Source organism: Mesoplodon densirostris, chromosome 10 (genome assembly GCF_025265405.1).
Source record: "Mesoplodon densirostris isolate mMesDen1 chromosome 10, mMesDen1 primary haplotype, whole genome shotgun sequence".
NCBI lineage: Eukaryota > Metazoa > Chordata > Mammalia > Artiodactyla > Ziphiidae > Mesoplodon > Mesoplodon densirostris.
In genome coordinates this window covers 73,398,541-73,529,171 of record NC_082670.1, presented here as the reverse complement: position 1 = coordinate 73,529,171, position 130,631 = coordinate 73,398,541, and the positions used below count along the sequence as shown (strand labels likewise).

The 130,631-nt window shown below is 51.3% G+C and overlaps 5 protein-coding genes and 1 pseudogene across 10 annotated transcripts; 2 read left to right on the top strand and 4 right to left on the bottom strand.

The window, feature by feature from the left end:
* Nucleotides 1-13,771: 13,771 nt before the first annotated feature.
* Nucleotides 13,772-20,424, bottom strand: GLYCTK (glycerate kinase). 2 transcript variants are annotated; one of them, XM_060109898.1, is made up of 5 exons: nt 20,383-20,424; nt 17,450-17,865; nt 17,067-17,218; nt 16,291-16,466; nt 13,772-16,028 (listed from the first exon to the last, which is right to left on the bottom strand). In XM_060109898.1, the coding sequence occupies exons 2-5, from the start codon at nt 17,824-17,826 to the stop codon at nt 15,162-15,164; spliced, it is 1,572 nt and encodes a 523-aa protein (XP_059965881.1). In that variant the 5' UTR covers nt 17,827-17,865; nt 20,383-20,424; the 3' UTR covers nt 13,772-15,161. The 2 variants fall into 2 exon arrangements, with proteins under 2 accessions (XP_059965881.1, XP_059965880.1); XM_060109897.1 differs by having other exon boundaries at nt 20,238-20,411.
* An 18,485-nt stretch (nt 20,425-38,909) lies between these two features.
* WDR82 (WD repeat domain 82) lies at nt 38,910-59,077 on the top strand. Its single transcript, XM_060110351.1, has 9 exons — nt 38,910-39,380; nt 43,665-43,762; nt 46,528-46,594; nt 52,692-52,791; nt 53,200-53,316; nt 53,559-53,714; nt 54,533-54,602; nt 55,154-55,296; nt 56,292-59,077. Exons 1-9 carry the CDS (start codon nt 39,220-39,222, stop codon nt 56,319-56,321), a joined length of 942 nt encoding a protein of 313 aa, XP_059966334.1. The 5' UTR covers nt 38,910-39,219; the 3' UTR covers nt 56,322-59,077.
* Nucleotides 50,356-51,071, bottom strand: LOC132497256 (deoxyuridine 5'-triphosphate nucleotidohydrolase, mitochondrial-like; annotated as a pseudogene).
* A 1,976-nt stretch (nt 59,078-61,053) lies between the features above and the next one.
* Nucleotides 61,054-65,953, bottom strand: PPM1M (protein phosphatase, Mg2+/Mn2+ dependent 1M). Of its 3 annotated transcripts, none has more exons than XM_060109667.1 (10): nt 65,702-65,953; nt 64,759-64,882; nt 64,352-64,606; nt 63,785-63,897; nt 63,330-63,414; nt 63,122-63,240; nt 62,894-62,957; nt 62,559-62,666; nt 62,298-62,446; nt 61,054-61,952 (listed from the first exon to the last, which is right to left on the bottom strand). In XM_060109667.1, the coding sequence occupies exons 1-10, from the start codon at nt 65,923-65,925 to the stop codon at nt 61,808-61,810; spliced, it is 1,386 nt and encodes a 461-aa protein (XP_059965650.1). In that variant the 5' UTR covers nt 65,926-65,953; the 3' UTR covers nt 61,054-61,807. The 3 variants fall into 3 exon arrangements, with proteins under 3 accessions (XP_059965650.1, XP_059965651.1, XP_059965652.1); XM_060109668.1 differs by lacking the exon at nt 65,702-65,953 and adding an exon at nt 65,103-65,194; XM_060109669.1 differs by lacking the exon at nt 64,352-64,606.
* Nucleotides 65,954-74,922: 8,969 nt separating this feature from the next.
* Nucleotides 74,923-92,028, top strand: LOC132497284 (twinfilin-2). Of its 2 annotated transcripts, none has more exons than XM_060110344.1 (9): nt 74,923-75,114; nt 78,807-78,884; nt 81,125-81,303; nt 81,719-81,814; nt 82,048-82,152; nt 82,301-82,426; nt 83,120-83,270; nt 83,387-83,508; nt 88,875-92,028. In XM_060110344.1, the coding sequence occupies exons 1-9, from the start codon at nt 75,090-75,092 to the stop codon at nt 91,962-91,964; spliced, it is 3,972 nt and encodes a 1,323-aa protein (XP_059966327.1). In that variant the 5' UTR covers nt 74,923-75,089; the 3' UTR covers nt 91,965-92,028. The 2 variants fall into 2 exon arrangements, with proteins under 2 accessions (XP_059966327.1, XP_059966328.1); XM_060110345.1 differs by lacking the exon at nt 88,875-92,028 and adding an exon at nt 83,950-84,557.
* Nucleotides 92,029-97,554: 5,526 nt separating this feature from the next.
* On the bottom strand, nt 97,555-112,325 carry ALAS1 (5'-aminolevulinate synthase 1). 2 transcript variants are annotated; one of them, XM_060110707.1, is made up of 11 exons: nt 112,181-112,325; nt 110,994-111,212; nt 107,060-107,287; nt 106,149-106,298; nt 105,527-105,749; nt 104,294-104,478; nt 103,266-103,445; nt 102,769-102,933; nt 99,961-100,229; nt 99,081-99,243; nt 97,555-97,869 (listed from the first exon to the last, which is right to left on the bottom strand). In XM_060110707.1, exons 2-11 carry the CDS (start codon nt 111,190-111,192, stop codon nt 97,709-97,711), a joined length of 1,923 nt encoding a protein of 640 aa, XP_059966690.1. In that variant the 5' UTR covers nt 111,193-111,212; nt 112,181-112,325; the 3' UTR covers nt 97,555-97,708. The 2 variants fall into 2 exon arrangements, with proteins under 2 accessions (XP_059966690.1, XP_059966689.1); XM_060110706.1 differs by lacking the exon at nt 112,181-112,325 and adding an exon at nt 111,584-111,684.
* Nucleotides 112,326-130,631: the final 18,306 nt, after the last annotated feature.

Here is a 130,631-nt window from a genome sequence, read left to right as displayed (position 1 = left end):
GGATCCAGGACCTCAAGCCATTAGGCCCCCACACCAAACGACAAATCAAGCCCCACAGTTGTCCCTTCTCCTGACACCCCCATGGGGAGGAGCCTAGCCACCAGGATTGGACAGGGCTGGGAGCAGGCTGTGGCTGCCCTGTTCCCACCAGCTGTGTGACCGTGAGCAAGCTCCTTCTCCTCCTGGAGCCCCAATCTGTAAAATCAAGGGGTGTTGAGAGTAATGGAGAGCCCTCCCATCCAAAGCTGGGGCGAGAATGAAGCAAGGCGCACTCTGCACAAAGCAGGCTCCATGCCGACCCCACAAACATCACACATCCTCCACTCCCAGCACCACCTCGGCCTGCCCAGAGGACTTGGCATCCCCATGTGTCCACCCTGCCACCCTGCTCCGGGCCTTTGCACCTGTGGTCCCTCCCCTGTGGCGCTCTCCCCACCTCACACAGGAATCTGGAAGTCCCAGGTCACCAAGAGTTGGAGAGCATGACCACTGCTTAAATCTACAGGAATCCCCTAGAGACAAGGTCTGATGTTCAACAGGGAACCCCCGAGCAGAAGCAGAGCGTGCTCCTGGGATGTGGACCTGGCTCCGGGGATGGGATGGCACAGAAGAAGGGGAGCAGGATGGCTTTAGAGACTAGGCTGTAGCAACTTTTGTCCTTTCTTCCTGGGCTGGCTCCTCTGGTCTTTGAGAGGAGCCAGGAGTTCCTGCATGCCCCTGCCCCAGGCTTACCACCCCAGTCTCATGGGAGGAGTCTGGGCACCCCAACAATGATCAGCACAACCTTGAGGGTTTGGTGTGAGCTTCTGTAGGGTCTGCCACCTTCCATGGGACTCAGGGCTCTCTCTGCAGGCCCCTTAGGCTCAGGACAGACACCCACCACCAGGGCAGCCCCACAGACATGACAGGGTCTGGGGATGTGCCCTAGAGACACCTCCAGGCAGACACCTCAGTCAGGGTGGGTCTGCATCCCCCCTTCTCAGCCACCACTGGTCCCCCTGAATGAGACTTGAGGAGCAGAGGGCCACAGGGGAGGGTCTTGGGCTCTCCTGCAGTGCAGTGAACACTGAGCAGAGAACCGATTCCAAACAACAGGGCCCCGGCCCCACGTCTCAACACGGCCCGGCCATCTCAAGAAAATGTCACTTCCTCTTCCCGTGAACATCTTCCTCTGGGATTAGCTCTGCATCTGTGCTGGATGTGCTGGGGCGGTAGCAGGGTCTGCTACCTGAGGCCATCAGGTGGGTGTTGGGGCCTGGGCTGAGGCGGCACCACTAGTGGCCCACGCCAGCAGGAGGACAGTGTCCACCTCTGTAGTTATTCATTATTGCTATGGGTTAGGAAGCTGTTACTGAGGAACTAGAATGTGTCATGAGGTTTGTACATCACGTCATTTAATCCTCGCACCAGCCCTGGAAGATGGTGGTTATTATTGTTTCCCCTTTTACAGATGAGGACACCGAAGCTCAGAAATGTTAAGCTTGGGAAAGGTGATCAGCAGACCCACCTGAGGGGTGGGGGAGGGTAGGAGGGCATAGCTGAGGCCACTGTTAGGTAGAACACAGTGCAAGGCAGATCTGGGCTCAGGGTAAAACATTCTGTGCAATGGCCTGAACCAAGGGACTGGGCTATCCAGGTGGCAGGGAGCACCTGTCATGAGAGGCATGCAAAGAGAAGCTGGATGGAGTATCTCTTATTCAGGCATCAGGATGGAAACAGAGTCCCTGTCCAAAGCATGTGAGACCCTAAGGTGTCCATCCCAGCCTCACCCCAGTCCTGGAGGGTGCAGAGAAGGCAGCACCTCCCAGGTAGGGGTTGAAGGATGGAGGGGGACACAATGCCCAGACCATCCCCCTGTTGTCTCATCTCCAGGAGTGGCTTTCACTTTCCAAAGTATGTTTTAGTGAGAAGTTTCAGAGGAACAGGGACAAGGCACAGGTGGAAACACAAGACTGGGAGTGAGTACCCCAAATTTTGCATCCCAGGCACTTGACTTGCCTCATCCTAGTGCCAGCCCTGTGGGGACATTCAGAGCTCAGTCCCATTCCCACGTCCCCTCCCTAGGGAACTGACAGTTCTTCCTTCCCCACCCCTCACACCAAGCCCCATCAGTTCTACTCCTAAACTTCCCTCAAATCCCCTCTTCTCCAGATCCACAGCCATGGCCCTGGGCACCACCTCCCTGGCCTCCCAGCCAGCAGTTACCAGTTCCTCCTACCCAGCAGCCCTTCTTAGACCCCTCCATGGTCCCTCCCTCTCCCTACTTGGCACCTTGTGCTGCCTTCTGGCCAGAGAGAGGTCTTTTTAGTTCCTGGTAAAAATCAGGTGCCTGCCCACTTCTCACCTGGATCATATTCATTGCAGCTCAGGCATCTTTCCTCCCAGGTCTGGGTTAAGCACCCCTGTGCTCCTACAGTCATGACAAAACTGTGCAGCCATGGCCTCGGGAATTCCCTGGCAGTCCAGTGGTTAGGACTCTGCACTTTCACTGCCAAGGGCCCGGGATCAATCCCACAAGCCATGCAGTGCAACCAAAAGAAAAAAGAAAAAAAAGAAAAAACATATATACATATATATGTGTGTGTCTGCCTCCTCAGAGAGACCAAAGGCGCCATGGGGCAGGGTCCGACCTGTCTCGCCCAGCCTTGCATCCCCAGCCCTGCTGCCTGGCACAGAGGAGATGCTCAGTGACCGAGAGACAAATGGATGAATGAATGAGAGTGTGGCCAAGGCTGGGAGGGCTGTCCTATACAGGTAGGTCCCCGGGGTCAGCTGGGTGTAGAAGCCAGAGCAGGAAGTGGGCTCAGGGAGATGTCCAGGGCAGGAAACTGACTGAGCCAGCAGGTCCTCTGCAGAGGCCCCAGATTTGTGTGGCCCCCCCTCCTACCCTGAACTGCAAAGAGGGGGCATCTCTAACAGATACACATCTGCCAGAAAGGGACAGGAATTGGTGCCTTATGCCGAAGGGAGAGGGTGATTTAGGTGGATTCCTAGAGGTCTCACCCACTGCCTCTGAGCCACATCTTTGCTTTCAGCAAAGCCATTTTACAGTCTTCTTGGGGACCACCACGGGTGTGAGGGAATCCAAAGGTCCAACCGCGGTGCACCCACCCTGCTCAGCTGGAAGGGGGATGCCTATTGGTGGCTTTGTACAGACCCCAACCCCAACCCCAGCCCCTGTGCAGAGAACGAGCAAGTTTGAGAGGGCAGAAGGGTTCCCTGGGCTTGGCTGACCTTGAAACTCCAGCTACTGCTCTCTGCGGGTGGTCTCAGGCCAGCCTCCTGCTGCTTCATACTCCGCTCAGCTCAGTGGCAGCCTCCTGGGCTTCCTGGCGGGCTTCCAGACCTCAGAGGAAGCCACCGCCTTTGCCACCACCACTACCGCTGCCACCACTGCGGCTGTGAAAATGCAATTACAGCAAACAGCCGCTGCTTCACTTGAGCCTCACCACCCACACCTGGAACTAATTAACTTAATTAGGCCTTAATGAGCTACACTGGTCAGAAGGCCTATTTTTACTTAATTATCCCCTAATGTGCTTGGCATGGAGGAGGCCGGGACCAGGAGGATGGCTTTGGTGGTGGCAGCTACCTCTTCTCCCTGCAGAAGGGACACCCAGGAGTCACGCCTGCAGGCCAGGAGTGAACGTCAAAGCTGAAAGTCGGAGAGTGGGGGTGAGCTAGGGGACACAGGCCAGACCCGTGGGAACAGCGCCCCTCTCCCAGCCCCATCATTCTGGCCACGCTGCCTCAGCTGGGGCTGAAGCCACACCTGGGCCCCCCTAGCCCTAGCACATCGCCCTGTTAGGATCTTCTGCATCGCACGTGCACCACACTATTCTCATTGTCCTGACTCCCACTAGAGTATAGGTTCCACGAGGGTAAGGATTTCATCTTGGTCGCTACTGAATCTCCAGCCTAGAACAACATGTACCTGGCACATAGTAAGGACTTTTTGTTGAATGGATGTTGAGGGAATGCCTTAACCCTCCCACAAACAGCCAGAGTCCCCAGCCCCTTCCTCGAGCTCCCCAGAGCCCACCCAAACACCTCACACCTGAAGATGACATCCCCACATCCTACTCTGGCCTCCCAGCCTCTGCTCACACTGGTCCTACCATCTGAAGTACATCCTCTGTGAACTGAAATTCTTGCCTGTCCCAGACCCTGCAGGTGCCATGTCTCCGGACCAGTGAGGGAGAGGGTTGGGACCTCTGCTTGTTTGAACTTGGCTCTTCCTGGCACTTATCTCTGCCTACCCTTTGGAGGACACTCCTTGGGGCTGGGTCTGTCTGAACCCTGAGACCATGAGCCCCTGGAGGTAGTGACCCTCATTTTGCCTGCCCATCGCTCCCCATTTAACCCCAGTAACCAGGCCCAAGGTGGCTGGCCCATAGTCAGCGATTAGCAAACAAGTTGGCCTCACCTTGATCATATGTCTCCAGACCCAGAGAGGGGCTTGGATGAAAGCCAAGTCCAGCCAGTTGCGGGTATTGCCTATAAGAGGGGGCACCACTGAGTGGGAAGGTCTGGGATGGCCCCCAGAGCCCATGCCTCCCAGACAGGATTCCCCAGTTCAGAAAGGCAGGGGGCCCAGCCTGGGGCAGTTGGAATTGCCACTCAGAGCTGTCTCCCCAGGGGGCCTGACCCCGCATGCAGGGCACAGGTGGGAAAGAAAGAGGAGGGACAACTATGATGACATAATTTGGAGGGAGGGAAGAAAGATGTCACATTCCTTGGGTCCCACCTCCCTGGGGACTCTGGACAGTGTCAGGATGTCTGAAATCATAGACTCTCCCTTCACACAGGGATACTGAAGCCTGAGAGAGAGAATCCGCCCAGGTGACCCAGCCAGGCAGAAAGTAGAGTTGCTGGGACCTGATTCTGGCTCTAACAGCACCTCTTGGAGGCCCTGGAGCCTCGGCTTGCCCATCTTTACAATGGTGGCACTGATTCCCATCTTTCCTCACTTCCTTCCCCCCACCCCCACCCAGGAAAGCTGTGAGACTCACTGAGGGGAAGGCTGTGGACGGTCTCAGGCAGGTCAGGGCCCCGCCTCCTGGCCTTGTGGAAGGAGGCATGGGGTGGGGAGTGCAGAGGAGGCTGAGGGAGCAGGACTCTGGGGGCCCCCCAGTGATTCCCTGCCCCCTCCTAGGGGAAAGAGCCATGGGGCAGGAGACCTCCCTGAAGCTGAGGGGGAGCTGCCTGGGCTCGAGGAGTGTCTGGCCACGTTGGGCTGCCTCTTCAGTCAGCAGCACTGCCACCATCAGATCTAACACCTTCCTTGCCCCAAGCCTCAGTTTACCATAAGTCCAATGAGGATAGCAGTAATCAATCCAGTTGTTTCAGTCTGTGGCCTCGAAGAGCCACCCTGAGGGGCCAGTAGGCTAGTGCCTGGTGTGAGCAGCAAAACCCTGAAGAGAGAAGAGATAGCCTGCTAATGGTAGCATTTCAGGCAGAGAACCTGGGGGCAGAGGGGCCTAGACTGCCCGGGCCCCTGATCTCAGCCAGACCAGCCTAGCCAGGGCCCTGGCTGTGGGGACGGCAGTGCCCATCTCTGATGGGAGAGGCTTGATCAGGGATGCCATCAGCCCTGGAAACTGCCTTTCTGCTCCTGCCGACTCTTCTGTCCTCGCCTGTCAGCTGCTGACAGTCACCCCGCCCCACGCACACACCGGCCACTGCCTCCAAAGCAGAGGCAGCTGCTGCGGCCTCCATGCTGGAACCAAAACTGAATGAGCATTTTCACAATGTTGCCTCCCGCTGACGGCTCATAATTGTATGTTGAAGCCATGTGATGGAGCCCAACTTACACTAATTATGTCATTACCCTAATTAAGTAAATACTGTATGTGCTAATTGGCTGAAATCTCTTCGGGGGGGATGGGCAGGGGGAGAGGAAGCCCGTGTCCCCTAGGCTTTCACATGGATGGGCTGGGGCTAATAAATTCGGGGTGGAGCAGGGGCATTCCTCCCTCAGTTTCGCAGGTCCTGCCATCACCCAGGTGGGATTCAGGGAGGACCCTCGGCCGCTGCCCTGGACAGGCTTGCCCATGCTCCAGGGGAGAAAGCAGAAGGTGCTGGAAAGGTGGTCAGAGATCCAGGCTGGAGGCCTGCCTTTGCCCTGACAGGCCAGTGGTCTTAAACAACCTTCTACCTCTCTCCAGTGGGTCCTCTTGCCCACCCCCCACCTCAGCCAGCCCAGAGCCTGTGGAATCTCAGACGTACGGGGCACAGTGGCATCAGAGGGACTCAATGTCCAGGAAGGACTAACCAAGCCACTGTCATCCACCTATATAGGACAATAGTTACATGCCTGGCCTGGGACAGCAGGAGGGAGAAAGGCTGATGACCGAGCAAACCCCTAGGCCCTGGGGACAGCACCAGTGTGAGCCAGCAAAGGAATAAACAGAGCTGGCATGTGAGGTGGAAGACAGCCTGAGGAAGTCAGGAAGGCTTCCTGGAGGAGGAGGACCTCAACTGTGAGAGAGGAAATCAGGGCCTCAGAGATCAGATCATCTTTCAAGGTGTGATTTTTTTTTTTTTTTTTAATGCCAAACTTTTTTCTTTTTCTTTTTTTTTTTGTTTTTTTTTGCGGTACGCGGGCCTCTCACTGTTGTGGCCTCTCCCGTTGTGGAGCACAAGCTCCGGATGCGCAGGCTCAGTGGCCATGGCTCACTGGCCCAGCCGCTCCGTGGCACGCGGGATCCTCCCGGACCGGGGCACGAACCCGTGTCCCCTGCATTGACAGGCGGACCCTCAACCACTGCGCCACCAGGGAAGCCCCAATGCCAAACTTTTTAACCATAACCTTCAGGTTGGGGTTAGGAGAGAGAAGAGAGCAGCCATCTGGAGGACAGCCCCAGATGGGACTCCAACCCATTTGGGGGTACTGAGGGACACAGAAGGAATGCCAGCCCTGTGTCAGGGACAGTTGTGTCCAGAATGACCAGAGCCCTCATCCTGCCCTCTCTAAGCCTATCACCATGGACCAGCTGTCAAGCGAGGGCCCCCATCTCTGCCCTGTGTCTCATGAAGCTGTGCGGAGGGTCCCAAAGGCAAGAGTTTGAGGCCTCAGCACTGCAGCTGGGGCCTCCAAGACCTGAGTCTTCTCAAACCCAACAGAGCCAGGCAGTGCCCAGTCTGGCAAGTGTGCCCAGGTGCCTCAGTGTGGGCATCCCTGTTCTCCCAGCTCCACCCCACCCGACTGCTGCCACCTCCATAGACATATGCTGCAGCTCCACACCCGGCAAACACCACATGCTCACTCTGGTGGGCAATGGCTCCCTGCCTCCCAGGCTGGAGGAAAGAAAAAACAAGAGGAACGTGGGGCCTAGCCCTGGACAGGCCCAACTCCCAAGGCAGCCTTGGCCAAGCCCCTCCAGCTCCGAGGCCTCATGCTCCCAATAGATGATATGCACTCATTCATTGCCTGTCCCGGGCCTCCATTCATTCCACACAACATGGTCTGGGCTTCCCTACACTGGCTCCAGGAGACAGAAACAGATAAGAAACCATCCTTTTATCCATGACATCTACAACTTACTCTCAAATGGCTCAGGAAAAAAATTACATAAACTATGCACACATACAGAGCAAATACATATAGAGAGAAAGCAAGTGAGGAAAAATATTAACAGTAGTCGACATGGCTAGAGGTTATATGGGTGTCTTACACTATTCTTATTGACAATTCTTCCGTAAATTTGCATTTATTTAGAAGTAAATGGAAGGAAGGAAGGGAGGAAGGGAGAAAGGAAGGAAGGGAGGAAGGGAGGTCCTTTCCTTTTATGGGATTCCAGGCTACGAGAAGAGGTTGCTGGAACAGTGGCAGCCGGAACAGTGGCAGCCGGGTTGATGTGACCCTCCTTGGTGGGACTGGGACAGCTTCCCTGAGGAGGTGGAGGGAGTTGGGCTAGGCAGAGTCTAAGGGCATCTAGCTCTTACCCTTCCAAGCAGGGTGGGATGGAGGCTGACTCCTCCTCTCCCTGTCACAGCTTTAGGCAAGCCCACAGCTCCCTCCCCTCTTCCTGCTCTCCAAAGCACGTTGGTGTGCTGGACTTTCTATAAGGAGTCTCCAGTGGGATGAGAAGGGGAACTTCCCTTGGTCATAAGCTTAGGACAGCCTCCTGTGCCTCTGAGCATGGGAGGAGACTGGACCAGCCCGGGGTGCTGTGCCTGGGACTAGAGAGGGATAGGATGGCTCTGATCAAGGCCACCCTACCTCCCCTGCCCCTCACAACACTAACACAGACTTGTGCCCCAGTGGCCCAAGCCCAAGCGGAATTCCCTGGTGCCCTTGCCTGTCACAGCAGCACTTAGCAGCAGGAGGGAGCAGCAGGAAGTGGTTCATTATTCCATCCTTCATTAGGTCTGCATTAGGCAGCCCAAGAATCGTGGGATGTGCAGGAGGCCTCTGCTTTAGATGGGCCTGTTAAGGGGCTGCAGCTCTGGACCCGCCCCCTGCAGCCTCCTTCCCAACTCACCCCCTCCCTATCCCCTGCTTCCCCACTCCCTTCATTCTTCCCCATTGTGCCTACCATCCTCCCCACCTCCCTTGGGGTCCCAAATGCTCTTCCCTAAAAGGGGACTTCCCCGACCCAGTTCTCAGTCCAGGCTTTGGACCCCATCCACCATCCCCTCCCCCAAAGACACAGTGACAGTGGCATCCCGATGTGTGGTCAGTCTCAGCAGAATGAAGGGGACCCCTGCCCGCTTTCACAGCCCATCCCCTCTCCCCTTGACCTCAGGCTGACACTTCAGAGCCTGGACCGCCCCAGAGTGGACCTGCCCTCCATTCAAGAGACTTTGTCCAGGACGCTCCAGACTGCGGCACCCAGAGGTCAGCAGGGGCCCATTCCTCCATTCGGACACCTTTGTTCTTCTCCCGCCTTTGTCCCTGGCCCGTCCTCCTAGCCAGCCCACAGCCCAGAGCCTTACCCCTCGCCTGGCGGCTTGCCTCTCCCTCCCATTCCCCTTCGTGGCCTTTTGCCCACTCAAGTAGCAGAGCCTGGCATGGGATGGGGTGGGGCCTCTCTGCCCACCCTGCCCAGCCCCCAGCCCGCCCGCCCCCTGCAGCCCTCCTCTCCACCGCTCCCTCTCCTGCCCACGCCCCCCTCACTTGCCCCACGTCCCGCCCCTCTAACAACCTCCCCTCTCTAGGTCTGGCCCCCTCACCTCCTCCGCCCCCTCCCCATTTCCTCTTCCCTTTTTCCTTGGCCCTTCGGTCCCTGGAAGTCAGGCCTCCTCCCCTCCCCTCTTCTCTCTCATCCTCTCCCTTCTCTCTTCCCCCTCCAGTCTCCACTCCTTCGCCTGCTCACTCACCCTCTCCCTCTCCTGCTGCCCCCCTCTCTCTCCCCCACCTCTTTGTTTCAGCTGAGAACCGGCTCCTCGGGACAGTTCCCACACCGCAGTGCCTCTGGTGAGGAGACAGCGCCGCCGAGGTGAGCTGAGCGATCGGGCACCGGCAGGCGCAGGCAGCCGGAGCTCTGGGGGCAGGTGGGTGGGGAGACAGGGCAGTCCAGCCCGCTGCTTCTCTGCCCGGACCAGTGGGAGCAGCAGTCGGAGTGCCAGCTTCAGATTCCCCGGTGGTTAGCCGGAGCCAAGGACAGAGGGGCAGCCAGTTGGCCACGGGGGGCAAAGCTAGTCAGGAGCTGGCAGGCTCTGTCCCAGCCCTGGTGCCTGGCTTCTGTGGGTGGCCCTGGGTGGAGGGAGACCCTCAGGGGGTACCCGACTTGGGGGGCGGGGGGCTGGGCTGCCCAGAACAGCCATCCCTGACGGTCTGAATGTATGCCCAGTCTTAGAGTCCAGAGCTCAGGACCCTGCCTCTGGCTGGGCTGCGGCTGCGAGGTTGCCGGGTGGCAGCAGCGGAGCTGTCCGTGGGGCTGTGACCCCTACAAGTGTCCATTCCTGGGGGGCTGTGGTTGCTGGTCAGGTATGTGCTGGACCACTCCCATTGCCCAGGTTGGGGGTGTGGGCGAAGGAGAGCTCTGCCCCATGCTACAGGCTGGCTGCTTTCACCCCAAGCTACTGACCGCCAGACCCAGAGAGCCACATGGAGGAGGGGCACTTCTCCCTGCCCTATTGGTCTCTGACCAGCTCCCCCAAGATGGGGTCCCCAGGACAGCTTTACCCAGAGTTGCAATCAGTAGGGATTCAGGTCCAAGCTCACGTGTTCCTGCGGTCAGCTTCCTGGGGTGAACTGAGCAGGACAGGGAGGAATGCCTTGATGGGGGTGGTGGGCAGCTGGGAGAGAACAGGTGGAAACGGAGCCCTGGTTCTTGAGTAAGGCTTAAGTGTGAGTACTGGACATGACCCAGGGCTACACAGTGATCCAGAGACCCTGACGCTGGGTAGGTGGGTGGGAGTGGATGGAAGGGGCAGGAGCCAGTGCCATGGGCCCCACCCCCTTCTCAGCTGGAGCTGGGGATAGAGAGACAGTGCTGGATGGGGACAGAGGGTGCCTCTCATACTTCCCCAAAGAGGCGAGCAGGGAGGTTCTGCAGGATGCCAGAGGAGGGGCAGGAAAGGCCAGGAGTATGAGGGAAAGGGTGGGGGGATTCCCACTGGGGTGCATCTTGGGGGCCAGACCCTGGCTATCTGGCTAGGGCAGGGCCAGATCCTACAGCTCCTTGAACCCCCAGGAGCCAGCAGTGGACAAGATCGTGGTGGGTAGTGATCCCATGAGGCAGAGCTGTGAGGGGCATTTTTCCCGCTAGGACTGGGTAGATGGGGCACTGGTTTCTGGGGGCCAACTCTCCCTGGACAGAGCCTCCTTATCTGAGCTGGCAACAGCCCCTCCCAGACAGAGCAACCTGTAGAGAGAGGGGGCATCAGAGCTGGGGGCCCCGAGCCCACCCCACACAGCCTCTCCAGAACAGGGCAGCCTGAGCCAGGGAAGCAGGACAGCAAAGCTTCACGACCGGCCTTCTGGTTGCCTAGGGAGGGGTTCACCATCAGACATCCCTGTCTCAGGGAGAAAGGCCAACCCTCCCAGCCTGGGCAGAGCTCACCCCAGCTCTGTGGCCCTGTCTCTCAAGGGACAGCCCACCTAGGCCACTGGCTTCCCCACCACTCAGGACATGTCAGTGTTCCCCCCGCCCCTACTCAACCGCCATCTTCCCCTAGCACACCAGATTCCTCTCACCCAGCTAGGGACTCCTGGCCTGGGGTCAAGCCAGTTCTCCCCCACGCAGCCTGGGCCTCATCAGGTCCCTCACACGTGATCCAGACTCAGAGGGATCAGGCTGCCCCACCTGTTTTTCTAAACTCTGAGGGGCTCTCTCTCTCGCAGGATGGGTCAGCTTACTCTAGCTCCAGCTGATCCCCCCCACTGGCTCTGTGATCTCGCATGGCACTGTGCACCCCAGCAGCCATTAAAGACTCAAATACCACACCCTGCCAGTGCCAGTCCAGTGCCAGAGGGCAGCAGTCACTCGCTCGGCCTCAGTCAGTGAGCACCAAGACCTCGCCGGCTCAACCCCGACCCTGCCTGGAAGAAGGGGCCTCCCTGAGCCAAGAACTCCCTGAGCTTCTCCTTGGAAGAGGCCAATACCTCTCCCTTCTCTCCCTCTGTCCCTGACCCCCTTCCACAGAGCTTTCCTACCTACATCCATCTGCTGCCGACACCTCCCCAGAGAGGTAAGCAGGATAAGGATGTTGTCCCCATTAAATAGAGGGGAAAACCAAGGCCTGGAGAAAGGAGGCTGGCATGGCCAAGATAAGGACCTAGGACCCGACTCCCACTCCAGTGCTCCTTCCAGGTCTTTTAACTGCCACCTTGGTGAGACCCTACATGCAATGGGGTGCCTATGCTCACCAAAGGCCACTCGCTGCCCAGGCTCTCTGCCCCACAAATCCTCATGCCCTGATGGCATTCCCAGCAACAGAGGGGCTAGGTTACTCCCAGGGGTGTTTGAGCCAGGGCTTCCAACCTTGGTTCCAAAGTGGGCATCCAAAGGGTTGCCTAGCCTGGCTGAAGGCTGCCGGAATGAGGCTGCAGAGGAGCGGGCAGGGAGGAGGTGGGAGGGGGTTGCCGGGCCTGGTGATGCACCTCTCTCCTACATGCCGCACCTCTTCCACCCACCACCCACCCCCATGGTAAGGATAGCCTCAGCATCAAAGTCCTAAGACAGCCTCCTGGCATCACTCCTTGCCAAAACTCCTTGTGGGGCCTGCCACCACTGTCAGTGTGAAGTGCAACCCCTTTAGCCAGGCACACGAGGCCTTTTGCCAATTGGCCTCTGCCAGCCTTTATGGCCTCCTTGCTAAACTTGCATCACCGTCTCCCCAACATTCTAACCACACCAAACTGTGTGTGTCCTCCACCCCACTCAGAGCATGGCTCTGAGGCCCACTCAGTGACTGTGGGTTGAACTGGACACACACGCCTACACGTCTCTAAGAACACACACAGATGTGCATACAGATGCAGGCACACACCTTTGTGTGGAAACCCACCGCATGTGGCTTTTTGCCAAATCACACACAATGGAGCTGTGAAATCTAAGCCAAGAGGGACTGACAAATCTGTTCTAAGAACCCCTAAAGAGACCAGCTATGGTCACGACACCATCCCCAAGCCCTTGGCAGGGCAGCAGGGAAGCAGGAGTGGATCTCTGGCTCTGGCTGAGCCCTTGACAGGCCCCAGGGTCTCTAAGCCCCAGAGGGTAGGCAGAGGATAGTCAAGCAGGTCCCAACCAGGCTCTCATTCTGGTTCTGTGGCAGACTTGCTGTGCAGCCCCAGACAAGCCACCTTCCCTCTCTGTTTCACCAGCTATAAAACAAATGGATTTGGATTGGCAGACACCTAAAGCCTGGCCAGGCCCATTGCCCAGCTGCTCTCAGTTCATGCCAAGTGCAGAGAATGGAATGGCCTGTGAAGACAGCAGCCAGGGAAAGCTGCTGCGGATGGAGATGAGGTGGGAACGAGGGCAGCAGGAACCCAAGTGGGGACAGACCCAAGAGCCACAGGATGGGAGCAGTTATTATGACACATAATTGACATTTATGGAGCAAATAATAAGTCCTACAGAACACTCACCATGTAGGCTTTATCTCATATTTTCATCTAGATTGCAGCCAAATATATCCTTTCTCATCTTGGGGTTACCAAATGGGCAAATCTAATGGGTTAGGCCCAATCCAGCCTCTGGCCTCCAGCCCCCACAAACACAGGCCCAGGTCAGGGGCCAAGGTGGCAGGGGGAAACTCCAGCAAGACCCCACTCTCTCACCCCTCAGCAGGTGTGTAAGCAGCTATGCACACAGGAAGCAGCACAGCACAGCCCGCGCTGAGGATCTCCGTGTACACACACAGATGTGTTCCCCCTCCTGTGATGCCAGCACCAACACCTGCATGCTCACATGCCACCACACACACGCATGCACATGCTGGGGACATGGCAGACAGGCCCTCTGCCACAGCCCCAACCCCCTTATCCTGCTGTTGCTGGGAACTTGACACCCAGTGCTAATCCTCATGCCCCCGAGGGCAAGGACTGAAGCAGGGACAGGGCATATCTAGAGGGTGCCAGAGGAGCACCGGGGCACAGGCACAGCCATGTGGGGACAGTAGCCCCTAAGACTATGACACCCCCACCCCTGCTGGAAGAAACATCCCACCAGGACAGAAAGAAATGGAGCCCCTGCATCACAAAGGGGTGTGAATTCCCCTCTCCCCTAAATCTCCCTGGACCCCAGAACCCAGCTCACCTGCTCACCTCCCTCCCCATCCCCAGCCCACCAGGAACCATCTGCAAGCTGCACCATCTAGAGCCCAAGTAGAGAAGGAAGGCTCTTCTCAGGAGCAGGGCACGCCTGCCCTGGCCCAGAGCCCCTCACACCCTCAGAGAGGAGGGCACGGCTGGGATGGAGGAGGGGGCCAGCAGGAACAGCCCCAGGCCTCGCTGTTCTCTATGGCTTTTTATTCCTATGTGATTCTACTGCTCACTCATATAGGGATTGGAGCCGTGGTGCACGGCGGGGGCAGCCAGCGGAGGGCTCGAACACTGAACAAGGGGGCCCAAGGAGAGCCAGGACAGCGGCCCCACCCTCTCCCAGTGCAGTCTGCTAGCCTGGCTAAGGAAGCCCTTCCTCTGTTGCTCCCCTCCCCACTGGCCTCTTCCCAGCCAGCCGTAACAGGAGAAGGGGAGAGGGGCTGCTGGACCCCACCACTGCTCTGACCCGACCCACCATCCCAGCACTGGAGACCCCCACTGCAGGCTGGCACCAGGAACTGGACTGTGTTCCCAGAGGAACAGCTAAAGGCTCTGGGGGCAGGGAGTGGTTCAGCCTGGGAAAATGGGTCTGGCACAAGGAAACAACACCCAGTGTCCTGTGTGGCTGGGGGTAACCCCTGGATAAAGAGGGGTTTATCAACCAAAGAAAGTACAGTCTGGCTAAGGGCTGTCCAAAGACAGAAAGAAGTCCTTGGTGGCAGGCAGTAAGCATGTGCCCAGAGAGGCACACATCACAGGGTGGAGAGACCTCAGCAGGGATGCCACAGGGGAGTGACAGTTGGATGGGTGGCCAGTCCCTCCCAGACCTCACAGACTAAAGTTCTTACGCCTGTCCTCCCTGGGGTCTCTGCTCACCCACATCGAGCATGTTGGGAGCCACACTCAACCCTCCCAAGCTCCTGTTTAAGTGAAGCAAGTGCCCTGCAGAGATGGGTATGGAGAACTCCTGCAGGGCCCTGGCACAGGGGCTGCTGCCCAACACCATTCCCCTTCCCGGCAGCTCCCCGCTAACCTTTGCTGTGAGGAAAGAAGCACTGAGAACCCATAGTGTGGTCCTTTTTATTTTCAGTCCTTCCTGTTTCACCCCACAAAAGAAACAGGCTCAGGAGCTGAGCAGAGGGGCTGCCTGGGGGAAAACACTGGGAGCAGCAAATTGGCCTAGGAGCTCGTCCTGGTCCTCAGGGGTACCTGCTGCCAGGGCTGAAAAAGTAGGGGTGGAAGAGAACCCCCATCTGCCTGTCTGGTTGGGGAGTTGGACACAAAGCAGAGGCCCTGGTTGGGAGGTGTGAGGGCCAACCATGTAGCTAGGGCCAAGGAGAGGAGAGGCCCTAAAGCCTGGGGAGGCCCTGGGGACCAAACCTGGTCTGCTCCAGGATGCTGCCCTGCAGGCCTCCTCTAGGTTCCCAAAACATGACCTACAATATCACCGTGGCTGCAGGAACAGGAGGTGGGCATCCATGACATTGGTGCCAGTCAGCCCCGTGTGCAGCAGGTGTGCCCCACCCTGGAAGCGACAGAAGAAGGTATGTGAGTCATTGTGGGCTAGGAAGGTGGCCACGTCCAGACCCTGGGCGGCGGCCTGGCTGGTAAGCTCAGGCCTGACCCAGGCCCCGGCTGCCTCTGTGGGCCCATCCTGCCCATCAGTGCCACCGCTCAAAAACAGCACATCAATAGGCCCCAACGGCCACCGTCCCAGCTCTGCTCCAACACGTAGGGCCAGTTCCTGGTTCCGGCCACCCTTGCCTGAGCCCTGCAACTGCACTGTGGGCTCACCACCAGCCAGCAAGCAGACTGGGCCCCGAGTGCCCACCATGGCCTCCAGAGCCTCCTTCAGCTGCAGGTCTGGGAGCTGGAGCTCAGCCGCCAGTTCATAGAGTTGTTCATCCTCCTCCACAGAGGCTCCAGCCCCAGGCATGGTAAGGCGGGTTCCAGCCACTCGGGCCAGCAGTGCATAGAACTGGGCTACACTTTTCACATCTCCCTGCATGGCTGTGCTCAGCACCACAGCCCTGTATCCCAGCGCCTCGGCCTGCTTCTGAGCCTCAGCCAGTGCCAGTGCATTGGAGCCAATGATCACATTGAGGACGTGACCACAGGTGTGTGGCCCATGGGGGTCAGAGTCAGCCCGAGCCAGCACAGTCTTCACAGAACGTGGCAGGGCAGCACGAAGGCCATAGCGATTGAGGATGTGCAGGCAATCTTGCACACTGTGGATGCTGGCCACAGTGGGGCCGCTGGCAATCACCTCCACAGGGTCCCCCACCACGTCTGACAGAATCAGGCTCACCACCTGGGGAGGGGTCGCAGAGGCAAGGCTCAGTCCCACCTGGTCCTTGTCCCAGGGCCCATAAGGACAAACTGCCTCCACCTATCCACACGTCCTCACACTACCCAGTGCACTTCCTCACCCACTTCTAACCCCTCTCAAGTGGGTGTGCAAAACACCTAGCCCTGTGTACTCCTGTACCAGGCCTCTGCCCTTCATCTCCCTCGCACACGTGGGTCTGGCTCCACCAGCCCAGGGCTGCCTGGGGAAGAAGAGACCCACGCACCTGGGCAGGGTAGGCGGCCTGAGCCAGCCCCCCTCCCTTGAGCTGGGACAGGGCCTTCCGGATGGTGTTCAGCTCCTGGATGGTGGCTCCACGGGCCGCGAGCAGCTTGGTGAGTGTCTGCTTCTCCTCCAGTGTGACAGGTGGGATGGGGGCGGGCAGCAGGGCCGAGCCCCCACCTGCAGAGACAATGAAGACGCTGGGCAGAGGGGATGGATGACAAAGGGACTTCCCTACCCAGGGAGCAGGCAGTCAGTGATCATGTTAGGCTAGAAAAGGGGAGGCTAGAAAGAGGGGTTAGGGTGCCCCCGTGTGGACATATAGTGAATGTGTGCACAGTCACCACACCCAGGTTGAACCCTGCTTTGGGGTAGCCCAGGTCCCAGCAGACACTGGAAGAACTATTCCTTAACGGCTTGGAAAAGGAAGCAGACCTAAAGGAGACAGCGGAGAACGAGGGTGGAGACTCTGAGGGAGCTGGAAACCAGGGTTCTAGCCCCAGGTGACAATGGTACAGACAGCAGCAACAGAGACATTTTCCTGGCAAGGCCTGAGTGAGGTGCTCCCTGGGTGCCCTCTCATGGTTATCCAACAAGGTCAGTCAAGGAGAGGACCCCACAGCTCACAGGAGGCCACCAAGGAGTCAGCCATCCGGGCTCTTTACTGCTCCCTTGTCCTGTGACCTTGAGAGCTCAGACCAACAGCTTCTTGCAGGCCTGATATTTGGAAACCCCCACCCCCCATCCACACACTGTCCTGAGCCAATCTGGCACCCACACCTGAGATGAGCACGAGCAGCAGGTCATCAGCTGTGAGGCCTTCAGCCAGGTGCCGGATGGCCAGAGCAGCCCGCAGGGCATCTCGGTCCGGCAGGTTGTTCTCCGCGCCCTCGAATACCTGGACACGGCTGTGTGGCTTCAACAGCATCTCCCTCAGGGGAGAGAGAACGGAAAGCAAGATATAGGGTGGGCTCCTCTTCCCACCTGATTTCCCAGATGTACAGGTGAAGGGGACATTAAAAAGGACACCCACTGACACCCACCCTGGAGCCAGGCCAGTCCTAGAAGAAAATGGAAGCTGGTGAAGGAAGGAAGCCCCGATCCAGCCTGAGTCTGGGCCCAGGTTCCGCTCCACATAGGAGCAGCCCCCCAAGGCTCCTTACTGCTTGCCAGCACTCTCCATGGCAGCACGGATCCCCTTGGGAACGCTGATCACGCCCTGCACAAGATGCTGGCCCAATAGCTCCTCAGCTGCAGCTGCCATGCCCAGGACAGCCTTGCCAAAGCCCACCAGGTAGAGGTTTTGCTGCAGCTGAAAGCTCCGGTCCCGCACCTTCAGCTGCCCGCTGTCAGGGTCCAAAGACAGTGCCCGCTGCAGCATGGGGCCCGGCAGCACAGCACCCACAGCGCTCTCAAACAGCTGCCGTGCCTGCTCTGCCAGGGCCATGCTACTGGCCAGCCGGGCCAATGGGCCCCCCCAAAAGAGTGGGCTCAAGGGGGCTCGGGCCAAGTGACGCAGGACCTGCAGGGCTGCAGCCATGCCCCACTGCTCTCAGCACCACCTGGCATCCATGGCTGCCTAGCGGGAAGAAAGCACTAGTTAGACCGTTGCAAGGCCAGACAGGAGGCTCCCCACAGCCACGGCTCTGAGGGCTCAGGGCCAGTGGACCCCACAGCTGCTGCTGCAAGAATGGGCCATCTGCCAGTCCAAGGAGATTTCCTAAGGCCCACAGCTGCCTGATCTCACTCCAGTCTTCTGAGCCCAGGCCTGCCACCCAACCATGTCCTCCTCTTCCACAGGCCACACGCCAGCCCTCTGGACACTCTGCCCAGAGTCCAGAGGTCCTGTTAGCTGAGCCCTCCTCCTAGATCACCCCCTTCAGCTGAGAGCTAATCATTCACAGAAGAAGAAATTACTATCAGTGGGCTCCCACCCCACCCCTTTTCCACCCCCTGCACTTCTGAGCCTTGCCCGGGGCAACGCCCCTTTCTGGCACTCCTTCCTTGCCTCTTTACCACTTCTGTTGCTACAAAGCTGCTGGCTGTCCCACCAACTGACCTTGAGCCCAGTGACCTCCAGCCTGCTCTTTTTTTAAATTTATTTATTTTTGGCTGTGTTGGGTCTTTGTTGCTGCACATGGTCTTTGTTGCGGCGAGCGGGGGCTACTCTTTGTTGCCATGCGCGGGCTTCTCATTGCAATGGCTTCCCTTGTTGCAGAGCACGGGCTCTAGGCACATGGGCTTCAGTAGTTGTGGCTCGCGGGCTCTAGAGCGCACAGCCTGCTCTATTTCATTAGCTCATGGGTCTGGGCTGAGGAGCCTGGAAAGGCTAGGACTGTGTAAGGAGGCTGTAGGTTTGCTGGGACACCGACAGGCAGGTCCAAGCACATCCTCGGGGCACACAGCCCAAAGAATCCCAGCACTCAGGGTCAGTCCAGCAACAGGTTCAGGTTCAAATCAGAAGTGGCAGGGGCTTCCCTGGTGGCGCAGTGGTTGAGAGTCCGCCTGCCAATTCAGGGGACACGGGTTCGTGCCCCGGTCCAGGAAGATCCCACATGCCACGGAGCGGCTGGGCCCGTGAGCCATGGCTGCTGAGCTTGCGCATCCGGAGCCTGTGCTCCGCAACAGGAGAGGCCACAACAGAGATAGGTCTGCGTACCGCAAAAAAAAAAAAAGTGGCAGCAAAGCCTGGCTCATAGTAGAACCCTGAAGAAGTCCTTAGACGCCACATGACCCCACATGACATTGGGCCCAATCTGCAAGACAGAAAAGGACGCCCTTCCACCTACATGGTCAGACCCACCCATGCCAAGAACATGCCTTTGGCTCTGACATAACAAGTCTTAGGTCACACCACCCACAGGGGTCAGAGCAGCATGGCTGGAGTAGGCAAAGGGCAGGCTTCCCCAGCTGAGGCCAAATAGTCATTTTCCCTACTGGGCACAGTAAAGGCTAAAAAAGTTTTAAGGTGAAGGTCAAGAGGCTGTAGCGGAGTTTAGGGACAGTAAAGCCCCAAAGGGCTCATCTGTAAAAAGGCAGTACTTTAATAAATGCCCACCATAAATGCTGCTAGCTGACTGCAGCAGCAAGTGCGGACAGAGCAGGGGAAGGAGGCTGGGAATCAGGCTCCAGCTCTACCACAGGGACAGCTCCATCTCTCTCACTGGGTCTCATGAGCAAAATGAGAGGTGAGATGAGACTAAGGCTCTCCCCTTGACATCCCTGGGCTCTCCGAAGCTGTCCACTGTTAACACTGAAAATCTGGACTCCAAACACCACTTTATCCCACACTCAAAAAACCTGGCAACTTCTAGCCTCTGGCCACTTAGCCTACATGGAGCTCAGCTTTCCTACAAGAGAAGACAAACCGCGTCTGACTTCAGCTGTGAAAGGGAACACAGGGGCCGCTGCCATGGGGACTCAAAACGGGCCCAGCTGTTGCCGGGGGCCCATTAGGATTGGCGCTAAAAGCGGCATAGGGAGCGATAGCTGATTTTGACAGTCTGGGCGAAATTTGTTACCTGTTTCCCTGATGGATACAGGCCTAGAGGATACCAGCTTTGCCACTGGATATCAGAGCCCAGGGCAGGGGGCGCCCAAGAGTAAGGTAGCCAGAGAAAATACCGGACGTCCAGTTAAATTTGAATTTCAGATAAATTAGGAATTTTTTAAAATGTAAATACGTTCCGTACAATATTTGGGACATACCTATACTAAAAAATTATTTGTTGTCTATCTAAAAATTCAAGTTTAACTGGACGCCCTGAATTTTTTTTTTTTTGCCAAATCCAGCAAACCTACTCGTGACACCGCCTCTCCTAAACTCCCCGGCCCTCCAGCAAGAAACCCGGAAATATCGAGCGGACTCTCCCTCACTCCTCCCAGCCACAAAGCGAGGCTGGAGCCCTTTCCGGCCTTCGCCTGCTCGCCCAGCCCCGGAAATAGCGTCACCCTCAAGCCGGAACCTCTGGCTTTCGTGAGGTAAATGGCGGCCGCGTAACGTCCGGTGTAATATCCGAGAAATAGGGCCCGCTGACGCCTGGGCCCACTGTTGCCAGGCCCAGTGGTTCTGTGGGCCCTCGCTGCGCGGACTTACCGCAACAGCATTCAGGGTCGCGTCTTCCAGCCCCGGGAACCGGAAGTGCTTTTGGGGGCGGGGCGGAATCCGGAAGTATGGGGTGGGTGGGGCGCCTGTGGCGGGAGGCCGGGGGGAGCGGGGGTCGGTGGCAGCGGGAGCCAGGACGGCGACTCGGGCATTGACTCTGCCCTGACCGCCAAGAGGCCTGGTTAGAGTCACCTTCAGGACTCGGTGTCTTCATCTCTACAATGGGATAATAATCGCCGATTTCTATAATCCGTCTCCTCTTTTATTCTGTAGGATTCAACCAGTCGCAGATACATTCCGACCTCCTGTTAGGTGCCAGGCACTGGACTAAGCAAACAGGCTGAGAATCACTACTTACCCACAACACACCCTTCCTGGGGCCAGATGAAGTCATCCCCGTCCCTCACCGCTATAATTCTGCAGTTCATTCGTGTTCCCCGCCTTCTCTCTTGAGCGACCAAATCACGGCTCTGACTCAGCAAGAGAGTTCTAGTCCGTGATTCTCGAACACACAAGGTGCGTGTAAACACAAAGGACCCTAGGCCTCCCACACTGTCCCTGCTCTCACGCTGGGCCCGGCTTGATACCTTCCCGCAGTCAAAAGACAACTCCTGGTCTTCCCTGGTGGCGTAGTGGTTGGGAGTCCGCCTGCCGATTCAGGGGACATGGGTTCGTGCCCCGGTCCAGGAAGATCCCACATGCCGTGGAGCGGCTGGGCCCATGAGCCATGGCCGCTGAGCCTGCACGTCGGGAGCCTATGCTCCGCAGCGGGAGAGGCCACAACAGTTAGAGGCCCGCGTACCGAAAAAAAAAAAAAAAAAAAAAAAAAAGACAAGTCCTGACCAGACACAAAAACACAGAAGAGTATATTGTTTTACTTATGTCTTCTTGGGACAAATAACACAACACATCTCCTAAAAGTCTTAAAACATATTTCTCCCCACCTGCTCTTTTTAGTAGCTGCCACATCTCCCCTTTCCTCTCCAAACCATGCTCTGCTCTTGTCAAGAACTCCTCCTCCCCACTTCCTAGCTATCTCCCCGGATTTTTCTTTCCTGTTGTAATAGAGGACCTTTCATTCCCTATCAATCAACTTCTCCCAAGTGCTTCCCCACCCCATCATCAAAACAAAGGCAACTTCAGAAGGATTTGCCCTCTTTAGGCGTGGGGAGATTGTAAATACTTAAAATTGCAGTTTTTCCTTGCTTATAGTAAGCTGTCTTCGTCCATCCATGCATTTATTAATTTCTCCAACATTCAACAAACATTTCCTGAGTGCCTTCTAGGTGGGCCAAATGCTCTAGCTGCTGGGATGAGTAAGCAGTGGTACTTTTAGCTGGGAAACTTACTCTGCTTTTGTAATTACATTCCCACGCTTGGGGGGATGGGGAGTGTAAATTTGAGCACCTCTCATTATTTAGTCCCAGGGACTCATAAACAGACACCATTTACTGTGCCAGTGCTGTTCTGTCAGATTGTTAACAGGAGAATAATTATATCCATTTTTTTAATCCCACCCCACAGCTACTCACAATATGCATTTAACAACAAGATTTAGATGCCCACTGGACTGTGAGCCCCTGGAAGGTGGTAATTTGGTCCAATTAATATTTGTATTTCCACTGCCTTGCATAGGACCAGGCACAAATACAAGCTGGAATTTTTTTTTTTTTTTTTTTTTTTTAATGAATTAACGGTGGGAATTCCCTGGCAGCCTATTGGTTAGGACTGGGTGCTTTCACTGCCGGGGCCCAGGTTTGATCCCTGGTTGGGGAACTGGGATCCTGCAAGCCGAGTGGCTTGCCCAAAAAAAATAAAAGAATTTTTTTTTCAAGAAAACAGTGAAATGCTCAGCTACAAAGTGCTGCAGACCCTAGGTGGAAAGGATTGCACAAAAGGGAAAGAGGTGCTGGTGTGTGGTAGTAGAAGACTTCATGAGGCAGTGGGATTTGGGTCTAAGAAAACAATGAGGCACATCAGAATGCTTAAACATACTTTGATAGTAGGCATGAATATGTCTACAGTCTTTGTACACTTGGCAATAAGTATCAATGTCAAATGTGACAGACATTTTGGGTCCAAGGAAATAATTGGTTATGTGGACAAAGATGGTATAAGGGAGGAAAAAACTTTTTCCTCTAATCTCTTAGGTTTATTGACTGAGGCCCTACAAATTAAACTGACACATGACAGATTAACAACAGAAAAAGGTTTATTTCATATGGATAGGAGAGGCCTCACAGAAATGACATGAAAACCCCAAAGAAGCCATTAGGCCTGAGAGCTTATGTACTATTTTTAACAAAGAGTGATATTTTTTGGAGATGTGATGAGACAAAAGGGGTTTGAGCTTCTCAGGGCAGTAAATTGTGTGAAGGTAAATATATGAGGAAAACCAATGGAAGATAAGGATTGCTGAAGTAATATTTGTAAATATTCACCTCAGCGTTAGCTCCCCACCTCCTAGTATGGAGAGGGTGCCTTCCTCATGAAACTGAGCCCCCCAACAGTGGGTTCCCTTTACCAAGTTTATGATTAATCTCTCTATCCAAAACTTTATTCCCTTTCTTGTCCCTTCTGACCTCTATCCCTCTTTTGTCCCCTTTGACCACAATCTGTTGCTAACTGATCACTAATCAACCAGAGTCAGATGACTAAAACTGCTGTTGTAGGTAACATAGTTGATGTACAAAAATTGCTGTTGTAAATATCATCATTAACATACAAACTCAGGTTGTTTCTCCAGGGCAGGATGAGCTAATAGGCCCCTGAGCCATGAACCACCTGGCCAGAGAATTGTAACCCAGAGATATCATGTCTCCCCAAAATATGATTATGAAATGTCATAGAAATGTCCCAAGACGATAATTAATCCCAGACGATAATTAATCCCAGCTTCTTTGTTCTTTCCCTTTAAAAACACCCCCAACTCAAAGACCAAGATGGACTGAATCTGAGACTTGTCTCCCACTCCTTTGCTTGGCGCCCTGCAATAACCCCTTACTTTGCTGCAAACACCCTCTGTCAGAGTTTAGCTTTCTGTGCCATGGACACAGGAGCCATTGCTCCATAACACTCACAGGAAATTTGTCCTGCTTTTAGGTAAAAAGGAGGAGGGCACAGAGCCCTTCCTGCATCTGCTGTTTCTCATATTCTTTCAACTCAAAAGAATTCTTATGCCAAAGCGGCATATTTGGGGGTGGCATACTCTGATCCCCTTCAATGGACATGAAGAGATATTCAGCCCAGAGATTTTATGAGTATAAAGCAATCTGAACATCCATTGATAAGAGAATTTATACAAATAAGTTATAGTACTTCTAAACAGACATTAAAAATAATATAAATTCTAATATTATTAAGGCTATGTACATGCTACTTTTTGTAGCATGACTATTTTATGACTAAAAAGACTGTTGAAAAGGCCATTTAAGTATAATTTAAGCCTTCCTCATTATTCAGGCAAGCCAAAGGAAAGAAGGCTATGGATTGGGGTACATTACTCATCCCTATTAGGGGAAGGTTTACTGAATTGATTCATTCAGGGTAAGCTTTAATTTAAAGGTTCCCTTTTAGAAAAAAGGAGGAGGTCATTTCTGGGTGATGTTGGGTAGTCAATGGCCAGGAAAACGTGGTGTGAATGAAAAATATTGCCTGTCATATTAGTAAACAAAGGATGTTGCAGCCATCAAGCCATCACATTACAGGCACCCCAGCCATGAGCCCTGAGGGAACTCAGGATAGAAAAATAATGCCCACCATCAAATCATCAGACACTGCAGCCCCCCCACCCCATGGTGCACCCTGAGGAAATTCAGGATGAGAAGACACAGGATACTGGCCCCAGGTAGCTGAGGTGCATATCAAAGGAATGATTTCAGTGACCCCAGACTCTTGCATCTTCCCATACATAGAAAAATGCTAAATTCCTTAACTTGAGATATCTGGGTTTCTTTAATTAACAGCACTCTTTTAATGTTCGAACTACCTGGTCTTTGTTGCAAAAACTCTTATATCCTGGCTCCCCCCTTGCCTTTTCGGAGCAGTCTCTCAGAGTTATCTGAGATGCTGTGTCCTGGGCTTAAGTCCTCAGTTTTGTCCACCGAATAAAACATAACACTCAACTTCAACTTTTAGGTTGTGCATTTTTTGTTAGTCAGCGGTGGCAATAATGGCACCCGTCCCCACTAACAGTGATGAATCTCAGGAATTCATCGTGGATAAAGTACTAGGTCCCTGTAAGTCTGAAATATCCCCCTACCCCACACACAAGCTCAACGGGGTCACCAGGGTTAGTGAAGGGTGCAAATTTGGGAGAATGGTGCTAAATCTTGGGCTTTCTGACCTGGAACTTTGCCATAAATAAATCCTGCTCATTAAGGAAGATGATCACAGATGATGTGCTGCCGTTTGAGGTTTCAGATGCCTGAGGAGGTTTGAGGTATTAGTCCATGTCATCAGCACAGCAGAGCCAGCAGTCATACCCTGAAAGCACCCACTCTATCGAAATTTGTCCTGTTGTCTTCCAACCTCAAACCACGGTGGTGGCTAATAGTGTGAACTAAGAATGCCACTACCATATCAGTAAACAAAGGATGTTGCGGCCATCAAACCACCACGTTACAGCCACCCCCGATAGTGCAACCTGAGGAGACTCAGGATGAGAAGACATAGGATACTGGGCCCAGATAGCTGAGGTGCATATCAAAGGAATGATTTCAATGAGCCAGACTTTGCATCTTCCCATACATAGAAAAGCACTAAATTCCTTAACTTGAGATGTCTGGTTTTCTTTAATTAACAGCAATCTTTTGATATTCCCACTACCTGGTCTTTGTTGCAAAAACTCCTATAAATCCTGGCTCCTCCCTTACCTCTTGGGAACAGTCCCTGAGAGCTGTCTGAGAACCTGTCTCCCACGTTTAAGTTCGCAGTATGTCCACTGAATAAAACAACTCTCACTCTCGACTTTTAGGTTGTGCATTTTTTTTCAGTTGACAGATATATAACAACATCGAAGAGGTCAAGAACATTTTGCTGTGTGTATTCACAAACTCAGGAGAGTGTTGTGCACTAATCAATACGGTGAAGCAGGAGCGCGAAGCAGAAAGCAGCTTCCACAAGAAATTCTTCGCATTGTTGCAAAAAACTTGGCTCCCTGTGCACTGATGCCGAATAAAAATACAGAGACAGAGATCTGGAAGATAAGAAATAGAGAGGGGACTTTCCTGGTGGCCCAGTGGTTAAGAATCCATCGCCAATGCAGGGGAAACGGGTTCAAGCCCTTTTCCGGGAAGATCCCACGTGCCACAGTGCAACTAAACCCGTGTGCCACAACTACTAAGCCTGTGCTCTAGAGCCCGCGAGCCACAACTACTAAGCCCACGTGCCACAACTACTGAAGCCTGCACACCTAGAGCCAATGCTCCGCAACAAGAGAAGCCACCACAATGAGAAGCCCGTGCTCCGCAATGAAGAGTAGCCCCCGCTTGACGCAACTAGAGAAAGCCCGTGCGCAGCAACGAACACCCGATGCAGCCAAAAATAAATAAATTTAAAAAATCAATCAATACATTTATTTAAAAAGATAAAGAAACAGGCTTTTTTATTTTCTTTGCCAGGCAAAAGAAAGACACAGTAGGCCAGTGCCTCAAGAACTGTGCCTCCCTTCCCTGGGGAATTACAGGGAGTCTTATATGGGGAGTTCTCAGTCCGAAGTGAGTGATAAGGATCAAAATGGTGAAGGTCTTGCATTCTTCTTCTTGCATTATTTCAAAACAGTCACCGCTGGCGTCAGGCAACCCGGTAATTTGGTCCATTAGTCTCTGGGTTATCAACCTTCGACCTCCTTTCTGAAATGCAAACAGCTACAAGGGGTGATTTGCTACAAGGGAGTGCAGGATGTAATTCACACAATGTTAAAGAGTGATAGGTTAGCTTTGTGAAGTACGAATCTAGTTACAGACACTACAGATTAGTAACAGTTAAAATAAAACTAGGAGTGATTAACTCTTTCAGGCCAGGTTATGTTTCTTCTCTAGCCTGTTCACTGTTCCCTTCATTTTCTTTGTTCTCAGGCGAGGGAAAACTTCATTTCTATTTTTGCTGCAACAGCATCAGTCTTGGGTTTCTGTGGTGGGGCAGATTTTTATTCCATCAGTTCACGTGGCTTCTGGCTGGGGTCCCCCTCCTTTACTGCATTTTAATTATGACTGGACAGAGACAAATGATAGTAGGAATTCAGGACCAGCAGGGGATGTAATATTGGTATAAAACCAAAAATAAAAATAGTGAATATTGGGAAGGGATGTGGGAACAAATGTATATGTATGACTGATTCACTTTGTTATAAAGCAGAAATAAAAAATAATAATAATAATAAAAATAGTGAATATGAATGTGTTCAGACTTTTCTTCAGTAAGGTGAACTCAGTTTGGTTACTTTAATCTGAAAAGTATTGTGAGTTATTATAGTGCCTTCATAACAGAACCTGTAAAAAGTTCTGCCACCTTAAAATCCACTGTGAAAATTAAAAAGTGATTTTTAAAAATGTTTTTTTAATTTATTTATGGCATGTGGGAACCTTAGTCCCCCATCCAGGGATCGAACCCATGCACCCTGCAGTGGATGTGCGGAGTCTTAACCACTGGACCACCAGGCAAGTCCCTGATTTTTTTTTTTTTTTAATGCAAAACCTGAGATAAGTCAGAGGGTGTCAGTCATCAACTCCAAACTGGAGACAGTGGCCTTCCCGGGGCGGGGTGCTCCTGGTCTCTGTGGCCTCCCTCCCCTTGTCCTTGACATCCTGGACCTGGGGACTCAGTGCCCTCTTCCCTACCATTCAGCGCTTGATGCCTCACAGGAGTGGAAGAACTCCCTTGGGGGGCTGCCAGAGTCATCTCTGAAGTGAGCTTTTAGGAGCCCCCTCTCCCACCTCCCCACTCCCCCACCCCACTTTTGTCTCTGTAAGCCTGGATGCTTTTCCAGGGCAGGCCCAAGGTGGGGTGCTCCGGGGGGCCCAGAACTCGAGTGAAGGAAGATGTCGATGGAGGGTTGCTCAGCGGGAGGGAGGTCAGGCAGTCTGGAGGCCGGGTGGAGTGGAGCTGTCCTAAGTAAAGGCTTTAAAACACCCTAGAGCTATTTTTCTTGGGAGGGGTGGGGGAGAATACAAACAAGCACCAGGAAGCCGCTCAGCTGTGACTGATGAGGGCTAGGAAAGCAAGGGAGGTCGGAGTGGCAGAAAGGGTTTTTAAGCCTTTTGAAACAGTTTTATAGTATTAGCGGCAGTGGCTTTAGGCAGTTCTTCCTGGCTGTGGGCAGTCCAGGCTTATCAGGGAAGATTCCATCCCCCCCTTCCAGAACAAGAAGGCATTGTTTACCAACAGTGGACTTTGTTAAATGTGAAGATTGTCTACCCTTTGCCCTGGAAACAGAGCTGGCTCTTTCCAGTTCAGAAGCAGAGTGTGAATCCAGACTGAAATCGCTTCCTAACTGCATGACCTTGGGAAAGTTACTTAACCTCTCAGTCTTCATCATTAAAATGGGGTTAAGAACATTAAATAGGGGCTTCCCTGGTGGCGCAGTGGTTGAGAGTCCGCCTGCCGATGGGGACGTGGGTTCGTGCCCCAGTCTGGGAAGATCCCACATGCCGCGGAGCGGCTGGGCCCGTGAGCCATGGCCGCTGGGCCTGCGCGTCCAGAGCCTGTGCTCCGCAACGGGAGAGGCCACAACAGTGAGAGGCCCGCGTACCGCAAAAAAAAGAACATTAAATAAATGATGTGTTTAAAGCACACATAAAGGGACTTCCCTGGTGGTCCAGTGGATAAGACTCCACGCTTCCACTGAAGGGGACCCGGGTTCAATCACTGGTCAGGGAACTAAGATTCCCACAAGCTGTGCGGTGTGGCCCAAAATAATAATAATTAAAAAAAAATAAAGTACACGTAGAAAGGCTCACAGTTGTGGCTGGACCAGCTTTACAGGTGTGTGAACTGTGCAGTCACACAGAGAACCAAGGTCAGAAGGTCTGCAATTCTTAACAATTTGTTGAGGAGGAATTTGTAAATTCTTAAGAATTTGTTTTATTTTGTACTGGGTCTGCAAATTATGTAGTCGGTCCTGCTACCAGGGAAAGATGCTGTCTTTTCAACCAGGCCTCCTGGTCCTGGAGTTTCAGGACCTCTCTGAGAAATTCCAGACACTAGGAGAGCCGTGCTACACCCTGGGAAAGGCAGAGGTGGCACTTTAGTTCCCAGGCAGGACTGAGGCTGTAATGAGAAGGTCTGAGGCCCCTTCTATGACAGGCATGTCCTGGTCGCTTGGCCCAGAAGAGCTCTTTATCAAGGGGCGTCAAAACCCTAGGCTTGGCTGGCTAACTCAGTATCTTAAGGCCACACTTTGAGTCCTACACAGGCTGATTCCTTGGGGAAAGTGAGCACAGTATGTAATTCAGGAGTGGTACAGGCTGCATGAATTAGATGAAATCAGCCACGGGTTCCTTGCAAAAAAAAATAATTTTTTTAATTAAAAAATCAAATGTTCTAATCTTTTAAAATCGTTTTCCCTGGTGGTGCAGTGGTTAAGAATCTGCCTGCCAATGCAGGGGACACAGGTTAGAGCCCTTGTCTGGGAAAATCCCACAGGCCTCAGAGCAACTAAGCCCGTGTGCCACAACTACTGAGCCTGCGTTCTAGAGCCCCTGAGCCACAACTACTGAACCCACGTGCCACAACTACTGAAGCCCATGCACCCAGAGCCCATTCTCCGCAACAAGAGAAGCCACCACAATGAGAAGCCCACGTACCACAATGAAGAGTATCCCCCCACTTGCCACAACTAGAGAAAGTCCATGCGCAGCAATGAAGACCTAACACAGCCAAAAATAAGTTAATTAATAAATTAATTTTTTAATTAAAAAAATTTAATCCTTATAAGCATATATTAATTCCATCATCAGAAGGAAAAAAACAGAAACCAAAAAAGCCAAGAAACCAACAAAAAATAGAAAATATGGGCTTCCCTGGTGGCACAGTGGTTGAGAGTCCGCCTGCCGATGCAGGAGACACGGGTTCGTGCCCCGGTCCGGGAGGATCCCACATGCCGCCGAACGGCTGGGCCCGTGAGCCATGGCCGCTGAGCCTGCGCGTCCGGAGCCTGTGCTCTGCAACGGGAGAGGCCACAACAGTGAAAGGCCCGCGAACCGCCAAAAAAATATAGAGAGAGAAAATATGTTTCAATAAATAAAAACTTGCTGAGGATGCCTATAACTCCACAGAAGAGGTTTTTGTAATTTCCGTTTGATGTAAAATGTTACCTCTGCTCATGGCCACCGTTTATTTCCTCTTGGTGGTAAGTGAAATGAAGCATTCATTTAGCAAGTCAAGCAATTTGTCAGGTAAGAAGTGGTTACATGTGAACTGGCAATTGAAACATGCTATGCAAAATTACCAAGGGTTGGGATTGTGTTCCAACATTCTGTTTTCCCACTTCGGCAATTAAGCTCACACACACACAGCCTTCCCAAAGAAGAGAGACTCACCTGACTCTGGTTACTGTGAGGGCTTGTGTAAAAAGTTGAGGGGGTAGCAGAAAACCACCCCAAAATGTGCTACTTTCACATGTGGATTGTTTTGAGTTGAAGGCAATTAAGACCCAGCAGACTAAAGAAAAGCTTTTTACCTCTCCCTTAACTGCCTAAGAGAATTTAGATAGGGAACCTGTACCAGAAAGAGAGAGATAATTTTTTATATCAGAAAGACTTACCTGTGTGACATGACAAGCTTTTGTTTACCAGACATTTGCTCTTCTCATCTTCCTGTGAATTGTCTTCCTCCCCTTTGAAGCCCCACACCACTTCCCCCTTCTCCTTAGTTCAGGATGGTATATATTATGCCTCAATTACCTGACTGCCTTTGAGTCTGTCTTTGGGGGGCTGCTGTACATACTTATGTAATTGAATGTGATACTTACTCTGTCTTATGTCAATGTAATTAGACCAGTCGATGAACCTAGAAGGGAGGAAGGGAACATTTTTCCTCCCAAACAAACTTATTCAAGCTCCAGGGAAGCCCCACTGGGCATTCTAACTCAGAAATTTATCTCAAAGAATTGGAATTTGTATGGAGTCCTCAGTTTTGGAAAGAAGATATATTGTTTAGGTCACTTTAAACTGCAGCATGAAATGTAGAAATTTAACAAATGGTTCAATCTCGATTCTATTATGGTAATCATTTCACATTTTTGTATAAGTGTATCAAATCATCCTGTTGTACACCTTAAACTTGCCACAATGTTATGTCAATTATCTCATTAAAGCTGGAAAAAAAAGAAAACAAAAACCCTATCCAACTAGCTTAAACAATAAGGAAAAAACTTTATTTCAATAACAAGTGATCTCAAGGTAGAATGGCTGTACGGTTAGCTGTATAGATCACAAGGACCCTGTGTTAGTTTCCTAGGGCTGTCATAACAAAGTCACACAAACTGGGTGGCTTAAAACAATGGAATTGGGGGCTTCCCTGGTGGCGCGGTGGTTGAGAGTCCGCCTGCCGATGCAGAGGACACAGGTTCGTGCCCCGGGCCGGGAGGATCCCACATGCCGCGGAGCGGCTGGGCCCGTGAGCCATGGCCGCTGGGCCTGCGCGTCCGGAGCCTGTGCTCCGCAACGGGAGAGGCCACAACAGTGAGAGGCCCGCGAACCGCCAAAAAAAAAAAAAAAAAAAAACCATGGAATTTTATTGTCTCACAGTTCTGGAGGCTAGTAGCCCAAAACCAAGTTGTCAGCAGGGCCATACTCCCTCTGAAACCTGTAGGATAGACTCCAATCTCTGCTTCCATTGTTACATGGCCATCTTCTTTGTGTCTCTCATCCTACAAGAACACCAGTCATACTGGATTTAGGAACCACGCTACTCCAGTATGACCTTAACTGATTATATCTGCAACAACCCTATTTTCAAATATGGTCACATTCTGGGGTACTGGGGGTAAGGACTTCAATATATCTTTTAGGGGGGACACAATTCAACTCATAACATTCTCTGTCCATCTTTCTGCTCTGCCATTCTCAACCTGTTGCTACCTTTAGGCTGCTCTCTCCATGGTCCAGCCTGGCTATAGCACTCCCAGGCATCACAACCAGCACAACAGTGTCTTTCAGATGAAGAGGGAGCATCTTTTCCTTTTACCTCTTTTAGAAGCAAAGAAATCTTTCCAAGACCCCTCCCCCAGCAGACTTGCTCTCATGTCTCATTAGCAAAAATTTCATCATATGTGCATGCCTGACACCATCACTGGGAAGAGGAACAAGACCACTCATCGTGATTGACTTGGACCAGCAGTTCTCAAATTTGAACCTGTATCAGCATCACCTGGAGAGCTTGTTATAACACATTGCTGGGCCCTATCCCCAGAGCTTCTGGGTCAGTAGGTCTAGCGTGAGGTCTGAGAATCTGAATTTTTTAAACATTTTATTGAATTATAGTTGATTTACAATGTTGCGTTAATTTCTGTTGTACAGCAAAGTGATTCAGATATGTGTGTGTGTATAAACTACTTTTTAATATTCTTTTCCATTATGGTTTATCACAGGATATTGAATAATGAGAATCTGAATTTTTGATGATTGGAACTCTTCAGGTGAGACTGATGCTGCTGGTCCTGGGACCACAATTTGAGAACCAGTGGTTTAGACTAATCAGGTTTTATCTCAGAGGTCTGGGCTTAACTCTTGGGAAAAGCATTGCCACTCAGAGAAGGGAGGATATCTTGGACAAAATCAGGATTCATCAGAAAGGAACAAGAGAAGAAAACTGTTGGTTAGGCAACCAGTAGTGTCTGCCATACAGTGGCCAAAGAACAGGCAGAAAGAGAGTAGGAGTGTGTCTAGACAGGCGGGAAGAAAGTCAGAATGGAATGATGTCAAGGGAAGCATGGAGAAAAGATTCAGGGAGAGAATGATCAAGACTGTTAATGACATAGATAGGGTCAGGAAGGAAAGCACTGAAAAGTGACCACTGTATTGGACAACCAGAAGATCTTTATTGATCTTAGCAAGAGCAAATTTATTTTTTAGACGGCACATGAGAACAATTATACAAAATACGAAGTTATTTATATATCATTATCTGCCACTGATGCCAAGTGCTAGAGCTAATTCCTAGCATTGGCATTGGTTTTCCTGGAATCCAGGTAGCTAGGTGACTGTTAAGAGGAGGCAATGGGGTTTTGATTTATTGCTGAACAGTAAAGTTTACTGAGACAGAACCCAGTGTTCTGAGCTCAGGTTCAAACACAGCCACATCCTGAGACCTAAGTGACAGACAGACAAGAGGTCATGATTATGGGACAAATGTTTGCATATCCTCATCTATTTGCTGGTCCACACATCTCCACATATGTTCAGATATGTCTACTTACCCAATCAATTCCCACCTCTTCCTCTCTATCTCGGCACATTTACCGTCTAGCTTTGTAAGCAACTGTCTGCAGGAAGCAACTCTGTGCAGGAAGCAGCTCTTTGCAGGAGCCTTTTTGTCTTGTCACTTTAGCAAAACTATATTTTAACTAACCTTTACACCAGGTGCCCCCCATGCTTAACTAGCCTCCAGCCCAACCACACCTTTTAAGTCTTTTGATCACACAATGCCTTGCCTAATCTATTGACTCTTTTCTTAGATTAAAGAAGTAGAAATGGGGCTTCCCTGGTGGCGCAGTGGTTGAGAACCTGCCTGCCAATGCAGGGGACACGGGTTCGAGCCCTGGTCTGGGAAGATCCCACATGCCGTGGAGCAACTAGGCCCATGAGCCACGACTACTGAGCCTGTGCGTCTGGAGCCTGTGGTCCCAAGAAGAAAGGCCGCGATAGTGAGAGGCCCGCGCACCGCGATGAAGAGTGGACCCTGCTTGCCGCAACTAGAGAAAGCCCTTGCACAGAAACGAAGACCCAACACAGCCAAAAATAAATAAATAAACAAAAAATTTTTAAAAATAGAAAAAAGAAGTAGAAATGAAGAATAATGAACAGATAACTAGATCTTTTCCCCAGCCTTCCCTTCAGTAATCCTGCAAGCAAACTACATGAACAAGGTAGCATCTAAAAGGGGACTTCCCTGGCAGTCCAGTGGTTAAGACTCCACACTTCCACTTCAGGGGGCATGGGTTTGATCCCCGGTCTGGGATTTAAGACCTCTGGTCAGGAAACTAAGATCCCACATCCACATGGCACAGCCAAAAAACAAAAAACAAAAACAAAGATAGCATCTAAAGGAAGATCATGGGGAGTCTGCACACAGTGGAAAGTGACAAAGAATCTGACCCCCTACCTTAATGATGAACTGAGATTACTTCCCGTTTTTCTCTTTAAAAACTTTCATGCCCTAGGGACTTCCCTGGTGGCGCAGTGGTTAAGAATCTGCCTGCCAATGCAGGGGACATGGGTTCGAGCCCTGGTCCAGGAAGATCCCACATGCCTTGGAGCAACTAAGCCCATGCGCCACAACTACTGAGCCTACGCTCTAGAGCCCGCGAGCCACAGCTACTGAGTCCGTGTGCCACAACTACTGAAGCCCGCGTGCCTAGAGCCCATGCTCTGCAACAAGCGAAGCCACCACAATGAGAAGCCCGAGCACTGCAACCAAGAGCAGACTCTGCTTGCCACAACTAGAGAAAGCCCGTGCGCAGCAGTGAGGACCCAATGCAGCCAAATAAATAAATAAATAATGAAATTTAAAAAAAAAGAAAACCTTTATAAAAAAAAGAAAAACTTTCATGGCTTAGCAGAATCTTTGGAGTTGGTTCTGGGACACAGGTCCACCTTCTCCCCAGGTTGCCAGCCTCCTGAATAAAGCAACATTTCCCTTTCCAACCAACTCTAGTCTCTCGAGTACTGGCTTTTGAGCAGTGAGCAGCCAAACCTGAGTTTGGTAACAGCTTCACATATATACATAATTATCTATAGACAAGTCCAGGTTCTGCCACTTGCTGCTGGAATACCTCTCTTGGTCTCCATTTTTGCCTCTCATAGAGTCGTTATGAGGCTCAAGTGAGATCATGTGTATAAATAAAAATGTGTATGTATATAAGATAATTGTTATTACAGCTAGACATCCTTTACTTTCTCCATACATAATGTTGCCAGGTAGCGATTGATTCCCAAGTGTTCGGATGAGTACCATTTTTAAGATATATTTATACTGCATGATTCCAACTAGATGACATTCTGGAAAAGGCAAAACTATGGAGACAGTAAAAAGATCAGTGTTTGCCAGGGTTTGGGAGTGGGGGAGGGATGAATAGGCAGAGCACAGAGTTTCTTTAGGGATGTGAAACTACTCTGTTTACCATGATAATGGATACATGTTATTATACATTTATCCAAACCCATAAAACCAATAGTGAACCATAATGCAAACTATGGATTTAAGGTGATTATGATGCGTCAGTGTAGGTTCAGCCATTGTAACAAATGTACCACTCTGGTGAGGAATGTTGATAATAGATGAGGCTGTGCATGTGTGGGGGCAGTGGGTATACAGAAATCTCTGTACCTTCCTTTTCATTTCACTGTGAACCTACAACTGCTCTAAAAACACTGTCTTTTTTATTTTATTTTATTTTATTTTTCTTTCTTTTTTTCACTGTCTTTTTTAAAAAGAGAGAGAGAGAAAATGGAAAAAAAATAAATGGGCCAATTAAATACCTTGAATCCTTTGGCTGAATTCATTTGTTCAATTAACAGTATATATTGAGTCAGACCTTGGCTGGGCTCTGGATAAAATGGGAAGCAAAATTACTTTCTGAACACATAATGGAATAGTAGATAGCCATTCAAAATGATTGTGTAGTTCTGTATTTATTGATCTGGAAGATGTTCATTGTATTCTATGACAAGGGTAGGTTATAAATAATATATTATGAACCCAATAAAAATATATTTCAGGGGAAAAAGTCTGAAAAGTTCTACATCAAAACAAATGTAACAGTAGCTACTCCTGCACGCTATGTTTTTTAAATTATTTGTATTTTTTAGTTTTCTGCAATGGATGTGTATTTGCTTATGTGGGAAACTATGTATAGAAGTAAATGAAATAATGATTAAAAGGAAAGGAAATAGGGCTTCCCTGGTGGCACAGTGGTTAAGAATCTGCCTGCCAATGCAGGGGACACGGGTTCGAGCCCTGGTCCGGGAAGATCCCACATGCTGCAGAGCAACTAAGCCCGTGCACCACAACTACTGAGCCTGTGCTCTAGGGCCCGTGAGCCACAACTACTGAAGCCCGCGCACCTAAAGGCTGTGCTCCGCAACAACAGATGCCCCCGCAATAAGCCTGTGCAACGCACTGAAGAGTAGCCCCTGCTGGCCGCCCACGCGCAGCAACAAAGACTCGATGCGGCCAAAAATAAATAAATAAAATAAATATTTTTTTTTAAAAAAGGAAAGGAAATATAAAAAATTAAGGCTGATGCTCTTTAAGGCAATCTGATTCACTTCTGACTGCAGTTGTCCCCTCTGTCCACCCCCCACTGGAGCCAGGCTTTCTGGGTCACTATTTATTTATTTGGCTGCGTCGGGTCTTAGTTGTGGCACGCAGGATCTTCGTTGCAGCATGTAGGATCTTTCGTTGTGGCATGCATGCTTCTCTCTAGTTGTGGCATGCGGAATCCACAGCGTGCAGGCTCAGTAGCCCCGTGGCATGTGGGATCTTTGTTCACTGACCAGGGATCAAACCCGCGTCCCCTGCATTGGAAGGCGGATTCTTAACCACTGGACCACCAAGGAAGTCCCTCTGGGTCACTTTTTAAAGTCCAGCCTGTAAGGCACTGTTGGATTGGAAGCCAGGAGAGCCCCACTGTAATAGGCAGTGAGCCAGGCTAGGAATGTGAAACAGTGAGAATGTGAAACAGGCTGAGCCATTTCAGGGTGCTCTTAAAATATGAAAAAATGACTTTTTCCATTCCAAAAATAATTCAGGAAGTCAAGTCTTGGGAGGAAGCTTCAGTCTAACAGTGAAATCTGGGAAAGGTACAGGAAGTACACAACTTGAAAGATCTATTGCAAAGATTCCTTTTGCCTTACAACATTCAGCGACTATGGCTGTTTCTGTGATTATTTTTATAGATTAAGAGGGCCCAAAAAATAGTATCTCACTGGGTACATTCATCTTCCCAACCATTCTAAGACATGGCACCAGATCTGCCTTTGTTGCCATCGAACCATTCAAAGCAGACTCTACATTAGCCTTTCTAGCCTGTGAAATTAAAAAAGCAGGAATTGCAGGGAAGTTTGTGCTCTGGGGGGCACAGAGGACTTTTCTTCCACTGCTTTGCAATTTGGAAAGTTGCCATGCATTCGGGTTCCACTCAAACAAGCTTTTTCCAGACCCCAGAACAAATTGTAGCCAGAAGCTCTGCTCTTTGTCAGGAGGCAATTGCAGCCCAGACTTAGCCAGGATCTTGCCCTCTACTCTCGGAGAACAGGTTCACTTTATGTGTAGGGATCCTGGTTCTTCTTTTACCTGGGGATGGGACATAGCCCCTGGTTCTTTCCAGAAAGCCCCCAACTGTCCTGAGGTTTCTGTTTTTTTTGTTTGTTTGTTTTGTTTTTTAATACATTTATTTTATTTATTTATTTTTGTCTGCATTTGGTCTTCGTTGCTGCGCATGGGCTTTCTCTAGCTGCGGCGAGTGGGGAGCTACTCTTCGTTGTGGTGCACGGGCTTCTCACTGCAGTGGCTTCTCTTGTTGCAGAGCACAGGCTCTAGGCACATGGGCTTCAGTTGTTGTGGTGCGTGGGCTCAGTAGTTGTGGCACACGGGTCAGTAGTTGTGGCACATGGGCTTAGTTGCTCCGAGGCATGTAGGATCTTCCCGGACCAGGGCTCAAACCCATGTCCCCTGCATTGGCAGGAGGATTCTTAACCACTGTGCCACCAGGGAAGCCCGAGGTTTCTGTTTTGCTTTCACCATTGTCCAGGTTATATCTGATCTCTGGATATCACTTCTTCCTAGTATCAGTGATTGAAATGTTTCAGTCCTTCCTCTTCCCCTTTCCTTCTCTTTAGCCACTGTAGCTTAGTGAAGCAAAATAAATAGGCCTCTGTCTCCATTGTTGGAGACCCAGGCAATTAAACTTTTGAGGGGCTGCACACAAGTTAGGGATCTATGAACCCTCATAGGAAGTTAAAGCCAAGGCGCATGGTACCTATTTTGTGATCAGATATTGTTTTCCTTTGTTAGAGATCAACTTTCCTTCCTTTTAAGGCAAAGAATTCCTTATGGGAACCATCACAACAATCCCGATGACTACAAAGATGATAATGCAACTGTTCTATATCTTGAATGTGGTGGTTCCACAACTGTATGGGGATTTTAAAACTCATAAAACTATCTCTGAAAAAGGCCGATTTTTACTGTACATAAATTATACCTCAATGGAGAACACCAACAACAATCTGGTTTAAGTAACATGCAAAAATGTGTAGGATACAATGCTAAAGCAGCATCTACAGCTTATGTTGATATATGAATAAGGAGGAGGATATCAAGGAGAATTTAAAACTGTGCTTTGTTGAATAAGGAGATAATTTTCCCTTTCAAAAATTTACTTGTAATTGATGTTATGAGTTTTTTGAGCTGTAAATACGTTTTAAAACTTAAAGATGAGTGTTTATAAAATGTGTGGAGCTGAACACTTAAAATTAGTTCATTTTAGGGCTTCCCTGGTGGCGCAGTGGTTGAGAGTCCGCCTGCCAATTCAGGGGACATGGGTTCGTGCCCCGGGCCGGGAAGATCCCACATGCCGTGGAGCTGCTGGGACCGTGAGCCATGGCCGCTGAGCCTGCGCGTCCGGAGCCTGTGCTCCGCAACGGGAGAGGCGCGTCCGGAGCCTGTGCTCCGCAACGGGAGAGGCCACAACAGTGAGAGGCCCACGTACAGCAAAAAAAAAAAAAAAAAAAAAAAAAAAAAAAAAAATTAGTTCATTTTATGCACTTTATATAACAATTACAAAGTGCTTAAAGAAAAGTTGCGGGTGGTGGTTACAAGAGTGTACATCCAAATGAAAAAAAATTCATCCCCTTAAAATTTATGCAGTCTACCGTACAGTACACCTTAATTTAAAAAATACATAAATTTAAGTCTTCTGGCGATGTGGTGGACACGCGGTCAAAGCCCGACAGCGATGACTCATACCCAGAACAGGCCTCCTGGAGCGCAGCCCACCCCCGCACTACCTGCTCTCGCTCTGCCTGCGGCCGGGGCGCCTGCAGGGGGCGCCCGCGTCTCTCGGGGGAGTTGCGACCCCGTACAAAGACCCGCGGCTCCCGGGAACCCGGGTCCTTGGGGCCCAAGGCGGGGAAGGACGTGGGAGTCCCCGCCCCTCCCGCCCCACAGCGGGTCGGGGAATAGCCGCCTCTGGCCACCCAGCCACACCACTCCCCGCCGGCCGCGCTGACGTCACCGCCCCGCCTCCCCGCCTTGCTCCGCCGTTCCCGCCCCGCCCCCTTTCCCGGCTGGCGCCGCGGTGAGGCTCCTCGCCCTCAGCTTCTGCCTGTCGCCCCAAGATGGCGGACACAATGAACCGGTGCCGCGCCGGTTGGCCCTGAGGCGACCGTGAGGAGGACCGGTCTGCGAGACCCCATAGTCCCGGCAGAAGAGTGTTGCACAAGCAGGAAGAGGAAGAGGAGGTGGCGGCCCGACTGTCGGCCGCTCTGCAGCCCGCCGCCGGCGCGGCGCCGCGCCCGCCCCGCCCGGGTCGGCCCCTCGGCAGCCCGCCTGTTCGCCGGGCTCCGCCCCGGCTCTGCGCCGCCGCCGCCTCCAGCAGCCGCCGCCATGAAGCTGACCGACAGCGTGCTGCGGAGCTTCCGCGTCGCCAAGGTGTTCCGCGAGAACTCGGACAAGATTAACTGCTTCGACTTCAGCCCCAACGGCGAGACGGTCATCTCGAGCAGCGACGACGACTCCATCGTGCTCTATGACTGCCAGGAGGGCAAGTGAGTGCACCGGTGGCCTTGGGCCCGGGTCTGAGTCCCTCCCGCCCTCCCCGTCGTGGCCCTGCGCTCCCCCCGCGGCCCGCCCTCTACCCCGGTCTGGCCCGCGGCCTGTATTGCACACGCTCCTGCCAGGGCCGCGTCCCCTCCGAAGCCGTCCGGGAGACCTTTTTTTTTTTTTTTTCTCTTAAAATAACGATAGCAATAACAGTAATCATATTTTTGTTTCGTCTGCCTTCGGTCTCCTCACAGAGAGCCTTAGCATCTCTGGCCAAACCACACCTTGACCTTGACCTTTAAATGCAGGGTCCGCCCTCCGCTGCCCCAGCTGGTAGCTTTTCCGCTCCTCTGACTCCGTCGAAGGTGCCTGTGGCCCCCGCGCAGAACCGCAGAGGCTGCTCTGCTGCTTCGTTCAGCAGCGGCAGCTCGCTCTCTCTGCCCTCTGCTCGGTGACCTCGATTCAGCCCTGGCACTTCACCCGTCCCCTGCCCCTCAGCTTCCCGCCGCCTTTTTGCCGGAAGGCCGCGTGGGTTGCAGTTGTTAGCTGTCAGGATTTATTTGTTGCCTCTTTGGGCCCCCTGACATTTCCTTTCTGGTCCAAATCATTCTCTTGCTCCCTCAGTCCCGATGCCCACGTTTATAGTTAACTTTTTACCTGCATCCGAAACTTTTCCTTTTTGCCAGACACACCTGGCTGTCGCATCCCAACCTGAATGTGAACCTCCTAGTAGAACAAAGAAAGCATCGTCTAACAATTTCGTGTTTCTTCTTATACTTTTTAAAAAAATTATACGTTATGGTCCGCTTGGACTTATCATAATTCCGAGTCTGATCATGACATTTCTAGGTTGTCCCAAGTCCTCTGGAGACTCACCACACCTGTATCTCTGCAAAATCTTAAAAGCACAGCTTTTTGCCTTTTTCCCTGGGGACCTGTCAGCTTCCCCTCACCCCCGCCCCAGACTTGCTTTCTCCAAATCCTTGCTAAATTGTGATCTCCTTTTTGAATCCTTGGGTTTTTCTTTATCTTCTCCAGCTGTTCCTTTTGTCTGTTTTGTTTAAACCAGTGTCTTCTATAAACTTTCTTTTGGAACTTGTCTCTTCGTTTGTGAATTTGGTTATCTAAAGTAGTGCTATATTGTTCTGCCCAATTTTTTCCCATTTGGGCTGTGGAAAAAGTATTATGTAACTGGCTCTGGATCTGCTTGCGGTATGTGGAAGAGTGGCCTATAGTGGTGGTCCTGAGGGAAGAGAGAATTGTTAGCTGGACTGATGCTGAGAGATGTGAGTCAATGTTATTCATTTCATAGATGGGTTTTCGTCCAGGTCCGGCCCCTTGCATTAGCCTGGAATAGAGAGTAACGTATAAAGCTAGGGTGGAGATTGGGGTTGTGGGGTCTTGGAGCTAGAAGTAAATTGAAGCTGACTTGCTTGAAATGTTTAGTGCTTGTGCACAGATTAGAACCTCTCCCTGGATGAATTTGAGGATGGAGATGTATATCCTCATTCAAAGAAAATGAAGGTTGTGGCAGCATTTCTTCACAGTTTGTCTTCAAATACTGCATAATTTCTGCGGTTAGTAGGAATGACATTGACTTGAAGGCTGTCTTGTTAAAAGTAAAATGTTAATTTTATAACATAATGCAGTTTATTCATTCATGTAGCATTTTTACATAATTACAAACTTGCAGAAAAGTTACATCATTGTTTCAAAGAACTCCCAGGAATAATTTTGCTCTGTTTGCTTTGTCATTCTCTGTAGATACATACACACACACAGATATGTTTTTTCTTTCCCTGAACCATTAGAGAGTAATTTGGAGGTATCAAGCCCCTTTATCCTAAACACTTCAGCATGGATTTCCTAAGCACAAGGACGTTTTCTTAGGTAACCAGAGTACAGTTATCCAAATTAGGGAATTTAACATTGATACAGTAGTATACAGCATGCTCTTTAAAATATTCGTATGGATTAATTGTGACCTTGTTTCATTGTGATCTGTGGTCAGAGAGCGACCTGATAGGAGACCTGGGTTCTAGTTTGGCCTTGTGACCAGGTATGTGACATTGGTCAGATCACTTCTCTGGCCTCTAGGAATCCGTGATCCTAAGTGGTAATGTGAAGAAAAAATTTGCCACTAGTGTAGGTCAAACCAACATTGGAAGAAAAGTAACATTTTCTTGGAAGGCACAGTATCTTTATTAGATGGTACTAATGTTGGGAGTTTGAAAATGGCTAAAACAAGATTCTTTACGCTTAATATTTTCCATGTGTACTGTTCACTTAAACTTTCTTTGTAATAGAGTTCATCCATTGAGTGATTTAAAATTTTTTTTTTTATTTTAATTTTTTGGCTGCACTGCATAGCATGTGGGATCTTAGTTCCCCAACCAGGGATCGAACCTGCAGTCCCTGCATTGGAAGCACAGAGTCTTAACCACTGGGCCTCCAGGGAAGTCCCAAGTGTTTTTTTGTTTTGTTTTGTTTTGTTTTAATTTGAAAGTATACAAAGGATATTGTCTGTGGTAGGTGATGTGAATTATTCAGAGGGAAGGATTTAATATTATTTATTTGTACCTGATAACCAGAATCATAGTTTGTGCAGAGAAGCTTACCACAATATTCGTGAAAGAATGTTATGCATAAGCTCTGTAAGGTCCTCTGAAATGGATGCATTAGGATCTTGCTTTCAAACTAGGAAATGATATGAGGTAAAAGATTTATGTTATTAAGAACAAAATCTCGGGCCTCCCTGGTGGCGCAGTGGTTGAGAGTCCGCCTGCCGATGCAGGGGACACGGGTTCGTGCCCCGATCCCGGAGGATCCCACATGCCGCGGAGCGGCTGGGCCCGCGAGCCATGGCCGCGGGGCCTGTGTGTCCGGAGCCTGTGCTCCGCAACGGGAGAGGCCACAGCAGTGAGAGGCCTGCGTACAGCAAAAAAAAAAAAAAAAAAAAAAAAAAAGAACAAAATCTCAGGTTAATATTATGGATATATTTGGATATGGATATATTTGAGACAAATAGGCCGTATATAAGTGGAACTGAAAATTTTCCTTTAACATTGGTTCTCCAGGCTCTGTCTTCATTATTATAGGGTAAATACTGAGATAAGTAAGCTTCTATTTCCATTGGTAGGAGCAAAGTCAACTATCTTTTGAGAGCAAGCACACATTCACACGCACATTCACTCACTTAGTGGTTACCACACAGTAACTACATGGCAGAACCCAGGGTGGTGGACTTGACAAGGTAGCATTTGAGCTGCTCTTTTTGTTTATTTGATCTTTCAGTAAAGGTAAAAATGTGGAAAATTAAGTGCATTTGGAGTGAGAAGTCTTGTTTGTAAATAGGTTTAACGTAGGGAAACCCTTGACGTCACAAAAATTGAAAGTGCAAATGATTAAAAGTTCCCTGAGTCGTCTGATTGTTTAGCATCTAGGTTTCAAGAGGCTTTTACATTGAGAGGGTGAACTTCTTTTTCATAAATTAAATTCTTGATAAACATTAATATAGGATTTATGAAGTTCTCCTATACCTAGATGTAGAATATTAGGAAGTTTTTGGTTAAATATTTTGCTGAGATCAGTTTCAGCTTGATTTTCAAGGTGCTATAGAAGAAGATAACATTTAAGGAACTTTAACAAATGGACTGATAACCTCTAGCTTAGAAATATGTGATTTTATATTTAAGTGAAGAGAAAAGAATCAATGACTAGTTTTGTTAGGGAGAGTGAGGTTTGTCTTGTAAAAGGCTCAGTAAGTGCTTTGGACCTGTAAGATAGAGAGGATGGAAATACTAGGTTATATTAGGAAAGGCAGTTTTGCATCTGGTTTCAGTTTTGATAAATCATTTCTTCTTAAAGAAAGAGCTTCTTTCCAAGTGTATGGCTTAAGTTCTGGCCTCTTTGGTCTGGCGTGTTCCCATTTTCCTCTTTCTTGTAAGTTATGACTTGTTTTGTGTGTCTTTCTTTCCAAATAGATGAACTTTTTCTCAAAGCTTACTTTTGAACGTTGTAGTTCATTGAACAGGCTGATTTGAGCCATCAGATTTACTTCCACTTCCTGACTTTGGCATTTGGTATTCAGAGGTGAAAGGCTGTTGCACTTGATTGATTCTGTTTGTTTCCACCCTTTTGGAAGAAATTCTGTTTCTTTTCAGTGTTAGAGCTTACCAAGAATCTTCACCCTTCCCACATCATTCAAGTGCTTCTCTTTATATGAAGATCCTAGACTTTGGTGATGGAGGATTTTGATGGTTTTCTTTCTCTGTCCGTTTCCTCATCAGACCAAAGAGAACCCTGTACAGTAAGAAATATGGCGTGGACCTCATCAGATACACTCATGCAGCAAACACAGTCGTTTACAGCTCTAACAAAATAGACGGTAAGCAAGTCTTCTTTTTAGGAAGTTATGGTCATGGTTTCCTTTGTTAAATTGTTCACGGAATCTTTGTGAGTACTTCTGTTTGGTTATAGTTACTTTAAATTTTCCTATGATGTTAGCTGTGCTAACATTGTTATGACTGAAGGGATGCTGGAAGCGAGCAAGCCATTAGTACTTTTGGAGGACTTAACTGAGTATGAAAGGTCTCCAGTTTAGAGTGGAGAGTGGAAATAAGAAGCCACGAATTGTATTTACGGTTTGAACTTCTTGAAACTTGAATGCGTTTAGAAGAAATAAAAGGAAAGAATACTTGACAGCAAGTGGTAAACAATGCTACCTTCCCGTTCAAAATATATAGATTTGAGAAAAGTTTTACAGATGCTTGAGTTATGGTAGTTTAGCAGACCTTAGAAGAGTTTTTGGTGTGTGCCCAACCATTTATGGTCTGTGTCACAAAGGACAGTATGCTAACCTTAGTTATCTTTGATTCCAGGGACACTTTTTGATTTGAATTTTCTCCCTTTTTCCTTTTATTTATTTATCTTATTTTTTTTGGCCGCACTGCACACATGTGAGATCTTAGTTCCCCAACCAGGGATCAAACCCGCAGCCCCTGCATTGGCAGCACGGAGTCTTAGCCACTGGACCACTAGGGAAGTCTCTTCTTTTTTCCTTTTAAATAAAGTTTATGCCTCTGAAGAATAAAGACTTATTTTTAGAAATTAAACTTGGGAATTTCTTTCTCTAATAAAGGATCTCTGCCTTTACCTGCTTTTCCCCTGGGATAAGTCATTCTCAGTTGACAGATTGTCTTGGAATTGAGCTATAACACTTTCATGTTAGGACTCTTTTTTTTTTTTTTTTTTTTAACTTATCTCACTGATTTATTGATTGTTTCATTTTTAGCAGTACGATTTTTCTAATGTCATTCAACAAAGATTGCTTAGACCGCTATTTTGGTTATGCCTGTCTCAGAGCAGATGGGTAGAAGTTTTTTTGTTTTTTTTTTAATGAGACTTTTCTGCCTGTACTTGATTTTTAGTAAGTATATCGTTTATACTTTTCATGCCTCTATTTCAGAAGTGGTTTTCTAAGTAAGCAGTGCAATTGATGCTTTTGGACGAGAATATAAAACAGGATCTTGAGGAAATATATCTCTGTGATCATCTGAATGAATGGTATATTTCTTCTATTGGGGTATATTTCTTTTGTTGGGGTGTTTTTCTGGGTGATTAAATGAGGGTTCTCCAAATATGGTGCAAGATGAGGCAAATGTGTGGCACTTGCAGCTTTGCTGCCAGGCCTCTGCTGTGAGGATGTTGCCTTTCCTGTCTCGAGTGCGTCCATCCTGAAGAGTTCCTCCAACGCTCCGTATCATTTTGCCTGATTCCAGGCTGAGGTAGTAGTTTGTACAGTTTGAGGGTCTATGATACCACCCGGTACAGGAGATAACTGTACAGGCCACTGCCTTGCCAGGAACAGCGCGCCAGCTACCGAGTGGGGCGGAGAGGATGGCGACGCCCTGCTCATCTCTGGGAAAACCAGGTAATGGGGAGGAAGTCTTTTTCTGCTTAGGGCAGGTGAGTAGTTCCTAGCAGTAGAACAACCAGGAATACTTTATAGTTGTCATTCGAGAACTTTGAACATGTTTTCAAGGAAAACCATGTTTAGTTTTGGAACATACAAAGAGTGCCTTTTTCTCTCTCCCAGGTTAAATGGCCTCTTATTAGTACCCCTGTGAACCACTGGGATGACTTGGTGCTTTCAGCCTCTTTGTTCCTGTCTTGTGTTTGCCTCCAGAATGTTCTTTCTATGCTTTCCTTTCTGTATTTTGGCCCCATTTCCTATTACCTTTTTCTCAACAATTGTTTCTTATTCCTAGTCTTTTCAGGGGCATTGTACTTTCCAGTTCTGTTCTTTATGGCACTTCATTCCCTACCCACCACCATTATTTTTTGTTTTGCTTTTTCAGAGGAATCATTTGGTTTTTAAGAGTATTTGTCTTATTTTCCCCAAGCACAAATCTCTGGGATTATTTCTTTCTTGGATATTGTCAAATTCTCACTGCTATGACTTGGTATAGTTCATGACTTTGATTTTTAAATGTCTTGCGATCTTTTTAACCTAAATTTTCTCATTTCTTCTTTTGGCCACTTTATAATTCACTTGTCTGCGTAAGGGACCATTGGATAGTTGGTTAATTAGAAAAGAAGTAGTAGAACATTACTTCTCTTTCCATTTTATTTAGTTTTAATGTAAATTGTGTATCTAGTTTACATTAAGATGAGGTGAGGGTTGGGTTGACATGCTGTTCGAAAACGCTGGACAAAAGTATCTTATGCCAGAGTCCAGCCTGATCCTCAACTCAGCATGGCTGTTTAATTCTTTGAGTCTGTGTCCTCAGTAGCCATATGTTTTTCTTTAAGGTTTGCCATTCTGTGGGCATTAAAACTGTGGGTTTTGTTGCGGGGTGGGGGGCGCATATTTGCAGGACAAGTTTCATTGTAACTATGCAGAAGCCAAAGATTGGCAGCAATAGTGATTTTAAACATTGCTTTATATGCTGTCAACTTGAGAACTCTGCTTTTGAATTACGTGAAATCTCTAGTCCCGTGAAAAGTAGTTATTCACTATTACTTATTCATACCTTGCTTGGGTTATGGAAAACAATGAATTCTTTGACCTTGTCTTTTCAAGATGAAAATGCAAAGTAAATTCCTTTAAAAATAGTAGGATATCATCATGCCTTATTTATCTTCTTACAGATACTATCCGTTACCTGTCCTTGCATGACAACAAATACATCAGATACTTTCCTGGACATAGCAAAAGGTAAGACGCACGTGTTACTGAAGTAGATAGTTCTTTTATCCCTGAGGTTATCCAGAGAATGAAAGAGTGGAGAGATTTTATTAGTGAACTGAAGCTAGTTTCTCACCACTGTTTGGCATACCTCTTAATCTTCTCTTGTTAACCTTCCCTAAACAGTCAACTCATGATTAATTGAGGTTGTAGAGGCCAGGGGTAGGACTTCATAGATAAACCGAAACCTCAGTTAAAACATTAATAGGAAGAATGTGGATTAAAGATATTCAGTGGAAACCTATATAGTAAAAATAACATTTGGCATTTAGGGATCCCAAATATCAGACATCCCTTAATGAAAGTACATTTACATGTTTGAGACCTTCCAGTATAGGTGGCCCCCATTTCAGCGTGCCCCTGCTCTACATAAACGTGTTCCACATGAAGAGCTTAATGAGTATGTTAAAAAAATTAATAAAATTGTTGGCTTCCCTGGTGGCGCAGTGGTTAAGAATCCGCCTGCCAATTCAGGGGGCACGGGTTCGAGCCTTGGTCTGGGAAGATCCCACATGCCAGGGAGCGGCTAAGGCCGTGCGCCACAACCACTGAGCTTGCACTCTATAGCCTGTGAGTCACAACTAGTGAGCCTGCGTGCCACAACTACTGAAACCCATGTGCCTAGAGCCCATGCTCCGCAAAACAGAAGTCACCGCAGTGAGAAGTCCGCACACCGCAACAAAGAGTAGCTCCCGCTCACCGCAGCTAAAGAAAGCCCGCGTGCAGCAACAAAGACCTAACACAGCCAAAAATAAATAAATAAATAAATAAATTTATTTTAAAAATATTGTCCTTTCATACTTTTTGAAAGTCAAGAAACTTGTTTCCTTATTTTTTTTTTTTTTAAGGTATATATATATATATATATTTATTTATTTATTTTTGGCTGCGTTGGGTCTTTGCTGCGCGCGGGCTTTCTCTAGTTGCGGTGCTCGGGGGCTACTCTTCCTTGCGGTGCGCAGGTTTCTCATTGTGGTGGCTTCTTTTGTTGTGGAGCACGGGGTCTAGGTGCATGGGCTTCAGTAGTTGTGGTGCATGGGCTCTAAGGCATGAGGGCTTCAGTATTTGTGGCGTGCAAGCTCAGTAGTTGTGGCTTGTGGGCTCTAGAGTGCAGGCTCTGTAGTTGTGGCGCATGGGCTTAGTTGCTCCATGGTATGTTGGATCTTCTCAGACCAAGGATCGAGCCCATGTCCCCTGCATTGGCAGGCAGATTCTTAACCACTGAGCCACCAGGGAAGTCCCCCTTATTTTGTTCTGTAATGCAGGTTGCTTCTCTCTGTCTCTTATCCCAATTCCCCTGGTATTTTTCCTCCAGTTTTTCAAGTTTGGGCTGAATGTTAAACACATTTTCCCTTGGATGATATATTAATCATTGGTGCTTTCCTTTGCAAATGTACAGTAACCGTGTATAGCTTGGAGTGGTTCAGAGCCCTGACAGGAGGTAGACCGAGAGCACTGTTTTCAGCTGCACTTCTGATTGGGCAAGGGCATTTCTGTGTTGCTGAAGTTAAGAGGTGGCAGCTGTTGGTTACTGTGTAGTTCAAAGAATGGCTTGTGACAAGTAGATGTTTTTGCTTGTTTATAGTCAAATTAATGTTCACAAATATACTGTCTGTAGTTAAGAGTTGATTGCAGGGCTTCCCTGGTGGCGCAGTGGTTGAGAGTCCGCCTGCCAATGCAGGGGACACGGGTTCGTGCCCCGGTGCGGGAAGATCCCACATGCCGCGGAGCGGCTGGGCCTGTGAGCCATGGCCGCTGAGCCTATGCGTCCGGAGACTGTGCTCCACAACAGTGAGAGGCCCACGTACCGCAAAGTTGATTGCAGTTGTTTGAAATTCTTTCCAGTCTTCCCAGTTGCCCAATCTCTTGACCTCCTGATTCTTAATAGATGACTTTGTCCCTCCTTTTTTGAGAAAATCAAGACCATCCAAAATGAGTTCAGCTCCTATCTCTTTTACCTAAACTCCTCTCTTCCTTAGAACACTTTCCCTGAGAAAGAAGTAGCCTTTTCTTCTTTGAGAAAACCAACCCCTCTGTTTTTACTTCTGTCTCCTTACTGGACTTTGCTGCCCACAAACTTAATCGGTCTTCTAAATTTATTTATTTTTATTTATTTTATTTTTGGCTGCATTGCATCTTCGTTGCTGCACGTGGGCTTTCTCTGGTTGTAGTGAGTGGGAGCTACTCTTCACTGTAGTGCGCAGGCTTCTTATTGTGATGGCTTCTCTTGTTGTGGAGCACGGGCTCTAGGTGCGTGGGCGTCAGTAGTTGTGGCACTCTGGGCTCAGTAGTTGTGGCTCATGGGCTCTAGAGCGCAGGCTCAGTAATTGGCGGTGCCGGGCTTAGTTGCTCCATGGCATGTGGGATCTTCCCCGGGCCGGGGCTTGAACCCGGCTGGCGGATTCTTAACCACTGCGCCACCAGGGAAGCCCTACTCACCAGGGGAGCCCTACTCGGTCTTCTTTATCTTCCTTATATTAAATTTATTTCTTGAGCATGTCACCCACTTCTTTTCACCGTCAAACATAAAAGAATAATCTGCATATTCCCTTCTCCACCTCCTCATACTCATTCACTGTTTAACTCACTCATCCAAGCCAAGCTGTTTATTCCCCTTTCCCTGCTGCCTCCAGGTAAAATCTACTGCCTGGGGCTTTTTTTGGTGCTTAACCTCTCAGGAAAACTTTTTTTCCTTTGGCTTCTCATCTTGGTTCTGTTTTTGCTATTTTTTGCTTCTCTTTCTCTTTTTGACTCTAAACAAGGTTCTACCCTAGCTTTTTTCTCCTCCTCTTGGTATTTGGTCCATCACTGATTTCATTCACCTCAGATAACTTCCCAAATCAATATTTTCAGCCCATGATTTCCAGACTCAACTTCTACCTACAGGTCCAATACTCCATCCATCGTTAAATTCCTTGGGCCAGCTCCTCTGTCCGCCTCATGTTTCTTCACCTCTGTCACTTCCAATTCTCCTGACTCAAAGGCTCTGTTACCTGTTCACTACTTTTTCCCTGCCTTCACATCCAGTGAGTTGTTAAATCCTGTTCATTCTACTTAGGTTTAACCTCATGTGTCATTCTGCTCCGTACTCCTTTGCTTCTGTCCTAGCTCAGGTAAATTATTGTCAACTCCTAATCTCCCCGTCCCTCAGCATCCTGCTTCTGCACCCTGCTTTTACAGCTCTGACCACAGCCTCCCTCAAGAAACCTTGGAGTCAGATTCTTTTCCCTCTGCCTGACCCATTTTCCCTGTGTTATCTCCCACCACTCCAGTTGAAGTGAACTCTGGGCTGCTTCCTGAACTGCCTCATGCCTTCCTATATGGCAACTTCCATTGAAACCCTGTTCACCACAGGTGCTGCTTCTTCCTGAAAGCCTTCTCTGACCCTCTCTTGGAGTTGTCTGGACTAGACAGTTAAGCTTCCTTAGAGTTGAAGTCTTGTTTCTCCTTGTATTCCCTCTACTTCTCATCGTAGAGCCTTGTGCCAAGATAGACTTCCTCTGAACTTCTGACCTGAATACTGTGACGTAAAATTACACGTCCATATGCATTCTGCTCACTCCGTTTTATTACCACCTCAGCATTCCCAGGAAATTTTGGCTTATAGTATCTTTTAAGTTGATGATCTAGTGCAAATGTTAATTTAGTTATATTGGAAGAATTTTTTTTTTTGGTCAAAAACTTTATTAAGAAAAAATACATTTTTCCATTTTTTACTCATGGCCTACATTTTAATTCTTTCTAGTGGAACCAAAACTTCCTGAACCCATTTCACAGTCATCCAAAATTTGAACTTCCTCTATTTCTACATTTAAAAAACCCATTCACAAATGAGCTGTACAATTTGATCTGCTTTTTTTACTCCAATTTTTATCGTCAAAATGAGACAGTATAGGGCTTCCCTGGTGGTGCAGTGGTTGAGAGTCCGCCTGCCGATGCAGGGGACGCGGGTTCGTGCCCCGGTCCAGGAGGATCCCACATGCCACGGAGTGGCTGGGCCCGTGAGCCGTGGCCACTGGGCCTGCGCGTCTGGAGCCTGTGCTCCGCAACGGGAGAGGCCACAACAGTGAGAGGCCCGCGTACAGCAAAAAAAAAAAAACAAAAAAGAGACAGTATAGCACCAACATTTCCTCTGTAATCTTCACCTGTGACACCAGCTCCTATGTCTGTGAAGCATTTTTTAGCCAAGGCAGAATGTGCAACTACTCTTCCATAACACCCAGAAGGAAGAGCCATCTGAGTGTCCATTTTCACAAGGGCTTCCTCTATAGGTGGTACTACAGACTCATAGGCACTGTACAGGTCATAGCCCACGGACCTCAAGGATCCCTCTGGTTAGGGCCGTGGCATGCTCCAAGAGGCAAGTAAAGTGGAGTCACATGCCATCCTTCTCCACAGGCTGGGCCCAAATGCTGGGGAGATGATGGGTATCTTCAATGCAGAGCATGGCAGAGCAAGAACATGAGCAGAGGGGACAAGAGAGCTCAGGATGAGGCCTTGGAAGAAGTGTTTTTCAGTGAGTGAATGGTGTAACCATAAGAGCGGACCCGTATCAGAAATATAGCGTAAGCTATTAGCATAGGGCTGTGGCTCTCTAAGTGTGGGGCCCAAACCACCAGTCTCACCATCACTGAGGAGCTAGTTAGAAACACAGATTCTCAGACCTCACCTCAGACTTACTGGATTAGAAATTCTGGCAGTGGATCCCAGCAATCTGTTTTAACCCACCCTCCAGGTGATGCTGGTGCCACTCAGGTTTGAGAACATCAGTATAGTCCACAAACCTCTAGTTAAGGAATCATGCTTTTTTTTTTTTAAATTGAGATATAGTTCAGTACCATAAATTCACCCTTTTAAAGTGTACAATTCAGTGGTTTTTAGTATATTCACAGAGTTGGGCAACCATCACCACTATCTAATTCCAGAACATATTCATCACCCCAGATAGAAACCCTGTACCCATTAACACTCCCCATTTCCCCTCTTCCCAGCCCCTGGCAACCACTAATCTACTTTCTGTTTCTATAACTTTGCCTATTCTGGATATTTTGTATAAGTGGAACCAGATCATATGCAGCCTGTTGTGTCTGACTTCTTTCACTTCATACATGTTGTAATATGAATCAGTACTTCATTTCTTTCTTTTTTATTTATTTATTTTTGGCTGTGTTGGGTCTTTGTTGCTGCGCGTGGCTTTCTCTAGTTGCGGTGAATGGGGGCTACTCTTTGTTGTGTTGCGCAGGTTTCGCATTGCGGTGGCTTCTCGTTGCGGAGCACGGGCTCTAGGCTCGCAGGCTCAGTAGTTGTGGCTCGTGGGCTCTAGAGCGCAGGCTCAGTAGTTGTGGCGCACGGGCTTAGTTGCTCTGCAGCATGTGGGATCTTCCCAAACCAGGGCTCGAACCCGTGTCCCCTGCATTGGCAGGCGGATTCTTAACCACTGCGCCACCAGGGAAGCCTCAGTACTTCATTTCTTTTTATTGCCAAATAATATTCTTGTATGACAACAACACGTTTTCTTCATCCATTCATTAGGTGATGGACATTTGGGTTGTTGCCACTTTTAAGCAATTATGAATAATGCTGTTGTGAATATACATGTACATGGGATTTTTTGGACATATGTTTTCATTTTTCTTGGGTATATACCTAAGAGTGGAATGTTTGGATCATATAGTAACTCTAACTTTTTGAGGAAGTATAAAACTTATTCAAAGCAACTGTACCATTTTACATTCCTACCAGCAGTGTATGAGGGTTCCACTTTCTCCACATCCTCACCAACAGTTGTTATCTCTCTTTTTGATTATAGCTTTGCTAATGGGTATGAAGTGGTATTTCATTATGATTTGATTTGCATTGGAATCATATATTTTTATGCTGTAGCTTTAAGTTGCTTTTTTAGTTATACTAATTGCCTTTGATTGATCCAGATTGCTTGCGTATGTTTCTTAAAATGGAGTTTTTAGGAGAACACATATATATAGGTAGCAGGTAAAGTGGTTTAGAGTTCATATCCAATTTTTGTTAATATTTCGCTTCAACTCCTATTTATCTTGATGCATTACAGGGTGGTGGCCTTGTCCATGTCACCTGTGGATGACACTTTCATTTCTGGGTCTCTTGATAAGACCATTCGGCTCTGGGATCTCCGGTCTCCTAACTGCCAGGTAATGTTACCTCACAGTTACACTTGAAGCGTTTTCACCTCTCCCTCTCAAGGAAGGGGGAAAGCAGTGATTCTTCTCTGGGATCCCATGGTCTTTAAATTTTGGAGAAGATCTTTTCCTGGTAGGTAGCTGGTAATTAAGCTAATACCTTAATCCAGTGCATACTTATTATGATCTGTGACTTAGTGCTTTAAAAGCAGTTTTCCTGGAGCCTTTGAGCTATAGATTTTAGACTCCAGGGATTTGTTTTTATTTGAATTCAGTGTCTATAAAATTATACAGTTAGGGTTGATCTGAAATCAATTGCATGGAGACCTGGTTTTTTTTAACTTCATTTCAGTTAGTTTTGTGTTTGCTTTTGGTAGGATCCTGGGTTCATTAACTTTTTTAAAATTTCTTTTTTCTCAGGGTCTCATGCATTTACAGGGCAAGCCAGTTTGTTCTTTTGATCCAGAAGGATTAATTTTTGCTGCAGGTGTCAATTCTGAAATGGTCAAACTTTATGATCTTCGCTCTTTTGATAAGGTAAATCTTTGAATCTTTGAACTGTCTTGATATTATGGAAGTTTTGAAGGGTGAGATGGACATTTAAGAGCCTTTTTCTACAGTAGAGGAGGTATGTGGTAGAAATTAGAAAGTGTCAGCAGTACTTCATCTTCTGCTTTCCCTAGTCAAAAAGGAATCTAAAGGGATAGAATGAGATTTGGCTCTGGCAGAAGGAATTATTGATGTGCCTTGGGCCTAGGGCTGCTGTCTGTCTTTTGCAGGGGCCATTTGCAACATTTAAGATGCAGTATGATCGGACTTGTGAGTGGACAGGACTTAAGTTCAGCAATGATGGCAAACTCATCCTCATCTCCACCAATGGCAGCTTCATCCGTCTGATCGATGCATTCAAGGGAGTGGTGATGCATACGTTTGGGGTGAGCTGACAACTTTTAACCATGTTTTTTTTTCCATACTCTTACCTTTTTTCCATGCTCATCCTTTCTGAGAATTGTGTTAGCTAGTTGGTGGAGAACGGCAGTTGTCCTTGGCTCACTCGTCGAGGCATGGACTTGCATTTTCTTCCTGCACGTGGCATTATTTCTTTTGGATTCTAAGACATTCACTTCTCACCCAGTGACTCAAGTTTGGTGTTTAGATAATATAATAAATTTCTGACCATAAACATTTTCTTGCCCCCTTGAATATGGAGTTGGGGATAAGGGGGTGAATTGTAAAGGGTGGTAGCCGAGTTTGAAACCTTGGTAGCACTGTGCGTGAGGAAGAAAGGGTTTCACAGAAAGGAAGGTGATGTATGTACTACAACATGGATGAACCTTGAAAACATTATGCTAAGTGAAATAAGCCAGACACAAAAGGACAACTGTTGTACGATTCCACTTGTATTAGTTTCCTAGAATAGAGATAGATAGTAGAACAGAGATTGCCAGGGAGCAGGAGAAGAGGGAAATGGGGAGTTACTATTAAAGATTATGAAGTTTCTGTTCGGAATGATGAAGAGGTTTTGGAGGCAGAAGATGGTAATGGTTGCATAGCATTTTAAATATACTTAGTGCCACTGAACTGTACACTTAAAAATACTTAAAATAGTAAATTGCTATCTATATTTTACAGGAAAAATTTTTTTTTAATCAAAAAAAAGAAGAAGAAGAAGATGTATGTGCTGGGATCAGTGTTTGTAGGCCATTATTTTTTGTTAATGGTACTGTAATGAGAATTGTTCTGCTTGTTTTAGGGTTATGCCAACAGCAAAGCCGTCACACTGGAGGCCTCGTTTACTCCAGACTCGCAGTTTATTATGATTGGTAAGCTTCCTTTATCCCCCCTCCTTGGGTGTTACTAATCTGGTACTGTGCATTATGTTATTTCTGTTAGTTTTAACTAATTTAAGATATTATTTATTATTCTTTTGAGATAGAGTTTCTCAGATTTCTGTGTAGCACGTTATGTCAAAGGTATAGTGTCTTTAAACTGTCCTGACTTCGCTTTCTTTTCTGGGAATGGGCGTTAATGTTGGTCTTCCCTGGACCATCATAGAGTTAAACTCTATAAGCACTGGTGTAACCCTTCATTCAGTCACCTTAGTGTAGATGTTCATAGGGTGATCGTATTCAGCCCCCTTTTTAAATGAGAAAACCGAAGTTAGAGGGGAAGTGACTTGCCTAGGAACAAATAACTAGGGTCTAGATCAGTTCCCAAAGTGTCTTTTCTTCACTGCCATTACTCCCTCTCCGTTTCTCCTGGTGGCTGGGTCCTGAAGCTTGGCCTCTCTCCAGATGTCAATCCATGCCTCTTTGCCACTTGTCTTTGTATTGTGCCTTGAGCTGTTGTTATATTCCTTGATCATTCTCTTCAGGTTCAGAGGATGGCAAGATCCATGTCTGGAATGGAGAGAGTGGTATAAAAGTAGCTGTGTTGGATGGCAAACACACAGGCCCCATTACCTGTTTGCAGTTCAACCCCAAGTTCATGACCTTTGCCAGTGCTTGTTCCAACATGGTATGTGAACAACGGGAGATGTCCTCCATCTGGGGGCCCTTTCCAGTTGGGGTGGTGGGTCCTTCAATGAGCACAGTGAGCTGTGTTCTAAATAGGTACAATTACAAGCACCCAAGTTCATGTTTCTCAGCTGGTGGCTTCCCTATTTCACCTCTATTATCTGATCTTTGGTTGGGCTGGTCTTTCACTTTTGCTCTCCTTTCCATTACCTGGAATTGCGAGCTCCCAGGAGATCTTAGGCCAGTTTTTGCTCTGGCTCCTGGTTTTATGCCCAAACTACCTGGGGCTATGCCTCACAGCTTTTTGGCTTCTTAAAATACTTTGAACCAACCTTTTGTGGCTGTAACCTTTCAGTTTTCCATTCCTCTCAGGTTATGCTGAGTTCATCAGAAATTCTTATAGTTGATCACAACTCACCACTTAGAATTTTCTCCAGGCCCCTGTCTCTTCCTAGACAACACTAGCAGAACAAAGCATCAGTGAATCTCAGCCTCCAGTTTCCTCTTGGCATCTCCTAAACCTACCTGGGTATTTGGGTATGAGGCATTTCATTACTAGCCTACCCAGAACATACTGCTCCATTTCTTTTTTTTTTTTTTTTTAAACAAAGAAAACAGTGTCAGAAAAAATTGCAGCAAAACCATCCAATCCAGTCCCTCACATTTTTTATAGCTCATGAATGAGAGGGTCTGTCTGAGGTCACCTGGTAGATTAGCTGTGAGGCCAAACACCCACCTCCCCAGACAGCACTTCTTCTTTTCTTTACCACTGGACCACTATGGTGGAAGTTAGACAATGTTTACTTTCACATAGATGGGGGAGTGTTTGTTCACAGATTGCCAGAGTCAATTGGTCAGGAGGGAAGGCCACCAGCCATAACTCCTCCAACTTTGGGGTTGGGTGCCTTGATGGTCGGGGAGGGGTAAGAAAAACCCTCAGAAATGAGGAGAGGGGCTTGGCTTTTTAAAGTTGACTTATGTTCTCCTTCCATCCAGGCCTTCTGGTTGCCCACCATTGATGACTGACCTGCATAGTGCTTGGCTGTTTTCTGTACAGCGAGGGTGGCCAGTAGGAAAAAACTCAGAGGGAACTAAGATAATAGTGAGATTGGATCATTTGACTGGGCTGGAGAGCATCCTTCCACATGGCCTTCCCAAGGATGTGCTGTACATTTGCTCAAAAGAAAAAAATTACTTTGCCAAGCTTCTTCAAAAGGACTCTTGGTGCGGCAGATTCAATCGGGACTCAGATTTTCCAGCTGTCACTGCACCGAGCTCCTCCATAGGAGTGACCAGACTCGTGACTAGGGTATAGTGGGGCCCTCAAGACACCTTCAGTTTTGAATGTATTTGCTGCTGAGGAGTCGGTGAAGTTGTTAATTCTGCACATCCCTTTGCCCACCCCCATAAATGCGTGGGAAGCCACAGTTCTGGTTTTGAGATGCTAGGGCAGCTCAGTGCCCCTTGCCCTCACCCTGCATGTCTTGTTACTGGTTCTCCCTGTGTCATTGTGGCATTATCCACAACCATCATGTTACTTAGGTGCCAAATATTTACAGAAATAAGTCTCCATATATCTTAGGGTCAGAAAGGGACAGATACAGAAGGACCTTGCTTGCCAGGAAGCCTTGCAAGTTAGTCATGTGAGGGTGGATGATCTGGGTGTGCCTCAGGCTCTGGGTGAGGGGGGAGGGGTAGCCGATGAGTTCCTAGGGCTGGGAGGTTTAGCAGCAGCTTGGTGTGGTGCCCTGTCATCAAAACTAACTCACAGTCCTTCTGGGTGCCTGCCAAGTTTGGTTGTATACAGAAGCAAGGTGGGCGTCTATTTTTGTACATGAGATACATCACGCTTTTCTGTGGGCCAGTATTGTGGAGTGAGTCTGAGTTGTTTACACTGATGCCTTCCCTGCCCACCACAAGTTGTGTACATAGTCTCCAGATGATACCACCCCTTCCCCAGCTCCCAACCAGGAGCTGGCTCTAGGCTTGTGTTATATTTAGCCTTTTTATATATGACTTGGGATTTCTGTTGTTTGTATTTTAGCACAGTGTGTGTACACCTTCATTTAAATATATCATGTCTGTGCATACATATATGTATGCGCGCGTGTGTGTGTGTGTCTGTGTGTGTGTGTGTGTGTGTGTGTGAAGAAGATAGAGTCCTCTGCCCCAGGAGAAAGACTGCATTCTTGCTAATAGTGTTTGTCACAAGTGTTAGTCTTCCCTATTACCTTTTTCCCTTCGGGAGACTGAACAAAAGCAAAGCTTTTGAGTGTTTGCTGTCCCCATGGCAGCTAAGTGAGGGTCTTGGAATGACTCCCTTGTGTTCCTCAAGCCGCACTTTGGGGCCTTCTCTGCAGTATTAGCCCCCTTTTTGCCCAGTGATGCTCTGTCTGCGCCTGTATGTATGTGACAGTCACTTTTGCATGCCTTTTGTGTCTGGCGCCCAGCATTTGGGGACAGGATGCTGGAACCAGAGCATTTTCAGCTTGTCTGAGGCTTCTTTGCCAATTACAGGTCACTCCTGTTTACCTGGTATGTCTGCTTTCTTCACTTCTCTTCCTTGCCTTCTCCTCGGAGAGGGAGGATTCCTAATTGGGGTTGAGGTGAGCTGCAGGTAGCTCATTGCCTTTTCCCCTGCATGGCCTTCTTAGAGCAGGACAAGTGGCATAGTGTTTTACTAAGTTCCCAAACATCTAAGCAAGTAACACATTCCCTGCAGATCCAGAAACAGGCTCAACAAGGTTGTTTGACTTGCCCAAGAGTACCTAGCTGCTAGTGGGGAAAGCAAGCCATTACTGCCTCTGTTCAGCAGCAGGAATAGGCTGTGAATTGCTAGCAATTACTGTTTTGTTTTGCTTTTTTAGCAGTTACTTTTTGGCTTGTTCCTTAACCTTAAAAGCCAGGGGCATATGTCTTTCCCAGACATGGGCTGGAATCTGCAGCTTCTGAGGTGCCACACACCGTATAGCTCTGCACTCTCAGAGTGGAGGGACTTTTAGAAACCAAGTGATCTGAGCTGTTACTGCCCACCCCTGGCTTTCCAGGGTAGAAAATTCATGGTAGGACTAACTGTTCAGAGAAAGTACTTGGAACTACAGGTTAATAAGAAAGCCTGCATAGTTAACATATCTGTACCCAGAGCAGCCACCACGCATGACTTGTCTATCAGCAGGAAAATGATTTGTATTGAGTTCCTGTGTGTCCAAAGCTGAGGCACCATGTCCTTTGAAAATATGCACTGCACTGCTTCTATTTATGGGGACCTGTGGCTGCAGAGCTGGCTCCTGAGTTGGGAAGGAGAGGGAAAGATGCAGCTGGAAGTGACCGAAGATGATGTGGTAGTGGGAAAAGGCAGAATTAAGGGAGAAAAGAGTCTGTGGGTCAGAGAGGCTGAGGAGCATCAGGGCTGCAAGGACACCCTCAGTAGGAGCCAGAGGTGCTTAAGCTCTCCTGGGGGTGGGGGGCGCACCACGCTCTCAAGAATCAGGGCCAAAGCCTCTGATTTATATGCGACAGTGACACTGCACTGCTCAACCACCAGCCAGTGGGGTATTTTTTTTTTTTTTAAGAAAACCGTTGTGATCATAATTAATGCTTATTAAGAAAAATCTGGGAATTTTAAAAAGAATCAATTTGCCACCCAAATGTTACCACTGCTAATCTTTTGGTGTTTAGTGTTCCTCTAGACATTTCTGTGCATAGATTTCTGGTGTGTTTACATAGTTGTTATTCTATTGTATATACAATTTTATGTCCTTTTTGTACTTAACATATAAACGTTTTTTCCATGTTATCTGTCTTAAACAGAATTTTATGGCTGCAGCCTCTTCCATTGAGTTTTCATAGCATTGTTTGCCTGGTTCCTAGAATTGGAGGGAGGGGGTGGGTTGTCTCCTGTTAGTCCTCCTGGCTCACAATGGGACTCACTGTAATGCTGTGTGGTTGGGTTGTTGGGCTCCCTGGGACTGCCCCTGGTGACTAAGGCCTGTGGGCTGGTGGGAGGAACCCCTAGATCCAGCTCTCAATGCATAGCAATCTGGGTCTCCTCAACTCCAGGTTCTAATAAGCAGCCATAGGGCCAGAAATGAGTGACCAGGAAAAGGCCGGCCTGAGCCAACCTTGAGATCCTCAAAGACTGCATCTGGCATGTACCTCAGGCTGCCTTTCATCCCCCACTGTTACCTCAACCCTTGATCAAATTGGCAGCCTCTAGGTGGAATAAGGTTCGTCCTTCTAGGCCCTGGTTTGTGGGGGGCAAGGATAGTGGGGTGTCTTTGAGGCTCCTGTAACCAGTTCTGGCAGAAGGCCTGGCCACTTGCTTGTGAACCCATTGCCTGGCTGGTGAGTTGGTAACTCACTAGTAGCATCCTCAGCTGCAACACCTTGGGCCTGCCACTTTGCGCATGGTCATTAGAGGTTGGCCAAGGACTCTGGAGGGCAGCAGAGGGAGCGTCCCAGCTTGTGAGTGGTAGGCCATGCATAGGCTCTCAACACGACTGCTCAAGCAGGAAGAGTCCCCCGCTCACGGCCTGGTGGGAAGGCTACTGCAGTGTTTGGCTCTGCTGAGAGACATGAACACAGAAGTCAGTGGCTGCCCCTGCAGTGGTCACTCCTGTCAGTTTGGTTTGTTTGCAGTTGAGAGACCCACTGTTGCCCACTCCCTGGGCTTCAGCCTGGTGGTGTGAGGAGCAAGACCAGGCAGCGGGCCGGGTCAGAAGCAAAGCAAAGCAGACTTGGGGCAAGCAGGCTCAGTAGTTGATGTGGGTGATTGGTTGGCAGGCACAGGATACTGCCTACGCTTTGCTGGGTGGGGGGAAGGAAGGTGAGTGGTGGGGGTGGGGACTGCTGAGGAAAGAGGAAGTAAAACTGCAGGCTGGTAGGGCACACTCTTGTTCTTGCCAGTGGCCTAATTAGAGTCCTGGAGAGGCTGCCCAGAGCTTCTGGGGCCAACCACATTTTCTCAGGACCCAGTTGCGGACAGATGTAGGCCCAGAAGTGCTGGGCTATGGAATATGACTAGGTAAAAAGTGAGTAGTTTTGTAGTTTTTCCTATCTCTTCCCTAGAGAACATGCAGGAAGTAGAGTCTAAAATGAGTTAATGGGCAGGAAAGGAGGTCTGAAAGCCTCCCCATTGTGTTAAATAAACAAGTTTAACCATCAGTTTTGTGGCCTACTGGCCCTTGTCCTTTCTGGCTGCAGTTTAGGGCTGTGAGTTGCCTGGTAAGAATTAATCGTAGACCAAAGTAGGAGTAGATCAGGGAAGAGTTAGGAAAGGCTGAGGTCATGAAATTCAACAAATAATTCAACAAACACTTACTGAGCATTTGAGCCTTGGCAAGTGCTGGATGATAAAAACAGTCTTGTGAGGAACATGAAGAACTAAGCTACTCATCAAACAGCAAGCTCTGGAGCTCCAAGTGACTTGTTGTCTCCAGTTGGTAAATTTAGCTTTATTATAAATTTACTATAAACTTTATACTAAAATCACTATAATTTGCCTTAAAAAAAACAAGGCATCCCTTCTGATACCTCAAGCCCAGAGCCCACAGATGGTGGTGGAGACCTCCTTTCTGTTCCTTGGGCAGCAGTTCTCTCACTGGGACTCACCCCAAGCTGCGAACTGGGGAGGCCACAGAGAAAACACAATGCTGACTATAGGCAAACTTGTAAGAGTGATTTTTTTTAGAAGGGAACAAGAAAAAGCAAAAGGTATACTGTAATGTCAAGCTATATAGCAATTCACGATTCACAAGGGTTCTTCTGCACACAAACATTTAATAGGAAGGTGATGGGGAACAACAAAACGGTGGTGTTGAGGCATCAGCCTAGGGCAGGGCTGGAGCCAGAGAGGAGCAATTGGGAGACTGGGCTAGAGGCAGCATCAGTAATCGGGGCATTCACTACTCAGTCAACTCTGGGGCTCCTTCTTGGCCCTTAGTTCTCCCCCAACTTTAGCCCCTGGGCCTGTGCTTCTCCTCCAGCACGGAGGGGAGCAGGGTAGGACCTGAACTGGTCGGTCTCCAAGGGCTGCTTCAAGATGGCTGTTTAGCAGATATGAGGCTTCCCATAAGGCACTCTGCATGGGCTTTGGGGGTTGTTGAGTAGACAATCTGACATTGATGCATTAGAGACCCGGATCCAAACACAGGCTGTCTGCCCTTCCTGGCATCCTTGGCCAATGCCCTTAGTCCAGCTATCCCCATCTGGGGATAATATAGTGGGCTGTTAAGGATCCTATCTGAGGAGGCTTACATGGATTCCTAAGTTGTAAAGTGACTCTGCCAGACATTATTGACATTAGTGCTCTTTCCCTGCCTGCCAAAGGGGGACCTGGGGAGCTGGACTCGCTGCGTTCTCCCAGTTCTGACTGCCTTGTAGAAATGCTCCCCTTGAAATGGTGGGGTCAGGGCTGGGTCTGGGGGTGGGGCAGGCAGACCTGCTGTTGACCATGGTGGACGCTCACAATGCACCTGGCCCGTAAGTGGTTCTGGGATGCGATGCTTGAATCCTCAGTGGCTACTGCGCCCTTGGCCCTGGTTGTGCAAGGGAATCACGAACACAGAGACGTCGTCGTAGGACACCTGCCCTTCCTGTGTGGGACTGTCGTCCTTCCCCTGTGTGCTGTGTATCAGCATTTGGGCCAGCTCCGAGAACCTGTGGGGACCATCCTGCAGATGTACTTCGGGGCCAGAGCAAAGAGGCAAGGCCAGCCCTCAGGGAGAACTTGCACAGTGCTGGACACTGAGGACCCAAGCAATGCAGTCTAACTGTGGGGCCAGACAAGCCACAAGCCTGGAAGGCCACAGGTTGGACCACGGGTGTCTGGACCCAGAGATTTTTGGGACCCACAGTCACCCCCAGGAAGCTTGATAGCTCTAGTCCTGGCCAACTGTTCTCAGTCGGACTCATCTGCAGTGTTGTCTTCTCAGCCATGACTACTACTTGGTGTTTCTGCTGGCACCAACTCAGGCCCAGGCAGATCCCCAGCAGCTATAGTACCTGTGTGGGTCCTCTCGGTTGCCAGGGAGGAAGCTCCGCACCAGCCGTGCCACCTGCTCATTGGACAGGACATCCCAGAGCCCATCAGTCGCCATGACAACTACATCCTCTTCCTGCGGCTCCAGCTGGTCCATATCCAGCACAGTCACCTGCAAGTTAAGCCTAAGGTTTCCTCACTGGCTCCCTTCCCAGCTCCTGCCAACCTTGCGTAGTCTGCCTTTCTGGGCAGATAGAAGCTGGTGTAGGCTATTGCCCCCTCACCTGTGGGACAGAGAGCAAGAAGGGCTTGAGCTGAATATTTGTGTCCAGGACTTTGAGCTGATGGTCTCCTAGGCCCCGGGAGACGGCCAGTGTTCCCAGTAACCGAGCCTGGAGACAAGGGAGGTGTGAGGTGACAGCAAACAGCCCCAGCAAATGTACAAGTAAAGCACACAGAGGTGGACTGTGGCCCTGGGCACCTGGGCTGAGGGAGAAACATCCTCTGACCTTGGAGCAGTCCCTAGGACCCCAGCCAAAGCTCCCCACAAGGGACAAAGGAGCTCCCACCTCTACAGGGGGCAATTTAAGAGAGATTCTTGGAGGCGCCATTCACTGACCTGCCTACCCTGTCCATGAATCAGTGGGTACTTGAGATCCGACTGCTCCACGCACTTGTAGCTCCTACCAGGAGCAAACCCAGCATCAACCCAGGCCCTACTTACCACCTCACCACCTCCAACACAGGGCCCACCCTGCGCAGGTGGAAGGGGACTGCCCCAGGCCACACAGCTGAGCCTGGACCCCAGGGCTCTCCCCACTGTGTCCCCCAACCCCACCTCGCTCACCAGCCGCTCATGTGGTGATCCCTGAACAAAACCTTCTGCCCCAAGTCATCCCCCTTCAGTCGCCGAGGGAACTCCAGTCTGGTGAACTCGCCAGCCAGCAGCTCAGGGTAGAGAAAGGCCTGGAATAGGGAGGCCATGCTTAGATCAGGCTCCCTCTGGTGGCCCAGGAGTTAGGGCTCCACAGCCTCCCTCTGCCAAGGGCACCTACCAGCTGCTGGATCCGCTGCCGCTCAGCCTCCGGGGTGAACTCAGAGCTCAGGGGCCGTACCTCATCCCTCCGCACCAAGATGGCCCTGGATGAGGTTTTAGAGGAGAGGGAAAAGTCTGGGGGGCAGCCTCCATCCTTACCCATAGCCTCCCTCCTGCCGGCCCCTTCTCCAACCACCAGGGGCCAGTTCTGCCCATACCAATCCCTTGCTCAAAGGCCCCCATGACTGCCTAAGGCCTGCAGGGTAAAGCCTCAGCCATCTGGCCTGGTCCCTGAGGTCTCTGACCTCCCTGGCATCTGCTGTCCGCCCTCACACTCGACACATGCTAATAAGTACACAATTCAGCCAATCTTCCCCAATTCTGTCTCTCGACTTCCAGCCCCCTTTCACTGTCCCCACTGCCTCTGCTGCCTGTCTGCCCACCCCACCCTGCCCACCCTCCGGGCTCACTCACCTGCTATCCCCAGCATTGGCCACATACAGCTTTCCTTGCAGGGTCACAGCCACCAGGGCTGTGCAGCCACCCACCTGGCCTGAGGCCTCCAGCTCTCGCCCGATCACCTCATCCTGGAGCAAACCAAGGCTACTTTAGCTGCTGCTGGTACTGCCAGCATACCACTGCCCCCAACCCTCACCCTACAGTTTACTTCCCCACTAACAAGCATGGCAGTCCCAGCGCAAAGTCTAGCTATGACTCCAGGATCCCTGTAGTCAGGAGATCTAGACGTATCCCTTTGGAGGTAGGGAAGTCCTATTCAAAACAGTGAGGAAGGGAAACCAATGACCAACAGGGTGTGCAACAAGATGATACAGGAAAAGTACCTAGCATATAGTAGGCGCTGGATAAATGGGTGGGGTTATGATAACTGTTTAGTAACAAACCAACCAACCCAATCTTGTCCTCCCAATCCAAAGATCCAGGGTGATCACCATCATGTGCAGGGACACCCCACAACCCAGAGTCCCTCAGGTCCCTGAGGGTAAAACCCTCCCTCCTTTCCCAGCCAAAGGTCACACTCACACACTCCTGGAAGGCACTCTCCAGAGCCCCGACCACCAAGTCTTCTGCCCTAATGCCCTTTTCTTCCACAAACTGGGGGTCACTAGGGCAGATGCAGTGGCCGCTGAGGTGCATGGGGGGCTGAGTGGCCACCATGCCCTCTACCACGGCTTCCAGCTGCCGGCGTAGGCACGAGTGCAGGGTGTTGGCAGCCAGGATAGCTGCAGCTGGACCACCGTGACCATCAAACAGTGCCCAGTAATGACCTGTCAGGAACTGCACAGGAAGGCTTGGCGTCAGGCTCTGCCTGGCCTCCCCAGTTGTCCCCTGGCTGAATGTAGGGCACTAGGGCAAGAACCTCAGTCTACAGTCCTGGCCCCAATGTTGGCCTCAGCCTGTAAAAGGGGCTCAGGCCCAGTTGCACTCACCTCCTCTGGGCACAAGGTCAGCCATTCCTGGTCCTCTTCAACCCCAAACTCAAATCTCCGGATGCACAGCTTCCCACAGGCCGCCTGATCCTCATTGAATTCAGATTTCTCTGCATTGATGATCCTGAGGCCAGGAAGTGATCAGTGACCCTTTAGGGACACACCTATGCCCCCATGGGCACAGAGAACAGATTTGGAACACAGAGAGGAACCCTCCCTCTGGAGTAACAGCCCCCATGCTGTCCCTGACACACACCTGGACAAACAAATGCTGTAAATTTGCTAACTGTTCAGTAACCTCACAGCTAAAGCAAAACTCAGGGCCCAGCCCATCTGGAGCTTACCTGCTGACCTGGGCTGGGAGGTAAGGGCAAGTCTGCCTGCGGAGGTGTGGGGCTTCCTTGCCTATCCCCTGTCCCATCTCAGCCAGAATCCCTGTCCAATGCTGCACAGGCCATAACCCAGGGTGAGGGTGTGTGTGTGTGTGTGTGTGTGTGTGTGTGTGTGTGTGTGTGTGTGTGTGTGTGTGTGTGTGTGTGTGTGTGTGTGTGTGTGTGTGTGTGTGTGTGTGTGTGTGTGTGTGTGTGTGTGTGTGTGTGTGTGTGTGTGTGTGTGTGTGTGTGTGTGTGTGTGTGTGTGTGTGTGTGTGTGTGTGTGTGTGTGTGTGTGTGTGTGTGTGTGTGTGTGTGTGTGTGTGTGTGTGTGTGTGTGTGTGTGTGTGTGTCTCCTTCCCGACCTAAGATCAAGAGTGCGGAAGTGCCGACAAGAGGGAGTTATCCACAAGGTTGGGGAGGCGGGATTCCTCACTCAGCTTGGCCTGTTTTCTCGGTCAGCACGGGACCCCAGGCAGGATCACAGGGTGGGGGTCGGGGCCTCAGGACTGAGAGTCGCAGGGAGCGGGGAGTGTCGGGGGCGGGGGCGCCGCTCGGGGCCGGGCACTCACTCGGCGTAGCCTGCGTTCCAGGGCAGCGCGCGGCCCCGCACCGGGCTGCGCACTGGCCGGGCGTCCGGGCGGCACGAGGCGTCGGCGGTGCCGGGGCTGGAGCCCGAGCCGCGCAGGAAGCGGGGCCGCCGGTAGGGCACGGGGCTGGCGCGGGGCCGGGGCGGCCGCGGCGCGGGGAGCGGACCCCCAGGCAGGAAGCGGCGCCGGAACCAGTTGGCGGACATGGCGCAGCGGCCCGGGGCTGCCCGCGGGGCGCCGGGCAGGAGGCTGGGCCGACGGCACCGCCCGCCCGACCCGGGAGGAGGAAGCGGGGCGGGGCCGGCTGGGCGGTGACGCCCCCAAACCCCAACCTCCCGCCGCCCCGGAGTCTGTGAGCGGCCTGGGTGCCATCCGACTCCTCAAGCCTCCTAATCAGCCAACGCTGTTATCAACCCCACTTTACAGGCAAGAACACTGAGGCCTAGATAGACGAAGACGCTGGCCCGGCTCACACAGGAACCTGAGCAGGCTGACGTTCACCCACACATAAGGGGCACGAGTCTTTGAGAGGGAAAAGTCCCTTCTCCCCACCCAAGGAGGCTGTAGGGGTCGATGAGAGCACACCTGGGCCTCCGGGCTGGATCAGTGTCCATGGCAGAGCCTCAGGCCTCTTCTTGCTGGGCCCGGACCTTACGCAAGGGCAAGATGGGAACAAGATGTCCTTGGAGGTGTCAGACTGACACATTGAGTAAGAGTCTCAGAGCACAGTGTTCCCTCAGGAGACCTCCATGCCTCACCCACTCGGCCTGGCACCCTCCACTCCCAGATGGGGCTTGGTGGCACCCTGGCCTTCCTTATCCTGAGAAGCAGCTCCCACCCTCAAGGCCAGGTCTCCTAAACAGCTGCCCCTCCAATCAAGATGTCCCATCTAGACAGACAGCAGGGGCCTCATTAGAGTGCAAGTGACTGATGGACAAAAGGAATCCATGGTCCCCAAAAGACTCCAACTGGTCAGAGTTCAGACTTGCGCCTAAGGGAAGTGAAAGACTTTCATCTGGGTTGGAGGCAAGATGTTGCAGCCTCTTAACTCCTGGTTACCTATCACCACTGGGTCAGCGGGGTCAGCAGCATGTTAACAGAGTGCTTTGTCACCCTCTGTCACTGAAGCCCAACTCCCTATTCAGGGCTGTTATTTCCATCTCATAACGAGGGGGACTCTGAGACCCACAGAAGGGAAGTGTCCTGACACCCAGGGCTGTGCTGTTTCCATTATGACAGTGCAGCTGACTCAGAACCCCCAGAGGGGATTTCTCTTCCCCTTCCCTCCTCCAGGAAGGCAGGCTTGACAACTCAAAGCCCCTGAGGCCCCACAGCCCAGGGCCCAGGGAGGGCTGCAGGATGAGTCCTTACCTTCTCCTCCACACCCAAGCCCAGCATATGCTCACTAGGCTTTACTTCCTCCAGGAGGCCAGCCTTGCCCCATTGGGAGTTCCCTCCACCCAAGGAAGAAGGTTCCTGGGGCAGGTAGCTGTGCCCAACAGCCCCTCCCTCAAATGACTCAGTTCCAGGGTAGCCTGGGAGCTAATTTACTGACCCCACCATGTGTGTCAGGCCCCAAGCACTGGGCACAGGAGTACAGTACTAATGGAAATGAGCTCCCCTGCAGTGATGGTGGAAGTCCTGGTGGATGGTGCTTGATCCAGCTGGCAAGGGGGAGGGGGAGAAGTCAGAGAAAGCTTTCCAAAGGACACCTGAGCTACAACCTGTCATCAGGACAGAAATGGACCAGAGACCCAGAGTGGGGCAAACCCAATTCTATCAGTGGGGTAAGCTACTCATCCCACCAGCCAATGGCTCAGAAGCTGTTAAAGTCTAAAACTAGAGGAAACAATGCAAACACAGTTTATTCCCCAAACTCACCATCTTGGACTCCCCTGGGTAGATGAAGATCCTGTCCTCTAGGTGTATTCAGAGAAGCTCCTGGCAGCCAGGTGTCACAGGTGGTCTGTTGCCCAGCTTAACTATTTTAAGTTTTCAGAGCCATGTGGAGCCCTATGGCAATCCCATCCTCCCTGTTCCAAGCTGACCTAAGTGTTCCTCCGGTGCTACCAAGGCTCCTCTGGCTCCCTAGGCTCCTGGGAGCCTCTGCTCTTGCCTGGATCCCAAGCCTGACTTTCTTGGTTTACTCCGTCATTTTGCTGAAGCACAACCTCTAACAACTTTCCAAGAGGGTATGACTGGGTCCTGGTAATTTTCTGGGTCCCTGCAATTCTGAAAGTGTTTGTATTCTGCCTTTGCTTTTTTTTTTTTTTTTTTTTTTTTGCGGTACGCGGGCCTCTCACTGTTGTGGCCTCTCCCATTGCGGAGCACAAGCTCCAGATGCGCAGGCTCAGCGGCCATGGCTCACTGGCCTAGCCGCTCCACGGCATGTGGGATCTTCCCGGACCGGGCACGAACCCGTGTCCCCTGCATCGGCAGGCGGACTCTCAACCACTGCGCCACCAGGGAAGCCCTGCCTTTGCTTTTGACTGGTATTTTGGCTCAGAACTCTTTCTGACTGTTCTGTTCATTGTTTTTTGGCTGTAGCTGCTGCTGAAATCCAGTGCCCCTGTCATTCCCAGGCCTCTGGATTGGCTTCTGTTTGCCTTTTTTTCTCTCCAGAAGCCTCCAGGCTCTTCTGTTTCCTGTGTCTGAAGTTGTAGGTGAGGTTCCTTGGGGTGGGTCTGTCTTCATTTCTGGGTAGAGTCCTCCCTGGAGGCCATGCAACTCCTCACTCTCCAGTTATACCCTTATCCTGACACCCTTCTCCCAACTGCTCGAAGGAACCCAAGCCTGCCCCCTCCTGGCCGGAGACCTTGCCCAAGCTAACTCAGTCAGCATGTGAGGGATGGAGGCGGGGGAAGGAGCAAGCTTAGAAAAAGGAAAAAGATTTTTATGCTATGTTTTTTTCATTCACCATGAAAAGAGCTTTTGTTGAGTCCCATATCTGTTCTTTTTGTGTGTGTGTGTGTGGTACGCGAGCCTCTCACTGTTGTGGCCTCTCCCGTTGTGGAGCACAGGCTCCGGACGCGCAGGCTCAGCGGCCATGGCTCACGGGCCCAGCCGCTCCGTGGCATGTGGAGTCTTCCCGGACCGGGGCACGAACCCGTGTCCCCTGCATCGGCAGGCGGACTCTCAACAACTGCGCCACCAGGGAAGCCCCCATATCTGTTCTTAACAAGATTTATTTTATATTTAATTCAAAAAACTTAATACATTTCACTATGGCTCAAACAGTTCCCCTCTCTGAAGACAACCAATATTACTAGTTTCTTGTGGATCCTTCCAGAGATGTCGGGGTATTCTGTGCAAGTTCAAGCAAAAAAACAAAACCAAAAACATGTAAGACCAGAAATAACAAGTGCTGGCAAAAGAATGTGGAGAAAAGGGAACTGTTGTGTATTGTTGCCGGGATGTAAGCTGGTGTAGCCACTATGGAAAACAGTATGGAGGTTCCTCAAAAAATTAAAAATAAAACTACTATATGATCCAGCAATTCCACTTCTTGATATTTATCTGAAGATTTATCTGAAGAAAACAAAATCACTACCTCAGAAAGATATCTGCCTCCACCATGTTCACTGCAGCATTATTTACAATAGCCAAGACATGGAAACAACCTGTGTCCATCAATGAATAAATGGGTAAAGAAAGTTTATATATATATATATAAAATATAGAATCTATATTATATAGAATATATTATACAGAATATATTTATTATATATTCTATATACTATATAGAATACATGTTTAATTTATTATATATATTCTATATATTTTATATTTTCAGCCATAAAAAAAGAAATTCTGCCATTTGTAACAATGTGGATGGACCTTGAGGGCATTATGCCTAGTGAAATAAGTAGACAAAGAAAGACAAATACTGCTTGATCTCTCTTATACGTGGAATCTACGAAACAAAAAACAAAACCCAAACTCATAGATACAGAGAATAGATTAGTGGTTGCCAGAGGTGGCGGGACAGGAGGTGGTGGGAGATGGAGGCAAAATGAATGAAGGGTGTCAAAAGGTACAAACTTCCAGTTATAAGATACATAAGTCCTGGAGATGTCCTGTACAGCATGATGACTATAGTTAACAATACTGTATTGTAGGGCTTCCCTGGTGGCGCAGTGGTTAGGAATCCACCTGCCAACGCAGGGGACATGGGTTCGAGCCCTGGTCCAGGAAGATCCCACATGCTGTGGAGCAACTAAGCCCATGCACCACAGCTACTGAGCCTGTGCTCTAGAGCCTGCAAGCCACAACTACTGAGCCCATGCTCCACAAGAGAAGCCACTGCAGTGAGAAGCCTGCGCACTACAACAAAGAGTAGCCCCTGCTCGCCACAACCAGAGAAAAGCCCGCATGCAGCAACAAAGACCCAATGTAGCCAAAACAAAAAACAAAAAAAAAAACTGCATTGTATGTTTGAAAGCTGCTAAGAGAATAGATCTTAAAAGTTCTCATCACGAGGAAAAAAACTTGTAACTCTGTGGTGATGGATATTAACTAAACTTATTGTGGTAATCCTTTCACAATATATACATATATCAAATCATGTTGTACACCTTGGACTAATACAATGTTATATGTCAGTTATATCTCACTTTAAATAAATGGATAAATAAAAATTATATAGATATATATGTTAAATCTTTCCTCTTCCCCTACTTTTCTTTACCCAAATGATAGCATACTCTACACTGTATCCTGCACCTGAAGTTTTCACATAAGATACCTCTATCTTTTTGTATCAGTCCTTGAAGAGCTGCCTTGTTCCTTGTGAGGGCTGCAGAGCAGTCTCTGCAAATATGCAGACTTTATGTAGCTAGCCCCCCAATGATGAACATTTAGATTGTTTTCAATTTTTTGCTTTATAATTTTTTGTGTGGGCATATTGGTAGGATCAGCCTAACGGAACTGTTGTGTCAAAGGCATTCATTGTTCATAGCAACACTATTCATAATAGTCAAAAGATGGAAACAGGGGCTTCCCTGGTGGCGCAGTGGTTGAGAGTCTGCCTGCCGATGCAGGGGACATGGGTTTGTGCCCCGGTCTGGGAAGATCCCACATGCCGCGGAGTGGCTGGGCCCGTGAGCCATGGCCGCTGAGCGTGCCCGTCCGGAGCCTGTGCTCCACAACGGGAGAGGCCACAACAGTGAGAGGCCTGAGTACCGCAAAAAAAAAAAAAAAAAAAAAAAAAAGATGGAAACAACCCAAATATCCATCAACTGGATGAATGGATAAACAAATTGTAGCATATACGCACAATGGAATACTATTCAGCCATAAAAAGGAACGAAATGCTGATACATGCTACAAGGTAGATGAACCTCCAAAACATTATATTAAGAAGTCATATACAGGACTCCCCTGGTGGTCCAGTGGCTAAGACTCCATGCTGCAAATGCAGGGAGCGCAGGTTCGATCCCTGGTCAGGGAACTAGATTCCAGATGCTGCAACTGAGAGTTCACATGCCACAACTAAGATCTGGTGCAGCCAAATAAATATTTAAAGAAGCCATACACAAAAGGTTGCATATTTTATGCTTCCATTCATATTAAATATCCAAAATAAGTAAATCCATAGAAAAAGAAGAGTAGCCCCTGCCCGCCTCAACTAGAGAAAGCCCACGTGCAGCAACAAAGACCCAATTCAGCCAAAAATAAATAAATAAATTTATTTATTTTTAAAAAAGAATGTTTTGGAACTAGACAGAGGTGGTGGTTGTACAACTTAGTGAACGTGCTGAATTGTTCACTTTAAAATGGTTAATTTTATATTATGTGAATTTCACCTAAATTTAAAGGGGGGGAGGGAATATACAATAATTTTGTAGATATTGTCCTACATGAAGGTTGCACCAGTCTATTTCCCTATCCTTTGACCATTGCAATTTTTTATTAAAGTTTTTAATCTTTACCTATAAGTAAAAAATATGCAAGTCTAGTTTGATTTCCATTTATCTTTTTAAAATTAATTAATTAATTTTTATTTATTTATTTATTTTTGGCTGCATTGGGTCTTCGTTGCTGTGCGTGGGCTTTCTCTAGTTGAGGCGAGCGGGGGCTACTCTTCGTTGCCACACACAGACTTCTCATTGCAGTAGCCTCTCCTGTTGTGGAGCACAGGCTCTAGGCGGGTGGGCCTCAGCAGCTGTGGCATGTGGGCCCAGCAGCTGTGGCTCGCGGGCTCTAGAGCACAGGCTCAGCAGTTGTGGCTCATGGGCTTAGTTGCTCTGAGGCATGTAGGATCTTCCCGGACCAGGGTTCAAACCCATGTCCCCTGCATTGTCAGGTGGGTTCTTAACCACTGTGCCATCATGGAAGTCTCTGATTTTCATTTATCTTAGTAGGAGAGGATAACCAACTTCTCACAGGTTTGAGAGACACTATTTGTAGTTCCTTTTCTGTAGATGGTCTTTTTGTATCTTGTGCCCAGTTTTCTACTGGGCCATTGGTCTTTTTCTTATTGATTATGAGAGCTCTTTATATATTAGGGAAATCAGCTCTTTATTTTGAAATGACTTGCCAGTACATTGTAGCCAGTTACAGTTTTATGTTTGTTTTGGTTTTTTTTTTTTTTTTCCGGTACGCGGGCCTCTCACTGTTGTGGCCTCTCCCGTTGCAGAGCACAGGCTCCGGATGCGCAGGCTCAGCGGCCATGGCTCACGGGCCCAGCCGCTCCACGGCATGTGGGATCTTCCCAGACCGGGGCATGAACCCGTGTCCCCTGCATCAACAGGCGGACTCTCAACCACTGTGCCACCAGGGAAGCCCTGTGTTTTGGTTTTGATGGTGGGTTTTTCCACCTAGACTTTTTATTTTTAATGTAAATAAATGTTTTTTTTCTTATGGTTTCTGGGTTTGGTGACATACTCAGAAGGACTTCTCTACTCTAAGATTTTACAATCTTCTCCCTTTGTTTCTTCAGTATTTTTATAGTTCACTTTAAAAAAAACATTTAAATCTTTGATCCACCTGAAAAATATATGTTCCAATAATTTCAATGGCTGACTCTTTGTTGAGAAACATCAGCAAGAAAGGAGCAACCAACCTGCTCCTGGACACTCTGATCATCCCTAGACTCATTTGAGGAGCTGTGTGCAGCTTTCTCATCTTTCTGCCTGAAACCAGATCTCAGCCAGAGATGGAGTCTGTTTGGATATTCCACTGGTCCTTAGGCTCCTCGCTTGCATCCTAGGCTCTGAAACTGCGCAGGACTGGGCTCCAATCCCAGTCTCCCAGGAAGTTCCTTTCTCTGGTTAAACCCTCATCACTCAGGTGTGAGACAGTGATGGAGGTGATGAGGGCCACTGCCCAGCAGGATTTCTCATCCTTTGTTCCAATTTGAGTAAAGGAAACTAAGGTTCTTGGGGACACTCACTACCTTATGACTTTGATCAAATCACTTTCTCTCTCCAAGCCTCAGATTCTTCATCTGTAAGGAGACAGTAACACCTACCCTGTAGGGCTGTCATGAGGATTAAGTAAATGTGCCCAGTCATAGTTAGTGTGCAACACAAAGACTCCTAGTTCATTCAGACACTTTTTTTATTTGGCAAATATTATCGAGCACCTACTAATCCTGGGCACTGTTCTAGGTGTTGGGGATAGAGCAGGGGCAAAAATTTAATGACTGGTGGGGGGAAGACAATAAACAAATAAGCAAGTAAATATATGAATCAGGTAGTGATAAAAACAGAGAGAATGATGCAGGGTGGGGCCAACCAGGTATCAGGGGAGACCTTGATGTTAAGGTCTTGATGTTAAGGCCATGTAGTTCACCCAGTGATGGACATTTTAATAGGGAACATAACCTTACTATTTTTCATCAATCTGTTTTCTTGGTTAAGTCCTTTTCCCAAGAGGTCAAGGTTTTTATGGTTCTGTGGAATTGCCAAGTGTTCTTGTGGAGGTGGCCAGGTCTGAGAGTTGATGTAACCAGTGGCTCTGTGTTGTTGGCCTCATCAGGGCTGTGACAGATCTCAGAGTTGGGGGCACTTGCCTACGAACTGTTCTCCCAAGGGCTGGCTGCAGGGCTGCACATGGTTTTTATGTTCCACTGTGAGTGCTAGGGTGGCCATGGTGAGCCTACTACACAGGCCCAGTCCTCAGGGCATGCACAGGAAGATGAACAAGAAAACCTTTCAATTTTGTGTGAGTTGGACTCTCAGGAGACAAGAAACCCAGGGTCTGGGGCACACAGAGGAGGGCTCAATTCTGCCTAGTTAGGGTGGGGTAGAGGGAAAGGGAGCAGGGAGCTCAAGCTGGGGCTAGATAACAGGCAGGCCACATCATCCATCATCAACTCTCAGCAACCCCAGCCCCCAAAGCCCGCCTCCTTTCTAATCCTCCCATCCAAAGTCCCAGGACAGGCTCTGATTGGACAGACTGGCGTCATGTGCTCATCCTGACTCAATCACAGTGGCCTAGAAGATACATTATGTTGGTAACAGCAGGCAGGGGCTGATGCCAGAGAAGGCAAGTCTGCTGTGTATGGAGCCAGAAGTTGATTAGGAGTTGGGAATTTTCTCAGACTCATCAAGCTCTGACCCTCCTTCAACCTCTGGGCCTTTGCACACGCAATTCCCTCTTCTCAGAAAACTTTTCCTTCGCTCTACCAGGCTTTCCTCCAGGTCTCCGCTCAAATATCACCTCCTCCTAGTGGTCTCTTACTCTGCACAGGGCGCTCGCAGCCACAGACACAGCTCATCTGCTGACTGCCTAGTAGAATGTCGGTCTGGGCTCCCACTGCTAGGGCAGGGCCTGCGGGCCGGGACGCCTCGAGGAGCCCAGGCCCCCCAGGAGGCGCTCAAGAAACGTTTCAGAGGAAAGGGATGCCACTCAAACACACGCGCGCCCATGCACACACAGACCACACCCGCCCCCCGCCCGCTTTAAGGCCACAAGTTGGGGTACGCGTGGATCCCACCCACCTACAAACCCACCTGGCCGGAACTCACGGACACACCCCAGCCACAGACCACTCGGATCACGGTGCACATGCTCAAACACGCGTGCGCCCACACACGCTCGGTCACACGCAGGCCCTGTTCTCGGCTACAAACAGGGCACGCGCAAGCGCGCGGACAAGGCGATCAACTCTGTCGTGGGCCCACCCGAAACCAGGCGCCCACTATGCGCACGCGCGGCCCCGAGTCCCCGCCCCCTCCGGGTCTCGCCCGTCAGGGGCGGGGCGCTCTGGGGGCGGGTCTGCGGCACCGCCCGGGAAGCTGCGCGAGGCTGGGCGGCCGCCACCACATCTTCCTACTTCTTTTCCTCCTCCGAGTCCAAGCGAGCCGAGCCGGGCCGGGGCCAAGCCGAGGGCTCCGAGGGCGCGGGCGGAGCGGGGCACAGAGTCATGGCGCACCAGACCGGCATCCACGGTGAGGGCAGATGGCTGACGGGCAGGGGGCCGAGGGTCAATGCTCGCGGCTGCGCCCCCTTGCTGGCTCTCGGCCCCTGTTTCCTCCCCGGCACCAGCCTGGGGAAGCTTCCTGTTCTCTTTTGCAGCCGCGGGTCGCCTGGGGTGGGCACATCTTGGTGGGATGCGCACTTACTGTGCATAGTTGAGGGTGGGCGTACATGTACGCACACAGCTGGGGTGGAAGTATCGGTGTTCGCATCTGGGGGTGGATGTGCCTGTGTGTGCCCATCTATGTATTTTTGTTCTTTTCTGGGGGTGGGTGTACCCGGATGTGCACATCTGAGGGAGTGTGCACGCATGTGCGTGTCTTGTGTGTACAGTCCTGTGTGTGCACATCTGGATCTGACTGCTTGTGTACATCCAGTGCACATGCACTAATGGCTGATTGGACACTGTCGCATGGAATCATCTTTAGACATCAGTGTTTCGTGACTGTGTGCACATGTCTGTGGGTGTCTGTGTGCGTGTGCACAAGTTGGGTGCATTTCAGTGTTCATTTGTTACCATGGATGCATGTATGGCTCGTATTGGTTTGTCTGTGTGAGGAGGGGGCCCTGACCTTGGGCTCCTCCTGGGACCCTCACAAACTAGGCTGGGAAAAACCTGGGACAGGTTTTTTTCTAAGTGGGATGTGGAGAGTCGCCAATCTGACCTTGACCTCTGATCTCCCTGCCATTTTCCACTCTGATCTCCTGAGTCTGCCCCAGCCAGTGCTGGAAGGCTCCTGCTCCAAGCTGGAGGCAGGGAAGAGGGTCCTGACCCTAGAGATTCTAGGCTAGCTCCCCCCACCCCAAGCTTCTCCAGCCCAGAGCATCACCCTCCTCCCGCAAGGGGCCGGTTTCCTCCTTATACAGGATGGGGAAGAAGCAGTGGCCAGGAGCCAGGTGTCCTGACCCTACCTGGGCCTCAGTGTCCTCCTGTGTCACTGGCCTGGGAGGGCTGCCTGGCCTGTGGGGAAGGCCCAGATAGCCCAGTGGTTTGGCTGTCAGCCACTCCTCCCACCACATCAGGATCCCCTGCCCTGGGCCATCACCATCAACCAGCCTGACCGCCTGGATCTCTGCTTGTGGTTGTGGCCGCTTGGTGGCTGGCCCTGAGAGGGTTTCCCTGGCCACACCCCACAGGACCAGAAAAGGCAGGGGCCTGGGTCTGGGCCAGCCATTCTCCAAGAAGAGCTGGAGGGGTGGCTTCATGACTCAGCCCCACAGAAGGGAACAGCCCCTCACCCGACCTGCCCCTTCCTTCCCCTTTGTCTGATCATTGCTGCTGCCTCCAACTGAGAGGGGATCAGAAGTTAGGGCTCCTCCTCCCCACTGTAGGCTGACCGGTCCTGTGGCCTGGGCCCTTCCTCACTCCCTCATTTCGCATATGCTGCGATGGGCCTGCCTAGGGGAATCTGAGGGCCGAGCCCCCCTCCCAGCCCTCCTTCTGCCTGGGAGCAGCCCACTCCTTCCCATTTCTGTCCTGAGGAGGCCGCAGGAGAGATCACCCTGGATGCCCAGGTGCCAGCCCTGACCTGGCCATAGGTGTGGATCTGCTGCCTCAGAGTTGGGCAGGGGAGGGACCTGTAACCTGAGGCTTACTGGGAGGGGGGTGGGAGTGGGGGACATGAATCTTTGATGATAGAGGCTCAGGTGTCCCAGGCCTGGCCTCTGGATTATTGATGGTGGCTGAGGAGGCATGGAGGGGGATGTCTCTTCCACTACTGGGGTGTCACTTTGTCCTGGTAACACTAGAAGGGGCGTGTCAGCCTCTCCCTTGGGAGAGGTCTGAGCAGGTGGAAGTGACAGCTCAGCACGGCCTGTCCCGCCGTCATTACAGTAATAATAATTAATAATTTCTGGGACTTCCCTGACAGTCCAGTGGTTAAGACTTCACCTTCTGCTGCAGAGGGTGCAGGTTCATTCCCTGGTCGGGGAGCTAAGATCCCACATGCCTCAGGGCCAAAAAACCAAAACATAAAACAGAAACAATATTGTAACAAACTCAATAAATACTTTTAAAAAATGGTCCACATCAGAAAAAAATCTTAAAAATATATTAGTAATTGTTATTAGGAGAGGCTCTAACCGTGTGAGGGGTATTAGCTCCATGTTATAGATGAGTTTGAGGTTCAGTGAGGTCAGAGGTCACAGCTAGCTATGGGAAAGGTGGAGCCCCCGAGGTCAAGCTCTTCATCAGGGACCTGCTTGGGGTCCGCTGAGGGGCAGCCCTGTCCTGGCCCAGTGGGGCTGTGTCTCCATGCCATGCTGCTCTCAGCCCCAAGGGCCTGCCGGGCTTAGCTGGGACCCTGCCCACCCAGTGGCCTTGGAGGGTGGTACACAGCATGAGGTCTCAGGCTCAGGGTCACCCTGCATGATGGGCACCTGAGGACATGACCAGAGTTTGTTTTCCTAAAGGCCCCCCCCACCCCGCCCTCGAGCTGCCGGGTCTGGGCCCTATAAATATTCTCTGACCTCAGCCGTCCAGCTGTGTTCCTGCAAAATTCTCCTGACCCCTGGGCAGCCCCAAGGTCATGCTGGCCTGGCCCTGTGCACCCAGAGACCCAAGTAGGTCCTTCCCAACTTGGACCTTGGTTTCCCTCTCTGAACCACCAGTGGATCTGTGACTTCCATGGTTCCCTAGCTCTGACCATGATCCTCACTTCTGCACTTGGGTCCTTGGTCACTGGCTGTCACCTTTCAGGTCTGTGGCTCAGGGACCAAGACAGGGTCTGTTTTGGGGAGACCCTGAGAGTCACTCCTCTTTCCAGCTGCCTGGGGGTGGAAGCTTATCGCCCCCTGGCAGGGCTGTGCCAGAGCTGGCCTGGCTCCCCAGGGCCTCTCAGGGTTAGGCAGCGTGGCTGGTGGGCTGGGGCTGGGTGTGCATGCATGTGTGTCAGTGTGTACCTCTATTTCTGTGTACACTTTGTACAGCCACTTGCCTATACAAACATGTTAGCCATGCTCTGCATTTGCCTGTGTGTGAATTTATTAGCACCCTGGGGACCTTATCTGTGTGTGTGTGTCTGTGTGTTTGCACGTTTAAATGTGTGTGTCCATTTATGTTTGACCAGTTGAGTGGTGTGTTCATGTATGAGGGCGTTTGCATTTCTGTTCCTCTCTTTGTCACATAGTGTTTATGTGTTTCGTTCACACATGCTGGACTGAGTATGTACCCATTGGCACGTGCAACATGCAATGCATGCGTGTGTGTATGCACGTACACGTGTGAGTAGATGTAGTGGGCAGTGCGCATTGGGAGCAGTTGTTCTTGTATTTCTGTCTGTGGACATGACGGTGCTGGGAGTGTCCCAGGCCAGCTCTGTGCTGGGCCTTCTTGGGGGGCAGGGGACAGGAGGGGGCCGTTCACTCTGGCTGGTTTGGCCTGTCCCAGAGCCCGCCCCATTCTCGGGTGGGCTGTCCCATCCCCGTGTGCCCTGTCAACAGAGGCATCCCAGCCAGCAGGCCGCCCGCCTGCCACCTCTGCTGGCTAAATTTGGGAGCTTGTGTTCAGCGGCTGTCTCAGGTTCCCAGTCACATGGGGGGCCGTATTTAACCCAGCTCCCAGCTCCGCCACCAGACCCCCAGGCCAGAGCGGGCCCTGAGTGTGTTCCTGCCCACCGTGCTCCCTCTGTCTGCTCATCCTCCACCATGTTTCTTGTTCTGGTAGCTACCGAGGAGCTGAAGGAGTTCTTTGCCAAGGCGCGGGCTGGTTCTGTGCGGCTCATCAAAGTCGTCATTGAGGACGGTGAGTGCTTCCTGCAGGCGAGGGTACAGGCTGGTGGCTGGACCCCGCTGCTTCTCTGGGAGGTGGGGGACATTGGCCTCCAGCCCCCTCAGGACCTCAGTTTCCCATCTGGAAATGGGAGGTGTCTTGTAGGAGAGCGTTGGAGGTGGGCATGGTCATTCTGCCTGTTACACTGAGCAGGAAGCTAAAGCTGGGGGGATATCAAGGAGAGCCCTCCCCAGGGGGTCCCGCCCAGCCTCCCCAGAGGCTCTGTAGTTGGCTGTTGGCTTAGTCAGGGGGCTGAGCTGGGTTAGGGGGTGGCAGGGGATGAGTAAGGCCAGGCACTGCCCCGTGTGGCTAGTGCCACTCACCTCCCTGTGTGATCGGCAAGCCTGGCCTCGCTTGGCCACTGGCTGGGGGAGATTCCTAAGGAGAAGCCAGGGCCCTGCCCTTGGGAAGTGCCCTCACAATGGGGAGAAGGGACTCGTGTCAGCCTCTTTGAGAGCAGGACTAGGGGAATCCGGGCTTGGCTAGGCCTTGACCTGGACCTGGGATTCCTGGGGCTTCCACAAGGGGAGGTGCTGGGGATATAGGGGTTGGGGGGCAGGTGAGCTTGAGCTGAGACCTGAAGTGGGGAGGGGCTTTGAGGAGGTAGAGGATTAGACTGAGGCTTGGGGGGACCTGGGGTAGAGGACAGCTGAGGGGCTGGCCCTGGAAGTAAAGGGTACAGACTCCAGGACTGGGGGTGGGCCGGGCCGCCACGAATCCTTCCAGCCCTTCTTGGTAGCCATGCAGTAGTGGGCCCTGCTGGGGGCTCCCCGAATGGGCTTGGTGCCCAGCTGACTTTTCACACATTGAATTGGGTCAAAGCAGAAATTCACCCCAGGCTTTAGGGCCAGAGTTGTGCTGGGCTTTGTCCAGGGTCCCCAAATTCAGATGCCCTCAGAGGCTGGGTCAGGGTCATTGGGGTAGGTCAGCCCCCTGGACCCCTCCAAAGAAGTAGACTCATGGACCCCAGTCCTCAGCCTTCCCTGTCGCCTCCCAGACAGGTCGTCCCTGTAGATGTTTACCAGGAGGAGTCTCTAGGTGAGCCCTTACCTGCATTCAGCATTACAGCTGTTGGGGCACCTGGGAGTGCCCAGGAGGGTCCAGGCCTCCTGACAGGCAGCCATTGCCCAGCTCCCACTGAGTGTGGCTTGATCTCCTGATTTTTCTAGAGAAGCCATGAATTCCACTTCTTATGTGAAACTTCCCAGTTTGAAAAATGTTGGCAACACATTAAACAACTTGGGCAGTGCTGTTGGGGTCCAGTCGGCCCATGACTGCTGGTTTTCAGCCTTGATCCCATCTGAGCTCTGGGAGGATAGGTGAGGAGGCCAAGGCCAGAGGGAGGTGGCCTGGCTTGTTGGGACTCCTGGACAGCCAGGCCCCTTGCCCCCATCAGGAGGGCCTGGTGGTCAGGTGCCGGTACCCCCTGGCCAGGCAGTGATTGTCCCCTTGCCCCAGTTCTTCCTCTAGCCTGGGCCTGTGCACATCTGGGCTGGTGTTCGGTGCCACACTGAGGCCCTGTGGGCTGATAGGTCAAATGTATGTCCAGCCTCAATACCCCATTCAGCCACTTGGCCCCAGGCATTTAGAGGTTGGCTGCTTTTGATTTGTTACTTTTGGGGAAGCTGCATCTGGTGGGGGGCAGCAGGGTAGCTGTTTATACAGTGTCTGGTAAGAGCCCCTGTCTCCCTCTTGCCCATGTGCCTTTGCGCCTGCAGATCCCTGTGGCCTGAGGCTGTGATCCCACTTCGCATAGCACATTTGTTCTGAGAAGGGTGTTCTGGGGGGTCTGCTGGAGCCCCAGGCTGAGGGAGGAGGGGGCAGGAGGTAGCCCAGTGGGGCTGTGTGCTGAGGAGCTGTGCAGTGGGTCTGAGTGTGTGGGTGTCTGTGAGGGGTCGCGTTGTCGATGGCTGTGGGCATGTGGCTGTGTGTCTTGGTGCGGTTGCCTGTGCTGGGTCAGCTGTGGGCATGTTCTCGAGACCATTTCTGTGTGTGTGTGTGTATGTGTAGAGGGAGCGACCTTGGGCTGGCGGCTGTGTGTCCTCATTCACTCATGACTGAGTCACACAGACAGCCTTCAGGGATGTGGTGGCTCCAGGGGACGGTGGGGTGGGTGGTCAGTGGGTCTGAGTCACCGCCAGAGGACGAGGCCCACAGTCACAGGTGGGTGTGGGACATGGCTACTCCTTGGCTCACCTGGCCTCTGCCCCCAGAGCAGCTCGTGCTGGGTGCCTCGAGGGAGCTGGTGGGCTGCTGGGACCAGGACTATGATGGGGCCGTGCTGCCGCTGCTGGATGCCCAGCAGCCTTGCTACCTGCTCTACCGCTTGGACACGCAGAACGCCCAGGGCTTCGAGTGGCTCTTCCTCGCCTGGTCACCTGATAATTCCCCTGTGAGTCTTAGGGACCCCTGCCCAGCCCCCAGATTGGAGGAGGAGGGAAGCTGGGTCTGACTGAGATAACACAGCCCTGCCCCAAGGAGTCTGAACAGGGGAGACATCAGATCCTGCTCTAGAGGGTACGAGAGAGCAAGGGATGAGGTCCTGCGCTTGGGGCCTCGGGTCTCTGAGAGCCTCCCAGCCAGATCAGCCTGGCTCTGGGAGGCAGAGGTTGGGCTGGACAGCGGCTCCCCCTGCTGTCTGAGCCGCCCTACTGCAGCCTCGCCCCCTCTGCTGGGTGCTCTGCTGCGCTCTCTGCTGGGTGTGTGGGCACAATGAGGTGACCAGGTCCCCACCCAGAGGCTCCTGCCTGCTCCTGGACGGGCAGCCCTGCCTGGAGGGGTCTCATGGCTTGGCCCCCACCCTTCAGGTGCGGCTGAAGATGCTGTATGCAGCCACACGGGCCACAGTGAAGAAGGAGTTTGGGGGCGGCCATATCAAGGATGAGCTCTTCGGGACTGTGAAGGTAGGCCCCCTCCCCTGGGCGCCCCTCGCCCCTTCAAGGCCAGGATCACTAGGTTGCGGTCATGGACCCACAGAGGGTGAGGTGTTATACAGGGTCACAGAGTAAGTGGGTGCCAGGCTTGGGGATGAGTAGGGAGGGCTGCGAGGGTCCAAGGTCTGCAAGCTGGGGTGCTTAGTGGGCTTCTGCCAGCCCACCCCAAGGTGCTCATTTGTGCCTCTACATCCACCGGCCAGGATGACCTCTCCTTTGCTGGGTACCAGAAGCACCTGTCATCCTGTGCGGCGCCCGCCCCGCTGACCTCAGCCGAGAGAGAACTTCAGCAGATCCGTATTAACGAGGTGGGTGCGCTGGACAGGGTGGGCAGAAGTCCTGGCCCGAGGCCCTCGAGGTCACATCAGGCTCTTCTGGCCAAGCCTGTGCTACCCAGGTGGGCTAAACCCTGGTTTGTGCAGGTGAGGGCCTCACTCAATGTTCATCTGTCCCCAGGTGAAGACAGAGATCAGTGTGGAGAGCAAACACCAGACCCTGCAGGGCCTGGCCTTCCCTCTGCAGCCTCAGGCCCAGCGGGCACTTCAGCAGCTCAGGCAGAAGACAATCAACTACATCCAGCTGGTGGGTGCCCGTTCCCTGTCCCAGGCACACACTCAGGGTGTGCTGCACCTCCACCCTGCTCCTGCGCACACGCATGAGCTCACTTCAGCTCACCCACGTACTGGTGGGAACACGCTGCCCTCCATCCCTGCCTGTTCCCTACAGTCGCCACGTGTGGTGGCTGCACTCTGTTCCCCTGCCCTGCCCTGCCCGGCTCACCCACAGGGACTCCTGTGAGACACTGTCCCTCAATCCGCCCTCCACGCTGCGTACACACATCACCCCTGGGTTCACCCCTCAGCCCTGAGGCCCTTCCTGTCCCAGACTCCCTCAGCCCCCTGACCACCCCCTTTCCCCAGCCAGGGTCCCTCTGCCCCAGTGGTCCAGCCTGCCCCCTTTCAAGCAGAATGGGTCCTCAGCTCTGAGGATAGGCTGGCCCAAGGGTGATGCCTCCTTGAGGTGAAGGCCCTCGCCACTGTCCTGTCCATTGTCCTTGCTGGGACTTGCTCCTCTAGCAGAGTGTTCAAAGGGGCAGAGTTGGGGCAGCGCCCAGGAGTGGCCTCTTCATAGGGACCCGCATGGCAGGACGGGGGAGGGGAGCCCCGGGAGAGGGAGATGACAGCAGGTTCCCACCTCAGGGAATTCTTGTTGGCGAGGGTGGGCCTGGGCCCTCCCCCGCGTGGTGCCCTCATGTCTCCCCCTGCCCCTCGGCAGAAGCTGGACCTGGAGCGGGAGACCATCGAACTGGTGCACACAGAGCCAACGGACGTGGCCCAGCTGCCATCACGGGTGCCCCGAGATGCCGCCCGCTACCACTTCTTCCTCTACAAGCACACCCATGAGGGTGACCCCCTGGAGTCTGTGGGTGAGTGGCCACAGCAGGGCTCCCGCGCTGGCCCACAGCTGGGTGGGCCGCCTGCAGGGGCCATGGGGCAGCGGGAGTCCCAGGCCCGCTGCGGCTCACCTCCCTGTTCTCCGCAGTGTTCATCTACTCGATGCCCGGCTACAAGTGCAGCATCAAGGAGCGCATGCTGTACTCCAGCTGCAAGAGCCGCCTCCTCGATTCCGTGGAGCAGGACTTCCAGCTGGAGATCGCCAAGAAGGTGGGCACCCATTCCCTAGGGCCTCGCCTCCCAGGGCCCTGTCACCCCACCCTCCACGTGGGGCATCAGGGTCCCGTGACAATGGCAGAGCAGGGGCATTGTTGCCCTGTTGGTTGGATGGGGAGACTGAGGCCCAGGGGATAGTGTGCATAGCCCAGGCCGCCCAGGTAACTGATGTCTTGGAGAAGCCCCAGCTCTGACACCCATGTCTCTCCTTTTCCTGGGTCTGAAAGGCAGGTAGGGGGTGACAAGGCCTGCAGGGCAGCAGGCCCTAGGCTCTGTGCTCCTGGAGGTGCGTTTCAGGTGGGGATCTGAGAGGACACCCCAGGGCTAGAGTGAGAGAGATCAGGGGGGTGCCCCAGGAGTGGGGGGTGACCAAGGGTGGTGTGTGTTAGGGCCCTCCACCCTTGGAGTGACCGACCACTGCCTTGCCCTGCACAGATTGAGATTGGCGACGGGGCGGAGCTGACGGCCAGCTTCCTCTATGACGAGGTGCACCCCAAGCAGCACGCCTTCAAGCAGGCCTTCGCCAAGCCCAAGGGCCCCGGGGGCAAGCGGGGCCACAAGCGCCTCATCCGTGGCCCTGGCGAGAATGGGGACGACAGCTAGGTGGCGGGACCCGAGCCCTGCTGGCATGTGGAACTGTGGGGCTGCCCCTACCCCACCCCGACCCCATCCCCGTGGCCACCTCCCTCCTTCCCAGCCTGGGCTCTGGGGTGACCTCCTGTGGGCAGGAGGGCTGGTGAGTGAACACTCTTGCAGCTTCCGAGGACCACTGGGCTGGCATTTTGCGACCCTCCCCCACTGCTGTTCCTGCCTCTCTTCCATGTGCCCAGGGCATCTGGGGACCCTGCCCAGCTGGTTCAAGGGGCTGGGTGGGGGGCCTGGCATGAACCTGGCCCCCAGGGGAACTGAGACTAGGGTCCCAGCATGGCCCAGAAGCCTTTGGCCACAAGGGGTGCGGTCATTCGGGGCTGGGGCAGGGGGTCATTGCAGGACGAGATGGTTGAATGCTGTATTTTTTAAAGAATAAAATATTTTTAAATCAACAGCTGAGTCTGGCCCTGAGGGGCCATCTCTGGCACCGGGAATGGGGAAGCCCTGAGCATAGAACTGTCCCCTCCCAATGCAGAAGGGGCCTGTTGGCCTGCTAGGTGGAGCCCCAGCCCTCCCGGCTGCAGATGTGTGGGAGAACCTGTGTTCCTGTGTATGAGGGCACAGCGTGAAGAGGCCGGCTTGTCGATGGGAGCTCCATCCAAGAGGCAGGCACACCTCTGCTGTGATATAGGGGATCTGGGTGGATTCGTCTTCTGTGGCTGCTGTAACAAAGTACCACAAACTTAGTGGCTTAAAACCACACATTTATTCTCTCACGGTTCTTAAGTCTGAAATGAGTCTTACAGGGCTAACGTCACAGTTTTAGCAGGGCTGTTTCCTTCTGGAGGCCTCAGGGGAATCCATTTCCTCACCTTTTCCACCTTCTAGAGGCCGGTTGCGTTCCTTGGCTTGTGGCCCCTCCATCTTCAAAGCCAGCGGCATAGCATCTTCTCTCTGATTCTGCTTCCCTCTGCTTCCGTGGTCATATGGCCATCAGTAGTCAAATCCCCTCTGCCTCTGTCTTACAAGGACACTGTGATTGTATTCAGATAATCCAGAATACTCTGCCCATCTCAAGATCCTTAGCTTAATCCCACCTGCAAAGTCTCTATCACGTAAGGGAACATATTCACAGGTTCCGGGAATTAGGACATGGACCTCCTTGGGGGCCTGCCACACTGAGTAAGATCTGTCCACTAGGTTTCCCGGCTGCTGTGGGGCTGAGGCATGGTGGCTGTTTCCGTGGACCTCTGGATCTTGGTGTCTCCAGCCCGTGTGTGCATGTGCAGACTTCACTGTCAGCTCATTGGCCCTCTCTTGGGTACCTGCGTTCTGCCCCGAAGGGCCTGGGTTTCTGGTCCCAGGGAGTCTGGGAGAATCTCCCTCAGGCTTGGGATTCAGCAGGAACCAGAACTTCATTCTCTGCCTCTGAGAAGTGGGTGGAAGACCCCTCCCATCCTGGGTGGGAGTTGTGCAGGGGTGGGGACATGTGGGGCTGATGATGGATTCAGCTGCTGGATGGGCACCGTCCTTTTTCTTGAGAGTGCATCTTGGGCTGGGACTCAGGGCAGTCCCCATCCCTGGGGCCTCTCTCAGCCCCTACTAAAGCCCTTATTTATTTATTTTTTTAAATTAATTTATTTATTTTTGGCTGCATTGGGTGTTCGTTGCTGCGCGCAGGCTTTCTCTTGTTGCGGCGGGCAGGGGCTACTCTTCGTTGCGGCGCATGGGCTTCTCACTGCAGTGGCTTCTCTTGTTGCACGGGCTTAGTTGCTCCAAGGCATATGGGATCTTCCTGGACCAGGGCTCAAACCCATGTCCCCTGCATTGGCAGGTGGATTCTTAACCACTGCACCACCAGGGAAGTCCTAAAGCCCTTAGAATTGTAGGGAGGAGAGCTGGAACCCTAGCCAGAACCCAGAGAAGGAGACCTGTCCTTTCTCGCCCCGAACACTGGTTCTCAGGTGAGCAGGAAGACAATGCCATCGCCCTCAGACTGCTAAACCACCTGGGCCTGTGCACCAGCTGGACGCCTGGCAGCTTGGTGCCTGCCTGCCATGACACCCATCCAGACGTGGGCACAGAGAAGCACAGAGAAGCTTCCCCCTCCCAGCAGAAGCCCTATTTGTTCTGTCATTCACTCATTCATTTAACCATCACTCAGAAACACTCTCTGTGCCTGCCCAGGGCTGAGTGCTGGAGACCCATGGATTCAGCAAATATTGAGCACCTACTCTGTGCCGGGTAGGGCTCTGGGGACACAGACAAAGAGATCCTTGCCCTCAAGTAGCTGACATTCCAGCGGAGGAATAAGAGAATATACAAGAAACCATGAAAAATCAGTATTATGGTGTGTTAGCAGGTAAAAACTGTTAAGGACAAATTACGTAAAAGAGCTCAGGAATACCCAATCTGGGGTAGGGGGTTTATAAGAATGTCAGAGAAGGCCTCATTGAGACGGTGATGTGTGAGCAGAGACGTAAAGGTGGTGAGGGAGGGGGCTATGTATCTGGAAAAAGCTTCAAGACAGAGGGAACAGGGACTCCCTAGTGGACCAGTGGTTAAGACTCCATGTTCCCAATGCAGGGGGCCCAGGATTGATCCCTGGTCAGGGAACTAGATCCCTCATGCTGCAACTAAAAGATCCCACACGCCACAACGAAGATCCTGTGTGCCGCAACTAAGGCCCAGCGCGGCTAAATAAACAAACATAGCACATTCAAAGGCCCTGGGGCAGGAGAGTACATGCGTGTGTTCAAGCCACAGCTAGAAGGCCAATGGCCGGAGACTGGTCAGGGAGGCAGTGGGAGGGCAGCAGATACCATAGGACCTTGCTGGCTATGCTGTAGACTGGCTTTGACCCCAGAAAGGGCCATGGAGGCGTCTGAGCAGAGGAGGGACCTAATGTGACCTAAGGGTCCAATGAGAATAAGCTTTGGGGCTTGAGAGCAGAATCAGGACAACCCTGAGGAGGCGATGACTGCACTGGTCTAGGCAGGAGGTGATGGCGGCTCAGACCAGGCTGGTGGACGTGAAGGTGGGGGGCAACGGGCAGATTCTGAACCTGGAGCCAGCAGGACTTGCTGAGGGTCCCGGGTCACCTTGAGGCTTTGGGCCTGAGTGATCTGTTAGGATTACCTGGGTCAGAAGGATCATGTGAGGAGAGCCTCAGGGGAGGATGAGCCGGGAGGTCTCAGCTGGCCCAGCCATGGGCTTTGTTCTCTGAGGGTGTGTTGGGAATGCAGAGGAGGCCCTGCTTCTAGAGGAAGTGGCAGCTACAGTGGGGCAGGTGAGCCTGGGCAAGGCCAGTGCTGCCCTCCGACCCTGTATGCCAGGCCCGGCCCGGCACACAGCCCTGGGGATGGGGCTGCAGGGCAGGAAAGGGCAGTGTGGGAGCTGCTGGCCTGAGAGTGCTGCCTGGGGGCAGGGGCTGAGCAGGCCCGGGCGTGGGTGTCAGCAGCCCACCCAGGTCTGGCACTGCCCCTGATTCCACTCTCTCACTGACCTTAGACTGGGCTCTGGGTGGTTGTTTCTCCCCAGACTTCTCAAAGGACCAGTGTGAGGCCCATGTGGGATGTGGCAGATTCTTAGGACAGGCTGTGGAGAAGAGGGGTGGGGGGGAGAGTGGAAAGAGGAAGAGGTGAAGGGGCCGGCTGCCACCTGACTATGCAAATGGCCTCTGACTCATTGCATCCCCCTACACACACACCCCTGCCCTGGGCATGGGGTGGGGGAAGGAAGGGGGCTAGGTTATTGCGAAATTCTCACTTCCTCTGTTCCCCAAGCCGTCACCACGGCAAGGGGCTGTGAGTGCGAAGCATCCTTCCCTGCAGCTGCTGCCTAGTCTGCCAGCCAGACCCTCTGGAGAAGCCCCCATTCCCTGTCATGGTAGGACAGCAGCCCTCAGTCCCCAGGGAAGGGGACAGTGGGAAGTGGTAGGGAGAAAGGTGGGTTTGGTGGCTGCAATGGTGAAAGGGACAGTCACCCAGGTGACCCTGGGGAAACTCACGGAACCCTGAAGACATCAGAGCAGAAGACCTTCTCTGAGCCATGAGACACAAACCCATTGCTTGGGTGAGGAGGCTGGGGCCTAGGGCTGCGCTCAGTGGTGGTGCTGGGCTGTGAGCAAGGGGAGCACCCAGGCTGGGCCCTGTCTGCCCTTTGCTGCCCAACCTCCCCTCCAATCCGTTCTGACCCACAGCAGGTTGAGTGCTTGGGCTGGGTGAGGTGGGCAGATGGGGAAAGAGCTGGACAGTGCCCACCCTGGCCAGGGCCCTGGGTGGTAGACAGCCTGAGCCCCAGCAGGAGACCCTCATTCCCACCTCTCGGCCAAACAGAGAGGGAGGGCTGGGGGAAGCCTGGTAGAAAGCAGAGGGAGATTTTAAGGGGGCTGGAGGGAAGGGAAGATGCCCCCTCGCTCAGGAGGAAAGAGAAACCTCTGAGGAACGGAAGGGGAGAGTCAGGGAGAGCCTGGGGGGCCTGTTGACCACCTACCTGGCTCTCCTATCCAGTTGGGGTTTGGTTGAGTGAAAGCTCTAGATCATGAGTCTGGATTCCAGGTCTCAGAACCAGTTCTGACTCCCCGTTCTGAGTCAAAGGCTGGGCCTCAGACCCGAGTCCAAGTTCCCTTTGGGCCTTGGAGGTGGGATGGGCACTGGGCAGAGAAACAGGAACCTTCCTGGAGGGCTGGGAGCCCTGCAGGAGACCCCAGCGGGGGGGCAGGAGAGGTGGAGCTGGGGCCGTGCCCTCACACGGTGCCCACCCCACAGGGCCCCTGCTGTGCCCGGCACCCCCTTTCTCTCCTGGTGCAGGCAGTGGCACTGGCTGCAGCCCTGGCCCAGGGCACCCTGCCTGCTTTCCTGCCCTGTGAACTCCAGCCCCACGGCCTGGTGAACTGCAACTGGTTGTTCCTGAAGTCCGTGCCACACTTCTCGGCCGCGGCGCCGCGGGCCAATGTCACCAGCCTCTCTTTGCTCTCCAACCGCATCCACCACCTGCATGACTCTGACTTCGCCCACCTGTCCAGCCTGCGGATCCTCAACCTCAAGTGGAACTGCCCGCCGGCCGGCCTCAGCCCCATGCACTTCCCCTGCCACATGACCATCGAGCCCAACACCTTCCTGGCCGTGCCCACCCTCGAGGAGCTGCACCTGAGCTACAACGGCATCACGACCGTGCCCGCCCTGCCCGGGTCCCTCGTGTCCCTGTCGCTGAGCCACACTAACATCCTGGTGCTAGACCCCACCCACTTCGCCGGCCTACACGCCCTGCGCTTTCTGTACGTAGACGGCAACTGCTACTACAAGAACCCCTGCCACCGGGCACTGGAGGTGGCCCCGGGCGCCCTCCTTGGCCTGGGCAACCTCACGCACCTGTCGCTCAAGTACAACAACCTCACGGAGGTGCCCCGCCTCCTGCCCCCCAGCCTGGAGACCCTGCTCTTGTCCTATAACCACATTGTCACCCTGGCGCCCAAGGACCTGGCCAATCTGACCGCCCTGCGCGTGCTCGACGTGGGTGGGAACTGCCGCCGCTGTGACCATGCCCGCAACCCCTGCATGGAGTGTCCAAAGCACTTCCCCAAGCTGCACCCCGACACCTTCAGCCACCTGAGCCTCCTCGAAGGCCTGGTGTTGAAGGACAGTTCTCTCTACAGACTGGACAACAGATGGTTCCGTGGCCTGGGCAGGCTCCAAGTGCTAGACCTGAGTGAGAACTTCCTCTATGACTGCATCACCAAGACCACGGCCTTCTGGGGCCTGGCCCGGCTGCGCAGACTCAACCTGTCCTTCAATTACCACAAGAAGGTGTCCTTCGCCCACCTGCACCTGGCGCCCTCCTTCAAGGGCCTGCTCTCCCTGAAGGAGCTGGACATGCACGGCATCTTCTTCCGCTCGCTCAGCGAGACCACGCTTCAGCCGCTGACCCACCTGCCCATGCTCCAGATTCTGCGTCTGCAGATGAACTTCATCAACCAGGCCCAGCTCAGCATCTTCGGGGCCTTCCCGGACCTGCTCTATGTGGACCTGTCGGACAACCGCATCAGTGGAGCTGCAAGGCCGGCAGCCGCCTTGGGGGAGGCGGACAGTGGGCCGAAGTTCTGGCTGCCGTCCAGGGACCTCGCTCCAGGCCCACTGGACACCCTCAGCTTGGAGGACTTCATGCTAAGCTGCAAGAACTTCAGCTTCACCTTGGACCTGTCACGGAACAACCTGGTGACGATCCAGCCAGAGATGTTTGCCCGCCTCTCGCGCCTCCAGTGCCTGCGCCTGAGCCACAACAGCATCTCGCAGGCGGTCAACGGCTCCCAGTTCGTGCCGCTGACCAGCCTGCGGGTTCTGGACCTGTCCCACAACAAGCTGGACCTATACCATGGGAGCTCGTTCACGGAGCTGCCGCGACTGGAGGCGCTGGACCTCAGCTACAACAGCCAGCCTTTCAGCATGCAGGGCGTGGGCCACAATCTCAGCTTCGTGGCCCAGCTGCGCTCCCTGCGCTACCTCAGCCTGGCGCACAACGACATCCATAGCCGTGTGTCCCAGCAGCTCTGCAGCGCCTCACTACAGGCCCTGGATTTCAGTGGCAATGCCCTGAGCCAGATGTGGGCTGAGGGAGACCTCTATCTCCGCTTCTTCCAAGGCCTGAGAAGCCTGGTCCTGCTGGACCTGTCCCAGAACCGCCTGCATACCCTCCTGCCATGCACTCTGGACAACCTCCCCAAGAGCCTGAAGCTGCTGCGTCTCCGTGACAATAACCTGGGCTTCTTCAACTGGAGCAGCCTGGCCCTCCTGCCCCAGCTGGAAACACTGGACCTGGCGGGAAACCAGCTGAAGGCCCTGAGCAACGGCAGCCTGCCATCTGGTACCCGGCTCCGTAAGCTGGACCTCAGCAGCAACAGCATTGGCTTCGTGACCCCCGGCTTCTTTGTTCTCGCCAAGCGGCTGGAAGAGCTCAACCTCAGTGCCAACGCCCTCAAGACGGTGGAGCCCTCCTGGTTTGGCTCCCTAGCGGGCACCCTGAAAATCCTAGACGTGAGCACCAACCCGTTGCACTGTGCCTGTGGGGCAGCCTTCGTGGATTTCCTGCTGGAGGTGCAGGCTGCCGTGCCCGGGCTGCCCAGCCGAGTCAAGTGTGGCAGTCCGGGCCAGCTCCAGGGCCGCAGCATCTTCGCACAGGACCTGCGCCTCTGCCTGGACGAGGCCCTCTCCTGGGACTGTTTTGGCCTCTCCCTGATGGTGGTGGCCCTGGGCCTGGCTGTGCCCATGCTGCACCACCTCTGCGGCTGGGACCTCTGGTACTGCTTCCACCTGTGCCTGGCCTGGCTGCCCCGGTGGGGGCAGCAGCGGGGCGCAGACGCCCTGTTCTACGATGCCTTCGTGGTCTTCGACAAGGCACAGAGCGCAGTGGCCGACTGGGTGTACAACGAGCTGCGGGTGCAGCTGGAGGAGCGCCGTGGGCGCTGGGCACTCCGCCTGTGCCTGGAGGAGCGTGACTGGCTACCTGGCAAGACGCTCTTTGAGAACCTGTGGGCCTCGGTCTACAGCAGCCGCAAGACCCTGTTTGTGCTGGCCCACACGGACCGGGTCAGCGGCCTCTTGCGTGCCAGCTTCCTGCTGGCCCAGCAGCGCCTGCTGGAGGACCGCAAGGATGTGGTGGTCCTGGTGATCCTGCGCCCCGACGCCTACCGCTCCCGCTACGTGCGGCTGCGCCAGCGCCTGTGCCGCCAGAGCGTTCTCCTCTGGCCCCACCAGCCCAGTGGCCAGGGCAGCTTCTGGGCCCAGCTGGGCACAGCCCTGACCAGGGACAACCGCCATTTCTACAACCGGAACTTCTGCCGGGGCCCCACGACAGCCGAATAGCACAGAGCAACAGCCCAGCACGCCTCATCCCCCCACCTCGACTTGCCTTTCTGCCTGGGATGCCCCAACCTGCCTTGCCTTGCGAGACCACTGCTCTGGCTCCCTCTCCCCCGCTGGCATAGAGCAGGCGCTTAATAAATGCTACCGGAGGGCCAACAGCTAACCCTGAGCTCACTGGAGGTGGGAGTGGGAGGAAAAGGGGACAGTGCTCCAGGCCTTCCTAAAATGAAGGGGAGCAAGAGGTGATTTGGGGGTAATTGTCATGGAGAAAGAGGGAGGGCCCCACGGGGCATGGGTCCGCAGGGGAGGGAAGATGCTAAGGGCAGTTGTGTTCACTGGCATCTTTTCAGGGGAGTCTGAGGAAGGTCACCGAGTGAGGCCTTGGTCTTTCCCAGAGGCAGGCTGGGTCTTCTGCCCCTGTCAACCCCTCCCCAGATGCCCAGGCCTGCCGAGCTCAGCATTCCTCTGGAACTGGTCTCAGGATCTGCCTCCCTCACCAGATGGAACTGAAGCTGCCTCAAGGGCAGAGAACCTGCAGGCCCCCTTCATTTCTGACTGGCGCCAGATTCCTTGGAGGCGGCGGCCCTGGGGAATGTTCATTCCTAAGGAGATGGGGAAGATTGGAGGCAAGTTCAGAGGGGTGATTGCGCCCTCTGGTGGCCATTTCTGTGCTGCACCCAGGAGGCTGGTCCAGGCTGGGGAGAGGAAGGCCTGCGGGTGAATCCTGGCAGCAGTGAGCTGAGAGTCAGGGAAGATTCTAGGGTGAGCTCACAATCCATCCCTTTCTGTTTCCACCTAGAGCACATGCTGAGTCTCTCTGTTCTGACATCAAATGGACACCTAGATGAGCCGCCACCTCTCACAGCTGATTGCACTTAGGTGAGAGTTGCAGCCAGGATGGAGTGTGTGTGTGTGTTTCTAGTTTTGATACTAGATTTCAGTGTAGATTTTGGGATACTGCCAGGAGCCTTGATGCCCACATGCCCAGTGTTTGGAGACAACCTGCTCACGGTCTCCACAAGTGTTCGGGGAGTTGTGGGTCCTGTCAGGCCCAGAGTTCTTGTGGTGCTTTGCCCGGGCCAGCTGCCTCACCAGCCCCACAAGTCAGTCTGCCCTTTGAGGAGCAGAGGAGACACTTGCAGCCTCTCAGTCAGAGCCGGGGCCTGGGGCGGTGGGAGAGTGGGACCAGCCGAGCTGGCCCAGGCCAGTTTGGGGCAGCTCAGGGCCTCTGGGCTGGAAGGTTGGAGCTCATGCAGACTTGGCTAATCTTGCAGCCCTGGTGGGGCTGGGAGGCTGCTTTTGCCCTCCCTCCAGGCCACAGCTGGGAGAGAAGTATAGGTTTCCTTCTCCTTTCTGACCTGGGTATAGGGGCTCCTGCAGGGGGCTGGCATCCCCCATTATCTGCCTGCCTGAAAGAAAGACAGAGGAGGATCTCTGGCCAACCTATCAGAAGCCCCACAAGGGCCCTGACCCAATCCGGCTTCTGGAAGGGCAGGCTGAAGTTATAGCGTGGCCCCATGAGCTTCCGTGGCCCATGCCTGGGGAGAAGAGAAAACAGGAACCATCCTTCCCCCAGGCTGGAGTCTTGGGGGAGGCCCCTGCTGAGTGGCTCTGAGACAGCTCTGTCAACATCTGGAGCAGGAGGCAGGGCCCTGGCCAGGGCACCACATTTTGCATGTGGGAAGCACAGTTTGCCTGTCTCAGACCAACAGAGTCTGCCCTCGGGTAGTTCCCAGCTAGAGCCTCCACATACACGGTCACTCACTCATGCTCCCAGACCTGGTTCTTTTGGGGCTGAGGATTCAGAAGAAGAGCATTTTGGAGACGAGGCATGGGGGCTATGTTAGGAGCACTGTTGGGCTCCGCTTAAGTGAGTCTACGGGTCCATGGTGCTTGGTTCAATCTGCAGGGAAAGGCTCTGCTGCTGTCTATGGCGTCGGGGCCAGAGCCACTAACCCAGGCCCCACAGGGGGCGCTAGGAGCTGGGCGGGAGATACCGTGGTCGGGAAGGGCACTCGTGGCTGGCTCCCAGCCCTCTCCTCCACACTGCTGGACATCCTCGACACTGCCCACGGCGCAGCTCTGCAAGGCTGTGGAAGAGATGAGCCTCAGGTCAGATTACCTGGGGCGATCACCAGCTCTGCCATTTGGGTTATCCTGTGCAGGTGACCTCCCTTGCAGAGCCTGTTTGCTCATCTGAAAATGGGGATGGCCAGAGTTACTCTGCAGGCTGTTACAAGGGTTTGTGGTAATGTGTGTAAAGTCTGGGAAACCTAGCGGGTCCTTGGTGGTCATTAGTAGGCAAGGGACTTATGCTGAGGACAACTAGCTGATGTGGCTTCGAGATTTTCTCTCTCCACCCAGAGATGGATCCTCCTGAATCAGGGCCCCTGCCCAGAGCACTGAACGGGGTTTGGAGGCGAATGTGGTTGAATCAGAGGCTCGTGAAGCCGGGAGGAGGACCGAGGTGACTGCGGGCCCTGGTGTTGCCTCCCTGTGCTTCTTTGCTGTTGGGGAGCAGTGTGTGCTAGACAAGTAGAGGGCATGAGACTCAGGACAACTTGACGGGAAGAAGTGTAAATGTAAGGAAATGCTACCTGCTAAGATTCTAAGCTACAGCTCTCCCTTTCCCCTCTAAGACATTTTATTTAACACCCTAGGCTTCTAAATATTCTTGGGAAACTTCCATGACATCATACATTTTCACACTTGGATTCTTATTAGAAGCCAAGCTTCTCCTGTGTAAGCAGTTGATAAATCCATCCACTCCCTCCAGAACATTCCATCATCCTTTGTTCTCATAACCACCAGCAGCAAGAAGTTGAGCTCATGACCTTGTTGACCCAGCTGGCTCTGAGTCTTAATGAGAAGGAAGGTGGGTCTCGTTAAGCGTTCAGGGAGAAACAGGACCCAAGGTAGAGGGGAAACCACACTGGGCGGAAAGGAGGTGGAGGGAGTTCCAGGCGTGGGAACGTAGGACAATGGAAAGGCCCTGAAGGCTTTCGTGAGGGAACAGAGCTGGGAAGGCTGAGTGAGGCATGTTTCCTGAGCAGAAAGGAGGCGCGTGGTTCTGCCAAGGGGACGTGACTTCCATCACGCCCAGCGGCCTGCCCAGGTGTGTGGCTTTATCTGATGGGACCAGGACTCAGGGAGCTCTTTCAGTGCCTGGGCTGATTAGGGGCGGGGGGCCACCCCCAGCCGCCCCTGGAGCTGAGAGAGGCCAGCGAGGCCAGGAGGCTCTGTGTCCTCCGGCTGCTTGGTTGATCTTCGGCTCACCTATTCTTTCTGGTAAAGTAGCCTTGGGTGTTCTTACTGGTCCCTATTATGGGCTGAATGTTTGTCCTCCCATGGGTTGAAGCAATAACTCCCAGGTGATGGTGTTTGGAGGCGGGGCCTTTGGAAGGTAATTAGATTTAGATTAGGGCAGGAGGTGGGCCCCTTGTGGTGGGGTTAGTCATCTTATAAGAAGAGGAAGAGGGAAAGGTCACGTGCATTTATAGTGCGAAAGCAGCTGCGTGCAGGCCAGGGAGAGGGCTGTCACCAGGAACTGAATCTGCTGGCACCTTGACCGCGACTTCCAGTCTCCAGAACGGTGAGAAACAAATGTTTGTTGTTTAAGCCCCGCAGTCTGTGGTGTTGCATTACAGCTGAGACAGTCCCCTTTTGTTCACTCAACACATTTACTCAATGTCCACTGTGTATGTCAGATACTGTGCACAGCATTGGGGAGAGAGAAACAAGGAGAATGACAGGGAAACGGTCAGCAGGGGTGGTGACCAAGGCTTTGAAGGGAAGCCCGGGGGGAGGCCAAGTGATGGTGAGAGCACAGGAGGGGCTGTCTTAGTCCGGGGGCTCAGGGAAGGTCTCCTCGCGGACCCTTGTCCTGTGTGAAGAGAGGCATCCACACCATGATCCAGGGAAGAGAAATCCAGGAGAGAAACAATGGCTAACACCACCAAGGTCTGGAAGCTGGTGAGAACGTCCGTGGGTATTTGAGGCCCAGGAGTACGCTTCCACACGTGAGGCAGAGTGAACAGGTTGGGGTGGGACGGGAGATGAGGCTGCAGAGCTGGATGGGATCCTGATCCCAGAGAATGTCATCAGTCTGTGTGACAATCTAGAATTTAATGAGTGCAATTCGAAGACCCTGAAAAATTTTCTACAGGGGAGGGACAGGATGTGATACATATATATTTGTTTTTTAGGCTGCACTGCACGGGATCCTAGTTCCCCAAGCAGGGATCAAACCCGGGCTCCGTCAGTGTAAGCGCCGAGTCCTAACCACTGGGCCGCCACGGAACTCCGTTTTTTTTTAAAGCTCTCTCAGGCTGCTGTGTGGGGTAGAGGCTGGGGCAGGTGCCAGGATGATGGTGGCACGAGCAGGATGGTAGCAGTGGGAGGTGACAGGAAGTGGCCTGAGGTGTATCTTCGAGGTAAAACGTACACCACTTGCTAACAGTGTCACGCGTGGGCAGGACAGAGTTGTTTTCCACATGAGAGGCAGGAGTAACTGGGTAGATGTGGGAAGATGAGGAGAAGGGCAGGAAGGGGAGGAGTGGGCAAACCCAGGGCGCCCTCAGGAGCTGCGTGGTTCAGGTGCTTGTTTGCTGGCCCTCAGTGACGTACAGCTGGAACTGGAAACCCGGGGCTGGGGGAGATCCTGTGCAGGGAGGGGAAGGGTTACATGCAGTTAGAGATGAACCCAGGGGGCGCTCAATGTTCAGAGAAGGACCAGTTCAGGAAGGAGGAGGGCAATCAGGAGAGGTCAGTGACACGGAAGCTTAGAGTAAGCTGTAAAAAGGCCAAGGACAACCACCTCAGACACCACTGGGAGATCCAATGAAAGGAAAACAGGAGGCCACTGGATTTGGCAAGAAGCAGCAAGACGTGGCAAGAAAAGAGCGGCCTCCACAAGGAACAGGCTGAAGGACCAAGTGGGGAGGGCTAAGCAGAAAAGGGGCAGAACAGAGGCAGCAGCTAGATGGGGGTCGAGACTGAGGGAGAGCCTGTTTTATTTTTAGGATGGGTGAGAGCCTGCTGCAGGCCAATGGGGAGAAGGCAAGAGATAGTTGCAGGAATGCACGAGAAGCCAGGGGACCCAGAACACAAGGGGCACGAGTCAGAGGAAGGAGCACAAACGCCTCCACTTTGAGGGGAGGGGCGCAATCACAGGTGCAGCTGGCACTGGAGGACCTGCTGGTGACAGACAAGCCCGACTGCCCAACTTTCACAGGGAAGTGTGAGGGGGAGGCAGTGGCTGGGAAGGGAAAGTGGGAAGGGAGAAGCCACTGCAGCGCGGACTGCGCATAAGGTGTGGGGAGAGGCTCGGAGTGAAACAGCCGCCGTGTGGTGCCCTGTGGTGACTGCTCTCAGAACTGCTCAGGCTGGGGCGCAGCTGGGCCACCACCTGGCTCGCATTAAAGACATGCTAGCTTCCTGCGGACTGGGAGGTCCTGCCATCCCAGCAGGGTCTGGAGCCACTACCGGAGGACCAGGATCTTTTTATATACTTCATACATCTCAACAGTACAGACCAAGTTTAAAGGGATGAATGATTTTTTGATTCAGGAGCCAATGAAAAGAGGACCCATGATTTAGACAAGAATTTATTTTCAGGACTACACGTTTACTACAGATTAAAATTTAATATAATTTAATTCACATACAAAGACAACTCTGGAGAACTGACTACCTGGATACAATGTGGCCTGGGGTTAGGTGGAGTAATTGAGGGTGTGACACACTCAGGCCTGAGCAGACACCAACTTGCTCATACCAAAGAAGTAGGATTTCTCTCTTTCGCTCATCACTTCAAAATGCAGCGGCCTCCTGCAGAAGTTACACTCGGCTGAGGAATGTGGCTTGAGTTCCAGCCCAACTCGCTTCCACGTGGCCAGCAGATTCTCTGTGAGGAAGAACAGTTTTTAAAAATTAAAGGCAGTACATACCCAAGACAAATGGAAACACATGCCCCCAACAAAAACTTGCACACAAATGTTCACAGCAGAATTATTTTCATAATAGTCAAAAAGTGGAAATAACCCAAACATCCGTCAATTGATGGATAGACAAAATGTGGTATATCTGTACCAAGGAAGATTATTTGGTAATAAAAAGAAATGAAGTGCTGATTCATGCTACAACATGGCTGAACCTTGAAAACACTGTGCTGTGAAAGAAGCCAGGCATAAAGGGCCATATATTGTACGATTCCACTTACATAAAATGTAATGTATAGGCAGAAAGTGGATCAGGGCTGATGGAGGCTGGGGATGGGGAGTGGCTGCTAAGGGGTGTGTGGTTTCTCTTTGAGGTGACGAAAATGTTCTGGAATCAGAGTGGTGACGATTGCACCACATTACCTAAAAACCACTGAATTTCATACTTTGAAAGGGTGGAATTTGCGGTATGTGAATTCCATCTTAATAGGCTGTTATTAAAAAAAAAAAAAAAAAACCCAACTCTGGCTTTCCTTTACATGCCTTCAGGAAAGAAGTTGCTCCCACATGGCTCCACTGTGTCGGGCTGAGCACTCCTAGCAGAGCAGCCCTAAAGGCTCCAGGCAGGGGAAACACCTCGGACAGGGGTGGTGGCTCAGGAGGAGAACGCACCTTTGAGGCAGAGGCAACCAGGAGCAGCCCATTGGTCTCTGCCTTTAGGTGGACGCGGTGGGGTGAAGGACTCGCTTCTACAGAACTATGAGAATATAAAATGCTGAACAGTGACTCTCATCAGAAGGGGTTCGTGTGGAGTTGGTTCAGAGAACAGAGGGAAGTGCAGAGCTGAGCTCTGGAGGCCCGGGCAGACTTAGGCCTTCAGAGGCATCTCTCCTGCAAGAGCCGTGACCGGGCATCCTTGAGTCACCCAGACAGGGGCATGGGAACAGTGAGTGGATGAGCAGGCTCCCTCAACACTTCCCAAATGACTGCACCCTCCTGAAGTGAACGCAAATGACTAAGTGTCTTTTACAGTTTTATACCATCTGAGAACATTCTGAATTACTTGGAAAAAGAAGAGACAAATCTGAATGACTCTGAATGGCTTCAATTATAGACACTGAAAAGACAGCTTCATGCCACTCTCCCATGAGGTGCTGGCGGCTCCCCGGCTACTCACCCACGAAGTAGTTCATCATCTGTGGCGTGTGGTGGGGCGTGGGGGCGATGCGCAGCAGCTCCTCCCCCCGGGGCACCGTGGGGTAATTGATCGCTTGGACGTAGATGTTATGTCTGCTCATTAGCTCGTTACAGACCTCCGTGTTTTTAGCAGCATCTGCAACCTAAGTTTGATAACAGAAGGTGAGACCAGAACTGGATGGACCACCTCTTAGCAGAGACTAGTGACACGCGTGCCCACGTGGCTCAGGCTGGAGCCGCGTATGCAAGCCTGGCACAGAGGTAAAGTGCTGCCCAGACACCTGAGACTTAAAGGGTCCAGTGTTGTTCACTACAGACCAGAGGACTGAAACCATATTAGAAGTAAATTTCACACTGATCTCCCCACCCAGACTCCGAATGGGGGAAACGGGAGCTTCTGTGACCCCAGTAGGACGGTAGTTGGACGTGTGCATCCTGGGGATAAGCCAGCTTTTATACCAGCTTCACTACTCAGATGAATTCAACTGTGACAGCAACAGGGCTACCCTTTGTAGTGGGCAAAGCAAGACCCATTTCAAAATTAAATGAATAAAAAGCCATACTTCAAAGCTAGCCAAGCTCAGGCTTCCGGAGCTTTCCAGATACAAGCTCTGTGTTTACCCTGTCAAGGCTAGTGCTCTGGAGAAGGAACCTCTGCTCCAGCCTGCTGGGTTCAAAGGCTTCATTCTCATTGTGAAGTCAACCAAAGGCGGAAACACGGCAGAGGGCCACTGGCTACAGTCCCTCGCCCTGGCAGTCACACTGCCACAGCCCAACTTCAGGAGGGCGTGAACCAGGACATCTCCCATCAAGTGCGGAGCCCCGGCCCCCAGCGAGTCCAATCACAAGCCGCTCATTACCCGGACGGGGATGATGTGACTGGGGCAGTGGACGACTGGAAGGCTGGCGTCCATCAGCATCTGCCTCATGAGCTTGACGTTGCGCTGGTGCTGGCGGCGAAGCACCCGGCCCTCGGTGCTCTTCAGGATCCGCACAGACTCCAGCGCTCCAGCCAGCAGCATGGGTGGCAGGGAGGTGGTGAAGATGAAGCCCGCTGCATAGGACCGGATGGTGTCGATCAGGGAACTCGTGCTGGCGACGTACCCTCCAACACAGCCAAAGGCTTTGCCTGGGAGGAGACAGGCTCATTTATTACAGCAACTGCCCTAAGTGTGCACAGCCAGGTGCTGCAGAGCCTCAGAGCACTCACTCTTCTCTTCCTCATCTTTATTTGCCCTAAGACTCATATCAAGCCCATTTCTGAACAGGAAAAAGCTGAGAACGTTATGAAAGGGTCTTGACCAAAGTCACAAGGCCAGGCTGGTGTCTGACCAGGATCAAAGCGCAGGTATCCAGACCAGGCCTGGCACCGGCGACTGATCACAGCGTGCCTGAACGCCACGTGCCACCTCCCTTCCCACCCAGGCTGGCTGCATCCCCCCTCGCTCTGCACTGCGCCTGCTCCAGGACAGGGTCTGAGCGGGGGGCTCACTGTGAGAATTACTCTTGAGGCCGAATGTCACCCAGCTAAGACATTAACTGTTTTGGCAGGGCTGGTATTAATTTCTACTTAAGTAACCACAAAACTCTGACAAGGAGTGTTTGTTGGATAAATATGAAAACTCAGACCCTGTTAGGGTTGATTTAGGGCCGGCCTCATTTTTCAATTCTTGTTAAGTCTCCTTGTATAATCGGTATCTCGGGTTTCAGGATTAATGACTCCAGAAGAGTCCTCCTCGATCTTAACATTATGTTCTGTAATTAACAGTCTTGCTTGAGCCCCACGCACTGCTGGGTTGGTATAATCTCTGACAGTGGAAAATTTCTCTCTCCAGCCCTTTTCATCTCACAGTGACCATACCTTCAAAGAGCCCACGTCATAAAAGCTCTTTACAAGAAAAGGGCTGCTGGAATTAGGACACATGAACAAGAGCTTTCCTCTTGGCAAGGCTCTGCCCTGCGAGGCCCCAGGCTCTACTGGTCTGCACGATGTTCTCACGCCCCTTCACGGTGCTGAAGGACGCTCTTTTTTTTTGCAGTACGCGGGCCTCTCACTGTTGTGGCCTCTCCCATTGCGGAGCACAGGCTCCGGATGCGCAGGCTCAGCGGCCATGGCTCACGGGCCCAGCCACTCCGCGGCATGTGGGATCTTCCCAGACCGGGGCACGAACCCGTGTCCCCTGCATCAGCAGGCGGACTCTCAACCACTGCACCACCAGGGAAGCCCTGAAGGACGCTCTTTTTTGCCTGTCCTTTCCTTTACCAACTGCAGGCTGTAAAGTGGCACTTTAGCTAACCACTACATGGTCTCCAGCTGCCTTAGTAACTTTTGAAATTCTCAGATTTGTACAGTTGGACTTGCCTGGTGGCGCAGTGGTCAAGAATCCACCTGCCAATGCAGGGGACACGGGTTCGAGCCCTGGTCCGGGAAAATCCCACATGCTGTGGAGCAACTAAGCCCGTGTGCCAAAACTACTAAGCCTGCATGCCACAACTACTGAGCCCTCGTGCCACAACTACTGAAGCCCGTGTGCCTAGAGCCCGTGCTCTGCAACAAGAGAAGCCACCGCAATGAGAAGCATGCCTACCGCAATGAAGAGTAGCCCCTGCTCGCCGCAACTAGAGAAAGCCTGTGTGCAGCAACAAAGACCCAATGCAGCCAAAAAAAAAAAAAAAAAAAATTGTACAGTTTACATTTTTACCTCATAGACAAAAGAATGTCTACAGTAATTGTTTGTATACAGTTCATTTATCTTCTCCAAGCTGAGGTGGGTTCTATTGTTACCTCCATCATATTGATGAGGAAACTGAGGCACAAGGAAGTTAACCACAAAGCCAAGGTCACACAGCTAGTGAGTTATTAAGCATGCAAGATTTACACCCAGCAGGCAGCATGGCTATGGAGTCTGGAAGAGTCTGGAGTTGCTCCAAGAGACATGGCCTCTCTGTTGGGAGGAGCAGAGGAAATACAAAGTAGCCAGGTGAACTGGAATGTTCCCACCCGATAGGCACAGAGCTCAGCGCTTCACAACACAATGCCTGACCTGCAGCTCTAGGAGAAAAGCACTAAAATTCTTCTTCTTTTTTATTCTTTTTTTTTATTTTATTTTTTTTTTGCGGTACACGGGCCTCTCACTGCTGTGGCCTCTCCCGTTGCGGAGCACAGGCTCCGGACGCGCAGGCTCAGCGGCCATGGCTCATGGGCCCAGCCGCTCCGCAGCATGTGGGATCCTCCCGGACCGGGGCACGAACCTGTGTCCCCTGCATCGGCAGGCGGACTCTCAACCACTGCACCACCAGGGAAGCCCTATTTTTTTTTTTTTTAATATAAGGGCAAAATCTGACGCACAGAGAGTAAAGGCTGTTGCCACGGCGTATACCTAAAGCCACAACTATGTTTGGAATGAGCTCAGATGGCAACAAATGGTACTTCTATCACGTTAGGCTGTGAGATTTACTTTGATTCTGGGGGCCGTGCCATGACTCAAGGGATTCTGATAAGCTGTGCCACCACTCACTGAGGAAAGAAAAACTCACTCAAAAAAGTGACCCAGGCTTTAGATGCTATCAGACCACCTCCTCACCTGACCTGTTAGACCAGTAGTCCTTGGCCTTGTTAGGAGAATGTAATTTTAGTGCAGATTACAGACTGTGCAGAGTGTACATACCAAGAGTTCCAGAAATGATGTCCATTTTTGGCATAACTCCATCCCGATCGCCAATCCCTCCTCCTTGAGCCCCGTACAGCCCAACCGCATGGACCTCATCCACAAAGGTGATTGCTCCAAACTCATGGGCCACGTCACACAGCTCTTCCAGTGGGCACACTGCCCCTAGGAGAGACCACAGACCGCACTGAAGTGCTTGCTATTTCACGAATTTCTGTTTTGGTAAGAGTTAGAACACAGCAACGTACGTTCTAAGATATTTTTAACATTGGGGAAACCAATTAACTTCCCCCAGTTTCTGGATTACCTTGGGGTTTGGAGCCTAGTAAAAGCCAGAATAGAATATCTACATTCAGCCCAATCTATACAGTGTCCTGCAACTACAAAATCCTGGCAAAGTGAAAAGAAACTACAAAAATGAAATAAATATCACACTTTTAAGAAGTTCAGGCCTTGTTTTCATTTAAGATTTCAGATTGGCCTCTACCTAGACTTACCGTCCATTGAGTGGACAGTTTCAAATGCGACAATCTTGGGGACGGCAGGGTCAGACCTCTGCAGCAGTTCTCGGAGGTGGCTGACATCATTGTGGCGGTAGATGTACTTTGGCACTCGGCTGTTCCAAATCCCTTGGATCATGGAGGCATGGTTCCCAGAATCAGAGTAAATCTCACAGCCTAACAAGACAAAAATGCTATTTATTGCCATCTGCACCAAAGACAAATTATTTCCTCGACAGTCAAGGACAACAGACTTTGACCTGAAAATGCTGCTTTGCCCAGTAGGAAAAAGACCCTGCGTGCCAGTTTCTTTCTGGAAAAATAACTAACTAGTTATTCTCCTCTGAGAGGGCCTATAGGTGTAAAATAACCCAGTGGCATGCAACTAATCTGCTTTTAAATCTGGCTGTCTCACTCCAAACTCAATGGAAAGATAACTTTCCAGCGAAAAGGGCTTTCCAATGCAGGGGACACAGGTTTGATCCCTGGTTCGGGAAGATCCTACATGCTGCGGAGCAACTAAGCCCGTGTACCACAACTACTGAGCCTGGGCTCTAGAGCCCACGTGCCACGACTACTGAAGCCAGCGAGCCACAACTACTGAAGCCCGCGCGCCTAGAGCCCATGCTCCACCATAAGAAAAGCCACCACAATGAGAAGCCCGCGCACAGCAACGAAGACCCAATGCAGCCAAAAATAAATAAATTAATTAAAAAAAATTTTTTTTAAAAAGAAAGATAACTACACATAACTAAGAGAATTCTCCAAAGGATTTTCTTAGAGTACAAAGCACACTGGAAGCAATTAGCTTAAAGACAAGCACTGCAAATCTGATTCTTCATTGTTATCATGTTCTACTGGCATTTATAATGTACAGTTAACACTTTATGCTCAATTCAAGAACAAATGCTCCCAGTTACTATCATAACTCTTGAGTGGTTCTGGTAAGCTTTCTTTGTTGTCAATATTCCTGTTACTACTAAGAAAGCCAGAAAACTCTAAGGCACCCATGACAGGCTTCCTACCTGGCATCATCTTAGCCAGAGTGAAGAGGGTCGAGTCGTTGGCCACAAAGCACGAGGAAAACAGGAGTGCTGCATCTTTCCCGTGGAGGTCAGCCAGCTCCTGCTCCAGGTCCACATGGAATTTACTAGTTCCAGAAATATTTCTGGTACCCCCTGCTCCAGTACCATGCTGTTTCAAAGTGTCCCTTTAAAAAAAAAAAAGAGCAGACAGAAAATAAATCTCATGGTTCTGAATACAATGTGAACATTCCTCCAGGATCCAGGAGACTGAAACTGATGTTGATGTAGCACCTCTCTCCCTGTGAATGAGAAGTTCATACAAGTTTCAACCCACTTCATCTCTAGACTGGGCGGGAGAAGGTCTCAACACCAGGGTGATGAGGCCTCTAGGGAACATCAAAAACAAGTGTTAACAATCTTAGTTGAGTTTTAGTTAACTTACTGAGATTTCTTTTCTCTGACAAACATCTTTTTCTCCAATAACACGACCTCAGGCTCTAGAGGGACATCTTGAATGGTGGTTACCTAAACCCTCTGTGAACCAGTCCCATAATGTTAGGCTATCTCTATTACTAAACCTCAGACTGGGCTCTCTCTAGCAAGCCTCCTTGGAGAGTTTGACCCGCAACTCTCTCAAGTGTTCCTGGTCATGGCAAACTTCCTGAAGGACATGAACGACAGGCTCTACCAGCCTTTTTTTTTTTTTTTTTTTTTAATATTTATTTATTTGGTTGCACTGGGTCTTAGTTGCAGCAGGCAGGCTCCTTAGTTGTAGCGTGTGAACTCTTAGTTGCAGCATGCATGTGGGATCTAGTTCCCTGACCAGGGACTGAACCCAGGCCCCCTGCATTGGGAGCATGGAGTCCTAACCACTGTACCACCAGGGCAGTCCCTCTACCATCCAGTGCTGCTCGATTTGTATTTCTCCACCCACAGCCACAAGCCAGGAAGCCTCTGTCCAAGACTTGCCTGTGGAGGGATAGTAAGTGAGTGGACGTGTGTAGTCAATGAGCCCAGAAACTTAAACTCTCACAAAGGGGCTTCACCAACTACTTACACATTAGAGTTTCTCTAAAAGTAACCTGTACATATTTTTAGAAGGCTAAAAAGAGCATTTTGCTATGGCACACTTTCAGCTGCTGAATATCCCCCCCATAAAAGATCCAATTTCTATAAATCATCAGTGTCTTGCTAAGTCATGCCAGTGATATCTGAAAACTGAAGGCTACTTACATGACGGCTCCACACACCCGTGGGTGGCAACTCATTCCTAGGTAGTCATTGCTACACCAGACGGACACCTGCTTTTTGGTGATGAGAGAGTCTGAGTAGTCATCTGCCATGGGGAAGAACTGCGCCCTCCGGTTCACAGTTTTGAAAACTCGATAGGTATGGTCATTTTTTTTCTCATCAATTTTCTTCTCAAAGAAATGATCATACTGAAAAGTGGAAACAGCTAAAAACCGAACAAAAGATGGTACAGTTTGACGGTTAAAAAGCACATCTAGGGTTTGGTGTAAGACCTAGTTTCCAATCCCAGCTTGGCCATTTGGGAGCAAGGAGATTCTGGACAAACTAACGAAGTACTCATCTGGGAAAGTTCCTTGACATCCTTATCTTGAGTCTGTGTATGTCTCAAATGACACTGTCTGACCCCGTGAGCAGACAGTAGGTATTAAGAGAGATGAGGCAGGCTATCAATAGGACTGGCATTCACTATAGCCAAGAGCATCTACTTGCATCAAGCAAGAGACATGGCTTTTAATCCACAACTCACCACGCAATTATACATTTAATCTGATGTATGTTTAAGTTATAAACTCTCCTGCATCAGGCAAATAACGAGGAGACTCACATTTTGGCAAGTTATCTTGAAGAAGGTGGGACACTCCTTCTGGTCGTTGCTTTCGCATGATATCCTGAAAGTTCTTCAGCAAACCACTCAGCTCCCCTCCATCCGTCTTCACACTAATCACACTGGGATTCACTGAGGTTTGGGCAACCTCTGTAACAAAAGTAACAAGAGGCAAAGGGGACCAATGTTCTATTCTGAGTCTACAATACCTTCCAGTCATACTGTTAAAAATGGCTTACTGCCTAGTTCACAAAAAAAGCCCATCATAACGAAAGTGAGATGTAACTGAGTGTATGAAGCTTCTCTTCTTTAGTTACTGTTTGGTTTTGTTTTCAGAGCTACCAGTCAGCTTTGAGGAACATTAAAGTCCAAAGCTTTTTTTTTCTGGCTGGTTTGCCTTCCCCATCACACCCGCCCTACCCTAATTGAGACAATTTTCTTCACAGAAAACAATTTCAGCCACTTGTATCATTTCTGCTGAGGAGAATTTCTGGGGACCATGGATACAGCCACAAGTGGAATTAAGGTTGCCACTCAATGACCACCACTAAGACACACAGCTTGGGAGTCCTAAAACTAGCACTTACTGCAGTAACACTGTTTTTCACCTTTTATCCAACCAAATGGTGGGAAAGAAACAAAGGGCAACTGGTAATAGTTTATGCCTAAGGGGTATTTTCAGAAATTAAAGAATTACTGTAAAAGCTGGTTACATCCTACACACACACACAGAAAAAAAACTCCCACATTTTGCCATACAGTCCTCTATCTCATGACCTTTCCTCCTCAGCCCTAAAACAGGAAGGTGCTGACACAAATACTACTCTAATAATAGTTCACACAGAAATCTGAGGGTCTGAAAGAGCCAAAGAACCTCTTTGCTCTTCTGATGGCTCATGTCATCTGTTTACCTTCCCTCACGGCATGCATTTCCTGCACATCCTCCTGAAGCTCTAGGCTGGCTTTGCAGAAGACGCTGCTGCTGCCCTGGCTCATCTGGGCTGCCAGGAAAGGGCATTTGCTCGCAGTGCCCTGGCTCGCGGCAAGGGAGGGGTGTCCAGACGGAAGCTGCGTGCCATCTGGAGTCTGCTGGGATCCATCAGGAGCCTGCTGCACCTTGGCTTTGGCAGTTTTGTCCTCTGAGGGGAGAAATGTTAAAACTGAAGCATCAGATCTGGTTGCACGGTACACAGAAGCCCACTTGTTTCTTTCTCTTGTTGCCTCAAAGACAAACCTTATACTTACTCTATCCCATGATCCAAAGACAAGTTTATTCTTATTAGGTTCTGCTAAATCAACTGTTTTCTCATCTGCCTCACTGGATACAATGTTCCTGTGAAGAGTTAACTGGCACAGTTCACCTACCTCTCAAACCCATAGTATTTCTCACTTATAAATCCCCGAAGTAGTATTTTCTAGTTCTAGACAGCCCATCATTCTTTTTTTTTTTTTTTTTTTTTATTTATTTATTTATTTTTGCTGTGTTGGGTCTTCGTTTCTGTGCGAGGGCCTTCTCCAGTTGTGGCAAGTGGGGGCCACTCTTCATCGCGGTGCACGGGCCTCTCACTATCGCGGCCTCTCCTATCGCGGAGCACGGGCTCCAGACGCGCAGGCTCAGTAGTCGTGGCTCACGGGCCCAGTCGCTCCACGGCACGCGGGATCCTCCCAGAGCAGGGCTCGAACCCGCGTCCCCTGCATTAGCAGGCAGAATCTCAACCACTGCGCCACCAGGGAAGCCCCAGCCCATCATTCTTGAGTTTAATTATTTCCAGTAAATCTACCCCAAGTACACTCAGCATATTTCATGCGAGGACACACTCTTGAAGGTAACTGGAAGTGGTCATATGGTTTTTTCTCTGCTAATATTTTCTAAACAGATTCTTGACAAAAAAAGCTTGCCATTGGGCTTCCCTGGTGGCGCAGTGGTTGAGAGTCCACCTGCCGATGCAGGGGACACGGGTTCGTGCCCCGGTCCGGGAAGATCCCACATGCTGCGGAGCAGCTGGGCCCATGAGCCATGGCCGCTGAGCCTGTGCGTCCGGAGCCTGTGCTCCGCAACGGGAGAGGCCACAGCAGTGAGAGGCCTGCGTACCGCAAAAAAAAAAAAAAAAAAAAAAAAAAAAAGCTTGCCATTGCTTAACAGATAAACTACCAGTTTTCTCTAAATGCCTCAAAGAAGTTCATGACTTAATGCAGTTGGCTGGTAATTAAGCTTCTAGACTTCCCTCTCCCCTTGAGCAAATGCATTCATCTTCCTTCCAGAGAAGACTTTCTTCATCATTCTGGAATCCTCCTGTGAGTCATAGGCTAGGCTCTCCTACAACTTGGGCAGTGTCTCAATACAGTTTGTATTAAAATCTATAAAGGAAAGCAAAAAAATTGCCTTGGGGAATTCCCCAGCAGTTCAGTTGTTAGAACTCCACCCTTCCACTGCAGGGGGCAAGGGTTCAATCCCTGGTGTGGGAACTAAGATCCCACATGCCATGTAGTGAAAAAATAAAAATTAAAAAAAACCCTGCTTTCAAGTTCATTTCACTCACTATAAAAGTCAGTAAATACATATTCATTGTAGGAAGTCTAGAAAAATAGAGTTCTATTATTCAAAACATAACCATTGCAGACAACTTGGCATATTATCTTTCTTTACCCCTTATGTGTAGATTTAGAAAAAGGTGTACTTATTCTGTATATGCTTGTTTATTCTGCCCTTTTCATTATGAAGATCTACATAAACTAGTAAATAGTTTGTGAATATCATTTGTGATGGATGCATGGCAGTCTATCAAGTGGATAAGTCACATTTTACTCAACCAGGAATAGAAGAGGAATCTACTGCTAGGGACAGAATGGTAAAAAACATAACTAAGTCCTAAACAATGGTAAAGAGGAAAAGAAATCCTAGAAAGGATTAAATACTTTCTAGTAAAAAACATTCTTTTCTTACAAGTCCACATCCAGAGAACACACCTAACAGAGCCTATAAGGTAAATTATTCCCTAGAATTAAGTGGTATCTGAAAAGCTTCGTTCTTTCCTGGCAAAGACAGATCAAAACTGAATCTCTGATCTGTTTATTAAAAGCAAAATTTAAAAATTCATATACAAAATAAAGATGCATGTGTTAAGGGAATTCCCCGGTGGTCCAGTAGTTAGGACTCAGCACTTCCACTGCAGGGGGCTTGGGTTTGATCCCTGGTCAGGGAACTAAGATCCCGCAAGCCATGCCAAAAAAAAAAAAAAAAAAGATACATGTGTCAAAAAAATCACTACTTTAACAAATTTTGTATGATTCTACTTATGTGAGGTTCTAGAGTAGTCAAATTCATAGAGAGAAAGTAGAATAATGTTTGCTAGGATCTGGGGGAGGAGGATGGGGAGTTAGTATTTAGTTGGCACAGAGTTTCAGTTTGGGACAATGAAAAGAGTTCTGGACACTGGATGGTGGTGATGGCTGCAGAACAATATGAATGTACTTAATACCACTGTACACTTAAAAATGGTTGAGATAGTAAGTTTTATGTTATATGCATTTTGCCACAGTAAAAAAAATAATTAAAAAAAGAGAAAAAACCCCAGCATCCGTGCATTTAGTTGGAGCCGTGTGACTAGTTCTGGCCAATGGATGTTGTGTGTTGCTTCCTGGCTAAAATATCCAAGAGCTGGTGGGGCTGAGTATTTGATGATATTAGGAAATTGCATCATTTTTTAGGTGTGATAATGGTATTGTGATGGTGCTTTTAGAAAGAACTCATAGGGACTTCCCTGGCGGTCCAGTGGTTAAGAATCTGCGCTTCCACTGGTTCAATCCCTGGTTAAGGAACTAGGATCCCGCATGCCACGTGGTGTGCCCCCGCATGCAAAAAAAAAGAAAGAATTCATACCTTTTAAAGGTGCATACTGATATTTACAGAGGAAATTTCTGGAATCAGTTTCAAGTTAATCCAGTGGGAGCAGATGGGGTGAATGGGGACACAAGTGAAGCAAAATTGGCCCTGGATTGATTATTGTTGTTCATAATTGAAATTTACTGTTATGAAAAGTTTTTAAAAGATGAGCTGGTTTGAGACCCTCTCACTTTCCCCTTATGCAACAGTGACCCAAAAGCCACCTATTTCAGAGTTAAAGCTGTAGGACACCAGAGTGTGGAACCCCAGGTCACTGCTTAGAACAGAATTGCCCTGATGACCCAAAGTGGACCTTGCGTGAACAAGATAGAAATCTTTATGTGTTAAGCCCTGAGATTTGGGGGTTGCTTGATACCTCAGTGTAGCCTAACCTAACTGAAAAACTCACAGGTAGAGTTGACTTTGAAGATGGTTTAGCCTGGAATAGCCTATGTGGTCTGGAGCCAGACAAAGAGATAAGTATGATAAGTGACTGCATAAGAAACTACCAGGAATTTGGGAAGGCATAGCACAGAAAGGAATTGAGGGCAAAAGGCACAGGTCAGGCAACATAGCAAAGGCAAGGGAAAAAAAAAAAAAAGAAGAAAAATCACAACTTTAAAAGCTACAAGCTTCTACATTCCAACTTTACATAAAGATTCCAACTTTACATTTACATGAATGAGGCACTGACAACTCACAAACTCCAACAGACACTGACATGCAATCCACAAGGTGGAATGCTGGCCACTGTTTCACCTTTAAAGATGTGAAAACTAAAACTGCCTACTTAGTGGGGTTAGGATGACAATTCCATGAGATAATCTATGCAGAGAACTGACCCTGGCACCAAGTAACCGCCTCGCGTGACCCTCATCAGCACTGTGCATGAGAATTGCTTCCAGGGTCTTGTAATGAATGCAAACATCACCACTCTCTACTTCATTGCTAAGGGCACTTACTCTCGTTGGCCGGAGGGGTTTCTTTGACCTGCTGGCAGAGTACTGCTGAAGTGGACAGGGCCCGAGGGGCTGGCTTGGCCCCAACTTCCATCATCTTAGGGCAGTTTTGGGCATAGAACAATAGAGATTTGCCTGCCTTCTGCAGAAAGGCCTGAGGCACTCGGGATAAGAATGGGCAGCGGCGAACAACAGTCTCCATGTCCCGGAGGTGCACTGATCCTGTACAAAGATGAGGAGTGACACCAATACTTGTTAATAATCACGCAAATACCACTCCAAAGTCACTGGGTTCAGGTGTCACCTGAAGTTTATAGCAAGGGTACTGTGGGATACTAACAAGTCTCACTCAAAAATGTCTAAGGACAGCACTGATGAGGGACTCAACTAAGAAGTGGTGACCACACTCTACCCAGATCACCTTCATTCCCCAGCTCCATACAAAGGCACCTGCAAAACTACTTTACCAAATACGGTAAATACTGATGATCAATAACCAAGGGGGTGGGACAGGAGGGACAAGTCAGGAACAGGTTTGGGAGGTCAGAGGCTCCTTGAGGAAGATACACATTGCAGAAGTGCAGATAACACACCTTGGCACCCACCCAGGTGAAGAAGTGAGGCCAGGGAAGAAGCCACTGTCATCCATCAAGGCAGAGAAGACTCTTAGGGATCCTGATCTTCTCCTGGTCCCTACACTCCCAGACCCCAAGAAGGCATCCAGTCCGGCCCTGGGTTCCTGAGGCCAGGATTTCCCCGAGGTTATGCCCCTACAGCTCCGTGAACTGGGCATAACTGAGAAAGGAGGGGGCATAAAGAAGGCCAGGGATACGAGGGGAAGCGCCGCTGGGGCTAACTGGGAAGAGACAAGGGCTAAAAAATGAGGGCCGTGGGTCTGGCGGAAAGTGGTGGTCCTGGGCAGGGGAGGTCTGTGGTTACCCGGGGCGTCGAGAGCTCGAGAATAACGGGAGGTGTCTAAGAAGGGAATTCGAAAGCGGTCAGTTAAACGGGGAACGCCGGGAGGGGGCCGATCAGGTAGAAGATCGGGCATATGAAAGTTGACCCCGAGGCGGCGGGTGATTGGAGCGGTGGGGGATGGGGTCCCAATGGCCGGAGTAGCGGGGCGCAGGCAAGCAGGACACGCGGGGGTTGTCCCCGGCCGCGCCGCATCCAGAGCGCGGGGCCCTCACCTGCGCGGGAGACTCGGCGGCGGCGGCGGCGGCGGCGGCGGCGTGTACCCAAACAAGGGTAGAAACAAACCCTTGCCCTTATCCGCGAGAATCCTCAGGCCGCGAACCCAGTCGTCCTAATATACACAGATAGACAGCTGCGCATGCGCCATGGGCCGGGGCATCCTCCGCGCAGGCGTGCCGCGGCGCGCTCCAGAAGTTGGAAGGGCGGGGCGGGGCGTAAAGGCCCTCCTCCTTAGGCTCGGTTTGTGCTGGTGGGACCTGGGCTTACCGGGACTGCCTGCTGGGAGGACGAAGAACAAGGCTGGGGACGGATGACTTCATGCTGCACCACCTTGCCGCTTCCCCTAACTACCCTATGCTTCAGAATCCTTTGTGGAGCATAAAAGGGCAGAGTCGGAGGGGAAGCACCTCTAGGGCAACCAGGGGGTTATAGGGCTGCAAAAACGGGTGCCTTGGATATAGAGGAGGGAGGGGAAACGAGGGGTTCCGGACCAGGGTCTTAAGCAGGATCTGACCCACCCGGGGCTTTTTTCATGGCGGAGGGCTTCCCGGAGGAGGTGGGGCTGGAATGACCAAGGATGGAGTGGTCCTGGGGGTGATGCCCAGGGAGCTGGAGGGAGGGATCCGTAGTGAGGAGGACGAGGAGAAGCAGACGGAGACCCAGCCGTAGCACTTTCTGGTCCGAGATAAAGGGACTTAACCTGATGCAGAGAAGGAGCACAAGGAACAGGGCTGAATGGAACCCACACACTACACACTGGGTCGGGGGTGAGGGTGGAGGCATGGGGCCTGACACATAGTTGGGGTTTGACATATATTATTATTTTTATTTTCCATTGTGGGCTGTCCAAAGTCCCTGCTGGCCACCCTGGCTGGGCACCAGCTGGGTGACTCAGTACTCTCTCCCAAAGTTCAGAGTTGCCCTCACCTCCTTTGAGTCTCCCCCAGACCACACCTGTGGAGTACAGCTTGGCAAACCCCTCTCAGGAACGCCAGCCTGGCCTCCTTGCTCCACACCCTTCCCAGCTTAACTTGGGCTTGGTTGGGCTGGGCCCGTGCCAGGCTCAGAGTTGCCCTCCTCCACTCTTCAGGAAAGGACCACCCAGGTTGCTTCCTCCTCAGCTGGGCATTAATAAGAGGGACAAAGTCTAGAGTGATGGTGACCAAGGTGTGTCCAGCTATTTCCCAGTTCCCTCTCTTTGAATCTCCAGCCAGCTGCAAGGCAGGTGAGGCGAGTCTCCACCTGAAGAGGAGGCACCTGGGTCCGGAGTGGCGCTGGGACCATTCCAGGGGTCCAGGATGAGGGCTTTGCCTGGGAATCCAAAGTTCAGCTCTGCCCCGTCCTGCTGAGGGGCCCTGGGCAGTGCCCAACAGCCGGAGAGAGGGTAAGAGAAAAGGTCAGACCCAAGTGCAGCCAAAACAGGGTAAAGGTGGTATTGAGTGCTTTGTCCACTCTGGGCCTCACTTTTCCTTATCTGAGCAATGGGATCATAATCCCTGTTCTGCCCGTGTCGCAGGGCTGTTTGAGTGATCAGAGGCAAAGCAGAAGCAGAAAGAACTGGACATCGGAGCTGGACCTGGGTTCTAACCCCGGCTCAATCTTATTTGGTCTTAGGTAGGTTACAATCTCTCTAAGGCTCCGTTTCCTCATTGTAAAGCTCTCCCAGCCTTGCCACTTGTGGTTGGCAGAGGGTCAAGTGAAGTCATGGATTTCAGAGGCTTATTGTTTAAACCAATAAGTCTAGTCCTCTGGGAGTTTCCTGTTTAATAGAGGGAAAGGTTGGGAAACAAAGCAGATCCACACGGAAAGTAAAATAGGATGTTGTAAATAATTCCAGAGGGAGGAGGAGGCTATTGGGTTGGCCCAAAAGTTCGTTCAAGTTTTTCCGTAAGATGTTATGGGAAACCCAAACAAACTTTTGGGCCAACCCAATATTACTTCAACACAAGCTGAAGGAGAGGGGAATCCCAACCACAAGGAAGGCTTCCAGAAGAGAGGTACTGGCTGGAAGGGTGGGTCTATATGGGACTGGGAAACTGGTGGGCGAGGCATTGAATGGGAAAGGCCCAGTTCTGTCCTGTAGGGTACGGTGACTCAATTTGAATAGCTGGGCTGCAAGGGTGCAGCTAGGATATAGGGCTAGGAAGTCAGACCAGAAAAGCCAAAAGAGAGCCACAGAGCTTCCCAGTGTTAGGTCTCAAAGAACCACCAGCAGGGCACTGGTCAAAATGCATATTCCTAGGCCATGCCCCTTTGATTCTGACCCAGGAATCTGCATTTTAACCAGGATTCCCTCCTGGCAATGCAGGGGTAGGGTATATTGGGGCCACATTTTGGGAAATGCTGCCTGAGTGGTTTCCTGTTTGAGACCTTGCTTGAAGGACAAAGGCTAAAGCCATGAATTCTAATCTTGACTGTGCTACTTTCTGATTCTGGGATCTTGGCAAATTACCCCATGCCCTAAGCTTCAGATTTTGCATCTGTGAAGTGGGAGTGCCCCTTCTGCCTCAGTGATGAGTCTGGGTGGGCCCCATTCTGGCAAGTTGTGGTCCCTCTCCTGGGTTTAGCATTCTTTTTTTTTTTTTTTTTTTTTTTTTTTTTTATAAATTTATTTACTTATTTTTATTTTTGGCTGTGTTGGGTATTTGTTACTGTGCACGGGCTTTCTCTAGTTGCAGAGAGCAGAGGCTACTCTTTGTTGTGGGACACGGGCTTCAGCAGTTGTGGCACGTGGGCTCAGCAGCTGTGTCTTGCGGGCTCCGGAGCACAGGCTCAGCAGTTGGGGCGCACGGGCCCAGTTGCTCCGCAGCATGTGGGATCTTCCCGGACCAGGGCTCGAACCCGTGTCCCCTGCATTGGCAGACAGATTCTCAACCACTGCACCACGAGGGAAGCCCTGGGTTTAGCATTCTTACTTCCCTCTCCCTCCCCCGTGATTTTTCCTTCCCTCTTTTTTCTCTCCCTCAATTCTGTCTTGCCTCCCTCCTCAGAGCTGCCGTATAAACTCAAGCCCTGGGCAGGGGAGCCCAAGCCTCCGGAGTTCAGGCAAGGTCAGGCTCCGTTCTGGGGATGATGCTGGGATCTGGCCTCCCTGACTTTCTCCTTCCTCCCCACTCTCTGCCCTGCCTGCGTCATCTTCTCCGTCAGGGGCTGCTGCACACAGCAACTGCCCAGGGATCAAGGCAAAAGAAAAACGTTGACGCTAGCCCCAGGATTCATCCTTTTCCACTCTGGGTTCCAGGAACTATTTTTAGCAGTGCCCCTCTATAAGGATCATGCAGCCCAGGGACCTTGAGCAAGCTTACTGCTTTCCTCTGGGCCTCATTTTCCACATGTGCCAGCCAGCTGAGAAATCTTGCTAGCCTTCACCTCGAGGAGACCCGAATGGACATGAGACAGTTTTAGAGAAAGACAAAACCTCCAGCCTGTGCTGCTGATGGTCAGTGTGGCCTTGGCCTTGGCCCAGCAGTGCTCCTTGGGGTGTCAGTCCCTGTCTGAATAGTGGTGAGTGAGGGGCCAGCTTTGCAGAGTGGCTAGAGTTTCTAGAAACAGCTCAGGTCTGCCCTGAGGGTTGGAAACATGAGCTCCAGGGTTTACAGTGATAGGGCCCTGGAGTTATGATAGGAATTTGGGGATTGGGCGGGGCAAGAGGGTTCTGAGGCCCCCAACACCTGCCTTATGCTGGCCCTGCCTTTGGAAACCTCTCAGGCTCTGGCCTACCTGGGGCAGGCCTGGGCCTGTGTTTGTGAAGCCATCTATCTATAGGTCAAGGGGTGGGCTCCGATTGACTAGTCGGGAAAGAGGCCAGAGTGGAGCAAAGCCATCAAATGCTCCAGGAAGCAGGTCTGGGGTACACAAGGAACAGCACACCACCCTCTTGCCAAGTGAGAGCAGGAAATGCCCCCAAAGCAAACACTATCCTTCCAGAGAGCCCCAGAGGGCCCTGGAACCTAGCCTTCTAGTCTACCACCCACAGACTGTGGCCCAGACATGTTCTGTTTGACCCACACGGTGCCTTTTTTTAAAAAAATTAATTAATTTATTTGGTTGCACCAGGTCTTAGTTGCGGCAGGCAGGCTCCTTAGTTGTGGCATGCGAACTCTTAGTTGCGGCATGCATGTGGGATCTAGTTCCCTGACCAGGGATCGAACCCGGGACCCCCGCATTGGGAGCATGGAATCTTATCCATTGCGCCACCAGGGGAGTCCCCACACAATGCTTTTAAACATGTGAATTAGTGGTCAAGATTTTGCAATCAGGAGATTGTTAAATTGAAACTCAGATTTCCAGCTTCTCTTGAGGACTCAGCAGAACTGGAGCCCCTGGGCTGGCCCAGGCAGGACATGCTCTCTCCACTTCTCCACCAGCACTCCCTTCAGTGGGTCCCCAACCCTGTGGACATGTGATGTCCAGCAGTGACAACTGTCTGGCCTTGCAGAACTCTGAGTGTGTGTCTGTAGCCCTAACCCATTTTAGAGCTGGAATGACTAAGACCCAGAGAGGGGAGAGGGCTTGCTCAAGGCCACACAGCAAGTGAGGTTTGTACTGCAAAGGGATCCAGGTGTCCTGCTTTCTAGCCCACACACTGGGCTCTTTTGCCCTCAGCCTCTGGAGGAGGGTTGCGGGGCGAGGGGAAGAATCAGGCTGGCCCAGAAGTGGGTTCCCCAGTACTTGTCCTCACCCCCCGCCCCTGCCTGCAGGTCAGGCCAGAGCAGGCCCCCTGAGGTGATGGAGTGGCGATGGGGGGTGAAGGGAGCAGGCTAAGCCTGCCTCCTCCAGCTGGTGCTGGATGCACAGTGTGAAGGAGTCTCGCTGCCTGCCCTGGGCTGCTGGGGAGGCACCCCAGGAAAGGAGCCATTACAGGCTGTGACCAGTGTGGGCAACGGGCCTGGGATGGACAGTGGTGGGGAGGGGGGCCCACCTCAGACCTGGGACCTGGTATCAATGAGATACCGCCTCTGATGGAGCAGCCAGGCTGAGGGGCCCTCAGGGGAGGCTAGAGGAGCCTGGTGTGGAGGAGGGACATAGGGGGCCAGGGAGGCTGGAGGCAAGAGGGAGAAGGACGAGGTATGTGGCAGAGGGGAGGGCGGGGGTCAGAGTCCCAACCAACCATTGCCAGAATCCCACTGTTATCAACACTGCGATTATCAACCAAGGCAAGGGCCTTCATTTCTCTCTGGCCCTGGAGGCATTTAAAAGCCTACCCAGCACACATTCTGACCAAAGAGGTGGGAGCTGGAAAAAGGAAGGGAGGATGGGGGAGAGAGTGAGCGAGGCTCAGCGAAGTGGTGCTGGGTGGACAGAGGTAAAAAGAAGGCCGGGGAGGATGATACTATGATGAACAAGTGAGGCAACAAGTAACAGCTCTATTCAGATGTTTGGCCTGGTCCCGGCGAAGCAGCCCTCTAGGTCTGTGCAATGATTAGCCACATACGTTGGACAGAAGTTCAAAATGGTTAAGTAACTTGCCCAAGGTCACACAGCCAGCAGGTGGAGAACATGGCTGACCTGCTGGCCTTCTGCCTCTGACCTAGCGCTCCACCCCGGGGAGATTAAGGAAGCTGGGAGGAATGAGGCTGGGACTGTGTCTAAGGGTTTCAGGTCTCAGTGGAAGCTTTTCTCTACCTCTGGGTGTTGGTCCAGTTAGGGTGGGCACATGGCAGTGATCAGCCAAGGAGCCAGCCAGCCGGACCCTTAGGGGAAATCACCCACTTCCAGGAACCTCTGCGCAACCAGCCACAGCCTCAGGAGGCGAGACTTTTTTCTGACCCCACACGCTGGCGACACTGTGCTCCTTCTCTGTCCCCTGCGCGTGGGTCAGAGGCTCTGGACTTCATTGCCTGGCATGGGAGACCACAGCCTGCTGGAGTCCACCTTCTGCCCCCACCCCTCCTTGGGGGGCCCGGGGGCTGTAGGTTCTCTGCCCTACACTCTAAAACCCATCCCTCATGGGGTGGAGCAACACTCCTCTGCCTCCTTCCCCTGTTCCCACACCGTTCCGTCCTATACTAACAGTAATTCCCTAATACCACCCACTGCCCTATTGATTTCTGTCCCTACCATAGACATGGTCCCAGGCACTTCTGTGCATTTTCCTATCTGATCCTCACATGCCCTGTGTGGAGTAGCTACCCGCAACCCTGTCCTCAGAGTGGAGCCGACTCGGCTCGTGTTCACCTCCCAGCTCCATCCCTCTGTGTGCTCCTTAGCCTTAAGCGTGTGGCACAGCCTCTCTGAGCTTCAATTTCCTCATGCGCAAAAGGAAATAATGCTTTCTGTGGTGGTTAAATGTTATGTGTCAACTTGGCTAGGCGATGTTGCCTATTGTTTGTTTAAACACTGGCCTGGATGTGGCTGTGAAGGTATTTTGTACATGTGATTAACATCTGTAATTTAAGTAAAGGAGGTTATCCTTGATAATGTGGGTGGGCCTCATACAGTCAGCTGAAGGCCTTAAGAGCAAAACCTGAGGTTTCCTGGAGAAGGACTTCTGCTCCAAGCTGTAATATAGAAATTCTGCCTGAGTTTCCAGCCTCCTGGCCTGCCGTACAAATTTCAGATTTGCCAGCCTCCACAATCATATGAGCCAATTCCTTAAAATGAAATAGATCTCTCTCTCTCCATATATGCTAAATATATATCTTATTGGTTCTGTCTCTTTGGAGACCCCTGACTGGGATACTTTCTATGGACAAGGTTGACACGAGGACTCCCTGAGACCCTGCCTCCATGCTTGGGGGAGGGACCAGACCCTGGAAACGGTATGCAGTTAGTATTAGCTGTTGGCTACAGATGAGGGAACGGAGGCTTAGAGAGGTGATTTGTCCAAAGTTTCAGAGCTGGAGTCAAAATTCAAGCCAGGCCTGCCTTCCTGCCTCTATCAATGTGTCCTTGCCCTGTCACCCACCTCATTGCCCAAGGGGCTGCTGGTGGCTTCCTCGCTCCAGGGGTTCCCTTTGGGTTTAATTAAAGCCCTCAAGCCCTGGTCGGGGGTGAGACCAGAGGCACCGTTGGGGCCTGGCGGGTACTGAGTTAACTGATTCTTGTGCAAGACTAGCAGGCTTGTCAACATTCACCAGCCCTAAAACTGTGGTGACCGTGCTGTGGCTTTTAGAGTCATTGTGAGTGAAATCAACCAGGAGAGATGGCTTCCCTTAACCTTAGGGAAGCCTTCTCAGCCCCACTCTGCACTCTGCAGACCTTGCAAGCTAATCTCTTTGCAGCGTAGACCTTCGGTCAGCAGCACAGAGGCCCACAGAGGCCAGATGGGGTGAGGCAGTGCATGCCCTGCGCCCCCTGGGCTGAGGGGAGGCCCCATCTCAGCTCTGGCCATTGTCATCTCAAGGAACACAGCCCGGTGTGGCCAGGCCTTCCTCCCATTTTTCGAGAAAAGCCTCACATCCAGATTTTTATGTGAGCACTCTAAATTCTTATTGTTTTTTAATAGCAAAAACTTATTTATTTGAATAGATAATATTTGTATATGCTAACAATGCAAATAGTATGACAGGGTAAACAGAGAAATTCCCCTCATCCAGGTCTTTCCCCAGACACTACCACTGCTCCTAAGTTCTCACGGGTCCTTCCAGAAAGATCCCCCTCATTTATTCAACATTTATCAGTTGATTGTCTACTACGTGTCCAATGCTGCACTTATGAAATATATTCCTCTTCGCTCTTTGTACTTAATACTATAGCTTGGAGAGGGCCCTGTAAGTGAACAGGGAGTGCCCATCCTTTTTCGTGGCTGCATAATACTCCACAGCACTGTTGCTCATGGTTCACGCGCTTAGCCCCTAACTGATTATTTGGTGGTTTTCAGTAGGTTGTGCCTACAAACATCCTTGAACATGCCTCCTCATATGGGGTGAGGACCTCTGTGGGATATTTAGAAATGAAATCACTAGGTCAAAGGTGAAATCGAAGGTCAGAATCTTCATTTTTTGTTTTTTTTAATTTTTTAATTTTATATTGGAGTATAGTTGATTTACAATGTTGTGTTAGTTTCAGGTTGTACAACAAGGTGATTGAGTTATACATAGTCATATGTCTATTCTTTTTCAGAGTCTTTTCCCATATAGGTTATTACAGAGTATTGGATACAGTTCCCTGTGCTCTACAGTAGGTCCCTGTTGATAATCTAATTTATATTGGGTTAGCCAAAAAGTTCGTTTGGATTTTTCTGTAACATCTTATGAAAAACCCAAACAAACTTTTTGGCCAACCCAATATATAGTAATGTGTATATATTAATCCCCACCTCCTAATTTATCCCTCCCCCAACCCATATTTTCCCTTTGGTAACCATAAATTTGTTTTCTAAGTCTATACATCTGTTTCTGTTTTGTAAAGAAGTTCATTTGTATCATTTTTTTAGTTTCCACGTATAAGTGATATCCTATGATATTTGCCCTTTTCTGTCTGACTTCACTTCGTATGATCATCTCTAGTTCTGTCCATGCTGCTGCAAATGGCATTATTTCATTCTTTTTTATGGCTGAGTAGTATTCCAATGTATATATGTACCACATTTTCTTTATCCATTCCTCTGTTGATGGACATTTAGGTTGCTTCCATGTCTTGGCTGTGTAAATAGTGCTGCAGTGAACATTAGGGTGCATGTATCATTTCGAATTATGGTTTTCTCCAGATATATGCCCAGGAGTGGGATTGCTGGGTCAAATGGTAGCTCTATTTTTCGTTTTTTAAGGAAACTCCATACTGTTCTCCATAGTAGCTGTGCCAATTTACATTTCCCCCAACAGTGTAGGAAGGTTCCCTTTTCTCCACAACCTCTCCTGCATTTATTGTTTGTAGAGAAGGTCAAAATCTTTGATTCCAACTTCGTTTTTTCTCTCATATAGAATTGTATGCATTCTTATAAACAACCTCAGATTCTTGCTGGGGTGAGGTAGTTTTCATAAAATAGGTAAATAGGTTTACTCATTCAGCAAATACTTATTGTGTACCTACTGTTTACCGGGCATTGAACTAGGTCCCAGGGTAACGGCTGTGAACAAGGCAGATGCAGTCCTGCTCTCATGGAGTAGACAGTCTAGTGGGGGAGACAGATGTAAACACAAGCCCATCCAAACACGTGATCACATGAGAGTGAGAGCTCACACAGGTGGTTTGAGTGGCCAGAACAGGGACTGCTTTATTTGGGGGCTTGGAGAGGACTCCTGAGGATGGGACATTCCAGGTGAGTCCTGAAGAATGAGAAGAGCCAACCAGGTGATGTTGGGGAGGAGGAGGCTGGACTGGGGATCCATGACCTTGGTTGCTTCCAGCTCCGGTCACTACGCTTCGTGATATAGGCAGTTGGAAATATCACCCATCGTGCCAGGCACCAAGGAGGTGTTGGATACGTCTCATTATATTGCTATCATTATGAACAAAATGCAAACGAGGACGCATGGATGAGAAGATGGGGGAAGTGGGCAGTACTTGGAAGATGGGCTCGGGCTCTCTAGGCCTTTGAGGACCCTGAGGAGGGAGAGTGGTGAGGAGCTGGAAGGCCTCCAAGCCCTCGTTGAAGTCACAGAGGCTGGTGTAACTGGTGGGAATGAGCATGAGGGGCAGCAAAGGCAGCCTGGGCCCAACTGAGGGGCCCCCCGAGAGCTAACAGAGAGGTGGACCTTGTTCTGTGGGGTCTGGGATTGGGGGACAGCTCTGAAGCCTTGGGGTCAATCCTAGGTGAGATAGACCCTGGGCTTCAGGCAGAGTGAAGTGCCAGGTCCAGTCAGGGGAGCCTGGGGTCAGGGAAGGGCAGTCATGGCATTTACCCAACCTCCAGCACCCATCCGGCTTGATACAAAGACCTGGTTGTGACACCAGCTCAGAGCTTCCCTCCAGCTAACGGCCACCATCCCACCCAGCCCCTAGCTTCCTCTTTTCTGAGCTACCCACATGGAGGTCCGTTGGGACTTTCCCTTCATTGCTTTGACTTGGAGGGCCTGGGGGGCTAGAGGGGTCAGCAGAGCTGGTGGTTCAGAGGAGGTGCTCCATGAGCATTTGGTGAATGAATGAATGCATGCACACATGCATGAATGAATGGAGTGGGTAAATAGACGAGGATTCTCCATGGACTGTGTGTGAAGGCATGTGTGTGGTGGCTTCTCAGGCCCCAGAGCTGGGGGCAGCTTGTGGGCAAGTTGTGTCAGCAAAGAGATAAGTGTGCAAAGTGGGAAGCCGATGGCTGGTCAGCAGATAGTGCAGAGATGGGCAGGAGAATCTGAGCGAGGTCGTTACCAGGCACTCGGTTGCTTGGGCATTTACATGAGTCTGCCCCCGGCGAGATCTGCGAGCACCCTACCACTGCACCCCATCTCGTCCATGCACAGACTCACAGGGCCCTCCCCGGGGTCCGTGCCATCTTCCTCCACGCCGTCCTCTGTGTTCACCCTGGAGCTGGCTGTCTTTGATCCTGGTCCTGGTCTGTGGACTGCGTGTGTGGTCAGGACCCAGCTGAGGCCCCATGGGGCTGGGCTGGGGTAAGGGCTGGGGGACAGACGGAGGGCAGGTGGCAAGTCTTTCCCATCGCAGACCCTAAGCCTCTCTCCTGGTCCTTCTCCTGTTGCCTCTGTGGCCAGCATATCAGATGACCATGGCTGTGCGTGGCAGCGCTCCCACTTTATATCTGGGTAGCTACATTTAGAAAATAGTTTTCCACAGCCTGCCCATGTCTTAGCAGACAGAAAATTGCTGGCAGCTCTGAAGTGACAGTTCAGGTTTGGGAGTTCTTAGGGCCAGAGCAGCCTGCTGGTCACATTCACGGGTGCACACACTGGATATCTCTCAAAGTCACATGAGGTCCCAGGCCCACAGGTGCTAGAGTCGCTAACACCCCCTCGTGCACAGCCACATGCCCAGCCACTCTAGTCATAGAGGCAGGAACACACATGAAAACAGCCACACGTAGGTGCGAAAGTCACACTTGTTGCTGGCAGACATACAAGGACTGCCACCATGCACCATGGTGATACACGGTGTCACACACGCATGGGCTGGGCAGTGTAGGGTCATAGGGTTGCGTGCGGTGCTCCACCTCTCACCCTTACTGCCCCCCCACGCCGAGTGCTCACTAGCTCCCTGGGCTGTGTCATCACTGTCCCTTCCCCCACCTGCATCCCTGATGAGGTCAGGGCTATGAAGTCAGTATGTCCCCCTTGGGAGCTCGGGAAACATTAGTGGGTTGTAAATCACCCGAGTCCAGTCAGGGTCGCCTTGGGACATTCGTGCCGTTTCTAAAGGGCAGTTGAGTGTTAGGGACAGGCAGGAGACCAGAGAAGATACATGGAAGTGCACCTGAGGTGGCTCTGGTCTGCGCTGAGGCTGTTGAACAGGTGTTCTCTGAAAAAAATGTTCTGTGGTTAAGTTAGGAAAGCATATTATATAATTCAGCTGGGCTGAACAGAGGTGAACCGGTTTCTTGCTTGTGGGTTTTGGCAGGGCCGTGTGCTGCCAGAGCGTTCAGGGTGGTATTGGGGGGTGATAGTGTGGGTCCCATTTCCCACCCACGCTTTCTTCTCAGCGCCTCTGGTGGGCTGGGAGCACTGGGGCAAGGCTGCTTGGGGGGCACCAGTAACCACTGGACCACTCACTTTGTGCCCCACCCAACGGCTCCAGATTCATCAGCGCACCCGAGAATCTGCATTTCTACAAGTTCTCAGGTGGTGCTTCTGGGACCACACCTGGAAAACAGCAGACCTTAGAGCAGCCAGAGGGATCTTTTCAAAGCAAAAATTGCCTGGGGTTCCTCTGCTCAAAGCTGTCTCACTCAGTGGAAACCAAGTCCTCATGGGAGTCTGCAAGGCCCACCCACCTAGGTGACCGCGCCCCCCCCCAAGTCTGTTTCTCTGTCCCTTAAACCCACCCAGCAAATCCCCACCTCGGGTCTTTGTGTTGCTGCCCCTTCTGCCCTGAAACGCTCCTTCCCCAGATCTTGGTGGCAACAACCCCTCCTGCCCTATCCCTTCCTTCTCACCCCTCCCACCCCATGCTTTTACCCCTGCTCCTTCAAGAGGCCTGCCGTGACCACTATAGCTTCTGCAGCCCTCCGAGTCCACTCCACGAAGCCAAGGCCATGCTGTCTTGTTCTCGGCTCCATTCCCAGCGCCGAGCACGGTGCTGGGAGGCGGGGGGAGGGGTTGGGTGCTGTTAGATGAACAGAGCTGGAGCGGCCCAGGGGCCAGCAGGGCTGAAGCTCGGGCCTCCCTGGCCAGCCAGCCCGAGCAACTGGAGCCCTCACACAGGACGACCCTAAGTGGCACTCTCTGGTCCGATGGCAGGTCTGGTGCCCTGGGAGGGGGTGGGGAGGAGGGGAGAAGTACCCAGGCTGGGGTAGTGGGCAGTGGCCCTGTGGGCAATGAAGCTCTGTCACTGGCTTCATGCTCCTTATCAGTGCTGACCTGTGTCCTCTCCTTGGAGCCCTTGGTGTCCTGACACATCTCTTCAGAGGTCATGGAAGCGTGGATGAACTTGGCTCACCGGCACCTCACAGTGACCCAGGCGAGGTCAGAGGGTGTCCTGTGGCAGAAACCAGAAGGTTCTGAGGAATAGGGGCCAGGCTTGTTTTCCCCATCACACCCTCAATTGGCTCTGGCCTGGCCTAGAGGTGGCCCCAGAAAGAAAGAGGGTTAGCCCAGGCCTGTCTGGCTGCCGGGTGCATAGGAGTGATGGGGAGGGGGTGGGGGAATGGCAGACTCCCCTCTGACCTAGTCCTCTGTGAGGTCTGTGGGGTAGCTGCCCAGAATCTGCACTGGGGTCACTGGGGCCTGTCTGAGTCTGTGTTCTGCCTCCCTCCGAAAGTGGCTGTGCTGGCTGTACACCCACAGTCCTCCCCCGTCATGTCAAGGCTGTGGGTTTAAGCAGCCTTGGGCGTTGGGATAGTCCGTGAATTTGCCCATGATGTCAGTAGTGGCCTTGCTCAGGACTCCCAAGGAATCTTCTGACAAGCAAGGCTTTTTATTTATTTATTTATTTATTCCTAAATATTTATTATTATTTTTTTTGGCCGTGCCACGTGGCATGTGGAGTCTTAGTTCCCTGACCAGGGATCAAACCCGTGCCCCCTGCAGTGGAAGCGTGGAGTCTTAACCACTAGACCTCCAGGGAAGTCCCTGACAAGCAAGGCTTTGACTTTAGGGTCCTCCTGCCCAGGGAGCTGGCATCAGTCCCTAAGCCTTGCTTTGAATGGCTCTGCCTGGCCAGTGGACTGCAGGCTGAGGTCTCTAGGTCACTCATCCCGGCCCTCCTGGGTGCAACTCCATGAGCAGTGTCCTGCTTCCCATGTGCCCATATCTGCCCACACACACGTGTGCAGGTGCAGGAAAAGTCTGCAGTCTGCGCTCCTACACCTCCACCCTCCACCCCTGCCTGCCCTTCTTTTTTTTTTTTAATTGACAAACATTATATTAGTTTCAGGTGTACAATGTAATGATTCGGTATTTGTATGTATTGCAAAATGATCACCATGATAAGTCAGTTAACATTTGTCGCCATACACAGTTCCCCAAAAATTATTTTTCTTGTGATGAGAACTTTCAGTATCCACTCTCCTATGTTCAAATATGCAATATGGTATCATTACCTATAGTCACCATGCTGTACAGTTCATCCCCACGAATTATTCAGTTTATAACTGGAAATTTTCTTTTTTCAGCTACAATTTATTTTTTTAAATTTATTTATTTTATTTATTTATTTTTGGCTGCATTGTGTCTTCGTTGCTGCGGGCGGGCTTTCTCTAGTTGTGGCGAGCGGGGGCTACTCTTCGTGTTGGTGTGCAGCTTCTAACTGTGGTGGCTTCTCTTGTTGTGGAGCACAGGCTCTAGGCAGGCGGGCTTCTGTAGTTGTGGCTTGCGGGCTCTAGAGCGCAGGCTCAGTAGTTGTGGTGCACGGGCTTAGTTGCTCCGCAGCATGTGGGATCTTCCCGGACCAGGGCTTGAACCTGTGTCCCCTGCATTGGCAGGCGGATTCTTAACCACTGTGCCACCAGGGAAGTCCCTACCATTTATTGAGAGCTATGTGCCAGGCCTGTGGTTTAATCCTACTGCAACCCTATGCCATAGGGTTGTGTTCCCCCAAAAGATATGTTGAAGTCCTAACTCCCCAGTACCTGTGAATGTGACTTTATTAGGAAATAGGGTCGTTAAAAATGAAATGAAGTAAAAATGAGGCCATACTGGATGAGGGTGGGCCCTAGTCCCACAACTGTGTCCTTACAAGAAGAGGGAAATTTGGACCCAGAGGCACATAGAGAGGAAGGCCATGTGAAGAAGGAGACAGAGATTGGAGTTACGCTCCACAAGCCGAACCCCTGGGTCTACCAGAAGCAGGGAAGGGTCCTCCCCTAGAGGCTTTGGAAGGACCCTGCCAACACTTTGCTTTGTGACTTCTAGCCTCCAGAAGTAGGAGAGGATAAATTTCTGCTGTTTTTAGCCACCCAGTTTGTGGTGTCTCGTTACAGCAGCCCTGGGAAACTAATACACCTCGTTTCTGTTAGGATATCCATTTCACACGAGGAAATAAAGCTCAGAGAGGTTAAGCTCTTGCCCACAGGTACACAGCAAGTCAGTGTTGCACATGGAATTGGAACCCAGATCTGCACAACTCCAAGCCTGTGGGCTTAGCCTCTCCCCTACGGACCCCCCTTGGCTCCACTCCCTGACCCACTATAGCACGCCACCCCTGCAGCCTCAGGGGAGACCCCATCCCCTCCCAGCTGGGGGCCGCTGGTCTTCTTCACTAGCTCCTAAAACTCCTCCATGTCCTGGCTTCCCCAAGCTCCAGTCTTACCTTCCCCAGCAGACTTCAGGGGTGCCCCTCACTGTCCCCCTGGACCCCACATAGCCTCAGTCCTTGGTGCTGCTCTCAGCTGTCCACGTGGGAGTTCTGGTACCCCACAGCCTGGACCCCAGATCCTCCTGTGCATCTCTGTGCAGTCATGATCTCCCCGTGGCCACATCCCTTCTTCCTGCTGCTCCCAGATCTCCATGGCCAGGCCTCTGTCCCCAGACCTCTCCCCCTCCAGCCCTGTTCAGGATGGACCCTCTAAAGGGGAGTGCTGACTGCACCCCTTCCTGGCACCCCAAGCTATGAGCAGACCCCACTGCCCCCGAGTGGCATTTGAGGCCACTGTCCAGGCCCCTGTGGGCAGCAAGATTCAGACAGAGGAGGCCCCGGTTACCTTCTCTGCAGTAGAGAAGGCCTCCCTCATCTCCCTGCCCCCAGCCCATTTGACTCCCCGCTCTGCCACCTCCACCTTGGCCCAAGCGCAGAAGCTGCCACTGCCCAAAGCAGGTCCAGGTCTGCTCAGCCAAATTTGGCGGAGGCCTGGCATGGTTTGACAAATCCTGAGCCAGCCTGTTCAGGAAAGGGAAGGAGAGCAAGGCCATACATAGCTCATTTGATGTTGCGATAGCCTTCCCCTGGCCCAGTGGAGGTTTGCACAAGGAGAGGTCATTGGAGTCCATGCATCCATGTGATGTAACCGGGCAGCGGCTCATACACAGGAGCGTAGACATGTGGTGTAGCAGCTGGTGTTGGCGCTGTACCTGCTCCCTCCCACTTACCGTTTTGGGGCACACAAGCCTGACTTCTTACTGCCAGTACCAGAGACCCTGTGCTGAGGGCTTTCTTTGCCCCAGAAGACCCTAGGCCTGGTGTAGGACTGGCTGGAAATGCCAGGCTGTCGAGTGTAGGTGGATAAACCCTCAACTCCCTCACCTCAGGTGAGATGACCCTGAGGCACGTTTTGTATTGGGTCACAGGCTCTCCAGCGACCTTGGGCTCTGGTCACCTGAGGTGGTAACTTGCTTAATAATGCCCTTCACTGGCTGCCCTCCATCCTTTGTCTCACGCTCCCACTCCCTACTGGTGTTTTCTAGAGTCACCTCCCAAATAAATGAATTAACCTTGAATTCTTTCTCAGCTTCTGGAGGAACCCGAACCAAGATACACAGGCACAGGTACACACGTCAAGTATCTCCCATAGGCATGCGCACATGTGCAACAGACACACAATCACCTACAAGCACTCAGGGGCACACGTGGGCATACACAGACACACAGTCACACACCTTCATCCATTCCATATGCTCTCGAGAGGAGACCAGAATGAACTGACAGGACCCTCCCTCTGAAAGCACTTGCATCCTCACAAGAAAACCCCGTCCTGCTTGTACTTCAAATCCCCACATGCACCTTCTCCTGGAAGCCCCCCAATCCTGCCAACAGAGGGACACCATCAGTGCTGATCCAGAGCACCTGGAAGGACACACAGAGGGCTCAGCCTGCTTGGTGGCCCTTTCCCTCTCTGGTTCCCCTGGAGCAGAGGCTCTGGTTCATCACCTGCCTCCCCCATGACCCTCCATAATGCCTGGGTACCCCAGAACAGGGTGGGGCACGCAGCTGGCATTCCAAAGATGCTGTGGAATAGAATTGTCTGCTCCTGACCCCATAGCAAGCCCCTCCCTGAGTCCCAGCATCACTGGGGACCTTGGGAAGGATTTCCTGTGTTCCTCAGGCCCAGTGGTGGTTCCAGGGATTGAATTGTCACACAAGTTTGGTGACTTTTTCCAGTGCCAAGCCAGGGCTGAGTGCCCAGGACTGCCCTCTGATCAGCAGGGTGTGGTCCCTGCTTACACAGAGCTCATAACCCGGGTGAGATAGATGAGAAAGCTCCAGCATATAAGCAGTGAAGGGGATGGAGGCATGAGGAGTGTCTGGGGTGGGGCCGGCAGAGGTGTCTCTGAAGGGGTGATGTCCAGGCCAAGGCCCGAAAGACCATGAGTGAGCAAAGCGATGAGCTGGGGGAAGAGCAGCCAGACAGAGGGAACAGCCAGCACAAAGACCCTCAGGAGGGTCTGAGCATGAGGGATGCCAGTGTGGCATGATGAGGGAGGGGAGACCAAGGGGGCTTGCCTACAATTGCCTCCAGCCCTTCCTCTTGCAGCTGACCACATCCACCCATTGAGGCCAGAAGTGCCCTAGAGGTCACCTATGGATGTCCTTGTTGTACCGATGGGGAACCTGAGACCTGAGATGGGATCACAGAGCAGGCTGGGGTCAGAGCTAGGACTTATCAAGTCTGGGTCCCTGGCCAAGGCATCGTAGCTGAGTGACAGCCCCCTGGCTCCTCGAGGGTAGGATGGAGCTGTCCAGGCACTATGGTGCCCAGGGTTTCTTTATCAGGTCCTGGGACCACCATGTCACAATCCCAGGGGCTTGTTATAAATGTGGGCTCCCAGCCCCATCCAGATCCATGGAATCAGACTCTATGGCTGGTCTGGGAATTGGCATTTAAACCAGCTGCACCTAGACTCTGGAAACCCTGTGCCCTAGGCCCCCTGTGGTCCTGGTCTTGGCAGTCCCACTCCCTTTGATAAACAGCTGAATGACCCTTCTATGGCCCTGCTTCTCAAACTGAGGATGGGGGCGGGTCATAAAACCGCAGGATAAACTGGGACATCTTCCTGAATATCAGTGTGACTTGGCATTAACTGATCCATCATTAAAACATTAATTTGATATTAAAAAGATATTGAAAAGAAGAGTAGATGCTAAACTTACTTGACAGTTTAAGATAAAATATGAGACAACAAAGGACTTTCTAATGTGGGGTTCGCTGCCTTGGGACTGTTTCGGCCTCCATCCCTGCTGTTGGGGGTAAAGTCTTGAGGCCCTCTTAAGTTTTACCAGGCCCTGAACTATTTAAGGATTCCTAGTTCTTCTTTCTGTATTTGTTAGGATTAAGGGTTCAGGCTGTGCAGACAGACAGACTTGGGTTCAAATCCTGGCTCCCCATTTAGTAACTCTGTGCCTCAGTTTCCCCATCAGTAAAATGGGAATAATATTGTACTACTCCTGGGGTTGTAGCTAAAACTTCACATGGTTTTTGGTGTACAGTGACCTTTGGTAAATGAAAATCGTCAGTTATTTTATTGCTGACACTATTCCAGGTTGGTTCACCACACCACAATTCAGGGCTCCCTGGAGGAGGGAAATCTGATTATCCTCTGGTTTCATGGGTACCTGGCCCTATCTTCCCACCCCAAATGCTCTGGGGGCAGCCAGCAAAGATCTGCTAGGGGGCCTGAGGAGCTGTGGCCTGCATTCTTCTAGCTTGACCAAGTTCCCTGGGTTTGGGCTGGTGTCACCAAACCCCCCTCAGGTGGGCAGTGGGTCATGGGGACCAAGATTTGCTCTGGCTACTGTGGACAGGACACTGAGCTCCTTACCGGCCTCACCAGGAGACTGAAGTCCAAGAGGCTCCATGACTTGCCCAGGGCCACAGAGCCAGTCCATAGCCTAGGGCTGTGCAGTCCAATACGGTAGCCACTAGCCACATACGGCTGTTTACATTTCAATTAATTAAAATTGAATACAATTTAAAATTCTTTTCCTTAGGCACGGTAGCCACATTTCAAGTGTTGGATAGTCACA

Coding starts and splice junctions, on each gene's coding strand:
- ALAS1 (XM_060110706.1), bottom strand. CDS start 111,635: ATGACAGTGGCTTCTTCCCTGGCCTCACTTCTTCACCTGGGTGGGTGC. Junction 111,213..111,583: donor TCACCTGGGTGGGTGCCAAG/GTGTGTTATCTG, acceptor ATCTTTGTACAG/GATCAGTGCACCTCCGGGAC. Junction 105,750..106,148: donor TCAAGATAACTTGCCAAAAT/GTGAGTCTCCTC, acceptor TTCGGTTTTTAG/CTGTTTCCACTTTTCAGTAT.
- GLYCTK (XM_060109898.1), bottom strand. CDS start 17,826: ATGGCTGCAGCCCTGCAGGTCCTGCGTCACTTGGCCCGAGCCCCCTTG. Junction 16,467..17,066: donor GCTGCTCGTGCTCATCTCAG/GTGTGGGTGCCA, acceptor TTGTCTCTGCAG/GTGGGGGCTCGGCCCTGCTG. Junction 16,029..16,290: donor AGGCCGCCTACCCTGCCCAG/GTGCGTGGGTCT, acceptor ACCCCTCCCCAG/GTGGTGAGCCTGATTCTGTC.
- LOC132497284 (XM_060110344.1), top strand. CDS start 75,090: ATGGCGCACCAGACCGGCATCCACG. Junction 75,115..78,806: donor GCACCAGACCGGCATCCACG/GTGAGGGCAGAT, acceptor TTGTTCTGGTAG/CTACCGAGGAGCTGAAGGAG. Junction 83,509..88,874: donor AGCTGGAGATCGCCAAGAAG/GTGGGCACCCAT, acceptor CCCACCCCACAG/GGCCCCTGCTGTGCCCGGCA.
- PPM1M (XM_060109667.1), bottom strand. CDS start 65,925: ATGTCCGCCAACTGGTTCCGGCGCCGCTTCCTGCCTGGGGGTCCGCTC. Junction 64,607..64,758: donor TGACCTTGTGCCCAGAGGAG/GTGAGTGCAACT, acceptor CTTCCTGTGCAG/TTCCTGACAGGTCATTACTG. Junction 61,953..62,297: donor AACCGAGAGGACCCACACAG/GTACTATAGCTG, acceptor TGGTCCCCACAG/GTTCTCGGAGCTGGCCCAAA.
- WDR82 (XM_060110351.1), top strand. CDS start 39,220: ATGAAGCTGACCGACAGCGTGCTGCGGAGCTTCCGCGTCGCCAAGGTG. Junction 39,381..43,664: donor TATGACTGCCAGGAGGGCAA/GTGAGTGCACCG, acceptor TTTCCTCATCAG/ACCAAAGAGAACCCTGTACA. Junction 52,792..53,199: donor TCCGGTCTCCTAACTGCCAG/GTAATGTTACCT, acceptor CTTTTTTCTCAG/GGTCTCATGCATTTACAGGG.